Source organism: Pithys albifrons, chromosome Z (assembly GCF_047495875.1).
Source record: "Pithys albifrons albifrons isolate INPA30051 chromosome Z, PitAlb_v1, whole genome shotgun sequence".
Lineage (NCBI taxonomy): Eukaryota > Metazoa > Chordata > Aves > Passeriformes > Thamnophilidae > Pithys > Pithys albifrons.
In genome coordinates this window covers 17,879,327-18,023,505 of record NC_092497.1, presented here as the reverse complement: position 1 = coordinate 18,023,505, position 144,179 = coordinate 17,879,327, and the positions used below count along the sequence as shown (strand labels likewise).

General features: G+C 39.8%; 3 protein-coding genes across 4 annotated transcripts; 2 read left to right on the top strand and 1 right to left on the bottom strand.

Annotated features, from left to right (window-relative positions):
• The first annotated feature begins 53,947 nt into the window (after positions 1 to 53,947).
• Positions 53,948 to 57,672, top strand: LOC139684629 (uncharacterized). The gene is made up of 3 exons (XM_071580760.1): positions 53,948 to 54,284; positions 54,592 to 54,713; positions 57,546 to 57,672. Exons 1-3 carry the CDS (start codon positions 54,012 to 54,014, stop codon positions 57,670 to 57,672), a joined length of 522 nt encoding a protein of 173 aa, XP_071436861.1. The 5' UTR covers positions 53,948 to 54,011.
• Positions 57,673 to 58,788: 1,116 nt separating this feature from the next.
• MOCS2 (molybdenum cofactor synthesis 2) lies at positions 58,789 to 62,636 on the top strand. Its single transcript, XM_071580761.1, has 4 exons — positions 58,789 to 58,909; positions 59,780 to 59,933; positions 61,329 to 61,452; positions 62,531 to 62,636. Exons 1-4 carry the CDS (start codon positions 58,789 to 58,791, stop codon positions 62,597 to 62,599), a joined length of 468 nt encoding a protein of 155 aa, XP_071436862.1. The 3' UTR covers positions 62,600 to 62,636.
• A 5,871-nt stretch (positions 62,637 to 68,507) lies between these two features.
• ITGA2 (integrin subunit alpha 2) lies at positions 68,508 to 134,905 on the bottom strand. Of its 2 annotated transcripts, XM_071580759.1 has the most exons (30): positions 134,736 to 134,905; positions 115,378 to 115,501; positions 107,424 to 107,533; positions 106,397 to 106,488; positions 102,894 to 103,008; positions 102,385 to 102,512; positions 101,104 to 101,252; positions 100,508 to 100,658; positions 99,934 to 100,099; positions 98,767 to 98,840; positions 97,247 to 97,385; positions 94,506 to 94,651; positions 93,653 to 93,796; positions 91,994 to 92,197; positions 91,073 to 91,209; positions 89,481 to 89,620; positions 88,378 to 88,529; positions 87,346 to 87,456; positions 86,685 to 86,767; positions 85,792 to 85,933; positions 84,067 to 84,159; positions 82,960 to 83,036; positions 82,787 to 82,870; positions 79,511 to 79,613; positions 78,582 to 78,692; positions 77,991 to 78,095; positions 77,555 to 77,668; positions 75,285 to 75,374; positions 72,243 to 72,359; positions 68,508 to 71,501 (listed from the first exon to the last, which is right to left on the bottom strand). In XM_071580759.1, exons 1-30 carry the CDS (start codon positions 134,779 to 134,781, stop codon positions 71,412 to 71,414), a joined length of 3,537 nt encoding a protein of 1,178 aa, XP_071436860.1. In that variant the 5' UTR covers positions 134,782 to 134,905; the 3' UTR covers positions 68,508 to 71,411. The 2 variants fall into 2 exon arrangements, with proteins under 2 accessions (XP_071436860.1, XP_071436859.1); XM_071580758.1 differs by lacking the exon at positions 134,736 to 134,905 and having other exon boundaries at positions 115,378 to 115,577.
• Between the last annotated feature and the right edge of the window lie 9,274 nt (positions 134,906 to 144,179).

The following is a 144,179-nucleotide window of genomic DNA, read 5'->3' as shown; positions in this document are numbered from 1 at the left end:
AGAGGTCAGAGAACTGAAGGTTACTGTAAAGTTACCTTAAACCACACTGTGATTTAAAGATTATGGCAAATGCATATATTCGTCATGAGTAAGGGTTAAAGACCTGGACAAAGAACCAGAATGCATAAAAGAGACAAACTCGGATAAACCAATGGAGTGGGAACTAGTACCAGCTCTGGGTTTGATCTAAGAGTCCATGTTTCTCCTCGCCAGAGTAGTAATTCTGAAGAGGAATATACAGGCAGCAAGAAGATTTCTGTAGGAAATGTGAGGTCACGGGAGACTGAGGAAGGAGTTTGCTACACTAGCCAAATGGAAATGCCTGGCTGGTGCCATATATAAGTTGTGCTTTACTCAGACTCAAGTTATTGGGCTTAAAGCAGGGTAACTGAGGCAAATTTAATGGCCTATGACATACAGAAATGAATTTAGATGATCTAATGGTCCACAAGCACTATCAAAAAAAAAAAAAGGGAAAAATTTAACATTTCTGTATAAACTTTTCATCTGGAAAAATAACAGATTTTTAAAATTATTCATAGTAACCATCATATTTAGCATTTCTGTTATTCTGAATAAGCTTTAAATTGAGCTCAAAAAGCATATGTGTATATGTGTACATGCCTTTAGAAGTACCAGAGTCAGGAGTTAAGTGAGACATTAAGTTTAATGCCCAACATTTGATTCTCTTGCAAAGACAGACACTTAGCAATGTCAAAGTAGATCAGACCTCTATATTGCATCTTATCCAGATGAGATACGGTGCCTCCAGTAGTCAATTGTAATGAGTGTTATGAGGCTTCAGCTGAGCATTGAATCACTGACATAGCTTCTTAAATCAAAGATAGACAGCTCAGCATGGTACAGACTTCTTGTATTTCATTGCAGTTCATATAGACTGGGGGTGGGAATTATTAGGTATACATATTTTTCTGGCAATCCTCAAGAATGCAAGTTACCCCCTATGATGGCATTTAGAGAGATGAACATGTGCAGGAAACAGAGAATTAGAAAGGACTGGAGAGCATACCTATATTTGTTTTGGTTTTGGTTTTTTAAATGTTTTTTTTAATTATTATTTTATAAATAAGTATAAGCAAGAAACTTACCAGAGATGATTTGAACATCAAATTATGTTGCCTGGGATTTCTCCTTTTTGTGCAGACAACACAAACCTTCAAGTTATACTCAGTATTGAATCCTCAGTATTAACTAAACAGGTGTTGAAGAGTATTTGTAGTTGGATCAATCTACTATGAACATTTTAAGAGTGCAAAACACCTGCCTTTTCCTCATGACATCAACAATACCCTATGGGCAGTGAGTTGAAATACATATGTCAACCTGCACCTCTGTAATTGTGACATAAGATACCCAGTCACTTGAAATATAAGACAAATCTCTGCATTTCTGAATGTAAAGGTTAAAAGGTCTGCATTTAGGAACAAAGTCATGGAACATTTTATCTGTTATGCAGAAGCATGATGGAAAAAACCTTAAAGTTACCACAAGAAACACTTGCTAAAGAATGATATTTTAGAAAAAGTTCTCACATGTCTTCTTTATTGTGCCAAATCTAATGCTGCAATTATTGGCTTGCTCTGAGTAGGGTGGGAGTTCTGCTACTTTTAGTAAAGTATTCCTATATATAGTTCTTACACAATTCTTTAAGTATGACGAGAAAAGAAGCTAACCCAGTCTAATACAATATTGTGCTGCACATTTGTAGAAACCTTATAAGGAGACTTGGCCAAAGGGCTGCACTAACATATTAATTGATGGATGTGAAAATGGCTATTTTAGCTACATAATCTCTTGACAAGTAATTTTTCTTGAATGCTGTATGTCGGAAATGCAAAACATGTGTCAGAAAAATCAGTTATATGCCCCTGATAAACAACAATCAGAAGTGAATGTTGAATATCTGCCTATTGGATTCTATGTTAGCTTCTTCTGTTTTTTATATTGAAGCATAATGAACAGGACTATATTGAGTTTTTCCACTCCTAAGTTGTTACTTTTAATTAAAAATTTGTGAAGCACCTCTCTCTCTCTCTCTCTCTCTCTCTCTCTCTCTCTCTCTTTTGAATCTGCCTGGCTAAGATGGTTTGATGCTCTTGTAAGGGTAAAGATGCTAAACACTGAGTAATCCTTCCAAGGTGATCCCTGACAGGATTTATCATTTCAGACTATTTATACTGAGGTTAGAGGCAATGCAGACAACTATCTGGGGACTTCAGGAAGGCTGCAGTGGGGAGCTGCAGTGTTTGTGGTAATGGCAGGATGTACACAGGATACGAAAAAAGTACCAAAATGGACTTTCAGCTAGGACTGCTTCACAGACCTACAGAGCTCCGGGCAGTCAGTGACCAGCACCAGTGAGACATATGTACCGGAGCTGGTCCATTTCCAGTTCTCTCCTGGCTGCCCAGAAGAGAAGGGTGGGTTTGGATGTCAAGGTTTTGCAATGCCTTGAATGCAAGTGGTTAGTGATGTTCTTAATTAAGACTAATGTAAATTAAGTTAACTCAACTAAGTAGTAAAAAACATTATCAGAGAAGTCACACTGATTTTGTTAAGGTGCATTCAATTGAGCAAGGTGCTTACTCATTTGGGAAGAGACCTCTTCAAAGAGCAGGCAATGGCTCAACAAAAGTTCACTTCTGAACTATGAAAGTGTGAAGTCTAGCATTTCCAGACTACCAAGAAGCTACTCCAGCTGTTGAGGACCTTCAGGTTTAAGCCACCTGGGATGCAATCTTGTATCTATGCAGCTAGCTGGATGCAAGTTACATAAATAATTGTTTAGGCTATTGGAAAGAAGAAAGTCATTAATATCCCAGCACAACATGAAGGAAAAGTTGCCTTATGATGGAAGAGAAAAATGTACAGCATTGTCAAGGACAGAAGTCTACTCAGGTACAAAAAGTATGATTTAAGCTTTAACTGAAAATATTAGTAAACTACTTTGTTACTGACAAGTGAAGGGACACAGGAGTGTTGAGAACTAAAGGCAACACTGATGGCACAGATTTAAAGGTCAAAATTTAGTTAAAGAAATTCACAGCATAATTAAAACTCTAAGAGATAAAAACACAATAATGTTAATCACTCTGGGCTTTCTTTTTTCAGAGTTGACCATATTGAAAGTAAAATTTTCATGTAGTTTTCTGGAACAGAATCCAGTGTTAGCAAATTGTGAGAGTCACTAGTCTTTGCTTGGATGGCAACACAGAGATTTACAGTATTTTAGATAGTATTTTAGTCTCTGATAAAGTATGGATACATTTTATTTTTTAAATAGCCTGATTCTTAGCTTACTTCTAATGATTCAAAGGTAGCTGGACTAAAGTTCAGTATATGCTTTGCTGTGAGTGGTCTCCCGCACTATTTATTCAGGTTTCTAGGTTGCCCAATGTTTGCATCAGTAGCATCTTTCCAGTTTGTTCTGGTAAACATTCTTCACATTATTTATTCCTACAATCAAAAAGACATGTTTCATTACTATTCTGTATGTTGAGTCTTTGTGACTGTCTTAAAGACACTGTCAAATTCCATCTTTACTGGTCTTCTGAAGTATGTAGTATTGGGTGTCATCCAGCTGTTCACTGAAATAGTATAATATTTTCTTTAGTCTTCCACAGACTATAAGTCATACCTACAGAGTTCAACTAATGATGATTTTTCTTCCACAGCATGTAGAATATTAAAACAACATTTGTTTTCAACTGGTGTGACAATATTTTCTCATTATTCTGAGAAAAGACCAGAGTTATCAGATGTGGCACGATGCACAATTTGCAGGTGGTATTTTAGGGTTTGCATATTCTATAAATATAAGCATAAGAACATTATTTTTCTTGTCACCTCATAATTACTATTCATTTGGTTTCATGTCTCAGACATCCTTCTATTAAGGAAAACCAGTTTAGTGCTTCTTTTGTTTGTTTTGTTCACAAGTATTATGAATGAGAAGATGTTTTATTGTTGAGATGAAAAATCTGTTATAAAATTCATGGCCAACAAACGGCTTTTAGACAAGAGGTGTTACTGTCTGGATGTTCGTGAGCATTACTTCTCTATTGTAGTGTAGCAGAAATTGAGTGGTCGCAGAAAAACTTGGTTACAAAATGCCATATGTATTCTTGGAGGGAATTTAGGATTGTTCACATCCTGTCTGTATACAGGACAAAAGCTGTTGTAGGGCTGCTGTTCTCCATTTGAACTCCACAAAAGGTTGTATCTGCGTTTCCTCTTCATAACCACTATGGCTTCAGAACCGAAATCCTTCTTTTCTCCCTTTAAAATATAAGTTGATGTTGTGAAAATAACCTCAGAATTAGTACCCAAAATGCATGCTGGAGGAATCAAAGAGAAGGAAAAAGATATTAAAGGACTGCTTTGGCCAAAAAATGAGATATAGCATGAAATGACTTTTCATAAACTACAGAAGAAAGTTTTAAATATTTTCTAATTCCTGTAGTTTCTGTGTACAAGTTTGGTACTCTTCTCTAGTCTGGCCTTGAAGTCTGTCCACTCTAACCTGAGATAAATTTTTGCTTGCCTGACCCTCATAGAAGAGGCAACATAAAATAACTGTACAGCATTTGGGCTACATCTTTTATACTGGTGCTTACAGACCAAATTCAGTGCTAATAAGATCAAGTGCAACTCATTTCAAACAGTTCTGTCTTCTTGAATGCAATATTTGGTCTTGCATAGTTTTCATTGTAGGCTTGAAATGAAAGAACAAAATGTTATTTTCACTCTTCTAAAGACATTAAAAGTGTATAAAATTATATTATATGTTGTGTGAACTTTATAACGTTAATTCAGTTGTGGTTCTTATCTCTAAATGTGAATGAGATACTAATAAATATGGGTTGCTCCAGTACCATAGTTACATTGGACAGGCTTGTTGTTTTACTTTCTATAGATTTTCTATGTGTTTGAAAGTATTTATATAGTTGATATTTTTTTCCTGGCAGTCACATTTTTAAATAATTTTTTTTTTAATAACAAGTACAGGGATTTGTCTTTTACTCAGCTTATCATGCTGACAATACACTAGTAGATATATTGTGAAGTTCTAACATCAAAAGAAAAAAAGTCCAAGTAGGATAACATAAAACTTTATTTAAATTATTCAAAATAATTCTTTGGGAAGCTTCAGCCCAGACAGTCTTCATCTAAACAGAGAACTAGAAAAAAAAGGAAAGGAAAAAAAAAAAGAGAAGTGTCTACACAGGGATCTCCTGTTCTTAATTTTGGTTGAAACCATGCATACCCCTTTGAAGTATTGGCTCTAGTAATACACACCTTATCCCTCTCTGTGCCAGCCATATGAACCTATTTACATTGCAAGATTCAGCCAGAGGCCAGGAAAGAGATATGTACAGTAATTCCAAACACAGTCTATAAGGAAGTGCCTCAAAGATTTTCATAAAAGTCAATGACACCTATCAAATGGCATTAGAAACATGTAAGCAGGCATGGCCATGATTACCTCAAACTGACATGATAGTACCTGTCTCAAAGAAATTGCACTTTATTGAATTGTCTTTAAAAATTTATATAAAGTAACAAAGTCAGCAAAGTAGTTTAAACTTCCACAAAAACAGATGTCTAAGAGTGACTGTGCTTTGAAATATAAATGAAGTCAAGGGTCTTCTGTTGCTTTTGAGTAAGACAAGCTGACTGAAAAGAAAAACAATTTAAATGAAAAACATTGTTTTTCTGTTGTGGTACTTTTAGCCATAACTATCTATCTGCCTGTCTTTCTGTCTGTCTGCCTATCTAATAAAAGTAATCTGTGCTTTTAAAGGTAAAGAAATAGGACTGCATATGCACTCCAAAGACAGCCTTTAGTACTCTGGAATAACAGAGGTTATTATTTTTCATCTCTGGATCCCTCTTCAGTATAGGGTACCACATACCCTTATAAGGAATGACATAAATTTCAGCAAAACTTATTGAGTACCATCAACACGCATTCTAGGTATGATGCTGAATGTTTTGGAGATTACTTCAGCTACCTAGTTATGAAGAATGACAGTCTGGTGTATGTCATAAATCTACAGTAAATCAAAAATCTGACATAAATTATCATAGTAGAAGGGGAGCTGAGATAAAGCCATACATGTTCAGTAACAGCTTTGGAACACCACAGAACATATGCGCGTGTTTGACTTTAAGTACTGAAACCATCTACATTCTTCAAGGGAAATATGCGCTTAAGGGACTTTTTGCTTATATCATCAAACCTTTGGAGAAACTGCTTTTCAGAATTTCCCAGGACAGAATTTTCTGAGAGGTTGCTTTTTTTTTCTCTTCCACATTATACAATATTGACAGCATTTGTCACTCTGTCACTGTCAACAACTGATTGGGCATAGATCCCTGGATACTCACACTGCAGCACTTTTCTATCATGATCTCAGTCTGTGTATGAGCATGTGTTGAACACATTAAAATGAATCATCAAAAGGCACCAGGTGCATGGAGTGAACAGAGATATATAACAAAGAAAGTCATAAGTAAGTGCTATTCTGCCTTGTTTTCCATGAAACAAACGAGGGAATACTGCATCATTCCATATTTATTATGGTTAAGGGTTTCTTTAGCTCCCACAGTAATCCAGACCATCCCTGGGCCAGAGTTTCACATACTGAGATGGGGGAGATGGTGGAAGTAACTTCAAAAGTGCTAAATATCCATCAAATAGTTTTGCTGTGGGCTATGTCCATATGAACTTTCCAACCCTTTATCAAAGGCCAGAATTATTTGATAATGTTTCTGCTTAAACTATGTCTCCAATTAACATGACAGTTTTTGTTCTGCAGCTTGACCTCTGGTGTTTGGTGATACTTGGCTTTCCCCACGTTGAGGCCATAACTCAAAGTCTGGCATTCCTGAATGTTCACAGGGACATACATTTGCCAGACTTCAAATTTCAAACAGAAGCATGTCTTGCTTTTGCTCTGCATATGTTGCTGGATCACTGAGAGATGTACAAGGCTCTTAGATTCTTTTCTGAGTCTCCATCTCTGTCTGTTCAGCTTCACCTCTGGATTCCATCTGGGAAGTGGTTGTGGTGAGAGGATGGTCTGTGGATTCTCCCCAGTTCTGGCCAGATTTCTCTCCGGTCATCCTCTGGTACCTCACCTTCTCTAATGCTGATGTTCCATGTAGAAGCCAAGGCTATTCAGCAGCCAAGCCCATGGGGAAAAATCTGTTCCACCAGGTTCTGTGCTAACTTTGCCCCACCTCACTGGGACATAAGTTCCACTCTCTCTGCCAGAAGCTCTGGAAACCATTTTCAAGTGCTTTATTAGTACTTTTTCTATTTACTACCTCTAGCATTACTAAGGTGCCTCAAATGCCTAATCAAAATAAAATTTAAAAGTGCAAAATTAATTATTTTCTGAATGTTTTCTCCAAGTAAATACTAAAGTGTTGGTGAACAGCAGTTTTCATTTCAATTTCATTTGCATTAAACTGATATGCAAAAGTAACGAAAGAAAATTTGCACTTGTTACCAAGAAAAATATCCTAGAATTACTGCTGGAAGTCTAGGTTATAGCCTACTCACTTTGCCTCCAGCAAAGTGAAATTTTCCTTATCTGCATTCTGAACAGTGGTTCTGAGAATTCTGTTGAAAAAAAATAGTGTTTCTTATTATTATTACCATCAATTATTCCTGCTACCATTATTACTGTTAATGAAATATGTTGCCGTTGACAGCTGATACCCTGGGCCCACCACCCAAGCTCAGAATATCAATTCCAGAATACAGAAGTGGCCAATACACTTTGGAAATTCCCTTAAAGTCCTCTCCCCCCCGCTTTACACACACAACACAGAGGAACTGTGTTGGTGGTCTCCAGCCTGAGATCAGCTGTATGATGGACAACAAATACCAGCTGGGCAATTTACATGTCAGCCACTCCTAGCAAGAGCTTTTCTGGAGAGTCCTGTCTACATTTTTCCTTCCTTTCTTTCTAGCTTTATGCTGCCAAGTCCTGTTGAAATGTCAGTGTCATTGATCTGCTGGGAAATACTTTAAAAAAGTGAACCAAATTGTGCTCTCACAAAATGATATCTGGAATCCCAAAAGTTAGAAGTCTTGCCTTTCTCTTGGCTGGCAGCTGGTAAGATCTCAGTCCTGGGGCAGGATGGGCAGTGACCACAATAATCCTGTGTGCATCCCTAATCGTGTTTTTGACACTTCAATTTTTTATGTCCCTGCTGGCAGACATCTATTGTTCTGACCCTTCTCCTTTGCCATGACTTGCACAACAGCATCCCACCCAGCATGGGGAACAGGTCCCAAGTGTGACAGATCCAGACCTTTGTCACATTGCTTCTCAGAAAGAATCAGCCAAATTCAGAGCTCTGCTTGCTCCATGCACATTAACAGGCAGGGGCTGAACTGAGACATCCGGATACAGATGTGATCATGTCACAAACAGACCTACAAACTAGCAGCATATTTTGGGATTAAGACCTGAAAGTGGGAAGATGCCAAGGAAAATAGATTTCTTCTGCTGTCATCTGTAGGACTGTATTGTATTTTGTGTGGTGCATCTTCATATCTGGGGCTTGAGGGGACAAGAATTTGTTATCTGGTGTAAGAAGCATAATAATAGACTGCAATTGTAATGGGCCATTCTTACACAGCAGTTTTTCCCCAGATTTGAACCAATTTCTTAAAGCCTAATTGAGTCTGCAATCATAAAAATTAGCTCATTAAAAAAGGGCTTCAAAATCAGACAGGAAACTACAATCCTGTGGCTGCTAGACACTTTCTCTGCACGATGCCATTGGCTGGCAGGCAGGGCTGAGGCAAGCTTGTTACAGCCCAATACTTAACGAACAAAGAGAGAGATTCTGATTGCACTAGGGTTCATTTGATAAGAGAGAATGTGAAAAGAAATATTCTTTGACAAATTCATTTAAACAGGCTTCAATGGAAATTTAAGGTATCCATCGCATGTAGATAGCAGAAATATGAGTGCTATATTCTCACTGTATTTCTATTTCTATTACTTCATTGTTTCTTAGACAAAGCATTAGCATTTCTTTAATTTCTGTAATAACAAAATATAATATTTTTACTAAGAGATAGAGACTAGAGACAGAAGGTGGGGAGCTTTCACCCAGGGGGACAAGTGCTCTGTATGAGTGTTACTTAATGTGGAAGCATGACTCACACACAATGTCTTTTTAACAGCTTTCTGTGTTTAATTTCCTATCTTTAACCAGTAGCCTAACAAAGCAGCACTCAGACTGTGGTCTATGGACCACCAGTGGTTTGGAGGGCTCTCCCAGGTGGTCTGGGGAGTTAAATATTTTGAGAACTACACAATACCCAAGAGGTCTTGGGGAAGGGAACTGAGTGCTCCAGAAGGTGATTTCTTTCTTACTGTGTGAATGGTCTACAGAGCAAAAAAAGCTGGAAGGCCACTGGTTAGGGAACCTTTTAATTTAAATTTTTGTGGCAAAACAATGCTAATGGTTGGATTTTGGACACTGTTTTACATTCTTAGTCTCTGTAGCAGTGAGCCCTTTACAAGGCAAGAGAAAACAGTGTTTCAGGTGATGCAGATCAACATGACTGAAGAACTGCAGAGGGTGCTGGAAGCCAGGTGAGGTTTTTCCACCTGCCATTTTTTGAGGAGATTTTTAGCAGTTGGATCCCATTACTCAGGCCAAATTTAATCTTGGCTTCATGCCTCCAAGTTCTTGTGAGATCCAAAACTTCTCAAGGGAGAGCTTCCCTAGGTTTCTTCTCCCCAGATCCTTAAGAGGTTTTTTTGGCAGGTGGCAGGTAGCAGGTGATGAAGCAGATGGACCTGGCCACCTTCAAGCCCATGTGCTGTATCTCTCACAGAGGGACTGCATGGTGGCATGTGTCTGTGACAGACACACTGTCCAGTCCCTACATGGGTCTCAGCAGCCATGAATGTGAAAATAAGGGGACACTTGCCACTCTGCTTATGACCTTCATGGACATAGGGGGCAACTTGAACTTGGGTTGCACATGTGGATCCATCTAGCACCTGGCAGTGGCATTTTGGGGTGAACACCAAAGGAAAGAATGCCACATACTGAAATGCCACCCACAATTTCCATAGCACCCAACTTGTCCTTGAGGATCCTCTCCAGTACTCATTGACCTAGTCTAACCCTGCCATGGCTTATGAGATCCAGTGAGCTCATTGCCTAAGGGGGTATGGCTGCAGGCCATATAGGAGATATTTAATACTTCATAATGTGTGTGCTTCAGTATGCAAAAATGCAACAGTTTCCAGAGGGTAGAGAGGATGGGGGAAAACTGGAAAGCTGTTTGCCTGTCCAAAATTAGACCTTGCACCAGAAACAAGGAGGAGGGCAATATAACTAGTTTACAGGGAAAGAACACTTCCAGTAAGGATCATTTATTCTATTTCTTGCAATGAAAGCTGTCATGAGAAACTTCCATTGCACTATAATGGGCTTGATTAGACTTGTTATAATCAAATAAGTGCATTTGGCTGAGCAGTAGGAAAGGAGAATTGCAGGGTTAGCTGCCTTACCCAGATTTTGCTCATCCTGTGAAATGGTACCTGCTCAGATGCTGGGCTTTAATTTTCTGCAGGTACAATCCTAGTGGTTTCACAGGCTCAGAATCAATTTGGAAATGCTCAGTTCTGCACATTAGTCTCAAATGACCAATGAGTCTGAGCAGATCTGGGCTATTCAGGTCTTATACAGACTGATTTGAAACAAAATATTAAAATGCACAAATATGTTCTGGTGAAGTGATCAGGTCATGAAAACCTGTTATGTACAGTCCAAACCCTTTTGCTGTTCCTAAAAGCTAGATTCACTGCCATGGCATCAGTTTGGACCCTAATGGCTTCAGCGAGATTATATTTAAACCTCATATAGTAATGTCAGTTCTTGCACTATTCCTGGGAGCCTTGTAACTGCGCAAGATTGCTAGATTAGAGTCTGATGTGATTTTCTCCTGCATCCTCACTCTTTGTTTCTCTCTCACCTCAGAGATATTTGGGGAATGCTGGAGGCCAGAGGGAAGATGAAATGGGAGCTGCAGGAGGCTGCCATAAAGAGGCTTAGTCTTTCTGAGAAGAAATATTCCAACAACTATTATATAATGTTATTTTTGCCTTTTATATTTCTGTGAGATTTGATAAGAAGACTTAAGCTTCTTTCTTCTCTTAGCCAGATCCTAACTCTGAAATTGTCTTTAGAGCCAAAGGTCTTATCTATATCACTTCTATATCTTATCAGAAAATGTAAGAATCTTTTCAAATATGTACTGAAATATTAATTCTTCAGAACACTTTTTTTCTACAAAGTGACTAAAAAATTGCTCTCTGGGGAAAATGAAAAGACCTCAAGAGCAAGAACTAAGGGCCAACATCAGAAAAAAAAAAGTATCAAAACAATCATTTCTAAAAAAACCTATCCCCAAAAATGAAATGGTAATTTTTATATTTTTCTTAACCTGGCACATATTAATTCCAAACCTAGGAATTATTTTAGAGCAAAACTGGGGGGGGGGGGGGGCAAAGGGGGAGGGGGGGAGGGGGAAAGGAGGGGGAGGGGGGAGGGAAACAAAACAAAACAAAAATAAATCAAAAATTCCCCAAACCCCCAAAAAGACAAGAAGGCATGTAATCATGTAATATAACTCATGGACCCAAAAGTTTTAGTTTCCTTTCCATACAATATTTACTATACTTGCAGTAGTACCAAAGGCATGGATGCCTTCAGAATTCCAGTTGTTAACAGTAAGCCATTTTAATACAGAGATTGCTTTAAAAAAATGTAATACCACATGAAAGCAAATGCATGCTGCACTCCAATCAGGAGATTAGAACATAACTAGCCAAAGAAGCCTAGGAATATATCACATTTGGCTTCTAGGCTGAGAACTATTATTTTTTTTGCCAGATTTCAAACAATTTTATTATAGTTACTAAAACAATACACCACTAAGTCACCAAAATAGTATTTTTGGAGTGAACAGAACATGCAGTAAAATTTGATACTTCCAAAGTACTGTTGTAATCACTTGAGAGAGAATTTTTTTGCCTCCATTATTTTTTTTTAAACCTTCTTGTGAAGTGAAAGGAATGTGCAAACCAGTATGGGCTAGTAAAGCATATGACACAAAGTTTGGCTCTTCTGAAGTCATAATTGGATGAGACTATGATCCACCCACAGAAATAACACAAATCCTTTAACAAGAGACTTAAGAACAGTTAAGTAAAGCCAACATAGCAACAAACTTTCCCTGAAAACACACCTTATCTCAGGAAGTGAAAACTATTCACTGCCTTAATTTCAATTAACTTTGTCACGCTTTTCAGAACCACAGCAGCTCAAGCCTGATTCCCGTTATGATGACAGATAATTGCTTTTACAGGTCTGATTTGGTGGAACTGTGAAAAAAGGCTTTCTAGACTGTATTCCATGAGTGAAAAACATTAAATAGACAGCTAATATGTCTCATCTCTTCCTCTACTCTTTTTTTTTTCCTATCTTTTGTAACCTCCCATTGAGGTTTATGTGTGTGCATCTGTGTGTGTCTTTGTGTCTGTGTCAGTAAAAGCCCAAACATTAGATCACAAGTTCTTGTTTATATAAGCTTCAATTTACCCTTCAGGCAGAAATTTAGAGATTTCCAAACACACAGATGCTTGCCACTATCCAAATTCAATTTGAAATGCTCTGCACAACATCTCCTTTAACTTAACTAACCTTGTATTGTTCAAATACTTCATAATGTGTTTTGATTGCCAAATATCATTACTAACTTTGCCATTGTTAACAAAGTTAATTGAAACACAAACAAATGAAATTCAATAAAATGTCAGATCATCTGAAAAAAATTTTATTCATTTTATTAAACACAGAAATCTGATTTTACAAATAATTATTATGCAAGTCATTATAGAAAAGCTGTCAAAGAAAACAAAACAAAATATTGCTACCTGGTATGGTCTAGACCCTGGAAGAGACCCTAAAGGGGTTGTAGAAATGGGCCATCATCTATCAAGAGTTTCAGGAATATAATTTATTCACATAGAGCAAAACGTAAGGAAGGAAGGCAAAAACGCCAGGAAAAAATCAAGGTTTATTTAGAGAATTGTCAAAGAATTCTCTCCTCAAGGGAAGATTTAGAAGTGTCTGGAAGACAGAGGGAGAAGGGCCAAACCTAGTATGCTCTGGGGAAAGCAAAGTTTTCAGACCATGACAAGCTGCAGTTTCTCTTGATGGGCACACTGTGGAATCAGCAGTTCTGCACTCTAGTACTGACTGAAATAAGAGAGATTCAGGAAGACACAATCTAGGTGACTAACCTCTTAAAAAAGGAGGTTAGTATGAGTAACCTCATGTTGCAAATAACACAAAGGGGTTTTCAGGTTCTCACTCCTTATATTTCAAGAGATACACAAAGTAATACAGAAAGAAAATGTCATTTGATTACAGACATCATTAATCTCCAGTTTGCTCCCATGTTGCTGGAAAGTAATGCTGCATATAACCCTACTAAAAAACATGAAAATCCACGTCTGTAGCGATGTCATTATCTGATAGCTTCTGTGCTGAATTAGGAAATGGTATTCTGCATGGAGGTTCTTCTGCAGGAGGTCTTTCTGCTTCTACCAAGTCGTCTGTGTCTCCCCAAAAAGCGATGTGGGTCTCCAGTTTACAATTTCCATCCTTCGGAGAATAGACAAGTATAAATTCTTTATAACAATTAACTGATCCAATTTTATTGTTTGCAATTTTTCTCCAGTGAGCTCATTGCTGCTGAGTAAATTTGTGCAAAAAGTTACAGTGGTTTGGGATTCTACTGTGTCCTCTACCAGAGATGATGTTGTTTATACCTCAATGAAAGACAGACAGGATGCACTGTGTACTTGTGCAAGATACAGTAGGTATTAATATGTGCATAGCATGATGCAAACAGCTGAAATGCAGCAAGTTCACGTCCTAATTTACCCAATAGTAACTTGCTCATCTACCTATATGCATTTGACATATATTGAATATATGTTGTTCGTGCCCACAGGATATCCATATCCTTTTCTGGCACAACATAAATCTATTGCAGAAATTGTTACATAGCTTGAAAAATGTAAGCACGGTGTGTTTTCCAAGATTCATGGCAACCTATGTCTATGTATCTTGTTCAGTGTTGTGCCTGAAACAAGTTAATGTGCATGTACAAGTAATGGCACGTAAAGGGGGTTTTGTTTTAGGCATGTTTTACCCCTGGATTTATATGGGCATGAGGTAACACCTACTTTTTTTTTTCTTCAAAGGGCTAATCCACATGCATAATTGAAACAAGTCCTTATTTTGCTCACTATAAATATATACCATATGTATCTCTTATAAATTTTACGTTTTGTAGTGTGGAGGGATTTGATAGTACCTGTGAGTTATGTCAACCTTCATCCAAAGAAAAATAAAAATTAAGAACATTGCATAGTAGGATATGGTGCACCCTAGACATAGTCACAGGCAAGTCTATAAGTACAGTAAACAGCTACATTATCACCCTATTGATTTATTCTGTGTAATATGATGGCTTGATTGCTGTAAACAGGAATCATGCCACTAAAACAACAAACAAAATTGATTGTACTGAAGCACACACATAGTAATTTCCACTGGCATTTAGACTTGCTCTGGTATACACTTACAGATCATGGAGTTATGATTAGCTGTTTTTTATGGACTAATAAGAAAATAAAGATGTGAAAATGTTGTGAATGCATTGCATTACATCCTTAAAAATTACCTATTGAGCTGTTCACAGTTTGAAGTCATTTTAAAAAAACTAATCTTGTGACAGTGCCTGGACTTTAGCTAAATAAACACTCCAGAACTTCCTTCAAAACTCTTCTGATACAAGTTAATCCTTTGAAAAATGCAGGCATACCACAGGAAAAGGTGCTACTACTTTGGGTACAATATTATGTCTTTGAAAAATGCTATTACAGGATGTCAGATATTCACCAGGTCCAAGTGACCCAATAAAAAGCCTTTACACTCATGTTCACCAGCAGAAAATCCCGTGTGTAGTCCAAGAGATATAAAACAAACTGGAGAAAAAACAGAACACAGCTTCAAAGCTTTCTGAGATGTTTATCCTCTCATTTTGTGCATCTGCTAAAAAGTCTCTGTTTTCACTTAATATATTAAAAAATACAACAAAAAAAATAGAAAAGCAACTTGTGAACCAATTACTAACAAGTAAAAGTATAACAGATGCAAACAAAGAACTGCAGTATTTTTCACCATATGTTTCAAATCAATCTTATTCCTCCATCAGTTGGAAACAAAGCATAATGTGGTTCTAACAGTAACTAACCTTGATTTATCAAACCATAGAAAATGTTGCAGTAGTTTGACAAGCCACTTGTTGTATTTATCATAAATAGTTAATGGGATTAACTAAAACTCACCATTCATTTAGGATTATATTATCTAATTATTCCCATTTCAGTTCCTTTTGTAATTGCCCTCTGGTGTTCAAATTCCTTTATTGCTCATTTACTAGTTTCTGCTCTATTCAGGTGGCATTTTGTTTAACAACCTCAAGTCTGGAATTTCAGGTACAGAGGTCTGGAGTTGAACAGGGTGGTGATGGGGAGTAGGACGCAGGGAAAGGGCTGTGCAGGACTGCAGCTGCTTCCCCTTCGCATGCTGCAGATGGCACAGAGCAGTGGGGAATGCCAATGCTGTGGCTACAGTCCCCGACTTCCTCCTGAGAAATCTACCTACACATAGAGGCACCTGCAAAGCATGGCATTTTTACTGACTTTAAAACAAGCCATTCATCCTGAAGTTTGTAGCAAAAAAGCTGCACATGCTCCAGTTACAACAAGACTACCCATGAACTTTAATGTGCATTTTAAAACTAGAGGCTCTTTCCTGACTTCTCTCTCTCTTTCCCTCTTTTATTTTTTTAATTTAGGCATTTATTTGGCCTTTGTACCATAGAACCCAAAATGTACTCCACATCTTCAAGTCTGTCAGCATGAAAGGGGGCCTGAGAAGATAGTAAGAGTGAGGCACTGTAGAAAACCCCATAGTTCCAAGCTTCATGTGGGAGGCATGATTGGATGATTGCTAGAGACCCTTTCTAGTGCTGTTTCTGTCATCTTCCCCTGCAAGTTCCTTGTAAATGCACAGAGAAAGATTAGTAAGAACTGCAGATGTGTTTTTGTCATCGATCTCCAGTGCATCCCACAGTGTCTAATATTGTTCAAAAATGGTTTTACCATGGATGTTAGGGTCTCTTTTACAACCTGTAAGCAATCAGCTTCAGTGCCAGGATATTACATGCTGTGCTTGCAAACATCTTGCCGGATTATTGAAGTGCAGCTCCCTGTGCACACAGCGGTTTAGGGAGTACTAGCAGGGGGATCTCCAGTGTCACAGCATTTACAGGCACACTTTTACCAGGTCTCTTCTCCCTCCCAGCCTTCTGCTCCCATTTCTGATCAAGCTGGTGCTTGGGAGGATAAATATAATCTTGCTTGCTTTGAGGATGTATGAACTACAGAAACTGAGTGTTGCAGGCCTGCCAGATTCACAGCTCTCTGAACCATCTTAGCCTGTGTTTGCCAAACTTTCATGATCATTGGCTTATATGAACTCAGTGAACTTTGCACTCAAAACTAAGGTGAGAACGTAGTGACTTTTAATGTAAGTGCTATGTTCAGATCTAAGCATGAGTTTTTGCCAGCTTCAAAAGAGGACTTAAGCACTTCATTTGGGATCTAGGAGCTTAAGTCTAAAATACAACACTGAAAATACCTGCCTACTCTGGAGACACCTGGTTGTGCTGGTTTTAGCTGCTGGTTAATAGGCAGTTGACTTGTTCAGCTTAAATTTTCCTCCAAAGTTGTTCAGTTTTTGACTATAGTGATCTGTCATGGCATAGGTAATAAAGTTGAGTTTTCTCTTTTCTATGAAAAGATTCAGAGTTATACATCCTCCCTTTGAGGGAAATGTCCTGCCACCAGATTAAACCAATCTGGGCAGAGGTACAGTCCAATGGTACTCCACTGCAGTGACTTCAAGGTTTATAGGACCAAATACAATTCAGTAGTTTAAGTGGATAAGTGGCTTAGCTCAGCAGGAAAAGTTCTGAGTTCTGATTTTTGCTCCCAGGACAGTGTCTGCATTTTAGATTGTATAGTTAAGCTATAGAAATGACCATGGAAACAGGCACCTGAAATATGCCACTCAGCTGTAAGCCTAACCACTGGGTCATGTTCTGCCTCTGTCAGTCAGTCTTTCACATATTGTGCACAGCAGCCCCATTTTCTAAAGGTGGTGAGTAGCATCTTTTTCTACCTCCCATATCAGCCTATGAGGAATAGATAACCTCCTGGTGATCTCCATCTTCTGGAAAGCAGGAGAAGAGAGATTAAAATATTTTGAGATGAGGGAAGAATTGAGTCTGTTTCCTCTGAGAGCCCTCAGTACTTTTGAAGGGTGCAGCACAAGTTCTAAGTACATTTTAAAAGAAACAAATCAGCCCTGACTAGCTCTTTAGAGACATATACTTTTCAGAGAGAATCCTGGCTGTACATATCAAGTACCTAACAGCAATTTTTCACAGTCCATGGTAAAGGGCAAGATCTAAGACACATGATATACTTGAGAGTTCTTTTTTGTCTATCTCCTGGTGGCTGAATTCTGGCTGATGTAAAGTAGCTCCAGGCTCAGCTTGCTCCCAGGTTTTAGATTTAGGCATTCTAAGATACCTCAATACATGTGGACAATTTACAGACAACTAATTTTGGGTTCTGCTTTTCATGCTTGGGTACCAGGCAACTAATGGGGTTTGAAAACCCAGGCTGGGTATTTAAAATGGATCAAGTCTACAGTATGGGAGTACTAAAATTTCTCTTTTGTTTCTCAGTCTCTACAGCCTTTCTTGCCCAGCTGTGCCACGTGACAATGATAGACAAGGTCATGGCTTCAGAACAAGTCCCTTGGTCTCTGTCCCATTACTTTTCCTTCATTTTCATGTTCCTCTCAGGTAGGGCAACTGAGATCATGTCCTCAGAGGCAAACCCTCCTTTCTCCTCTCATTTGTGTTTACTCTTCCCACTGGTTAAAATAAAATGCTGCCACAATGATGTCATCCAGAGGAGGTCTGTCCCAGCCTCACTGGGTGCTTGCATTGGCTGGTGCAGAGCCAGAGCCTTTGTTATATTAAAGATTTGCAGGATGATTAATTTGCTGTGTTTGCCCTTGTAGAGAGCAGCAGTGCCCATGGGTGGGTTCTTGTGGCCAAGGATCACCCTTTGCTCCTGGCTGGCTATGTAGTGAAGGTGTAGTTAGACAGATGGACTTGTTGTCCTGTACAGAAATGAAACTGGTTAAAACAAGTGCTTGGAGAGATTAGATTACAACCTCCTTTTCTGTTTGGTGTCAAGCCTGTATTAGTCCAGCAAGAGTGCCATAATTATTTAAATACTAATTATAAAATGGAGTAATTCAGTGCACTTTCTGACTCTACCCATTGGTATAATCCCCAAACTGAGGCCCAGCACAGTACTTTACAGAAAACCAAACCAGTAGCTGTAGTGAAGACTCTATGCCTGGGTTTCTTTTCCCATGTAAACATAAAGGGGGTGGCATCACAATAGTCCCAATAGTGACCGGATATTACTGCCTGCTCAGTCTGAAAATGGGGCACATGGTGGTCATCTTCCCTCCTGCAGAGGAGCAAAAAAGAGGCTTTGACCCCATGTAACCACTGCTCAATGATAGCTAAAACATCCCTGTATTATCACTACTGTTTCCAGCACAAATGCAAAACACAGTCCTATATCAGTTGTTGTAAACAAAATTAACTCTACCCCAACTAAAACCAGCACAAACAGCTCATAGGGTAGTGCTACTGTGTTTGGATGTCTGGTCTGCCTTGGTTCTCTCACTGATCATTAATTGCAGTCTATGACATTGCTTTTACTAACAAGACAGAGTACTCTATAATCACAAAAGGGACAATGTCGGGCCAAAATGGTTCTCTTTATTTCCATATAAAATGACCTTGCACACATAGAGGCTGCCCACCCTTACATCACTTCAGTTTCTCTTGGATTTGATATTCCTACTTATAGCACAGCTCCTGTGGCATGAAAAAGAACATGTGTTCTACAGTATACTCAGAGGAAAAGTATCCCAGCCAAGTGACCTGCAATCTGGCTTGACAGTTTCTCATCCCATCTATGACTCCTCAAACCCAGCACAGGACAAAGCACAGGGAGGTAGCTGCAGGTAAAGCTTTACATAGATGAAGAAGTCATTTTCAAAAATGGGTTTGGAGTCAAATTACTTTTATTTACTACCTTACCATAACATAGTAAAAGCCATGCTGTAGCTTTCATGGATGAAAAATAATGCAGACGGGAGATTATATAATTTATTTGTTGATTTTATAATACAAAGAGAGCACTGGAGGAAGAAAAGCATGCAGCGTCCTAGAGTAATGGATTTTGCATTTGGATCTTTTTACATGTTGTCTAAAACTACAGGCAGACAGAAAATTTCCCACTGAATCAGAAGTTACTCAGTTGTATTGTCTGTTTCTTTTAGCCATGTGGGACACTGTACTCATTATATATGCTGCTGATACCATACTGCCAGGAAACCATAGCTGGTGAGTAGGGGTAATGCCCACTAATATTTGATCAGAACAAGCCTTCCACACAGCAACATAGACAAATACCAAGGCAACATGATGTGGATGGTTTAAAGCAGAAATAGCAGTAACAAATGTATGATTTTGCTGTTAGGGCACCGGTAAGAATTGATCTTTACAGTGTTGATCCCAAATATCGGTCACAGCCAGCATGGTTTCATGATGGGGAAGTCTTGCTTGTTGAACCTGATTTCCTTCTATGACAGGGTAACCAACCTAGTTGATCAAGGCAAGCCAGTAGAAGTAACTTTTTGGACTTCAGCTAAGCTTTTGATATTGCTTCTCATAGTATGTTTCTGGACAAAAGGTCCAGTACACAGCTGGATAACCTATCACATGATGGATGAGAGACGGACTCACAGATGAGGAACAGAGTTGTAGTGAATGGGGTAACATTAGGCTGGTGTCCAGTTACCATGGAGGTTTCACAGGGCTCCATCCTCATCCTAGTTCTCTTCAACATCTTCATAAATGACTTGGATGCAGAATGCAAAGGAATACTATGTAAGTTTGTAGATGACACAAAATTGGGAGGAGCTGTTGACTCCCTCAAGGGCAGAGAGGCCCTGCAGAGAGACCTGGACAAATTAGAGAGATGAGCAATCAACAACTGTATGAAGTTTAACAAAGACTAATGGTAAATTCTGCACTGGGGATGGGGCAACGCTAGATGTATGTAGAGACTGAGGAATGAGATGTTAGAAAGCAGTGCCATGGAAAGTGACCTGGGGGTCCTGGTGGATGGCAAGTTGAATCTGAGTCAGCAGTGCCCTGGCAACCAGGAGGACCAACTGTGTCCTGGGGGCATCAGACACAGCATCACCAGCCTGTCAAGGGAGGGGGATTGCCCCCCTCTGCTCTGCACTGGGGCAGCCTCACCTGGAATATTCTGTGCAGTTTGGTGCACCACAATATTAAAAAAAATATTAAGCATTAGAGAACATCTAAAGGAGAGCAACTGAGATGATGAAGGGTCTGGTAGGGAAGCTCTGTGAGAAGTGGCTGAGGTCACTTGGTCTGTTCAGCCTGGAGAAGAGCAGACTGAGGGTAGACCTTATTCCAGTCTTCAACATCCCCATATGGAGAAGCAGAGGGGTAGGTACTGATCTCTTAGCTCTCATGAACCAGTGATAGGACTTAAGAGAATAGCATGAGGCTAAGCCAGGGGAGGTCTAGGTCAGATATCAGGAAAAAGTTTTTAACTCAGAGTGTGGTTGGACTGGAACAGGCTCCTCAGGAAAGTGGTCACAGCACCAAGCCTATCAAGCCAGTTCAAGAACTGTTTGAACAACATTCTCAGGCACATGCTGTGACTCTTGAGGTGTCCTGTGCAGAGCTAGCAGTTGGACTTGAGGATCGTGATGGGTCCTTTCTACCTCAGCATATTCTATGATTCTATGATAACAATCTTATAACTATGAGGAAGTACAAAGCACAAGCAATTTTGAGCCCAGATGGTTCCACTGCAGGTGAAGAGACATCAATTTCCTGAAAACACAAATGTTTTTTGCTCACTGGAATTTTCCCAAGGTAAAAGTTTGTGGATTTTGTATCCATTGGCCAAGAATCACATTACTTAAAGATATTTGTGCCACCACTCAGCAAATAGTAGATGCATACTAGAATTACTATCCTCATTGACAGACTCATCAGTTTGAAAATTTGGTTAGCTCTAATGGTTTTTTCTTTTTAAAAGCATAAGTTCATTTATTCCATTTCAGTAGTATACAAAGAACTAAAATCTATATGAAAAAGTCTTTGGTTTTTACCACCACAAAGGTAGAAAGCAGATATATGGTCCTTCCTTATAAGAAATACTGGTTTGCTCTTAACTATTTTGACTACCACAGTACAAAAATCTTAGTGAAGAGAAGGCAGATTATAGTTTTCTCACATCTTGGCAGGGCTTGCAGATAGCAGGAAAATGTATGGCTATGGCTAAGCCACTTCACACTAGAAACAGAAGCAGGGCTATCTTCAGCAGGATTTTACACCATTTTTATTCTCTTTCTTGGCAGATAAGAAAGTCACTGTAAGCACGGTGCAGGTACAGAGCTGCTTGTGATAACTATCCTGGAGCCTGCTCTTCAGGGAATCCACTTCTTAATGGCAGCAGAAGTTAGTTTGTATTTAGTAAAGAATATGGTGTGCAAGCTAAATATACAGAGCAGCCAAATTAAGGGCTCTGTGGTTACAAACTTATATTACAAAGTTCTGCCATAGGAATGCTCAGGGAACTCAGATCCTTCCTAAAAAAGACAAAACTGTGTAGGTGTGCAATGGGTCTATCCAGCTTCCAGGGAGAATTCCCTGTCACAAATCACTTCTGAAACTGAGGCACATGCTCATTAAGAAATCAGACAGGACCTACTGCAAACAACAGCTCATTATTAGGACCTTCTATATTGCTTATCTTCCTTTTAGCTGCTAAAACTGTAAACTTTAAGAAACTTTCCTCAGCCAGTGAGATCTTATTTTAGGAGGTATGGAAGAGCTCCTTTACAGGTGCTGAGAGTGAAGAGAAAGTGGCAGCATTATCTCTTCTGTTATCGAGGTCTTCAATGAACACTCCCAAGACATCTGATTTACAGTTACCTGGCTATTCCCAAAGGTAGGAATAAGTACTTGCAGGTAGCACTCAAACACTGCAACTACTGCTACCTAATAAATATGTCCAAGCTTCTTCAGAAAATATCAAACAACTTCCAACAATACCTAGGACATCTTAGTTAAAATTGTGTTGTTGCTGGAAAAAGCTATGTTTTAAATGAGTATCTGGTGACATTCTCAGTGTAATAGATTAATTGGGTGCAAAAGTAAGAAGGATATTAATGATATGGCTCAGAAACTACTAAAAATTCCACCCCAAGAATGTTGCTACTTCTGTATTTCTCATCACGGTATGGCACTGGAATATTTTAAATGGCTTGGTGGTTTCATTTCCAGAACCCAAAACTCAGGAGTAGTAGCACTTGTCTACTGCAGACATGCGTTGTGAGGTTTTATAAGTGTCCTATACTGAGCAAATGTAAACCTATAAAATGTAGGAAGCCAGATCACCAAACCAGCAAGGATCAAGTTAAACCACCAGTTCTCTATGAAAGCATTTAATGATACCCTGTAGCTCATGTTGAAAAGTGAGGGACTTCCAAAGTGAAGGATGTTAACTCAGGTGCTTGTATATTTAATTACACTTTTAATATTCATAGAGACTTGAAAATGCAAAGCTTATATTCTCCCTTTTTATGTAGACATGCATAAATATTTAGATGCATATGGACAATTTACGCATTCTGCTCCTCCATGTCTGTATTTCAGAAATACTCATTCTTCCAGGAACAACTTGCAGGTGGCTGCAGCCTGCTTCAGAATACACAGTAACATCAACACAACCTGACCAAATGTTGTTTAGTTTGAAGTTGGACTGTTTTCCAGCACTGAAACTCAGTGTCCTTTTGCCCTTCCATCCTATTACTGCTTTTACAGATTCCCTCCTTGAGCCTTTTCTAGGATCTTTTCCTGGTTTCAGTTTGGCCTAATAAGCTTTATTCACACAAGTTTACTCTCCTGCAGATGGTATTTGTCTACAGCCAGAAACACTTCCGAAGATGTATCATAGCTCAATAAATAAGTTCAAAAAGCATCTTAAAGAAAATAAACAGTCTAATGAAATACTGCTTGAGTCTAAACAGAGATTAGCATGTAACAACCCCTACGAACACCATAACTGATCCAATCCCTTTTCACCTCCCTCCTCTTAGTTTTAACACTCTGATCTAGTACACAAGTATTGGAAACAGAAAATTGATTTAATGATGATATATATATGATTTAATAAGACTTAGTATTTTGATCTGCCAACACCTGTGCTGCATTAAAAACAGGATATTGTGTGTTTCTCTAAACTGTACCAGATAGAATTGTTCGCCTATAGTGTAGTGTATTTTGAGTTGAAGGAGTGTGGCAACACGTGCTTCTTACCAGGGGAAGTCCTAGCCATAGGTGGGTTTTTTTTTGTTTGTTTGGTTTTGTTGTTGTTGTTTGTGGGGTTTTTTTGTTTTGTTTTGTTTTGTTTTTTCCCATTAGGTGGAATTCCTTTGTCTGCATGTCATTAACATTATTTATTTTGTCTTCATTTTGACTTTCATGCAAAGAAGAAAGCAATGCAGGCATACTGTTGTTATTTCATTATAAGGATAATTTCTATAAAAATATGTCATACAACTTATCAGAAAGAATAGTAGGAAGCAAAATGAACTGCTTTCTTGTAGCTGAAAGACTTACTATGAAATGTTAATGGACACTATTTTCTTCATATAAATGCCCCATTTACCTCTTTTTCTTAGTGGGCTTTTAGAACAGGCATTCATCCCTTTGCATTGCAGACTTGATGTAATTCTACTTTTGCACTTGACACATTTAAGAGGAACAAAGTTGAGATACACCCTAATGAGTGAAACAATATCATTGCAAAAGTGAGGCTAACGTGTACTGCCACCAAATGGTGGATCAAATGAAAAGCATGTTTCTCCTATACCCCAGGCAAAATGACCAGTATTCACAGAAACTGCTTATGTTATCTGTTAGAAAAACATGTTTTTATTCATAAAATAATAAATTGGATACAGTACTTAGTAATTTATGAATGGAGAATAGAAAATAGAAAATTGTTTCAGATCCAAGGGCGAATTATTATTGTATTAAATAAAAGTGATAGAAATTCTCTACTAACCTGCACCTCAGGAAGCCTTCCATCATCCCCACATCACCACAGGTGAATCAGAGGTTAAGTCAGTCCAATAGTTCACCTATCTGGGAAGCATCGTTTCCTCGGATAGTAAGATGACAGATAGACAACAGGCTAGCAAAGGCATACAGAGCCTTCGGAAAACTCCATAAAAGAGCCTGGTCCAATAAACACCTGAAGAAAAGTACATGGATCAGTGTTTTCAGAGGCATTGTACTGTCTACTCTTTTATATGGGTCTGAATCCTAGGTCACCTACCACCACCACCTGCAGCTTCTCGAATGCTTCCTTTTTTTTTTTTTTCTCCTCTGTTAGTTTGTTTCTTTGTCTCTTTCTACCTTTCCCCACAGCTTAAGGCAGTCATGCCTCCCAAAAAAATGAAAGCTGTTGCTCCTGTTACCAGTAGAGGGGTGTCAATACAGACAGAACCCTCTAAAAAGGATGCAGCCACTCAGGCCTCTGGCTGCATAGACTGTCTGAGCCTGGACCTACTACCAGAGGACAGTATGAAAAGTGCCTGCATACGATGTGAGCGGGTGAACAATTTGCTGGGTCTGGTGGCAGAGCTAAAGGAAGAGGTCGATAGACTCAGAAACATAAGGGAGAGTGAAAGGGAAATTGACTGGTGGAGTCACACCCTTTCCACTCCTAAGGAAGCCCAGCAGGAGGTGGTGAAGCCCAGCCCCTCCTGCCATCAGGCGGACAGAACAGACCATAGGGATGGGGACAAATGGAAACAGGTGCCTGGTCGTAGAGGCAAAAACACCCCCTCTCAACCCCTTTCACCTGCCAGGGTGCCCTTAAAAAACAGGTATATGGCCCTGGACTCGGACAGTCTGTTGCAGGACAGTCAGGAGGAGGATCTGTCTACAAGGTCTTCTGGTTACCCCCAGCCTACCGGATGGGTTACAACTACAGGTAAGAGGAAAAAGAGAAGGGTTGTTGTAATCGGTGACTCCCTTCTGAGGGGAACTGAGGGCCCTATATGTCGGCCAGACCCGTCCCACAGGGAAGTTTGCTGCCTTCCTGGGGCCAGGGTGAGGGATATTACCAAAAGACTTCCTAAACTTTTCCAACCCTCAGACTATTACCCGCTGTTGGTTGTCCAGGTTGGAAGTGATGACATTAATAAAAGGAGTACCAGCGTTAATTAAAAAAGATTTCAAGGCACTGACCCGATCACTTCATGGGACAGGAGCACAGGTAGTAATTGCCTCAGTTCCTGTGCTAGCTGGGATGAATGAGGAGAGGTTTAGGAAAGCCCAGCTTAGCAATAGGTGGCTTAGGGGATGGTGCTATCGTCACAATTTTGGGTTTTTTGATCATGGGGCCAACTCCGTGTTGCCCAGTCTCGTCAAAGCAGATGGGCTTCATTTATCTAGGAAGGGCAAAAGAACTGTAGCCCATAAGTTGGCAGGGTTAGTTAGGAGAGCTTTAAACTAGGTTTGAAGGGGGAAGGGACGGCAACTGGGCTCTCCAGAGATAGGCCTAAGGGCATAGAGCCCGAGTTGAGAATGAAATCAATGGCCCAGCTGAAGTGCATGTACACCAATGCACGCAGTATGGGAAACAAACAAGAGGAGCTGGAAGTCATAGTGCAGCAGGAAAACTATGACATAGTTGCTGTCACAGAAACGTGGTGGGATGAATCACATGACTGGAGTGCTGCTATGGGGGCCTACAAGCTCTTCAGAAAAGACAGGCAGGGAAGGAGAGGTGGAGGGGTGGCTTTATGTGTTAGAGAGTCTCTTGACTCTGTTGAAGTTGAGGTCAGCAGTGACAAGGTTGAGTGCCTGTGGGCCAGAATCAGGGGCAAGGCCAACAAGGTTGACACCCTTGTGGGTGTCTGTTACAGACCGCCCAACCAGGATGATGAAGGGGATGAATTATTCTACAAGCAGCTGGCAGATGTCTCAAAATCTCCAGCCCTTGTTCTTGTGGGTGACTTTAACGTGCCAGATATCTGCTGGGAGCTTCATACTGCAGAGAAGAGGCAGTCAAGGAGGTTCCTGGAGTGTATAGAGGAGAATTTCCTTCATCAACTGGTAAATGAGCCTACCAGGGGGAAGGCCCTGCTAGACCTACTGTTTACAAACAGAGAGGGGCTGGTAGATGATGATGTGGTTGGAGGCCGCCTGGGGCATAGTGACCATGAAATAATAGAATTTTCAGTCCTCAGGGATGTAAGGAGAGCCACCATTAAAACCTCTACCTTGGACTTCCGGAGAGCAGATTTTGGCCTATTCAAAGAACTGATTCAGAGCATACCCTGGGAAAAAACCCTTAAAGGCAAGGGGGTCCAGGAGGGATGGACATGTTTTAAGAGGGAGATTTTGAATGCACAGCAACAGGCTGTCCCAGTGTGCTGAAAGGCCAGCCGGAGGGGAAGACGGCCAGCTTGGTTAAATAGGGAGATTCTGAAAGAAATCAGGGATAAAAAGAAAGTTTACAGACTATGGAAAAAAGGGCTGGCTACTTACGAAGAATTTACAGATAGAGCCCGGTCATGCAGGAAAAAAATTAGGGAAAGAAAAGTGCAATTTGAAGTAAATTTGGCTATTTCAGTTAGGGATAACAAAAAGTCCTTCCATAAATACATTAATAACAAAAGGAGGGGCAAGGAAACCTCCATTCTCCGTTGGACTTGGAGGGAAATATAGTTAAGGAAGATGAGGAGAAGGCTGAGGTACTTAACACCTACTTTGCCTCAGTTTTCACCAGTAAGACAGGTGGCCCTCAAGACAGCTGGCCTCTGGAGCTGGTGGACAGGGAGAGGGAGCTGAATAGCCCTCCTGTATTCCAGGAGGTAATAGTGACCGACTTACTGAGCCAGCTGGATCCTCACAAGTCTATGGGACCAGATGGGATCCATCCCAGGGTGATGAGGGAGCTGGCAGAAGAGCTTGCCAAACCGCTCTCCATCATCTTCCAACAGTTCTGGCTCTCTGGGGAGGTCCCAGATGATTGGAGGTTGGCGAATGTCACCCCAATCCACAAAAAGGGCTGCAAGCAGGACCCTGGCAACTACAGGCCTGTATGCCTGACCTCCGTGCCTGGCAGGGTTATGTAGCAGTTCATCCTGAGTGCAATCACACAGCACCTTCAGGGTGGACAAGAGATTAGACCCAGCCAGCATGGGTTTAGGAGGGGCAGGTCCTGTCTGACCAACCTGATCTCTTTTTATGATCAGGTGACCCACCTGGTGGATGAGGGGAAGGCTGTGGATGTGGTCTATCTGGACTTCAGCAAGGCCTTTGATACTGTCTCCCATAATATACTCCTGAAAAAGCTGGTAGCCCATGGCTTGGACAAGTGTACCCTCTCCTGGATTAAGAGCTGGCTGGAGGGTCGGGTCCAGAGAGTGCTGGTGAACGGAGCTGCATCCAGCTGGCAGCCAGTCACCAGTGGCGTTCCCCAGGGGTCTGTATTGGGTCCAGTCCTGTTTAACATCTTTATTGATGATTTAGATGAGGGGATTGAGTCCATCATCAGCAAATTTGCTGATGACACCAAGTTGGGAGGGAGTGTCCACCTGCTTGAAGGCAGGAGGGCTCTGCAGAGGGATCTGGATAGACTTGAGAGATGGGCTGAGTCCAATGGGATGAAGTTCAACAAGGCCAAGTGCCGGGTCCTGCACTTTGGCCACAACAACCCCCTGCAGCGCTACAGGCTGGGCACAGAGTGGCTGGAGAGCAGCCAGGCAGAAAGGGACCTTGGAGTACTAATTGACAGGAAGCTCAACATGAGTCAACAGTGTGCCCAGGTGGCCAAGAAGGCCAATGGGATCCTGTCCTGCATCAAAAATAGCGTGACCAGCAGGACCAGGGAAGTGATCCTTCCCCTGTACTCTGCATTGGTGAGGCCACACCTTGAGTACTGTGTTCAGTTCTGGGCCCCTCAGTTCAGAAAGGATATTGAGGTGCTGGAGCAGGTCCAGAGAGGAGCAACAAGGCTGGTGAAGGGACTGGAGCACAAGTCCTATGGGGAGAGGCTGAGGGAGCTGGGGTTGTTTAGCCTGGAGAAGAGGAGGCTCAGAGGTGACCTCATCACTGTCTAGAACTACCTGAAGGGAAGTTCTAGCCAGGTGGGGGTTGGTCTCTTCTCCCAGGCACTCAGCAATAGGACAAGGGGGCATGGGCTTAAGCTCTGCCAGGGGAAATTTAAGTTGGATATCAGAAAAAAATTCTTTCCAGAGAGAGTAATCAGGCATTGGAATGGGCTGCCCAGAGAGGTGGTGGATTCACCATCCCTAGAGATTAAACACAGATTGGATGTGGCGCTGGGTGCCAGGATCTAGTAAATGGACTAGAGTTGGACCAAGGGTTGGACTTGATGATCTTGGAGGTCTTTTCCAACCCAATCGATTCTATGATTCTATGATCAGCGCTGCCTCCACTCAATCCTAAACATCCACTGGTCTGATTACGTGACCAATGTGTCTGTTCTTAAACAGGCAGGGCTCACCAGTATCGAGGCCATGCTGATGATAACACAGCTGTGCTGGGCAGGGCACATCTCCAGGATGGAGGATCACCGCCTTCCGAGGATTGTGCTCTATGGTGAACTCGCCACCAGCTGTTGCAAGAGAGGAGCCCTGAAGAGGAGACACAAGGACTCCCTGAAACAACACCTCGGCCTTGGCCATATTGACTGCCATCAATGGTCCACTCTGGCCTCCAATCAGGATTCATGAAGACGCACCATTCATGACGCTGCTGCTTCCTTTGAGAATGCACGCAGAGTCAGTCTCGAGCAGAAAAGACAATGCAGAAAGAACCGTTCCTCACTGATATTGCCTAAGGAGACTTCCCGCTGTGCCTTTTGTGACCGGACTTGCCTATCCTGTATTGGTCTTTTTAGCCACCAGCACACTTGCAGCAAGCATGGACAGTGCCCTTCCCAAATCTTCTTTCACAAAGCCTAGCCATCACGATGATGATGAAATAAAAGTGCCTAACCTTTTGAAATCCCTTTCATCTTCTTCATTCTTTCAGTTCCAGTCTTTATTACACCATTTCCTCATCAAGTTCTGACCATTGCCTGTTTGAGCTGGCATTGGTCCCTCCATTGCTGCACGAGGGAGCCTTTTTTTCCCCTTCAGCACTTTTCTACAGCCTTTGTTCCCCTATCCAGCATTACCTTGGCAAGGATTTGCTGCCCTCTCATAAGGGCAATAAAGGAAAAAAACTAACCAAGCTGTATGCCTCCCCCTCAGTCTGCATGGCTTTGCCTACTCAATTCATCTTATCAAGTTCTGTTCCAGGACTCACTCGTGGTGCAAAGAGATTGCCATTGGCTAATGGTTGAAGACAGAGCCGCAGTGGGCCATGGACCAATGCTCTTCTACACCACAAAGGTCCCAGTGCATGATTTTAGCACTGTTTTTGGTGACTAGTGTCAGTCTATAGCGAATAGTCACCTTGATGTCCATCTCACCTTGTTCACATTATTACATTTGCTTCCTAATTAAATTTTAAGTTTTCCAGAGCAAAGCCTGTTTCTTCTTATATGTTTCTATGGTGTTAAGCACAGCAGGACTCTGATTTGGACATCTGGGTACTATTACAAAACAAAAAATGAATCATGACAATAATAACTAGGACTTGAAAAAAGCAGCAAAACTTACAGACAGATTTTGGTTTTTGCAGCTGGAAATGTAAGAAGGGCATCTCCTTTCTCATGGTCTCAGGCACTGACTGTCCTAATATTGGTACTTGGACTAAGAGAATAATAAAACCAAAAGCCCCAAGGGCTGACTTATTTGGGGTGAGAGGTATTCTTGTACAGTATTTATGTGTAGTACTTAGTGCATGGGAACTCAGGGGGACTTTCAGGCATTGCCCAGTACAGAAGTGGCTCTGACACCCATGCAATGCAATGGACAGATCAACCCTTATCTGAGACACTCTTCTGCACCAGATGTGGAAGTGAGTGCTGAACCACGGGGAAGAGCAGCACAACCAAGCCAGAAAAAAAGTTAAAGCCTTCAGCCTCGGCCTCGCCATGCCTCCCATCTGCCTGAAGAGTGTTTGTTTATTTACCATCACCGACAGATGCACTAGAGCTAGAACAAAGTGAGAAAGCTGCCTTTGGCATAAGCCTCTCCCTCTCTGAGTTTGCATGGCATGAGGAAAAATGGGGGAAGCAGAAGCTGTGAACTGAGAAAAGATGAAGGACAAGATAAAGTACTGAGATTGCTGGTAGTTAGAGAAGGCATAAGACCAACTTGGAATAATATATTTTTTATTACCTAGCACTAGCCTTCACAGAAGTAAAGCTGTCACTCTAGTCCATGTTCTTTGGTCTGGGGGACCCAACAGTGAAGACAGACCAAGGCACAGTGGTGAAAAAGGTGCACCTGAATTTTTGAGATGAATGGGCCATCAAAGCTGTCACTGCAGGAAGGACAGAGGGAGATAGCAATGCCAAAGAGCAAATTTAGGTGCTCAACAGATGATTAAGACGGCAAGAATAGCAGAAGAAAGTACCTATAAATCCCTTTTGTCATTACGCACACAATAATTTGTAAATATGAAGTTAATTTTCTTGCGAAAGGAAATGTTGGCATATAAGTACCTGCGGGCCAGAAGACAGGTTTCAGTATGCCAAAACCAAGCTCAGTCACAAAACTAGACTGGGCTAACACAAATGTTAATAATGCATGTATTTAGGCATCTGAGCACACCTTATATTTTGTAGACTTACAAAGGAAAGTTAATTCCCTTCAATTAAAGATAGTTATGAAAAATTATATCCTGGGGGCAAGACATAACAAATACTGAGATCTTATCCTATGCTTGTCTGTGGCAAAAGCACAGAGTTAAAAAAGAAACCAAGGGGAGACTTGAAAAAAAACATGGAAAAATTAGTCTCAGTTTGCATATCCTCTGGAAAATGTGTCACTATGAGGGTTCAGGATTAATTAGAGTTCTGACACTATTTTTAAGATAGAAAGCCAAGTATCAGCCACAATAAAACAATAAGCATTGTATATAATGTGATTACCTCAAATACTCACAACTACTGTAATGTCCTGAGAGGCCTCTTCCAGACTTTTGGTGCCTATCCTACTACACATATAACCCTTCTGCAACTGTAGCTCATAACAGAGGCTTGAGTACCAGGACCTCCTCCATATTGATTTATGGGACAAAGACGCATTGCCTAAAAAGCTCGGGAAACAAAGCCTCCCAGAGAGGACAATAGGTTTTCTTTACAAAACATATGTGCTGAATTTCCATGTTTTTACTCTTCTCTGTGGGTTTCACTCAAGATGTATTGCAAGCTAATCACTTTATCATTTTTTACATATGAATATCAACCATCCTGGAAAATAATCTCTTTTAGATTTCATGAAATACCAATGTGCTTTTGCCTTAAATGAAGGGGGAGAGAAAAACAAGAGGAAATAAAAGAAGAAGCCTTAGTTAAAAATGAAAGACTTGTGCCAGACATGTTGGATCTGCATTTGCAATACCCTTGCTTCAGGGTATTTGGATGTATCCAGAATTTTGATTCAGACCATTAGAGAGACAGAACCCAACTGTAAAACTCTGAGATCTGAGCAATGCTTAGAGTGTATTTGGATGTAGAGTTTTGGCTGACCTATTTAAAGGATGATGTTGTGTAAGCGATTACTCCATAATCTAGGCAAGTGCCAAGACATACTTAATAGAAAAAAAGTAGCCAAGACTTAAAAGTTTTCTATTTTATAATAAAGACTGAAAAAAAATTATATACAACATTGAAGATTTTTGCAGATAACTTCCTGCAGAAGAAGTCACCCTTTTTCCTAGAAAAAACACAACATTCAAATTAATTTGGGGAGCAGGGTGTGGGGAGGGGGACACTCACACTTTAGGCTCATTTCTGTAAAATTAGACAGATTTACTGGGGTTATGAAACAACTGTGATGGTTTCTTTCCCAGTAAGCTGAAAGAGCTTAGTTAGCTACAACCTAGTGATATGTTTAGGCAGCTTCACCTTACAGAAGTTCAAAATCATGCACCACTCCCAGAGATGTGCTTTATCTCTGTTTCAGTTCTTCTCTTGGCCTCTGCAGAAAACTCAAGAGGATTCAGCCATTATTACTGTAGTTGTTATGTTCCTCTGAAACACTTGACCAGAATGCAAGTGCTCTAAGAACTATACTTCATTAGTGTCCTGAAAGACAGAGAAAGTTAGCAAGGAAAAGGCATCATCTAAATAATGGACAAGGAATCAGGACTTTAATCTGTCTTCTGTTAATGATTTTTTTGTGGCCTGGAGGAATATTGCGCATTCTGTCTGCTTTTGCTTCCACATGCTAGCCACTCAGTATGGGGATAATGATCTCAAAGCTTGCTGTAAGAATTAGCTAATGACAATAAGCGTGTTGATAAGGTCAACTACCAGTTTTGTGAAACAAGAAAGTGATCTAGAGCATGAATGAGTCTTTTCCTGATGAAAAGCTGGTGTAAAGAAAACAGAATTAACCAAGAAAAAAATGCCTTTTGGTCAAACCAGAGTGTTGAAAAGATAGAAAATCTATTACTGAAAAAAGCAGCCACAGATTAGAAATGCAGACAGAGTATTCACTGGTAAAAAGCAAGGCCCTGTTTGTAAATATTTGTAAATATTTACACCAAGCCCCAAATCCACTCAAACACAAATCCTGCCTAGTCTCAGAAAATAGGTCAAGTTTATAAATGTAGTGGTTAACATACGGCTAAGCACTACCACACACAGAGAGTTGCTGCTAAAATACATTAGGTGGGCTGGCTGATGCTGAGATGCTTCTCTTTGGGGGATGATATATTTATTAAATTCCATCCATGTTTGCAACAGCTTGATGGCAATGGGCTCATTTTGGTTTCTCTTCTGAGAAAAACATTCCCATTCAGCCTTAGAGCATACGTGGAGACATTATAAAATTTAAAAAAAACCCCAATCAATCAATTGAATAACATGTGTGTGCAAAACCCACTAACTGTGTGTCAGTGTTGCACAGACGATGGAGAGCTGGAAGGCTGCTGCTGGGGGGGAGGCTGTGTGCTGCTCTCCCTGCTGCAGTGCCACAGTGCCTGCCTTCTATTAAATTGTCTTCCTGGTGGGGTGGGAATTCTTGTGTTCCTGAACCATTCATGGGCAATTCATAAGCATAATGGAAATTTAATTTGTTGAATAAAATATGTGCTGTAAGTTGGGCAATTGTCTCTAATATGTTCTTTGAAAGCTTTGTGCATTCAATTTCAAATGATTTCAAAGTTTGATATAAGGATATAACTTTTGATTTCCTCTGGCCCTCTGGACTTTAATGTCTGAGTACTTTACCATCTGTGGCATATTTATTCTCACAAGACCTCTGTAATGTAGAGAGGGACTATTAAATCCATTTTAAGGATGAGGAATTAGAGCCAGAACAATGGTAAGATCAAATAGGTGATCCAGGCTTCAGTAGGGTATGAATTGAAGCCTCCCTGATCATGGACTAAAGCCTTAATTACTGCATGCTTCCCCCTCCCAGTATTATCTTCCCTGTGAGGTTTCTCAAGCTGGGGAATTCTGTAGACTTGGCAAAAACTCTATGAAAAAGATTTATTTTCTTTTTTAACAGTCTGTAGGGATTTTTCCTGGAATGGAGGATTGGAATGAGAGCGAAATTTGAGATAAGTGGGATAAGTTTACAATCATAACTTAAAGGTAACTTCTGTGGTATCAGTGAGATAGATATTTAAGTGAGGCCTCAAGAAGGGAGGGGATGGGAGAATTTCCTTATAGAAGTACCAAAAAAATTCAAAGAGTAATGCTTGACATGTTTTAGGAGTGTATCAAACCTAAGAACTCTACATGGCTATTACCCAGCACTGCTGACTCTCCTGTCAGAGCTGCACATAGATTTAGTTTTTCAACATGATTTGTAACTCAGCCTCTGCTGCCCCTTACTGCCTTCTCCTGTGAGTGTCTAGCCCAGAAACATACTTTTTATTTAGGCACTAGATCACATTACACATATTTAAACTGCCCTCCATCAGTACTACTTTTTATTTTTGCTGATTTCCATAAATTCTAGAATCTTTAGTTATATTAGGTCCCATTTTTTCATAATGAATCACATATAGTACTTCCCATCAATACTCCTTACCTCTTAGTGTGGACTTCATTATTACTTCTGGCCTCCATGTTTACTTCACTTTCCAAACCTAATTATTGTAATTTTGCTATCCCTTTGCATTGAATCAATACTGACATGCATTGAGACTAATCCCTGTGACACTGTATGGATAATTAATCACCAGCTTAACCTACTGCCATAATTGCTATTAATTGCCAGAGAATTTAGAATAATTTTCTAAGTTTTCAAGAAGTATCAAAAAAATTCTTCTATCTGTCTAGATTTCCTATATATATATTTAATGTCACAAATGTCACTGATGTAGTTTTACATGCTACAGGAAGTATTAGAAAACAGAGGATGCTATGATCCCTCTATTTCTCCCTAACTGTCTTCATATGATAATTTCAATTTTCCAATAATTCTTTGTGCAAGAATACATGACCAGGCTGGAAAGTGTGCAGCACACAATTGATCCCACTGTTAGCCCACAGCAAAAAGACTCATTCTGCAAAGAAAAATATTTATTCTTTTTAAAGGCTTTTCAACTAGCAAAGGCTGAAAAAGACACACTATTACCATAGGTTGGATAACTTATGTCACTTTAATTGCATTTTTAAATCAAGAGTGATTTAAATACTTAGAGCTCACAGTTCCACTGGCTCTGGTATTCCCAATACCACTGTATGCATATTATATCATGAACCCTTGAGAATAAACATAAGATTAGTCTTGCTACTGCTAGTACTGTATTGCATTGAATAGCACCCCAGCTCAGATTCGGATATGACAGGTTTCTATCTGGATGAAATGCCTTTTTTGTTGAATTACACCAGATAAAAGAGTTAGACTTGCCCAGTATTTTGGGCAAAAATGTGAGCATTTTAGAGCCAACATTAATGAACTAAATGGCATTTTCTTCTTTGATTTTGAAATAATTCTTAAATATATGTGGTTTTTTTATCTTTTTTCCTGCTTAAGGTGCAGTTTCAGAGAAAAGATTACATAGAGTTACAAGAACTTTTGGCAGATTAAATATTTATGGTAACTGTATTCCTATTACTGATTCATGTATTTACAAGAAATCCTTTAAACACGTTGACCGAATGCAAATGCTAGTAATTAAATCCAGCGCCCTTAAATATTCCCATTATTGTTTCACATGAAGACATTTTTCTTAACTTCCCTTCCTCAAAAAAGCTGTTATTCCTGGCATGGTATGGTTACCCTATTTTTCTCTAACGTCTGTAACTGCATTTCAGTGGTGGGTGAAGAATGAATTTTATATGTACAGTCTGTAAAACTCTTTGGGATCTGTCATGATGAAAGGTGCTCTGTGCACAGCACTATTATTAACTTATTGTATTTCATCAGGTTATTCTATTTCACATCAAGTTACTCTACTGAAAAAGCCTTGCCAAAAATAAAAGCTGTGCAATGTCATCAATTTAGAAAACAGACTCCTTGAAGAGGCAATGTAGCATGCAGATAGCATTGGTCCCAAGGAGTTCAGGCTGCCATTGCAGTAGCGTCTCTAGGGATGTCAGCATTTCCAGCATGTGTTATGTGTAAGACATGGTGCTTTCTGATGTAAACTCAGATGAAGGAGAAGAACAGAATTAGATTTTGAAGAATGCTTACTATATCAGCTTTTGAATTTACATCTCTTCAGAACTACTGAAAATGATAATTATATTTTATTAATTTATGCAGTTGGATGTAATTTGGGAAATTATGAGTTTGTTCAGCTTTTCAGTACTCCTAGTAAAAAATACCTGAGTTCTTAAACAGAAAATGTCCATTTAGTTATTCATTATTTCAAGAGATTACATAGAACCATTTGATATTTCCATTTAGTTTACTGGAAATTCAGTGCCTATTTGTTTTAATAATTCTCCTTTTTTTCCCCCCTAGCTAGTTCTTTGTAATAATAAACTTGTATCAAGTAGTTTTTGTAAAATTTATGGATTATTATTGCAGCTAAAGAACAAATACAGTGAAGAACAAACTTAGGATCTGATGATTTTTGATAAGACTTGTGACTGTGACTCCTGAAATACTAATCACATTCAACCAACTCATGGTTTCCTAGATGCGTTCTACAGCAGTTCATTTTAAAGAAGAAAACTAGACTCAGAACAATATCTAATGGATTTCCAAGTTTAAAAAAAAATCACATCAACACTTTATTACTTGTTTTGCAAATCTTTACAAAAACAAACAAGTACTACTGTGATTAATTTATTGTATTCCCAAGGCCTCATAAATCTACAGGCATTCTGTGACAATATAATAACAAGTTTTGTTTTGAAGGTTGTAGCTAATACTCTAGCTAACAAACTTTCCTTTCCTTAAGGCCGAACAGCAGATTTGTTCCAAGCCCTGAGCAAGAGGCAACATACTGCTGCACTGCCACCAGCACAGATCAGGGCTGTGCTTCCAATTTTTCAGGAACCACCTTCTGCTTTGGACACCTCAGTGAGGCAAGTAGACAATGATTACACGAGGTCTCTGCCCCTTAAAGGGTGTGTTTCCTGGGAAATCAGGAAGCGCAGCATGCTGTTCCCTCTTCACTTTGCACTTGCACACTTCCAAGTTCTCAGATGGCCCTAAATTTTTTCCTTATTTTCACTGAAAGGAAAACAAAAACTGCCAGAGATCAGATTTTCCAGTAAATCACACTGTTCTTAGCACAGGACAGTTAAAAATGAACAAAAGGGGTTCTTTTCTTCACCTCCCTAATTCTGCTCTCTACCTGGAAGTGGACTATCCTCACTACAACTTAAAACAGTCTAAATGTTGCTCAGAATTAGACTAGGTTGAAATAGATCTTCATAGGCTGCTTTCTGGGGAAAGAACTAACTAGGACGTGCACCATGGCCACAATCTCTGCAGCCGTGGACCCGCTGGCAGCTCATCACCTGAGCTGGAATAAGATGGTACCCGTGTTGCAGTTGGTGTTGCTGTATGCCAAGGAGCAGGGCTGCACTTTCTTTGCAGCACTTCTTTAAATGCATAATGATGCAGTGTTAACATTGGAAAAAAACCCCAAACCTATGTCAAAGTAGATAGTATAAGTTAAAATAAAAACTAAGGTTTCTGATTTTAGAAACAGAGGCAGCTATACTAGAAAATTTTACCATACTTTTAGTAAAATCTCATAGGATATTATTCTCAGCCCCCTGTGGCTTCAAGCACAATGGGTAGACTGAGCACTCGCCCTGCATATGCTGCTTGGCTTTAAGTCAGACTTCTTAACAGTATCTCTGTGGCATTTTCCTCAGGCCAATTCCCTTTGTTGGTTTTTTCTTTTTCTTTTTTTTTTTCCTTTTTAACAGGAAAAAATATATGTCACTGAAGAACCACATGAGAAACAGTCTTAAAATTCTGACATATCCTTCATCTCAGTGGAAATGCCCCCAGTGATTAATCTTAATGAAATTACTGTAGGGTTACATAAAAATGTAACTTCTTATAAGTAAATGCAAGCAAAACTAGAAAAAATATACTTGCTACCCTAGAGTGAAGTATATTAAACTCCACTGCTCCGCTTTGTTAGAAGAGACTAAGGAAAGAGAAAAATATCAGCAATGTGAAGCCATAGCGAAGAAGGTGAGGAGGTTCCAGCAGAAGGGGGAAGGAAGTGCGGGGGCAAAGGATACTGGATAGCTGCCTGCCCACAGGCCTTGTGGAAGGAGCAAAGATGGGTTTATGACATCCATCCATTCAAGACTAGGCAAAGATAAACCATGTGTGATACACTTTCTTTTCCAAACAGTTGTGTTAAGCTAACCCACCACAAGCTTTGGCAAATTGCACTGACTGGGATGTTTTTGGTAAAAATTTGGGTTCTACCACTTTGAAAAAAAGTCATAAAAATTAAGAGATATTCTAATTTTAAATCAAGTGAATCTCCTAGTAACTGACACTCAGTAAATATAACTGGTTAGCAAACACAGTGCATAATTGCAGTAATTAAAATTCCATATATTTCATATATATTCCACACAAAGATCCTCTTCAGACCTTGAATGTAGTCTTGGCTTAAAGCTTAATTACTCCACCTACTTCTTGCAAAGATCTAAGCTTCTACTAATGGTAAAAAGTTTATTTTTTGTTTATGACACTACATGGTTTTTATGGGTTAAGCACAAGGCCTTAGGAAAAATCCAAGGATAGAAGGGAGGGGGAAGCACTTTGAATGTTGATGAAGAATTAATTCAGAACTCAGTTCTTCCAGGCCTTTAATGATATTTTCTTTCTGGAAAGACATTAGAGTTATTTAATTCATGTGACCTCTATGCCACTCAGGACAATGCTTTGATTTTTTTCTTTACTATGATTTCTGTTTTATCTTTTTTATCTATTATATTTAGAGGTCTTTGTTACTTATCAGATGTGATGTTTAAACTCTGTTGTAATTACTGGCTTTTCTTCTTTCTCACATTTAGCTTATTAATGTTGTTACTTACATCTTTTGAGAACTCTTCAGAGATTGATAAAGGGCAATTAATATGAAACGCTGATATTGTCTTTTCTTTTTCCCATGCTCCAAAGATGTTATCTTTAATCTAAATTAAAAGGATGGGAGAAGGAAAGAAATTCAAGTCTTTTGGACCAGGATATAGAATCTAAATGTCTTCAAAGATGTGCTCAGCTGTTTTGATTTAGCCTTCTGCAGTGACAGGCACCATCTGAGGACTTTGGACTTGAATCTAGGTTTGGATTCCTTGGAAATAAGCCTCGCACACAGAGGCAATGATAAACACACAAACTTACACACAAATGTTCAAGCTGGACTGGGCCCACCTCTAACTGCATATTTATAAAATTAGACAAACATAGATAGTCAAAGAAAAATTAGGAAACCTTAAAGGTAAAAACTGAAACACTTCTGCTAGACTCCATTCTCCGCTCTATTTGCCTGTCATGCTCATAAAAAGCCAGCATATTAACTTCTTCAATTTCATGGATGAAATGTCTTCTAGAAAACACTGAAATTTAAAGTGCTAAAATGTGCTTTGTGTCTCTAATGACACAAAATGGCCTCAAACATGGGCTCAGCAGTGAAAAAGAGTGGCCCTGATCCACTGCACTTATTCAGACACACAAGCTTCAGTGCAATAGAGGGAGTCCCAAACCACTGCAGGACATGGTTTGCAGAAGATTGAAGTCTGTTCCGAGAAAAACATATGGGTAACAACTGATAAAGCTGACAGGAGACACAGAAAGCTCTCTGACCCTACAAGTGTGGGAGACTAGCAAGATGCATGTGGTACTGACCAATTACTAAATATTGACAGCTAGATACATGATCTGGAAATACTTAACCAAGAGAGGAAAAAGAAATTCCCACACAATCCAAGCATATCAACTGTATTTCACCTTTTTTATTTAGCTTTGCATTTCTTTCTTCTTTAAAGTTCTTATATCACTTTTTCTGTACTTCTAAACTTGTCTGTCACTCCATGCCTAGGGACAGAATACAATCCATGTCAAGATCTGAATCTCATGGATTACTTTTGAGCTACTGCTGGACTCCATTCTGTAACAGGGTGAAGGGGTAAAGTACAGAGTGATGTGCAGACCACTTACTTGCTCCAAGGCAAACCTCACACAGTTCTGGATTCTGCCAGGATTTAGGGGTTCTAAATTTCTTCCCAAAGCCCAGATGCATACTCTCATAACTGAAGACTTTCTAGCAATCTCTCATCTTCCTCTCCTCTTCTTCCTGTCTTTCACCTACTCAGCTCAGCTCCCCTGTCCACTGCTGTTCTGCCTCCCAAAACTACTCCATGCCTCTGCTCATCTATGGTCTGTGGCTCCTGTTTGTGGGCTGGTTTGGATCTCCAGATGTGCCAGGTAGCTTGCTATTGTCAACTCCTTTACAAAAGAAAAATTATTGTGGGGTAGAAAGGCCTGCACTGCTAATAATGACATCATCATTGGCATATAAAAATTGTAGGACAGGAGGACAGAATTTAAACAGGCCACATCTGAGTGGCTCATAGGAAAATGAAATTGTTGCTCCAGGCTGCTAGGATTAGGGCTGCCCTTGTCAGCATTTGTATTCTGTCTGATATCATCTGACCTAACTCCAGGTAGTTAGCCAGATACCTTAATCAGGAATGTATTCATTGTTAGTTGCCTCTTGAAAGAGAAGGGGAAACCCCTTACTCAACTCAACCCTAACATTCCCCTTAAAAAGTCTCTCTTTCTTAACAGGCTACTAAGATAGCCGTGTGCAAATATGATCCTAATTTCAATCCCTCAGTTGAAGTGCGTGAATCAGACCTTTGCAATCCTTCTGTGCCTCACAAACTTCAACCCTACATGCACAGCACTGAGGAAGAATGAGAAGAAGTGTAGATCTGAAGGCAAGAAAGTGAGGTTGTTGAATCCTGTGTGCCACTTTTATTCAGGCAGTAGCATGGAGCATGTCATTCCATGAGCTGGCACCATGCAATAGCATTCTGGGACATACGATAACCAGACAAGGCTAAAAGTAAATCTGTTGGTCTTTTTTTCTTACATCTCCAGAGACTCAACTAGCAAGAAATGAATGTTGAGAGGTCTGAAAAAAACCCAAAAAACTGAGCCAAATAATGGAACCAGGTCTCCGACTCTCTAAGAAAGATAAACAAGTAATGATATTTTCTGCAACTGAACAGTTTACAACCTAGTGGGTTGAGAAAAAATCTGAATAGGAAGAGTACCGCAGGTTGGGTTAGTTCCATCCGTGGATCAGCATTTTGTGGTCCAAACCCAATATCTGGACAGAAAGAAAAATCTAAACCATTCAGCTGAGGACAAACATGAACTCAATGGGCTTTTCTTCTGTTTCAGGTCTGATTGCAAACTTTCAATATCACTGACAAGTGAAACGTCAGTCAGAACAGTAAGCACAGTAAGCCAGGCTAATAAGAGACAATGACATGGTTCTGATCTCAAGAATACCCAGATAAGGGTTAATCCCATTCAAGAAGCTGGTGTTAGGCTGCTATAAAGCCAGTTTTTGTGAAAATAAATTTACTTTCTATTATTGACCCCTATTAGTGACCCCAGTGTGGGGATGGAGACCCCTGAGAAGGGGATGGAGACCCCTGAGATGGGGACAGTAACCCCGGTGTGGGGATGGTGACCCTAATGAGGGTATAGTGACCCCTGAGAAGGGGATGGGATGGTCCCAATGTGTGTCTCAAGGACATTTAACATTGAGAAAAAAAGGTAACTTGCATTTTGAGTTCTGTGTTGCAGAATATGAACCATTAGATGAAGATTATTCAGTTCTTACCTAACATCCTAAGAAAAGTGCCCCACTTTTTAAATACCCACTTAATTTGTAAAAATCCTCATTTTCTCCTCATCAGTCATTCATTTTATTTTACTAATTAATAATGGCTCAAATTTGAGTAGACAATAAATGTGTGATCCTGAGCACAGGGACCTGTTGTCAACTGAAGTACAGGAGTTGAAGAAATTAGCGCTTTCTGCAGAAGTCCTCAGAATAATAGATCAACAGAAGAATCAACTCTAGAAGAGAGCATGGGACATCATACAGTGCAAGCATCTGCTCAGAGCAGGACTACTTGCAATGTCAGGTCAGGCTGCTTAGTGCCTTGCTGAGATGAGTTTGGGTGGAGGCTCCACATCCCTTCTGGGCAACCTATTCTAGTGCCTGCCTAATTCCACTCTGAAAATACTTTCCTTAGCATCTTGAAGGGGTAATGCCTAGACTAACAGCAGACATCCAACTATCTGATTCAGAGGTCCAACACTTAGTCCCCAAGTACAAAAACCCTTTCCAGAAAGAGACAAAAGAAAAAGTATTTTCTTTCTGTACACTTTAAAAATGTGTGTTATAGAATTACTCTTCATTTCCCCCTTAGGAAAGTTGTTCTTGGAAGAACACCCTCTTCAGAAATTGGTATAGCTGGAAACGCTAGAGACACCAGAGCAAAATGAAAATAAAAGGGGCAGATTATGGAGGTACTAAGATTTATGTTTCCTTTGCATAATTCTATCACAGAGCAATCTATACTTCTTTGTTTTGCACTCAGAAGAATTAGGACAACAAACATCAAAAGAGGTATCATTGCTATCTACAACTACACTCCTAGCAGTCCATTCTGTTTCAATGCTGACAAAGTATCAGTGTCTCAAAAACAGCAAGGGAAAAACCTGATTATTTTAACGGGCCCCGGCTGCAGAGCCCTATAATGAGACAACTTCATTGTCAGGGTCAATTTAAGTCAATTCTGCCCTTGATCCCTGTTTCCCCAGACTGTTAACAGCAACTTCTTTCCCCACAACTAAATGTAACATTGATGCAATGGCCAACACTGTTGTTAAATGCCAAGAGCTAAAGGCAAATGATATGAGAATTGCCCATCTGCAAATTTCACCAAGGAAAGGTACTGAACGTGAAATAGTTGCAAAATTTATAATATGCATAATTGCATATTATCAACACCTAATATTTTCCTGTCATGCACTCTTCAAATTTGTCTGTCCCACCAGAGGGATACTAGTTGCTTGGGATGGCTCAGTGAAATAAAGCTGAGGAGATCCAGGGTCATGCCCCACTGCAGGGAAGGCTAGTGAATTCCCAGCACATCAATGACCAAGACGTGCAGCTTCTACAAAAGGAAAAGTAGCAACAGAAGCACTGAGGAAAAGAATGATTACCGTGGGGTCACCAGAGGAGGCTGTGCAGCATTTGAGCCCCTATTAGGTTTGTTACAGATCACATTTATTACCCAGGTCTGAGATCTGAGTACTGAGCCCAAAGGAAATTCCATATCAATTTCTACTTTGGAGAGTTTACTCTTACAGCAAAAGCTTTATTCCAGATTAGTTGAGTAATCCACAGGCCCTCACGTAACAGTAGGAGGTTATTTGATATGCTAGAGATTTCTCATCGTAATTTCAACTAACTACTTGTGAGTGTTTAATTGGACAAAAAAATCACAGGATCTAGATTTATTCTCAAAATGTAGCACAATTTTACTTCCCAGGAACCACCCCTAGGTCTGCCACAATTATGGCCTGTATTTCAGGCTACTAGCATCCTGACTTCATCTGTAGAGGGCAGTTGATGATGCACATGGACAGCAGATGAAAGACACTCCTTAACTCGCACCTTAATTTCTTTGACAACAGCATGACTATCTTTATGCACAAATTTCTGATCCGTTTCTTCTCTGTATTTAATATTGAGAGAACGATTACATTCTGGTATCAGACACCTGAAGTTCTGAAATCTGGGTTCACTTTTCTGTTCCTAAATTTATGAATGACTAACAGAAGACTTAATCAGTGCTGAGTTTCTACTTACATATCATTGTTATATTGGCAACCCTTGCTTAGCAGACCCATGAGCAGTTTATTTTGGCATATGCTGCTGAAATAAATGATTCCACTTTCCCACTGCTAGTTCCTACCAGTACCTTCTCTCCTGAGCTGGCATCAATGTCCATGCAGCTGCATGGCGAACCGATACACTTTCTCTGCAAAGTTTTTTTTGGCTGAGGCTAGCTGGCTTTCAGCAGTTACCACATTTGATGCTGAGGCTGCCTACACGAGCTGAAAGTGCTCAACAAGAATTCAACAAGCTACACATGTACCTACTACGGCAATAAGTGCTTTGGTTAGTCTTTTAATATAAACCCAGTAATCATTAGCATCAGGTAGATTGAAGGGTATCTGCTCATTATCAAAAAAAGGGGTAATCACTAGCTGGTTATCAGCAGTACTTTAAGTGCATTATGAATTTTGACAAGACTTGTAAGTGAAAATTCTTCAAAGAGACCACAAATGGAAGAAAGTCCCCATTGAAGAAAGCACATAAAGCTGCATGGGACTCAAGCATGCAGATGCAATGCTGCATGTATTAAACAGATATGGTATGCTTGAGACTTCCAGCTATTTTTACTTCATGCTGTTTAAATGCATAGGCTTAAGAGGATGTGACAAGACTATTCTTAGGATTAGCTGTAAATTCTGGCCAGCCAGGAAAAACTAAATTTCAGTAGTAGTTTTAACCCTGCATCTAAAACAGAAAGGCAAAGATACATTCTTTTATTTTAATCATTATTCATTTTCCACCTGTATCAGTCCTGCAGAATTTGAGTGAGGGATATCAGCTCTCCATAAAAGACCAGGTTTGCAGTTCTCAAACCCTGTATAGTGGCTGGACATCATTATAGAGTAAGCTTCTCTCAGGCTTCTGTGGGTAGCTCTCTTGACATACTCTTGAAACATTCTGTAGCATATCTAGATGTATTGCAAAGGTGAGGAAGAAAGGACTGCTGCCATGTTTCCATCAGAGAAAACACCAGCCAGGAGAAAGTATGTTCAGGTCCTGCTGCTGCCTGGAAAAAGAGGTTGCAGGTTTCTGGCTGTCAGTATATATTTATTAAATATAACTTCGTAAATATTAATTAAAAATAAAAATTTGAGGAGGCCAAGAGAAATCCAGACGAAGGAAGGACAGGCCAGAGGACTGTCTTGAGGCTGTGCTGGGAAAAAAAGTGAGACATTCCCCAAAATAAAAATAAAAACAAAAACGTAGCAGAGCAGAATAATTCTACTTGAATATCATTTATACTAGAAAATGACTGCTTTAGCTGGCAGTTTGACAGAAATTGTCATAACTGCAGTTTGCTGTAGTATCTTTATCAATGATGCCACTACTTGATCTCCATGGTCGACGTGTCTGGTGAATCATCTGATTTAACCCAGGGAAAACATATTAGTGCTTCTGTTCACAGAAGGATTACACTTTTAGTAAAAAGATTAGTTGGATTTGCAGTTTTTTCTGTTTTAATTTTAATCAATATTCCAAATACATCACTTTCATGTTGTTACATTTGGATTCAGATTTTGAAAGGGTTCACTTGAACAAATCTACTCTTCTTTGTATATTGAAGGTTCAAGGAAGAGGAACTCTTAAATACAGAAAGATCCATGCTCTCACTGAATACTTATTAGGAAGAAAGAGCTGTTGAGGGAAACACCACACATAATCCCTGTTCTTCTAAATTTTTTTCCAGAGTTGCCACTTCCCAGTAAAAGGACTCCTGTGTATTCAAAGCCTGAACTCTGTTCACACATGCATGACCGTGCATCTGGATTGCTCGTCTATATCACTGCTTTCTCCTATCCCACAGTAGTGTAATTATTTGTGTGTTACTTTTAGTGCCTGGGTCTCCATGTATCAAATATGAAACAGAGTTCAATTATTAAAAAGTTTCTTATTTAGAATTATAAGCCATATATATGTGTGTATATATATGTGTGTGTATACATAAATATATATATATACATATATATATACACATACATATATATACACATATATATGTGTGTGTGTGTGTGTGTGTGTATATATATATATACATATATATATATGCACTGTATATATACACCAGATATCTTACCCAGGTTAAGTATCAAAGATAGATTGTGTAACAGAACTGAAGCACTATCTGAAGATGTCTGTACTTCTTCATCAACTATAGGGAAAACATAGGCAACAAATTAAATAACCCTGGGACAGCTACAAGTAGATCAAATGACTCTCATCCCTTCTGATAGACCTCAAATCAGAAGCTTTCTACAGAAATCACTGCTATTGTAGCCAGCGTAGCCACTGCTCTGGGCTACAGCTTTAGTTTATGGTCTTTTATTTTTTATCCTTATCTTAGTTGTTGTAGTTCCTGTAATGACTTTGTAAGCTTCTCTGAGTGGTCCATACCACCTAGACTCAAGAGGCTGTGACTCACATGCCAAAATTCATGTGGTGGTGTCAGCTTCACAATTCCTCTCAGGTATGACCACTCCTACAGTGCTTAGGGTACTGACCTTCTGAGGGTTTTATTCAGCAAGAAAGTTACATTTTCTGCATTATTCCTGTTGTCTCAGTGTGCATTCTGAAGTGTCTGGTTCCCTATTATGCATCATTAGCCGTGTCATCTTTTCTAAGGACATAGAAATTTTGTTTCCAGTAGAGTCACATCTTCTCAATTTTTTAGTATCTGTTCCAATGCTCAAGTTAACTCCTCACGTTATGGAAATAGCTTCTGTCCAAGTAACCATGTTGCAGTAAGGACTAAGGACAGTCCTTAGCTTAATATCTTTTCTGTTTTTTCCAACCCTGTGGCTTTCTGCTTAGAAGAAAATTTCTTGGCTTTCTCCACTCTAGAGGACTATACTATACCATGATATCTAATCTTTGAAAAATGGTATTTTCTCTGAGACTAGAGGACTGAGAGGAGCATATTCTCTGACCAAGATTAGTCCCAAGAACCCAATTTCTCCAGTATACCCAAGAGTCAATGGAGAAACACACTTTGGCCAAGGGAAAACGAGAGAATAAGTTCATTTAGTTCCTCTGCATCATTCTTTGGAAAAGCCTAACGGTTTCCACAGTTTGGAGTGTAGGAAGATTAGACTCACTAGGCTAAACTTTTTTGGAAATATCCTCTAAAGGCTTTTGGAAGTTCCTGACAATTTTTTCTTTCCTTCAAAATGCTATACAGTTGGTTTCAAAGAAAGATGATACTTATATCTCTACCTTTCTATCACCTCTGTCAAACAACTCTGCAACTCTCCCTCCCTATGTAGGTAACATACTGTTATATTCTCCTTACACCATGAAGTCTGCTGGTCCGTGAAGAACACCTCAACCCTTTGCAGTTTTTGCCTGACACTTTAGGAGCTGGGAGATGAAATAAGATTATTCCTGTACTGTATGTTGGTCAATGTTCTTAATGTCCAGCAGGAAAAGGAAGTAGACAATTGTGATGCTGGATCCTCAGCCTTAACCCTGAGTCCAGCATTGATTATTCCTTTTTTTTTTTTTTTGCTTTAAGATTGTTTTTATTATATATAATAATAATAAAAATAATCTGACTATGTTTGTCTACAAATAGAATGGGTCTCGACTGTGTATTTTTGTGGTCTTAGTAAAAATGAGACTAAAACCTTGGGATTTTTGTTCTCTTTTCAGGGACATAATGAAGTTTAACAATTTTAATGAATATTCCTTCAGATTCTATAATATAGCCAGTTTAAACATAATTTTGATTTTATTTCCCTTAAAATCCTAACATCCCCTTAACATTTGATTAAAGTATATTTCAAGATTTCTGCTGCATGTAGAGTTTAGTGAAAGTGAAAATATTGCAGCCCTAAGAATTGAAAAAAACCTCAGAGTTTGAGAACTGTAACATTTAACACTTCAATCCTTACTCTAGCTCTGTAAGAATGGAGTGAGCATTGATTGACGTGTTCATTTCAGAAACAGATTACACACTGGTCTGAGAATAAGATGTTAGCTGGTGCCCTCATGTGGATAAGTGTGCCATTATATATAATCATAAAGGAAACTTTTAGTCAAAACAAAGCCTCAGAAATTTTAGGATCTCAGATTTGCACACAAAATTTGGACAGTTTAAGAGTCTTTCATTACTCACTTGTATTGCAGGCAATGCCATATTACTTATTTGTAAGCAGAATTTTCCAGGATACAGCACAGCTCAATGCAACTTTGAAGTACAAAACTGATCTCATTCTCATCTGCACAACCACTACCCCTTTCCCTCAAAAAATCCCTTTGGATTCACATTAAAAAGTAAAAATACCAAATTATTTTCAGAACTAATCACATAACCTTTTTTCCAGGGCTGGTGGGAAGTCCTCAGTGGATTAGCCTCAGTGGAAGATATTATCAGTCAAGATGTTTTTCTGGAAGTGTGCAAAACAGGTGAGTGGAAAGAACACACTTTCAACAAGAATATTAATTCAGTTTTATATACCAACTGCATAATGATGAACACCTGCAGACTGTCAGGAGGGATCCTACGTAGATGGTAAGTAGGCAGGTATGAGAACACAGCATGATGCAAGCTGCAGCCCACCCCCTGCCAGGGCCAGTGCAGGTACAATTCTGCTGTCTTGTGTGACTGTCCCTTTGGAATGCTTATAAATGTGTATGCACTTTTGTCTCAATTACTCAAAACTGTTAAACTCTAAGTGTAGAATTAATAAGGTTGTGCAGTATTCTACAGAACCAGCAATAAAATATTTACATCTTAAGTGTAAGGAAAACATGGACGGCAAGCCTTCTAGAACACTTCAACTGATATCAAAAGAATATAACCATGTTATATACTCACAATCTAAACCTAAGATAGAGCACCACTTGCAGAATATCCTGCCACAATCGTGCTGTGTGCCCCCAGAGGCAGGTGAAGATACTGACATGAAAAAAGACACTAATCTGAAATACTAATCTTCAGTAAAAACCTGGAAGTAAAAAATTCACCAAAACTTCCATTTTCAAGGTGAGTAATGCAGCTACAATGATTATGAAGAACTCAAAGGCAAGGTAGCTGCAATCTATAATCTGGTATGACAAATTCTGAACTGGTAGGTACAGGTTGACTTCTTTTTCATCAGCCACCCACAGATCTGAGTAATTCCTGTGGAATTCCATTGGCTTCACCAAATCAATATTGTGAAATGCTTCTTACTTCATGCAGTGTTTCAAATTCTTACACAGTATGATAATTAGACTGCCAACAATTTGATCTGGGAATATAAACTAACACTGTATTATTTATCTGCCAGAGTTTCATGTCTCTCTGTTCTAGGTGCTTTACAAAAGAAGAACAGAAAAGCATACAAACTAATTGAAATACTACAGAGACATTGATCTTTCTAAACATTACACCAGATACCTGACTTGTAGATTTGATAGCATTCAAAATTCCTTGCCCTTACGACCACTTGGTTACACAAATTCAAGATCTTTGCAAGAAGTAATTCATTTTTGACAATACAGTATTTTTTCCATGACAGATAACACATCTGATATTTTCAACTTTTCGATAATCCAGACAAATATTAGCCAAGCAGTTCAGTACAAGGCACTTTCAAATATCAGGTTCTGTAGGTTAAAACTGGCACTTCCCCTTGCCATCAAAGTTCGCAGATACAGGTTCTACCTTAGCATCAACACTGAATGTCCTAATGCCCTTTCCCCATCATTCTTCAGAACATGTGTTATGATACTTAATAATCATCTAAAACTGCATAATGAGTTTATTTGAATGATGCTGGTGTGCGTGTTAGTTTAATACAACTTTCAGCCATCCTTTTGGGCAAAGTACAGCATGAAAATGAAAGAGGTCATCTCTTTAGGAATACTGCAGTTGCCAACAGAGAAGAAAAATACTTTATACAAATCCTGAAAATTTATGCATTTTTTTAAAAATCCCATTTAAGAAGTTACATATTTCACTTACTGTTGTTGCTCAATGAAAATAAAAAGAAATTCCTGTAGAAAAGACTTGCCCATAAATGAGACAGTTGAACAGAAAGAGTTGTGTGTCTATGAATTATAGTTTCGGACTGCTTATACTCTGCCTTAAAGCTGTGTATTCTTTCTCTGTACTTGTGCAATGCAATTATATTAGAAGGCCCTCTTAAAACTGGGTGATCTATTGGTTTAGGGAGCTAAGGATTAATTCCAGATGTAGTCATGCTCTTCTAGCCCTTCAAACAGCAACTACTGCACCATCTGTTTTGTAATAGACAATTTCAAAGAGTGCCAAGGGGAATGTTAAATACATTGGTCAAACAGCCACATATACCTCACACACAGGAATCCTAGAGGTCATAGTGCCTCAGACAGATTCATTTTTTCAGGTTTTTCTCTCCATTTTTGCATTATAAAAACTCAAGGAAGAGCTCTCCTTCCTCTCAAAATAGGAAGGAGATATTTTCCAGGTTATTACCAGTGTTGACACGTATGAAGCCAAATTCAGACCTGAATTCAGTGGAATGACTGGAATTCACAGTGACCTATCTCTTCTACCTGCCTGGCTCTTGGATCTTTGTAGATTATTCCAAACAGGTTTGGTTTTGGGGGGCTTTTTGGAGTGTGTTTTTTGGTAGGTTTTCTTTTATTTCTGCCCAAACCAAACTCAGTAGCAGGAGGTTCATGCTAAACTGACTTCAGACTTGGCTGGTTGCCCAAGACAAATGAAGGGTGCAACAGGTAATAAAGGCTTATTTCAGGTCATGAATTTTATTTTTATTTTTCCTGGTTATTTCAGGAAGCTTGAAATAAAGAAATTATCTCAGTTTTTCTAAGTACAGTGTTATGCACCAATATCTGCTTATCAGGTATATAACAAAGATACACTCAGGTCTAGCATCAACATGACCTAAATTCTTCACAACAGCAAAACTGGAGTAAAAAACATTCTCTGAAGGTTTCTCAAGTACAAATCTGATCTTTAGAGCAGTAACTCGTGATTTATACCAAACAGTCCTGAGAAAAGGTCTGAAATGAAAACAAAAGGAAACAGAAAATCTGCTAGAAATTAGACAATCACAATTTTGTGCAGTTCTGGAGAGAATTTTTTTTCTTCTGCAGTGACATTAGGTAAATCATTGGTAAAAAGAATTAAATACTAGCAACATATCTCCAGTTCATTCCTCTTTGTTTTTTCCAGTGCATCCAGTCATATTTTATACCAATTCTTGTAATAAGTTTTGCTGACTTTGCTGTGGTTCTCTCCATTCAACATCACATGAAGAATCAGTGCCTTAGACTGTAAGCTTAGTGTCTGCATATACTCCAACTCCATCTAAAGGTTCAAAGCTTTCTGCTGGTAAGTAAGAAAGAAATTAATAGGAATAACCATTCTCTAGTATTACTAGAACTGAACTTTCTTTAAAGGACTGGCCATGTGGGTAGCATAAGGGAATTCCACACATACAGTAAGATTTTCACTTTTTCAGTATTAAACATTATTAAAACACAGAAAAGTCAGAAAGTAGAACAGGAAATACCTGTTCTGGAGGACTTCATCACAGCTTTTGAAATTAAAAACATCTGAAAGGAATACATTCTAAGAGGCTAATAAACACATTGGTGTGGGAGGATGCACACACACCTTTCAGCTACAGCAAAGGCCCCACTGCTTAGCACAAGATTTAATTTGAAACAATAAACACAATAACAAAACTCATTCTTGCAAACCAAAAAGTGTAGTTGTTCCACCCCTCACTGAGACTGATGTTCCTGGGATATAAGGCCTCCAGAATAAAGATGCATTCAGGGACAACTTTGTTTTAGACATTTTCTATTACACCTCTGCTTAATGCCTGTTTTTAAGAACTTTTGACTTTTGTTATCTGTTTCAGAACATAGTTAATAAATAATAAGGAAAAACACTACTCTATTTCTGTGCTTTCTAGTCACAAATTCTGCCTCTAAGTCATACAACACAAGGCTGAAGACAGATCTATCCTTCGAAAAACACTCAAGAATTGACTTAAAAGTGAATTATTTGTTGTATCTCGAAGAAAGAAAATTTAGAAATTCACTCTTCTCTCCTTCCTCCATAGTTGTCCTAACTCTAAGATCAACCCTAAATGTATAGATAAATCCTTCAAAGTTCACTGTTTTCTGAGAGGCTAATTTTCTGCAACTGAACCCAGCACTCCCCCACGTCACTCTAAGGATACCTGTGGTACATCTTTTGCATGGGAAAAATGTGTCAGCCACTTGCTAGCTACTAGCTGCGTCATACACACCATGTTAAAGTGATCTATTTCATTTAAGATGTATAGATCCAAAATTACATGGTCCAGACAAAAAAGAAAGCAATTATTTTATTCACTTGATACATGCTGTCTTCAGGAGAGTTCAACTGGTAACAGCAGTTAATCATTCACAAAAGATTACAGTTTTAATAAGTAACTTATTTGTTCCTAACAGAAGAGGATTAAGACACAATGTACTGAGTAACTGTACTGTTTCGGAAATAGTGGTATTTCTATCACACATATTTTGGAAAACGTTATCACTTTAATTTTCATTGTGTTTGTACCTCAGAGGCAAGAAAGAATTATTACACAGAAAAGTCTGTTTCCTTTCTCAGACATCTTTTGTAGTTATTTGAAAGCCTTCTTTTTTTTCCACTGGCAGTGTTGCATCCAGCAAGGATGGATATTCATGATCAGAGAAGGACAATGAAGCTGGTGAAGGAATTGGAGCACAAGTCTTATGGGGAGCAGCTGAGGGAGTTGGGGGTGTTTACTCTGGAGGAGGCTAAGGGGTGACCTCCTCACCCTTTACAACTACCTGAAAGGAGGTTGTAGGCAGGTGGGAATTGGTCTGTTCATCCAAGTAATTAGTGGCAGGACAAGAGGAAATGGCCTTAAGTTGTGCCAGAGGAGGTTTAGATTGGATATAAGGAAAAATTTCTTCACTGAAGGGGTGGTCAGGCTTTGGAACAGTCTGCCCAGGGAGGTGGTGGACCCTGGAAAGTTTCAAAAAACATATGGATGTGGCACAGAGGGACATGGTCTAGTGGAGAACACAGTAGTGATGGGGTAACGGTTGGACTCGATGATCTCTGAGGTGTTTTCAACCCTTAACTATTTTATGAGTCCACGATCACCAGTCCAAATCAAAATTACCAAACACAAACTCTGCTGATAATGACTGCAGAGTTCCCCCTTGTTCATCAGCCTGGAGGAGCTCCTCCCATTATCCTTGTGAGGTTACAAGTGTCACCAGACAAACACCACAGAAATAGCCCTGGCCACACACAGAGGTGGTTTGGGGGCACAGTAGTGCCCTGCAGAGCCACTGCCGTGTGATTCTTGGCAGCACCTCTGCAACCCCATGCCCTACCCTTTCCCCTGGTGAGAGCTGGTGCTCTTCCCCCATGCTGTCCTTCCACAGAATCCCAGAACACTCAGAGCTGAAGGAGATCCACAAGGATCCTTCAGCCTAGCTCTTAAGGAAACACCCCAAGGCCTCAGTGTTGTTATCACCACGCATCACTGTGCCTTTGTCCACTGGGATGCCCTGGCAGTCGCCGAGGTCGAACAGGCCCTGACCTGGAAATCCCGTGCCAGCACTGTGGCTGATCCATGGCTTTCACATGCCATATATACCTCTTGTGCGTTTAGCAGGTGTTTTAACACGTGCAAGGGTGGTCTCCTGGTGCAATGGAGAGCACTCCAGACTCTGAATCCCTAGGTCGTGAATTCGAGTCTCAGTGAGGACTGTCCCCTAGCAGTTCAATGCCTCCCTGCCATCCCATCCCGTCAGAGCTCGGATGCTGAGCAGGGTCAGCCCCGGTTAGTACAGCCTGCTGTGACAGTCCTGAGGACTTCACTGTCACTGTCCAAGCTCGCTCAGCCATTGCAGGTGGACCTTAGGACTGAAACGGTGGGGCCAGTTCTGCGTACACTGTGCCTCACCTAAAAAATCCACTGCGCAGGCTGGAAGGGCACACCCACGTGGGGAGAGCCCTCCCCAAATCTTCGTTCGCGAAGTTTGGCCATACAACACGTGCAAGGCCGTGGAGGAGCAATGTTTGCCATCAATGGCAACCCCCCTGCCCGGGGAGCTCCGAATCCCTCCTAAGATCCGACTTGCGAAGTGCTGTCCCCAAAACCTGAGTCTGGGAGCAAAGCCACAGCCGTTCCTCTCCTCACCCCCTCTCGCCCTCCGCCACCGCCTGCCCGGAGGCTGCGCTGGGCCGCGGCGCTCCCGGCCAGGCCACGGGGGCGGGCCGGGCTCCGTCGGGCGCAGGCGCCGCCGAGTGCCCGCGGCCGAGGGCAGCGCGCCCCGGGACGGCGGCTCCATGAGCTGCCAGGTAGGTCCGACTTGCCGGAGCCCCGCGGAGCGGCGGCCCGGCCCGAGCCGGGAGGGTGAGGGCCGTGAGTGACCGAGGATCCGCCGCTGCCCGCGGCGCCGGGCGGGCGAGGCCTGAGCGGCGGGAGCGGAACGCGGATCCGCGGTCACTCACGGCCCTCGCCCTCCCCGCTGCTCCGCACAGCCGGCCCGGGGCCGATCCGCATAGAGGAGAGCCTGGGAAAGCCTTTCTTGGCGTCCTGGCTGCGGCTGCATGTGGATGTGTGTTTTTGCGGTAGGGCCCTGAGCGCTGCCTGTTCCCCGCGCAGGTCTCGGTGCTGTATTTCGCCAGGAGCGCGGAGCTGGCGGGGCTGCGCTGCGAGAGCCTCTCGGTGCCGCGGCACATCACCTCGCTGCAGCTCTGGGAGGAGATCGTCAAGGCCCACCCCAGGTATCCTGCGAGTTACCAGTGACAGGCACAAAGAAACATGTTTTGTTGTTGTTGTTTTTTGTTTGTTTGTTTTTCTGTGAATACAAATTCGGCCCTTAGAGTCGAGCTGGAACACGTAGCAGTGCCTCGACAGCACAAGTGATGTTACCTTCTTCTGGTAATCTGCACCAAGCGTTTTGTGTTTTGTGTGGTTGGAAGCCCTGTGGTTTTATGTATACATAAGGAAAGCCCAGGTACAGTAAATGCACCCAGAAGTTGAGCCTGAGTAGCACAAGTGGCCATTGGCCAGGAGAGCTGTGTTGCTGTGTGAAAATTGAACTGTGTTATTAACATGTGGAGAAGGTTAGATGTCTCAAGGAGTCATCATGCACATCTGGGACAATATGAAATAAGTGATAGTGTGCAGGTGTTTTTAATCACTTAGTTTGGTCATTAGGAAGAAATTCTGAACAGAAGGGGTAATTAGATATTGGAATGGGCTGCCCAGGGAGGTATCATCCCTGGATGTGTTTAAGGAAAGACTGGATGTGGCATTCTGTCTAGCAGGCATGGTGATGTTTTGTCCAAGGTTGGACTTGATGATCTCAGAGGTCTTTTCCAACCTAATCGATTCTGTAATTATCTTTAACTGTACAGTTAGCCATTGGTCTGAGCTTATGGCACACTCCAGAAGGCAGATCAAGAAGGGAACTGAAGCTCCCACTGGCTTCCAGCTGCTCAACCCTGACACAGGAAATAGGTTCAGCCACTTTCAACCTCCTCTTCTATGAAAAATGCCAGTGTTGATTGCATTTCACAGGGAGTCTGGTCCTGAGAGAGCACTATGTGTGTGGTGTAAGGGCCTCTGCAGCACTGGTGCTCTTTGGGGCTTTAGCAGAAATGTCCCCTTATGTTAAAGCTGAGGAAAGGTGCTCAGTTCTATCAAGAATTAGTCTGATAGACAAAGATACAATACCATTTTGAGAGGGCAGAAGGGGGTAATAAAAAAGGAAGTAAGGTATAACAGAGGTTGAGGTCTTCAGGATTTAGTGTGTAATGCTCTGCCATTTCTTGTAGCTGTGGAATTAGGTGTCAAGGCACAATCTTTCTTTAGCAGATTACTCTCAAAGGCTATGAAAAAAATTAACTAGCAGTGGTAGCTGTTTCCAAGTGCGAAGCTCTAACAAAATGTTAGACCAGGGGCCTTTTCCTCAGAGAGAGAGTTGAGATTAAATGTGTTCTGGGGAAGGAAGCAGTAGGGAATATGTATATTCTACTTTGCAGTGCTGTAGATTCTAGTCCCGGGGCCTTAACTGTCACCGTCCAAGCTCGCTTGGCCGTGGCAGATGAACCTCAGGAGTTAAAGGGTGGGGGGTCAGTTTCGCGCATGCTGTGCCACCTAAAAAAAAATCCACTGTGCAGGCTGGAAGGGCACACCCATGTGGAGAGAGCCCTTCCCAAATCTGTGTTCCAGAAGTCTAGCCATGAGGATGATGATGATTGCTCTGTGTCAGAGGCAGCAGCAGCACTGTTGGTTGGTTTGCCATAGTTTGTCAACTTTGTCCTTTTATGAATATTGACTTGGAGCAGTACATTTTGCATTTGCAGTTACTTCACAGTGGCCTTGAAAATGCTTCTGTTCCTAGCTTTGCTGGAAAAACTCAACATAATTGTAGGGAATTGACCACAGACTTCTATTCACATTGCTAATGGATATTCAAACGGCAGCTTTAGCATTCTTGACAGTGTTCTTCTGTTCCACCCATCTTCCCCAATGAATTAGCTCACAAGTGACATTAATTAGAGCCCATCCTTCTAATGGTCACTTTAGTTTCATGGTTCTGCCCAGTTCTTCACTGGCTTGCTTTACTTTCCTGCAGTCTCTCCCTTCAGTCTGCCCTTTGAGTCAATGCTACTGTGTTTTGCTCAGCCTGTGCCTTACCTACTTTGGGCTATTTGGCTGGTAGGAAATAAGATGATTTTTACTTGTACTCTTTTGCTGTGTGCCTACTTGTTTCTAGTCAATACAGCTCTGCTGGCTGTGCCAGATTTTGTAGTCTCAAAAAATAACTGTTACCATACCTGCACCATCTAAAGTAAAATGTAGGCCTTCTTTTTTCTAGTGTCTTACTACCATTGCCTTCATGCTTGCTGTGTAATTCGCTTATTCATGAAAGTGACTCCCTGCCTCATGGTACCCAGAGCTGTGGACTCTCACAGCAATATCTCAGAGATGTGAAATAAAAAAAAACACATAGAAGGTCTGCCAGAAGGCACATCACATCTGCCCTCTTTTTTCTGTGGCTACTCCTCATCAATAGCAAGTTTCAGACCTGTAAGTGCAAAAGGCCCAAAGCCTCATAAAGTCTGAGCACACATAACAAGGGCAACTCTTTGACCACTGAATCTTCATGAGATCTCTTGAACAGCATCCCACAACGCTTCTTGGTCTGTAAGAAAATTGCTCCAGTCCTGCCAGACTGTATCAGGGCAATATTTCCTTCTTGGATGGTTGCTACTTCTTGAGTTACCAACTCTTTTATTACAAGCTGGTGCAGTGGGTGTGGTATACACTGCTTCATTCTGATACAGGCCTGTGACAAATCCATTTCCTGACTTTTGGAAATTATACTGAGTTGGTTTCTCCTTAGCAACTGCAAAAAAATCCAAGAGTAGGAGGTGGGGTTTTAATGTATTTTTAACAGTGTCTTGGAAGCAAAGTTGCATAAGTTTCGATAGTTTTTACCTCAGTTGCCCTAGACTGTGCACCAGTTTGTTGTTTAATGAAATCTCATGGTTAAATGCAAACACTCTATTCAAAAACCTATTTGTGCTCCTGCCAATCCCCCTCAGGCTTGCTGTCATCCAGGATCAAGTGGTTTTTGCTGTTCGGCAGGAGTACGTGCCTCTTGGAGATCAGCTCCTGATCCTGCAGTCTGGAGACGAGGTTGCCATCATCCCACCAATTAGTGGAGGCTAAAGCTGCCCAGAAGCTGTTAAGTAGGTATCACTTCTTGGTTAGTTTCCGGTGGAGCATAATCCTGTGCTAAAATATCTTAAGAATTCTGTATGATGTTCCATTAACCTTTTTTTTGTTTAGATTCAGAGATGTGACTGCAATTCTCTCCCTCCACCCCAGTACTCTTTTGAGAGAGCCTAACTTGGGTTTTTGTCTGGAGAATACAGCTGTGCTGACCAGAAACTATAAGTCAGTGCACCAGTAAATGATTAACATGTATGCAGTAAATGGAAGACAATTGCCAGAGAGGTCAGGCATTGTTTTGAATCTGGGTTTTAGGTCTTGTTACTCCGTGGTGGTTGTTTCTGGCTATCAGTAGATACTTGGCTTGCCTAAGTAAGATAATAATTAACAACCTTCTGCCACTTTTTAACAAAAAAGATAGTACAAAAAAAATACTTGCTCTTAAAAATTTTTTTGTTTCTTTTTTGCTGTTAAAGGAACAGGTGTGCTTAGAATAGATTAATTTTGTTGCCTGTTTTCAAATGCCACTCCTTGTACTTACTGCAGCTTGTTCCATTGCTGCTGCTCAAAATACTTCTCTTTCTCCTCATTCTTAGGTGATCTGATGACTGGTTTATACTCAGAAAAGTTAGAAATGTTGCCTCTGTGACTGAAACAGACTGATAGTGTGAGGTCCTGAATATCCTGGAGAGCATATTCAACTTTAGTACTAGAACTCTCATTCATGTTTATTAGAAATCTCTGCTTTAAACTGTTTGATTTCAGGATAAGATAAGTTGGAGGAGCTGACAACATCACTGCAGATTTACCAGCACTACACAGTGGTCCATGCTGGTTGATTTATTAAACCAGTGCCTTGGACTAGTTTTGTCCCATTGTACCAGACTTCCCTGTCAGAAAGGAACATGTATGCATTAAAAATCAGGTCTTGCTAGATATTTGCAGTTAATATTCTCTTAGTGGGACTGATGAGTAGTGAATTTGACATGTAGACTGGTCTCTTAGGAAAATAGATGGTGCATCTTTTCTGCATAATTTGGATAAAAAGCAATTGGCTGATGCTGGTATCTTCAGAAACAGGAGTCTCTTTGGTTTCAGCTTTTTTAGTGAGATATGGATGAAAGTGAAGATGTGCCAAAAGATTTTATCAAGCTCAAGTCTGAAAAGCTCTCTGTAGATGAAGTGTCAGAGCTGGTCGTTTCACCTTACTGTGGGGCAGTGTCTCTGTTCATTGGTGAGTTTAATTTTTATGAGCTGGATCTTGGGGTGTGTTAATGGTCTCATAAATGGAACATAGATTGTCCATATTCCAGACTTATGCTTCTCTCTCAAATCAATTCCTGGTCTGAACCTAGGATGCTTAGAAAACATGTTCTGAATTATTAGAGCAAGACCATGGCAGATACTAAACAGTTGCACTGGGATAAAGTGGTGAGAAGCTTTCCTGCTGGTATGGCTATCCTAGGGCTGACTAAAACAGCAGCTCTGGAGTACAGAACTGCCTGGAAGGCGTTCTCTCTGTATCCTTGGACACAGCTTGTTTAAGGTGGGAAATAGAATGTTGTGGCTATGAAAATCACATGCCCAGACCTGTATGTGCAGTCCTGTGACTCCAGTCTTAGATGAAAGTGAAGTACTGTTTCACCCATGGGCTGGTGAAGGTAAGGCTGAGAGCTCCATCCTGTGCATAATTTACATGGCACACATCTGAAACCCCTTTGTGCTTAAATCTTAGTGCTACTGGACTCTTCAATACTGAGCATTTAAAAATTGCCTAGGCAAGTGCAATAATAATAGCACCTTAGCAATTACCACAGGAGATGTTCCAGTCTTGGGCATTACAGACTGCGGACTTGTGTAAACTAAATTTTTCCTTTTATAGTAAAGATTTATCCTGTTCAAATAATCTCTTTAAGCAGCTCTAATTAGGATAGGTTGTTTCTATTTGCACAGTGCTGACCTTGACCATAGCAAGAGATCCTGGGTTTTACTCAGTATTAATACATTATATATTATTATCTAATAAATATATAGTATATATTATAAACATAGAGTATGTATTTATTGAATCAGTGCTTTTGGTTGATAAACCATTTTTGTTTAGGTACTACAAGAAATAATTTTGAAGGGAAAAAAGTGATTCACTTAGAATATGAAGCATATACTTCAATGGCAGAGACCGAAATAAAGAAAATCTGCAGAGATGCAAGACAGAAATGGCCTTCAGTGAAACATATTGCAGTGCACCATAGACTTGGGTATGTATGTCCAGACCTATCTTTCTGCAAGTGGAATATTAATGCTTGTCTGGTGCATGGCTGTGCTTACATAGTTGAAGGACTTGCAGGAGTGTTCAGAAACTGTAGTGCAGCAAAGCTGGTTCCAGGCTCTTGCTATGGAGCTAAGTTTCAAAAATTGAAATTGTCCTTTTAAAAATGTGTGTATTGATAGTGTTTGCTGGAGTCCGCATTTAGCCTTGCAGTATCTTTGATGCTGGGGTGATACTTTTGAAGTGGGAAGAAGGGATTGGAATTTCCCTCCAGAGAAGGTAAGGCTGTTGGTTTGTTTTATTTTTAAAAGATGTGAAGTTGTCAGCCCAGTCTTTTTATTTCTCTCTTCTGTTTAAGTGCTGCAGAATGTCCTTGTTGTCAGATTTAAGTCAGTTTATGCCATGAAAAGATCTGAAAGCTTAGGCTGTGGCGTGTGAAGAGCCACAGTAACTGCAAGCTCTGCTTGCAGGAGAACCTCGTGTTGTTCCTTGAGTCTTGAATAAGCATTTTCCGTTAGGTTCAAAGCATGGAACAGTAGTATCTGACATACTCTGGAGCCTTCCCTGTTCATCAGATTTCTCACTGAAACCAGCAGGATTTGTATAGTCCGAAGGAACTTAGGAAGTGATTGCCAAGGGTAAAATACTATGTCTGAAGTGTAGTTTCCTTAGATTTCCTTTAAGGTCAACACAGAGAGTGGCTCTCTTGAGGGCACCTCAAAGCATTTGAGATTTTTTCCTCTAAACTGTTTGCTGGAGGAGTGTTACTATAGAGGGAGAGTTAGGAGGCAGCTTTTGGGAATACTACCATTGTGAGGAGCAAACAAAACTTTCTGCTTCTTAAGTTTGGGAAACAACACACCAAATAGGAAACTTCAGAATTTAAAATCAGAATTCAACAAAAATCAAATTTCATTGCAAAATCTGCATAGTGTGGGGCACTTTATTTCTTCTTTCAGAAATTCTTGTGCAAACTGAGATGATTTCTTAGGTTTTCAGATAAGAACTGGCTGTTCTAACTTGCTTTTGTTCATCATTAAGCCAACTTCCAGTGAGTTTCCTATGTATTGTTGCAAGTTAACAATATTCCCCTCTTAATTCCATAGGCTCAATTTAAAAAAAAGAAAGAATAGAAGAAAAAGGCTATGTCTGGTGGGTTTATTTATTCTAAAGTGAGGAATTCTAACATCTGGTACTGATTTTGGTTGCGGTTTTCTTTCTTTTAAAAAGTGCATAATCTTTTGGACGTGGTTTGACACTTGCTTAGTATGAATGAGTCAGGAGACCATGTGGCCAGAATACTGACGTGACATGGCCACAACTTTTGGGTGCTCTTGATGTTAAGTGTTGGCTAAAGCTGCTGTTGTTCCTCTTCTCTCCCTAGTGTGGTTCCAATAACTGAAGCAAGTGTAATTATTGCAGTCTCCTCTCCACACAGAGCAGAGTCCCTTGAAGCTGTAAGGTACTGCATCAATACCTTAAAAGCATCTGTCCCAATATGGAAAAAGGTATGTCTGGGGACAAAATTGAATTTAGGCCTATGCTAGCCTTAGACATCTAGGCTGTCTAAGGGCTGTAGCAGGAGGCAGTTGCTCCTGGTGGGTTGTCAGTGTCTGGCAGTAATGAGTTTCTTCTATTGGAGCCAGGCCCATATGTAGCAGGAAGAACTTCTGAAAGGCTCTCCTGTAGCTACCATCCGTCTCCTCTTTCCTTTTGAAGCCATCCTGGGGCCAAAGTGAAGGAGGCCTGAGCTCTTCTCTTTTGAGTTGCAAAACTCAGTTCTGAGAAGGCTTGTGGAAGAACTTCATGTCAGCTTTGCAGTTCACAAGTAAAAGGAGCATTTCTTGTCCTTCTCTTTTCCTCTCATGCATTTGGCCTTGAGAAAGCACAAAGCATTAAGCAATAGCATACAATGAAGGGATGAGCAGAGGTCCCAAAGCTGGTATGGGCACTCAACAGTATGTGGAGAAATCAGGCAGGTCTATAAAGAGCCTCATTGTATAGCTGCAGTGGAATGCCTTCTCTCCCAGGCAGAACTTGCCATGCAATTAACAGTGATGTTCTCTGCATTACTCCACTTTTCTTACACCTCTTTCAGGAGACTGGAGTTCTGTGGTCTCAGAATGAGTAGTCAGGGTCTCAGAGCCCTGTTGACTTTGTTGCATAGTACTGGGTTGCTTCTGGGTTCAGATCTAATACTAGTATATTTGAAGTATTGATATAATACTTATTTTTTTAATACTGACATTTTGTTACACGTGAAAACTCTTCTTAAAATGATTGTACAGTAAGTACAATAGATACAACATGACTGCTGAGTATTCTACAGCTTTTGCATCACTTCTAGATCTCTTTATTGAGATATTTTCAGTATAGATGGGTCCTTTTAATTTTAATGGCTATCAGCCCAAAGTTCAGCAAAGTCAGTATATTCTAAGGATGCTGCACTCTTCTGCTTGCCAGCCAAGTGCTGTGTAGTCCTGTTGTGATCAGTAAATAATAGTGGGATGGCTGTTATTTGGCCTGGCTTGTGGCTGTATGTAGCAGAGTCTCTCAATATTGCCCATTCTTTGTTTATATTTGCAGGAGATTTATGAGGACGAATATTCTTGGAAAGAAAACAAGGAGTGCTTTTGGGCAAATTCAGAAAAATAACTGTACTCTTTTATAAATAAAGTGTTACTCTTCCTAATGAGCATATTCACCTTTGAATCGTTTTTATAGAGTATTCATAAGTTTCTAAAGAGGTTTCAATTTCAATAATTTAATTTGGACTGAGTGATGTGAAGTGAGTATTTATTAGAGTTTTCAAGTGTTCTTCACTATCCTTTGAAATCACCCTTTGTGCATTTAAACATGGAGTCAGTTTTTAAAACAATCCTCCCTAAAATTCTTGGTTGCAAGGTATTTAGACTACTCTGTGATATATTACTGCTTTAATGTCTTTACATTGGTAGTTGTGTTCTCTGTCTGCATGGGAGGTCACCGCAGGACAATTGCATTTTTTTTAATCTTAAAAATAGTCCAGACAGGTTTAATTTTATATGACTGTAGAATCAGTTTACAAGCTTCATGCTATTTTGACATTCTTGTAACATGAAAGGTACTTGAAGTAGATGAAATATTTTGGTACAGACAGAGAAGAAAATACAAACTATGCCCCAGAGTTATTAACTTTTTAGTAGTGGTTATGTTCCAGTAGCTCTGTCTCACTGAAACATTTTTACTGTGCAGCTGATATTACAAGTCTATTGCATTAAAAAATATGAACATACCTTGATTCAAAGTTAGATCTAATACTCTAGCAGCAACAAACTTGCATTAGCAATAACATGCCAAGCTCTAACTACTTAGTGATGTCTAAACATAATTAATTTTGAAGATGATTTTTTAGCTGTGTATTATTACAAATAGACAACTATAGTATAATTAGTTTTAGCAATTGGACTTTATATGTATTAAGATTAAAAGTCATCAAAATGGAGTAGTTTTTCAAAGAAAAGTGAGTCTCTTGAACTTAGTTCTGTTCATATATGCATTTATATTAACATTTATGATTTAATTTTAATACAGTTTTTCTCTTATTACTGTTTTGAAATCTAGTTAAACCAACTGACATAATATGCCTCTGCTTCCATTGGAAACAATGGGCTGTCTATCTGAGTAAGGTAATTTTATTTATGTTATTGTACTGTGCCATGGTAGTATTTAGATGCTGAGGGTTCAAGGTGACCTCATGTATGGCATTTTTACTAATGCTGAGAGACAGTTTTATCTAGTCATCACTGTAGACAACACAGTTACAAGGGAAGGGAAATAAGGTAAAGTAAAATTATTTGCTCAGTTTGTTCCTGTATCAGATATATAATCCAGGTGCAACTTCATGCTCCTGAATAGAGCCTGGGTGGAGAGTGGATCAGGACTAATGCTGGGGGTGTTTGTGAATAAAAAGCTTGCTGTGACCTGGCAATATGCACTTGCACCCAGAAAACCAGCTGTGTCCTGGGCTGCATCAAAAGCAGTGTTGCCATCAGGTCAAAGGAGTTGATTCTGCCCCTCTAGACACCACCTGGAGTACTGTATCCATCTCTGGAGCCCCCAGCACAAGAAGGATGTGTCCAGAGGAGGACCACTATGTTCATCAGAGGACTGGAGCATCTCTCCTTTGAAGCCAGGCTGTGAACTGGGGTCCTTCAGCCTGGGGAAGGCTCTACGGAGATCTTACAGCACCTTCCCATACCTAAAGGGGCCTTACAAAAAGGCTGGAGTGGGACTTCACAAGGGCATGTAGTGATAGGACAAAGGGGAATGGCCTTAAGGCTGAAGCCAGGGTAGATACTGAGAAGAAATTCTTTACTGTGAGGGTGGTGAGACACTGGAACAGGTTGCCCAGAGAAGTTGTGGATGACCCATTGTGGAAAATGTTCAAAGCCAGCTTAGATGGGACTCTTGAGTAACTTCGTTTAGTGGAAGGTGTCTGGGCCTGTGGCAGGAGGGTTGGAACTGGATGATCTGTAAAGTCCCTTCCAACCCCAACCAGTCTATGAGTCTATGACCATTTTATCACACACTAGTGAAGCCTCAGCTCTGTAATCAATTTCCTTGTGTCTGCAGTAAAAGTCTACCAACAGCTGCTAGCTGCACAAGAGTAAAAAGGAGGAAAGCAGATGATGATCCTTTACCTCCAGGGATTTCAATAATTTTTAATACTTAGTTATTGTATCTAAATTACGTAAACGATAATGAAACATTCAGCTTCAGGCAGAGACATGGTTATACTGTGCTTATTAACTTACTGATTCACTTCCCTCAGTGGAAGTGAGTCCTTCTGCAGGACAGCAGCTGCATCTTGTGTGCTTACATATACACACCCTACAAACCATGTGGGCCTGATTATCTAGGCGAGCTGAGCAAGTTCAAGATTGAGTTTTCGTTTGTTTTGGAGGTTGGAGAGAAGTCCTCTGCTGTTTCAATGTCATTTTTATCGGGAATTGTACAGAATCCTGAGCACAAATCGCTTCCTCTGTCAAATTCTTTTTCTCTTTACAAGAGAAAGACATACATGACCTTTTCGATTTTTGGTGTTCAGTTTTCCACATTGATGTTTTCTGTTACCACACAACTAATTAGTGCACAAAAATAAATGTTCATCTTATCTTTCAGTGGATGGTTTATGAATGGAGTAAAACTTATGTCTTGCTTGCATCCTGGTGCAAGGGATAGGGAAAAATAGTGGTGTTCAGAAAAGTTAAATTCTACTTGGGATCTCATGATTTGGGGCAATTCCTGTGTTGCCGTAGTGCTGCTCTAGTTCCTTTCTAGTGTCGCAGTCTTCTGGAAGATTTCTCCAGGGTGACCTTAAGTGCACCTTCCCCATCAGCAGTGCAGCTGGGAAGAAGGGTGCAGAAAAGGAGAGAGAATAATTGTGTACTTCCCCACAGTGACCGGGAACAATGAATGGAAGAGATGTTGTACTGAGTCACAGCTGAGTGTTACAATGTGTGTATGCTGCCATGGTAAAAACAATGAAATGTCATTTTGTGTCCCTAGCTGTGCATGAGGCAAGTACTGCTTTGTTCTGGAACAATGATGTAGCAGTCTTGTGTAACTTTGGGTTCTTCAGCTGGCATCTAAAAGCGAAATGGAAATGCCTCTAGGAGGGATGTTGTGCATAATTAGAGGTAAAATGTATCTCACTGAAATTTAAGTCCATACTCCAAAGTCAGTGTTCTGTCTCCCTCTGTAGGGCTACCCTCTCTGCTAGGGCAGTATTATCATAAAGAGGGCAGATTATTGTGTTTTAAGGTAGCTGCCTAAGGGTATGTCTGGAGTGACCCAGAAGTGTTTCCAAATTTCTAGGCCAGGGAATGAATCCCAGCTGTGTCTTCTCTGTGTGTTAGGGAAAGATGTGGCTACACATGTCCTAATATCCACACTTACAGGACCACGCTGGTGGATGAGGGCTACTTTGTCTTCTGGGGAGGTCCACTGAGTGGGATGAAGGGCAGCTGCAGATAAACACACAAGGAAGTCCCAGGCTTCTGGAACGAGTCTGGCTGTTTCTATGCCTTGTCTGCAGGGGAGAGTAATCATGCCCCTCCATGGCTCTACCAGGTGTGTTACGTTGGTGGCTCTTGATGCAGAGAGATTCCCATGAATAAATTCTGTAGACCAGAGGGTCATGTGATTCCTATAGAGATCTGCCAGATAAGGGCTGTCAGTGAAAGGGAAGTGCATGTCTTTGGCATGGAACTTTGTCCTGAAAAGATGTCTTAGTCTTGGCTGGCAACATTTGAATACACCGCTCCATCCCCTTGGCTGAACATCGATATACCAACATTGCTTAATTTTAAGAGCTTCCTTTCCTGATAATTCTACTCTGTTCTCAAGATAAGCTCAGCCTGATGCATATGATGAAAACAGTAATGATGGACCGTTATGGAATAGCTGGGCGGGGACAGTGGGCTGTGTTATAAGGCGCCTACCCAGGAGATGGCAGCCAAGAGATGGCTGAGCGGCAGGATTGGCTCCTGGCCGGCTCAGGTGCTGCTGTGCTGGGAAGTACAGGTCCTTGTGTCAGCTGTCGCTCATGAAAGTGGCATTGTTGCACTCAGGAATGAAGACTTTAGATTGCTCGGCTTTAAACTAGATTTTTGGCCTTTTTCTTAGTTCACTTTTCCTACAGCTATTCAAGTAATTTGTAGTTTTATAGACTAGCACATTCAGTTACTCCTTCAAAAAACATTAAAAGGAAGGAGCGGCTAAACCTGCTTATTAAATTGTTTGTGAAAGCAGACCAGTGTTGCCCATTAGCCCTTAAAATGCTCTGAAAAACTCAGGTCTTGAGCTCTTCCATTAAGTATCATGTGCAGGTGATGGAAGAGAGTTCAGAATAGCCTGATAACTAAAGGACCAATTTCTTGGAGTACCATAGGCCTGGTGTATCTTTGTAGCAGTTCTCTTTTAAAAGTTTCATTTCAACTATTTTAAGAGGGAAATACATTTTAAAAACTGCTAGCATACCAAAGCCTGTGATAGCATATGAATAATTGACCATAAATGAGAGCAGAAAGGTTGACTTTAAAGATAGGACCCAAGTTTTCTGAGGCAATGAAAATGTACACTTAATTATCTTTAAAGGCAATAAAAAGGTGAGGCAGTTAGCGATAGATTTTGAGAAACATTTTCATACCTTCATTTTCTTTAGTTTAACTTGTAAGCTTTTGCTGTAGCTCAGTTTTGGATGTAAAGTATATTTTATATTTTACATTTTACCCTGTTGTGCTTTAACCCCTGTCAGCAACCCAGCCCCACCCAGGCATGCACTCACTCTGCCCCTCGTGGGACGAGGGAGAGAATAGGAACAGTAGAAGGGGAATTTCATAGTTTGAGATAAAGATAGTTTAACCACTCATGCAAGTAAAGGAAAACAAGGAATTCATTCAGCACTTCCTGCTGGCAGGCAGGTTCAGCCATCCCAATGAAAGCAGAGCTCTATCATGTGTAACCGTGGCTTGGGAAGACAAACACCATCACTCTCAACATCCCCCTCTTCCTCCTCCTTCCCCCAACTTTATACGCTTAGCATGACACCATATGGGATGGGATGGAATATCACTGTGTTCCCTCCCAACTTCTTGTGCACCCCCAGCCTCCTCACTGGTGGGGTGGGTGAGGAGCAGAAAAGGCTTTCACCCTGTCGAAGCACTGCTCAGTGATACCTAAAACATCCCTGTGTTACCAGTCCAAAACACAGCCCCATAGCAGCTACTGCCAAGAAAACTTAACTCCCCCAGTCAAACCAGCACATACGTAAGTCAGTATTTAAGGAATCTGGCTTTTAATTCTGCAAAACACTGAAACTTGGTGAAAGACAGAGTTTGTGCCTTAAGATTAGGTTTGTTTGGTATTGTATTGTAGAAGTATTAAAGTTGGTAGTCTACCTGAATGTTTACGTACCACTGCTAAAAGTATGGAGAACTGGAAAGTGGAAATAAAAAGCTCTGTGAAAGCAGGTAATTTTCAGGTGGTAGTGACAACACTCTTTTCTATAGTCTTCCTATTAATAGCCAAGTTCCTCTGACTCTTCCTTTGCCACATTGTTCCTGTTGAAATGTTGAATTCAGCTTTTCCAACATATAGTGGGGAGTGGCCAGAGCTAGTCATGGCATGCTACTGCTGACCAGTTCTGTAAATCACAAAAAGTGCAAAGACTGGCAGAATGTGGTATAATTTTAGAAGCCAGTGATGATAACCTCATGTTTCTAGGAAGACCTGTTCATGGTAATGTTCTAACACCATTTATTCCATTGGAGTTTTTGAAATATTTTACATTAATGTGAGCTGACTTACATTACAATATAGTTTAGTGGTAGTGTTTTACTCCTGACTATGACCTACAAGACTCAAGTGCACTTTCTTTGTATACCTCTAGCAGAGTCATCCCCTTAGGATTCTCACTGTGTGCTTCTGGAACAAAGACATATTTGGCTCTATTTATTGCAGTGCTTTTTTCAGTAGCGTTGGTTTGCTTTACAGTGCTGTTTAAAAATAAATGAGTCTGTTTTCAGCAGTAGTCTTGGTTTTATTGCAGTAACACTGTTAGGACCTCAGATAGGCACCACAGTGATAACAGTCCCTGCTCCCATAGAGCTTACATGCTAGCTTTTAGAAGTCAACATTGTTACCGTTTTGTATATCTCATATTTATACATGGGGCTCTTATGAAACCAACTCTGATTTTGAACTTGATTCCAGTACTTCAAGAAATGAGCAGCTAGATATCACACCAGAATCAGATGTAACTTGAGTTTGCTGAACGTATTGCTGACTTTTCTTGCTGCAAGCACAAACAGAAGCCTGTGCTGAAGCACAAAATTTCAGAATATTTAAAACATGCTATTTTAAAAAAGTAAACTTAAAAAACCCCAACCCTTGCACACAATACAAGATATACATAATATTTCCAGTATTATTTGTGGCTGCGCCAACTTAAAAGTGCAATAGACTCACCATTACAAAAACTGAATTAGCTACTTAAGTATTAATTGTAAAAGAAAAATAAACTACTAACTTGAAGTGGTTAGAATACCAAAACCTTACCCATTGCTATGCCTGCCCTTTATTTTGGAAAAAAAAGTATTGTGTCCAGGCTGGGGCGGGGGGGAGAGGGGGGAGAATCCCGTTGTCTGTGTCAAAATAAAACGCAGTGAAGGCTAGTGAATTGAATCTTTGCTACCTGGTTGATAAACTGTTAAATCCCCAAAGAAGTTGCATGGTGGAAATTGACCTGAACCTCCCACCAACAGTGGAGGAAGGAAATCTGACTGAATGCCCGAATTTCCCTTGCAGGCAGCACCAGAAATGAAACATTCTGTCATCTGGCACATTGTGAAATTTCCCCTCTGCCCTGAAGTGCATGACCCTGATTATGTAGGAGCTTCGCACATACATGGGTGTAGGGTTTGTTTTCTTCTGCACAAGTTTATACAAGAACTGAGGCAGACAACTTTTTATCTTTACTTTCTGAGCTTTTGCCCTCAAGGTTTGTAATTGTAAGTCAGGAGCTTATTCTTTAGATTTATGCAATTGCTACTTTTTTGTTTTTGTTTTTGTTTTTTTTTTACTGTTTAAATAATTGTTTTGGTCACAGACTCAGCTGATGGCAAGACTCTTGTTTGACAACCAAGATCAGAATCTAGATTGTTCTTCAGAATGTTGAAAAAAATACCCACTACAAAACACAACATTTCATAGATAAAAAATAAATTCAAAACACATATAAAACTACAGTGAGCACAATCCAGCTGCTGCTGCAAATGAAGCTGTTATTTGCTAAAGAGATAGTTGGCTCCTGACTGATTACTGAATTAAAAAAGCCAGAGTAAAACTTTCAAACGTGCTCAAGCCTAGGACTTCAGAAAATAACAGAAAGGTGCCTAAGCATAATTAAAATCCAGCTTTGGGGGAAAGAAAACATGACTTTGGGTTCTCAATCAGGCACATTTGAATGTTTTCCTCTTCAAGTAAATCACCTCGAGCTGGAAACAAATCTCACTTGCATGGCAGCATACACAAAGAAAACACACACATCTTCTCTCACAATCGATTATAAGTGTAACACTGCCAGCCATGAGAGAGAAAGGCAGCCAAAAGGCCAACTCCCCTGACTGTTCCCTGTCTTACAGCATGGGCCTTTCTAAGACTGAGCTTTCATTATAAACAGGCAGCATAACAGCATGTGATAAACTTGAGGTGTGCAACCAACACAAAGTCACCCAAGTGTTGTGCTTAGAGCTCCTTCCAGAGCTCTACAGTACTTCACTGTATAAAACACAAGTTAACTTCATCAAGACATGAACAATTGGGACCAAATAAAAATGTGACAGGTAAGGAGGGTGTACTCAACTTTGGTCTCCTGGAGGGCACTAAGATGCTAAAGAAGTAAGTGCAGTAAACGTATTACAGAGCTTAGATCTTCACTATCCCCTTTAGTGACGTTTCATCTATCCCCTTTAGTTCACTTTATGCTCTTTAGTCTTGCAAAATCTTTAAGTACAGAATTAAAGGCAAGATCTTGACTGTCTTCCCTCTGTCAAAAGCCAAACTGGTGTCAGAGGGACTGAGAGTGTAAGGCCCAGTGTAATAGTAGTGGTAGTGCTTCTCAAGATGAAATCTGAAAACCAGGAATAACATTGCAGAGAACATGCTATGATTTTGAAATTCATATTTTCTTCTCGGAAAGTATGCCGAAGGCAGTTATACGTACCATTTGGCAGTATTTTCCCAAAACAATATTCTTCAGTAATTTAGTTGTGACCCTAGTGCAAGAAGTGTGGTGAACTTTTGGAAAACTTTGCCCAACCAGTTATCCTGTAGCACCCAGACAGACATGCTCATACATAGTTCCCAGTTTATAGATTAGTTAAGACAAAAGTTTGCTGGTGGAAATTACTTTTCTAAAACAATAAGGATGGAGCTAGTCAATGAAAAAATGAGTTTTCTTCTCCCAGTCTGGAAGCAGTATTCACCACACATTCATCATCAGCTTAATAGAAAATGTCCTTTACACATATGGTACTTGTCAACTGAATTACGAACTGATGCTTTTCCACAATAATCTGAAATAAATTGTTCTGTTTCACTCTGCAGTGGATCAAGAGAAGGATTTCTGGCACAGTATGTTACTGTATACTCCGGACCTGCCAGTTCTAAGGGCTAAGTTTGTTTGAAAGGCAGAAATTTACAAGAAAAGGCACTATAAATCATTTTTGAAAAAACCAAACTGTCCTGCAGTTACTCTTATAATAGAGTAAAATCTGTAAAATATTTTCATCTATAAAGACACTTTCATTAAAAAATGTTTTAAATGTTACTGAGCTTTAAGGCACTCCAGCTGAAGAACCGACTGGATCACAACTACTGTTGGTGGCTCAGATCTCCTCTTTATCCACATAACTCATCTTCTTCAGTCTTTGTCCTTTGTGAGTTCTGCAATTTCATCAACATCTTCTATATCCTGTGTCATTTTCTCATACTGTCTCTTGAAGAAGCCAAGCTGTGAGAAGTATTAAAATAACACCACATTGCAGTCAGTCACTGAGAGTTCATTCCTCAGCTAAGCTAAATACTCTGATGGTAGAAACCCACATGTGTGCCCGCACACACTACAGAGTGATTTGTAGACGAATTCCTGCCTCTAAAATGAAAGGATCTGGGCCCTAAATTCCTGCCTGGTGCAACTAAATGCCTAAACAGCAGTGCTGATAAGCTGTTTGTCTACCTGACAAGATTAAGACATCTCCATGCTGCCTTGGTATGCCAAGGAGCCCTTCAAACACCAATAACCTTGCACAAAGTGAAACTTCCCTCTCCCCTTTATCTAGGTATCCTTTGTAAATGACTTTTCGTCCTTGCCCTTTCTCTGTGTTTAGTATATATCCTCTCCTTCCTTGCTTTTAATCCCCAGCTTTGTCCACTGGGAAAATCATGGGCATTCAGAGCCCAGATGGGCTATTATGGAAGGAGGCAGACAGTGTCAAAAGGGAAAAAGTAAATGCCACAGCCCCTGCTTTGAATTATTGGCAACTCATTTATCATCTTTATGTTGGCAGTTTCTATGAGGACTCATTTCATAAACCATTCTAAAATACATCAAGGATGTAATGCCAACACAGAATTATTCATACCACCAGACTCCATATGCAGTTTTGTTCCACACCAGAGAAGAGAGATTCCACAGCAAATAACCCAGTGATTTTATCCCATTCTGTTCTTAACAATATAAACACCTACTTACTTTCCACAAAACAGCAACCAGTACTAACAGCAAGAGGAGTCCTGCCAATATACTGCAAATCACAACACCTACTGGTATCTCAGCTTTCTCATCTGGCTTCATTATTGTAACTGGGATCTGAAAGCAGATAGATTGTGTATTAAAGGTTAATGTTAACTGCATATGAAGTAGGATTTGTAAACCAAAGATCAAGAATGGCTGGAGTCACACATTCCAGGATCAATGACTGGAAAACACCAAGCAATTACAGCTCTTTCACTGGTTGTCCAGTGATGCCTGGTCACACCACCATGGCACACAGCATTGCCAGCTAAGGATTAGGGACCCTCCTCACTCCTGGTGATATGTAACAGGAAGAGAACCCATCTCCCTGCCAGCTTTCTGCCTCTCCATTAGCAGGAGGCCTTTCAGAGTTGTCCCCACATTACACAGACACACCATCACTGCATAAACCAGACACATTTACATGAAGGCAGGGGAGTAGCCTGCTGTGAAGCCCCATCTGCTCAAAAACAGACCTCTGCTGTGTCATCTGTAGAAGAAGTACATTCCACTAAGCATGTCAGAGCCTGTTATCTGTGGCGGGCAGCTGTAAGAGGCAGTACTAATCACTGAGGCCAGACACTACCATGCACTCACTGCATCTGCTGAAGTTTCAACCCTCCTGCTGGGGCAGGTACCTCTGTCTCCTTTGCCTGCTCTTCTGACCTCCTTTGAAACCACTAACAACTTGACAGATCTTCTCAGGTTAATCTGTGTCCTCCTGAGTCAACTGCATGAGTTTGCTGCAAGAGGTATGAGTCAAACAGGAGGGCTTCTAGCACACCTACCCTTCTTGAACTACAAACAAGACTAGAGAGCTCCAAGAAGAGCATATAGTGTCTGGAAATTAGTTTTCAGGTGATACCCTATCTAGTTGGATTAGGTATAACCAAATATGTAATTACATATAACATAGTTGCTCAGGGAGACATTAGTGTAATATTTATGAACTGTCAAATCTTTGGAATTAATCTTGGAATTACATACATGTATTTAGCTGAAGGTTTTTTTCCTTCCTGAAACATGATAAAATAAGTCACACTGGTTGACTTTCTCAGGGTTGCTTGTTCAGTGCATTTGTCTTGTGTAATTTAATCTTAAGCTTTCTGGGAAACTTGCACTGGAATGACATCTCAGTGATTTAAGCAGTTTCTTCTGGAAGGCTCCAGTGTTGTGCTAGGTGTGGCTGTGTATTCATTTCACTGAGGCAGGATGGCTTTGTGTATTTTCTAACCAAATGGCCATAATGATGATTCTAGCAGGTTAACGTTCTGTCCTCCAGCTGGCAGTCCTTTCCCACTTGGAAAAAATCTGAAAGATTTTACGCAAAAATACCTAAGCAACTTCCCCACATAGCATCACAAGGCAATATTAATTCGTTTGGCTAAAGAACAACCCCAGATCATCCAATCTAAAAAACCTATTTCATACGTATGTGCAATTTGCCTAGTAATGCTTTCTCCATTAGATTAACAGTGAAGTGGCACTGTTGGAAAGGAAAATTCATGTCCAAGAACAAATTACCTTGCCTGAAGTTAAACTGTGGTCAGTAAGACACCATGACTGAGATTCACCTTATCTACTTGTATATCTACAATATGGTTCCTTGAATTCCAAAGGAGGACATGCCTTTTTAGGGCCTAATTCACTCTAGTTATTTTCAAGATCATCTTTAAGATGAGATGAATTGCATTTCAGAAATACCTTTTCTTTCTGTGGATTAGGGTTTATAGAATGGTGAACTCTAATGTGGATGACTAATGTAGATACTAAGTTGAGTGAATTCTAGCATGGCCATCTAAATTAACAGGGTAAGTAGGGAAAAAAGCACAGGTTTCTTCTGCACTGTGTTGTTCCCAAAGCAGTGTGAAAGGCAAACTGAGTATCCCGGCTGGCCTGACAAGAAGTACATACAGTGCTGGGTAATGACTCCATCACCGAAGTGTCAAACTGTCTGCCCTTGAGAGACTGTACCTCCACAGCCTTGGCACATATTGCCAAGACTTCTCACAGAGCAAGAGGCTTTTGAGTAAGGATCAGGCCGTAAGTCTTGTGAAAAGCCACTGTGTTTCTTATGAACTGTGTGGATAACTTTCAGGATCTGTTCAGCCACTGCCTCAAAGGTGTGAAAGTCCCAGCTGCACATATGTCATTGTCTGACTGAGGAATTAACATTTATTTGTTAATTTATTTGTTAAATTGTCATTTGAATAATTAAATTCTAGTTCTCCTGAAAGTGCCAACAGAACTGCTGGTAATGTAGGTTTGGTAGTATGGCTTATGAGGTACCTAACACACCTGTGCAATTACCTGGAATATTTGCATTGTGTACAAATAACTTTCATCTCCTAACAGAAATACTAACCATGCCACAAAGCCAAAGCACTCAGAACACACCAAATACTGGCATATATTTTTTCTGAAAAAACATGGCAGTATTTCCAGAACATATTTCCATACATATTTCCTTTGCTCTTCAGCAAGTTGTGTCCGCATTGTCCATATGACAGCCAATCCAAATGCTAAAAATACTCCATATTCTTTTACAAATGAGATTAAGTATATTTTCTGGAGACCTGTGCCAAACACTTGTCTAGAAACATCAAACCATATATGGTTATTACACAAGTAATTAAGACTATTAATCATATTTTCAAACATGATTTCCAGAGTTCATTTATCTACAACAATTAAGTCCACTGCAGAAAGCAGTCCAAATTTTGATCTTTTCATAAACAGGAAGCCACATGAGTTTCCAAAGTTTCTAACTGACTTTTTCTGATAGGTCTACAATCTATTTGAGACCTACAGGTTTTAACTAAGTCTGGTTTATTTCAGTTGGCTGAAATAAAAACATTTAATAACTTAAGGAAGTTTTATATAGTCAGAAGTATACATTAGTTCAACACAATCAAATTGCTAGGTACTCCTAAAGGACACTGAAAACTAAGTATTATCACTTTAATGCAGTAAAAGAGAAGCTGAAAAAATATCACTTACAGTTAGGGTATTCTCTGCAATGATAAATAACTCAGGGTTATGTGTATCAATTTTTGCTTCTACAGAGAGTTGTAATGTCTGGAAAGTTAACTGAAAGAGAAGATTAAAACAATTGTAAAGCTCTGTTACAGGGCAAATCAATTAGACTACAGACATTCTAAGATGATTCTTTGAAATGAAGACTTCAGAACCAGAAAAAAGTCATAGTATTAAGAAAATTATCTTTTTATTTGTTCCTAGCTAACATGTACATCAAAGTAATAATATGTCAGTAATCTACACTTAGCAATGACCCTGGGGAACTGGTTTTTCTTTTTCCTTAACATACAGTTCAAGCAAAACAGAAGGAATTGTTTATATAACCCTTTTTATAGTTATTTCAAAGCTGTCACTGCTGCTAGCAGAAAAGAGATGAGGAAAAATAACAGTGAGCAATTGAGACATAGCAACAAAAGACAGATGGGAATATATCTCTGGCCTTTGAAAGAAATGGAAACTGGATGTTCTTTTACTCCCCCCCTCCCCACCCCACCACATCTCTATCCAATGCTTCTGGTCTTCCCCATTTATTTTTTCCCTATGTGTTTCTCTCCACTTCTCAAATCCTGACATGACTCTCTCAGCCTAAACAGAGATGACAAAAATCTTAGGCCAATTCCCATTTGAAAAAGAACCTTGTGCCAGATGCCACTTCTGTGGATGTACTTGGAGGAGAGGAGCATGGCTGTATAGACACTGACAGCTCACTGCTGCTCTCCTAGAGCACCACCAGGAATGGCCTAAGGTTTGTGGGAGCACAGAAGCACTCGCCAGCTGAACCAAATGCTCTGTCATTGTGCCTCCTCAGTCATTTCTCTGTGACACAGCCAGGTACCATGGGCCTGACAGAGGAAACATGGGCAATAGTGGGTCTGCAGCAGCTGACACATACTAAACTGACCATCCCTGCCCCGTAAGTTATTGGACCCTGCACTTTGGCCATCTGCCCAAGTGGTCTTTCCTGCACATGTGAAAGTTTAGAAACCCACTTGAGTGCTATTCAAGGTATCTTAATTCCTGAACACATCTTTGCTTAGCAGGTACTGGCAAGCCTGCTATGCCCTTCTTGCACAATGGCTGATTGCCACTAAATAGAAAGGCTGATGAGGCGCACTATTGAGTGAGTGCTTTCAAGATTATTTGGAGTGAACTTTGACAATCAAATAGAAAATTACAAGAAAACCTGGCATAAGATTTTTCCTTCCTATTGGCCAGTGATAAATTATTTCCACTCACTTTCTTGGGAGGGTAGCAACATTTTGTTCTGGTCTCCACACTCTGTACCTTGACAGCACTAAAAATAGTCTTGACCCAGATGATTTTAAAAAATACAGACTTTAAAAAGACAGACATGCTTTTTGTTGCACACTTGCATAACACACTTGCAATGTCAACCTGGCCTTTTATTTTCAAGAGTTGAATGCTAAAGCTGACAACAGCCCTGCTGCTAAATGTCAATACCTGCCATAGGACTCACCAGACAAACTAAAGAGACTGCGTCATGTTTCTAACGCTTTAGGCAAACTCAGGACTCCAAGACCATTTGATTGGTTGCCTAGCTAAAAAGCAAACATGGTCTAACTTCAAAAGTCTGTTACCTCATGATGAGTTATATCCTGGAGGACACGTGGTGGTTTAAAATGTGAAAGCCAATATATTATGGATAGATATTTTTAAGCATCTTGTAGGTCTCTAAGCAAGGAGTATTATTTTGACACCTACTCTAATAAAAACAAAAGTCAATTGAAAAACGTTTTCCACACTTTCCATAACAAATAAAACTGGCAGCGTTAACAAGGTTTTGATATTTTGATGTGACTTAAAAAGAGTACCCTGTAGGCTGTGATGTTCAAAAGCTCAAAGCACCGTTATTTTACAGGCTATGATGATATTGTACTCTGCTCTCCTATGGTGAGTTTTGTGGAAACTGTAGTCCCCCTTGAATGAATTCAACAGATGTAGGAAATGTTTTTTTTCAGCTGTGAATGTTGCATTATTAACAGCACTTTCAGATTGTGTGCTGGACTGAAGTTTTATCAGCTCCATTATTATGCAGCCTCACTACTTTACTTTTAGATTCAAGTTTTCAATCTGAAAAAACACACAGACCTATGGAAAGTAAAGGAAGATCATTCTAGATTGCAAGATCTCTTTACCGAACTGTGAAAATTATTAGAAGTTCAGAAATACTTGAGTATTGGATCCTTCATAAAGATGGAGCTCATACTCACAGCAGCAAAGGTTCCATTCCAGATTTGCGTGGACACATTCACAAAGTACTCTCCCTTCAGCATAATGTCTTCCAGTTTGCATGTGATGGCACTGCACTTCACATTCTTACAGTTCTTCCAGAGGAAAAGAAAGGAGAGGCACAGCATACATTAAAAACACATTTTAAAAAATGTTCTTTTAACATCCAGAATTTTTCGTCCTTGTTTTTGCCATTTTATGCATACAAATTAAGTGCTTGCAGGCTGTAAAGAATGGGCACTTTTTCATTTATCTCAGGCAGACAGGGTATGTGTGAAAACGTCCACAGGCTGAACTCCAGCACTATAAATGAGGAATGCCACCCCATCACAGCTTTCCTCACAAGTACAGCAATGAGTTACTGAGGATCAGCTCTGCATCCCTGTCCTGCTTACTGCAGTCTAGAGTCTTACTCACCAGTTCTTTGGAAGTTCTGAAGTTCTCTTTTGTGAAAGATGGAGAATAAGGTCTGTTCCCTATTTGCAGTGGATTCATCTGAGCTTCACAAGTAACACCTCTGGCCTAAGAAAGATGGCAGGAATGAGACTGGATGACATCATACTCAAGACTTTATCGTCATCATAATAATATATTTTTCTGGGACAAGATGGTGGCTGTGAAAGGCTAGACTGTGAATTATAGAACACTGAATTATCTAGGAAACTAAGAGAGACTATGTAGTTTTGGTCAAAGTTAAATGGTTCTTGTGGTAATTTCTTTCCCCCCTCAGTGGACTTGAAGGGTTCATTCTGATCTAAAAATTCCATTTTTGGGTAGCTTTCCCAGGAACTTGTGGATAAACCTAAGTGAAGAGATCCAGAATCCACAAAATCTAAGCTGGCGATGTAAAGATATTTCAACTCTGCCAAGTAATAGGCCAGTATACTGATCACATCATGGTCCTCCCTTTATGAGGAATGGACCACAAGAAAGGGCCTGGATTCTCTGAATGGAAATAATTATGTTTACAGTACTGATTAACCCCCAAAACACAGTTTGGTTTTCCACCTGATCTGTGGTGATGGTAGTTAGGTACATCAGTGGGTTGTTTTTGCTGGTCAGTTCTGGAAGATAGATTTTTACAGATGCCATCTTTACTGGAATATTTCCTGTTGTTACCTGTAAAACAAGTAACTCAGTTAATTCAGGCAGCTATGCTTTCATATGCATAAATAATTTGATATAGCAAGAAAATCAGAACTCATGGATGAGTATGGAAGAACTGAACTCCTTTTGTATCAATATATTTTGTATTGAGACATTAGGGTAGTAATTAGATTGTGCAAACAGTAAAGCAGAAAGTGTATTGTATAGCTTCGGGTTCCTGTCTGTTTCCTTAGCAAAGCTCATATTAACTGCATGAAATATGTTTTGAAAAGCAAATATTCTGCCACAGCCAATAGGCCTGTTTGTTCTTTGGAGCAGCAGTTACAGGAATGTAAATGGAACATAATTTAAGTTTCTTCCACGTTGCATACTTAGATCTAAGTTTTTTTTCTGAGTTATGTAATAAGTGCTGTCATTTGGCTAGTTCTTACATCTGGTTTGAGCACTTAACCCTCCCCAAACTCCAAGTTTCAAAGTTCAAGCCTGCGAAGACTTGTTTTCCTTTATCAATTTGGCAAAAGACTCTGTGAAAAAACAGTCCAACTTGGCCTAAGGTTAAACAATAACTATCTTCTAAGGATGTAAATAGTGCAGGACCAATCCCTCCCCCATTCTACTTGTGCAGTAATTGCAAATGTCATCCTTAACCTTATGAAGACTCTTAAGCATTTACTCCTCAGCTATTGCCATTTTTTTCCCTTACATGATGTATTCAAAAGCCTCAAGATCAGGCAGTGAAATCAGGAGTGTTTTTTCAACTATGTTTTGGGAGCAGGCTGCAGAGGGAGCTAAGGCAACTTCTCAAACCAGAAGCAAATACATTTACTAACCTTAACTGAGAAGTTGAACGTGGGGCCAATATCTTCAAAATTATTCACAGTGGAAGGAATGTTATGACCAGAGTATACTTCATAAAAGTTGATGTTGGCAAGCCTAGTTAACAACCAAAAAACAATACATTTCAGTTTGGCAGCTGCTTTGAAAACATAGGTTACTGGATATGCCTTTGTGATACACGTCAGACGTATGGCTAGAGGAAAAATGAATCGCTTTTACTGCTGTTTGAATTTTTTCATGGTGCATTGAAGCCAAGAGCTGGAGCAAGTGTGTGAAGGTAAGACTGGAGCACTGCAGGGGATGCAGGCTCTGCTTAGGCTTCTGGACCCTGTAGTGTTTCAGTGCTACACTGCAAGCTCCTTTCCTGGGCACAAACTGCAATTTTGAGTCTTGCAGTCTCCTTCCTCAGAAAGGGTCCCCTCAATGGTCTCTTGGTACATCTATAATGGGAAATACCAGCAAACTCTGAGGGAGATCCTGGGCCCTAACATCACAGACCACAGGCAGGCTTGTTTCACACTGCCTGCATGTGTAAACACATACCACCTTGCTTGTGTACATGGTACATATCATATAGCTCTCAGTCCTCTCTGGGTCACTTTCTTTAGTAATTATGGGGTTTAAAATCAAAAATTTCCAAACTAACATGAGGGTGGTTTCAGCCCACCACAGCACAGAATGACAGGTGTGTCATGGAAGAACATGCTGTGAGGGTCTATGGGTGCTCAAGGAGCTCAGCCAGTTAGAACCATGCTCAAAGACTATGAAAGCATCCCTGTAGAGTGCATCGCATCCACATGCCTGCTACCTGTTAGCAGCTCCTCTGCTGAATTACCTCAGAACTGTGTCTGCTTCTTCATTATTAGCTTTCTTTAGGAGGCAGTCAAATTTGAGCAGTCAAAAAGTAAGCTGGCAAGTGAGTTAACAGGAATTAGGGGCTATCACAACTCTTACATCAACTCTTCCTGTAACAGAAGCTGCAAATCCATCCTCTTTACTCTCTCCTTGTTTAATCTGGGTAATATCTGTGCGTACAGTCCCAAGTTAACATGTATACAGTCTCACACAGGTGGTTCATCAGTTATGTTCCTCCATACCACACTGTGGATCCTTTTTGATCCTCCATACCTTCTCCCTATGTCCCCTTCCTTGAAGGGCCTTCTCACAAGGACTCCCAGGAAAAGACACATGATACATTTTCTGCTTCCTTACTGCTGAAGACTTCAGTCCTTCCAAGATGCACAGTGTCAGCTTCCTTGTCCTTGCAGGAGTCAGTGGTAAGATTGATGTCCTGTATCTTCTGGAAACTCTGGAGATTATCCGCAAAAGGCTTCACTTCAGCAAAACAGCACTTTCTTCTTGACCTTTGTATTTTAAGGTATTGCTCCTCAGCTATACTGTCTGCCTTTAATTAGTTCCAGGTAAATACTTCCTAAGTCAAAGAGTCTAAATTGTACCAAGGCTTAATATGCATTGCATTTCATTCTTTTAAATTGATTATCTCCAAAATAATTAATCCTTTCTGGCTGCAGGGATTCCCTCATGCCTTGACTTGCATATGAAATTGCATTTTCGCATGCTCAGGAAATGCACCTGAATTCAAACCCCTGTTTTTATAGAATTCATACCTCGCCTCTTCTGAAGCATTGCATTTCAGTTCATATCTCTCAGCTAATTAAATCTGCTGATTCAAGTTTGCACCATCTGAATTTCCTAAGAAGCTACTTAAGTTGCTATCCTAGTCCCCTGTACAGATGATCCTGCAAGTCCCTGTGCCAATGCTACCTTTGTTGATAAACACTCTGCTTCTGATGAGGTCTCATGCAACTTTCTCAGGGATTTGAAAGAACTTGCACTGCTGACTCAAATGCTTCTTTGCAATTAAAACTCAAAAGTTCTGTGTGACTCCAGAACTGGTGCACCCAGTCACAATGCAGGGCCTCCAGATATTCTGAAATTGCTTCTGCAAAGCAGGTCCTGACACTAATCTTCTATACTGTGGTCCTTATTCCAGCTCAGGTCATCCTATGAGCAGCCAACAGTTCTTGTAGCCATGGTGATCTTTGAATATTAATTTCCTGAATCCATTGTTGCTGTGCATTTTAAAGCAGCTTCCTCTTTTTCAAATTTTGGTCGTTCTTTATTTTCTCAGTTTATATTTACTAATTTTTGAATGGTTTGGGATGCAAAAGCATTTTTTCACAAAGAATTGGTGACCAAGTGCATCAAATGTAACTACATGTAGTTTATCCTGAAAATTCAGTACTTGTGAAAGATAAATAAATCTTTTCTTTGAGGAAAAGTAAAATATCCTACTTTGTTCTGAGAGTCAAACCAGTGTATTTTTGTTTCATTTCTAATGTAAGTTAAACTCTAACTGAAATAATTCTTGTTTGGAACAGTAACAGCCTAATTATTGCTTGAGTGCATCCCAAATCACCAGGGGTTTCCAGGGCCCAAGAGAAGAGGTTTCAGGGGCAAAATAGGAAGATTAGTCTTAAGGGATTTTTGTTGGTCTCTCCCCCCTGCCTGCTCACCTGCCTCTCCTTACAAATCACCCTTACCAGGGTAAAGAATTCCTCTTGCAAGAGCCCCACCTTGCCTTCTCCAGGGAGGGGAAAGGGCTGGCACCAGACAGGGAAGAGGTATGTGTGAGCCGGAATCTGGTAGGGTGCATGAGAAAGCAAGGTGTGCTGCTCCCAGTGCCAGTGGAGCAGCATCAAGGAGAAATCTGCCATGTGCATCTCAGGTTTTAGTTCAAATCATTATGTCAAACTGCTGAGAAGTTCCTATTTTTGGCTCAGGTTCAGAAGAGTTGTCTATAATCTTTTTCTTCCCCTCCTTTGCTGGGGGCTGGGGCATATTTTTATTTTTGCTCTAGTTCTTTTGTTGAATTCTGATCACTTTTACTCCAGATTTGATCCAATGTCATTACATTTGAGCCCAAAGGCCCAAGCTTATTATACAGTATATACTACTTATATTATCAAAACCCGAAGCACTGTTTGGCTTTTATACCAATTCCATTCACATAAGCATCTGTAACAGTTGTGCAGAGGTAAACATAGATCCACAACTTCCATAATTTTTCACATGCAAGGTTGTTGGAAGGACACATAAATCTGCTACTACTAATGAAGTGGAAATTTCTTACAACTTACAAAACAAAAATCAAAATTTTCACTGTATTTTCAGCGGCTTTTCAAGACTGTTACTCTCTTGAAGTACCATGACAAAATGACAGTTACTCCTTACATTATTCAGCATACCTTGTGAGGTGAATTTCTGCATCGTATCGCAAAGGAATTGCTAAGATGACCTTGTTGTCCAATTCTTGCTGTTCCTTACTTTCACTGTTCATCAAAACACATATAAGGATTATAATATTTATACAAATGAAGTATTAATGCCTAACTTGCTTTCATATGATTATATACTTTACCTCAAAGCAAGAAAACTTAGATCTGCCACATTCTGAAGATTTTTAAGGTTGAAATCAAAGCTAATATCAAAGGATACCTATGGAAGAGACATGGAACACATACTGAGTTGATGATACAACACCCAAAGGACTTCCCAACAGCGATGTAATTATTCATACATGCAACAAACTAGAACTGCCCCCTGTATCTGGATTCTCCACATATTTCTCTGTAATATTTCAGTAATTTCTTTCTATTCCAGAGTTGATTTGTTCCCCAAGTTGTCATTCTTACATAAACATGAGCTATTTGCACTTTAAAAATGTGTACAACTAGCTACAAGCTGCAACAAAAAGTGCTCAGGATTCTTTCAATTACATGCTTTTAAACTAGCACTGACACAAGCTTTGTGTTCACTTTTCCATTTGTTTCAGCAGGTCCACTTTGACCAACTCAATTAAAAACTCAGAACAAACTTTACTTTTTATATGCTTTTTTTAAATAATTCCATATTCCCTTCCACAGATTATCATGTTTCTGTTCTTTCTAACAAGTTTCTTACTGCTGCAATTGATTGTGTTAGAGGCTAGAACCTTATTCTGTCCTTGAGGAATAAGAGATTCCATAAAACCATAAGTTTCATAAAACCATGGATATCCTGAGGTTTATAGTACATATGTGAAAAAAAAGATACACAAACCATCCCAGGGCTGTGTGGGCCACCCATCTCTCAAAGCAATACTGCTTTTTGGAGAGATGAGATTCACAGAGCAGGTGAGGGTGTTACCCCAGGTTCATGCAGCAGGAGGGATTTGACAGGAATTGTGCTCATTTCTCATTAGCCTGCGTGTGATGATTTATGCTCCTCTGCCTCCAGCCTTCACTCTCCACAGGTTACATAGCTGCAGAAGCATTTGAAAGCTGTGGCTTGTGACAAATGTGCTTTGAGAGCCTTTGGCTTTAATCTGGCAAGAGTCACAAAAGTTTAACCCTTAGTTTTCTTCTTTTAATGCCTCTGTTGTCAAATCTAAGAAATCTTCATCACCAATAAATGCAGATTTAGGGGAAAACAACAGCAAAAGAGGTTTCGGATATCATTCAAGGTTATGTACACATGCTATCTGTACCTGTTGTCCTGTTCTGAAAACAGGGTAACTTATTTGGCAAATGAGTGTACTTTGTGCTGTTCCTGTTTGACACGAGACTTCAGTCCCATCACTCTGCAAAGAAAACAGGCAGAAATATGATCTTAATACCAGGTTTTGATTAAAGGATAGAGGCCATTCCTGGTCTATATGTTCAACAGCACATGCTAAGGAGTAGTGAAAAGAGGTGTTTAGGCATTACTGCCCTGAGATGCAGGTGGGTGGGACATAGGCAAGGCCAGGAGAAAAGCAGGAGAAAGATGGAACAAGGACCTGTCCCATGCATTTTTTTGTGAGCTGTAATAATCTTGTTAGAACTTTGTGCTGGGTTTGGAAAAAAGAGTACTGGCTAGAGAGTACAGGTCACTTCCAGCACTAACTTGTACAGCACCTTTTTACAGATGTTTTACAGAACTTTTGAAGACATATTTACACATTCTAAGAACTAGTTAAGTACCTTAAATGTAATAGATAGTGTGCAAAAGGGAATTCTATCATGCTTTCTGCAGGAAAATCTACAATACATAAGAGTTTATTTACTACTTTGCAGAATATTTGGCATGTCATCATCCTTACATCATCTTGTCATCAAAGACAAACTCATAGACCATAGCCAGTTATCAACCCTTTAAAAAGAATTCATTAAAATGTATGGTCTTTTGTAAAAAGCATTCCTAGCAGAAATTTAGCATTCATGAATTGTGCCACAAAAACCCCTTCAATATTCAGCTTATGCTTTTCTTCCTGCTTTGAAGAGGACACACTTTTGGTCAAAGCTTCACTTGTATACTGAAGTACTTCTAAGCAAATGGGGGCTTTTAAAGCAAAAGAAAATCCTAGCTCCAGTGTGGTCTTTTGGCAAGAGTGGAATGAGTAATTTTGCTGCACAACAGGATGGGGAGGTAGAGGGGCACCCCCAGCGCTGTGTGTAGTATTTCTGCCAGTTCATTGTTCAAAATAATGCTGCTCTTGGGCAGTGATGAATGCTATCCCTCCTCTCCCATCAGTATAGGGATTGCTCTGGATTTCACCCCTAGCATTATCACGCACCTCTCCAGTAGCAGCCTGACCACATAAGCCAAACACTGAAGTCTGCATTTCATCCTTCATGAATTGTTTGGGAGCAACAATTGAGATTATAGATATACTGCATTCCCCGAAATAGTATGTATAATTCCTCTCTTTCCCCTTTTCTAATACAAAATTTTTTAGAAGAGCTTCTGGTATAGCAATCATGTCAGTCTGATTAACTGTCTAGATGGAACACATGGCGTTGGCAGTAACACTAGTTCTAGATCCAAAGTCTGTGCTTTTAAGGAAGCATCATTGATGCTGCATGACTGATTGATCAAATACAAATTCCCTGTGGTACAGCAACTGCATCAGGCATGGTGCTAAGAGTCAAGCAGAAGATGTGGGTGCCAAAGCCTAAAGTGAGGAAAAGATGACTGAAATACTGAGGTGAGGTCAAACTTAACAAGTTGCCAACTTCTATGCTGAATTGGCAGTATTTCTCCTTGACCTAGATAAACTGATATGCTGAGGGAATAATTCTGGTATCCGAGAAAATAAATTGGGAGAGAGGTTTGCACACACATTCTTTCCTGGAAGAGACACTACTAGGAAAAAAGTAAAAAAAAATTCTCTGAGAACCTCAAAAATCTGGGGCAATAATAGAAACAGTTACTGAGGTTGGGTATCACGCACTGGTAAAGACGACGAAGCAAAAAACAAGTTGTCTGAAAATGTAGCCTGGATTCTGGTGTTATATGCATTTTCCTTTTTATTTCTCAATTTCACGTTGAATGTTAGTCTTCTGTTTTTGCTGCTGACAATAAACTGTTGTTTCCTGTTGGAAAATAAAGTCCATTGTTGTAAACAGAGGTACTAGAACAGCTGTTGATCAGGAAAATATGTTGCCTATAGGCAATAACAAATAACAAGCACAGCAAGACATTTCCTACATTCTACTCAGTTAAATGCTCTGCTTTCTAAACCTGTGGGTATAAGACATTTTGTGGAATTAGTGTCTTCTCAAAGTGCAGGACCTTGATTTTCTATGGTCAAAGTCCCTTTGCTGAATTTTCAAGGACTCTGCCTTGGTTGGAAGGTGGGCAGCAGACATGGACAGCAGCTCTATGCATGTATCTGATATGGACTTGGAATGTGTGCTGCCTGAATGGCTGACCACAGCACCCTATTGGCACAGTCTACTCCAGGATCTTTGCTGCTCCCTGAAGGAGGGACCAAGACAGCTGTTGCAGCTGATGTTGTTCTCCCATTTGCTCCCTTCCCCAACAGCAGCCAATCAGACACAATTCTTCCAAATACTCACTGTGTCCTCATTTCTAGGGTACCAAGACTTGGGCTGGTCTAAGCTGACAAAAGTCCTGATTCCATATTTGTGTTCCTATGGGCTTTTTTTTATGTCCTCTTTTTCCTTGTTTAGGTTTAGACAGGAATGCTGTTGTGATCTCTGCCATTTCTAAGTAGATGTTGAACTAGAAAGGCATTCTCATCTAGAAATTGACCCCAGGTGACCAACTGACTGGTGAAAACCTAATACTGGACCCCAAAAATTCCAGTAATTCAGCTCTTACCCCTCTGCTGCCTTCCACTGAACATTCAGAACAAGATCACAAATACAAAGTTCATCTTCACCACAGTCTTTAACAAAAGGAATCTAGGAAAAACAAAAGCATTTCCTGAATGACAGGGCTTAACTTTTAACATTATCTGCAGACACTAGAGGGCAAACACCTTTGAGGTGAAGCACATTCTGGGTTGGCAAATAAGAAACTGCCTCTGAAGGACATTAAAAATTCTTGACACATGAACAAAGTAACACTGAGTAACGTCATGCTACATGTCAAGTGATCCAGAAGAATGGTACATACAGGTTACTGTTAACCCACAACAAGGGTGATGTAGTCAAATTAGTTCCATCTCTCTTTCATGTAGTTTTATTGCAGGATATGCAGGATAAACTGACCTAACAGAATTCATCTTTGCGATCAACTAAAAGTTCACATCAACAGTCACATGGCTGAACCAACATGCTTGCTATGCCACAGTGGATGATGTGTGTGTGACCAAGCTCATGCAGTACAGGCAAAGGTATAAAAGGAAACAGGGCACACCCCACTGTGTGATTTAACTAGAACACAAGTTTTCACTTGCATATACCTCTTTGGTGTTTGTGAGGGCCACACATTATGGATGTGTATAGCCAAGCATTTCTCAATAAGTCTGCACACTTACACTATAGGCCACAGATGCAGGAGAAGATATATCAAGGACAGGGCTTGAGGCAGGATTTGCAAGGCCAATGTCAATGCGCAAACTAAGTGAATTCACTGCATCCGAAGGTTCCTGGAAAACACATAGTTCAGATGATAGCTGTCAGTACAGAAAACAGGGTAAAATTGGCAATTCTATCATAAATTGAGAACGTACAGTAAAATCATACTTGCTCTAAACAAGAACCAGCTTGATGAAAACAATTTTGTGAGACTGCCTAGTGTAGACTCCTCTAGCTCAACAGTTTTCAGTGCCATTTCCATGACACTATACATCACAATCAGTTCTGTAGCTAAGGAACAGATTATCTGCAGCTGTAGGAGCTGGTCCTCAAAAGCTAGCACCCGGCAACTTCCATCTGGCTGCAGAACTCAGATTCTTATTCCCTTCTGCCTTACCATTCCAGGGAGCAGCTGAACCTCAGCGACACCAAAACACAATATATGCCATGTTTCCTCTTTTTCTCACTACTGGATGAATAAACTTATAGTCCTGTGGCTCATGGCTCCACATGGCACTAAATGTGATAAGCAAGTCAAAGGTATTTACATTGCAAAGCAAAGCAGAAACTGAAGTCCTCTACCTGACCTAGTATCATGCAGTGGGGCTAAGGCAGCTCTAGAGGTTGTGTTTGGTCTTTGGTTGTAGACAAGGATGGATACCTGCTTATTTTTATTTTATTCCTGGTGTATGCCTCGGGCTAGAATGCACCATAAGTCTTCCTGAAATATTGAAATTATGGACTATGGGCTCTGTGTTAGGCCAGAGTTGAACAATAGATTAAGAATTTTCTATCCTAAATATCTGTACTGAATTTGTCAGTTATTGATTTTAAGAAATCATAATCTAACTAAGTATTTTTCAGTTGGGGGTATTTGGGAAACCTAAATAATTCAGTACACCATGCAAGAAATTCACCTTACAGACCAAAAATTATTCAGTGTCTTCCTCTCATCATTTTTGTTATGCAAGACAGCTTGCAGTTGCACTTACCTGTACACTAAATACATCATGAACACAATTCTCTTCATGACGTACCACAAGATCCCTCTGCATGTACCTTTCATTATTTTCTTTGAAAAATCCTCTAGAAGTCACTCTGGAGGATTGGAGATCTGCATCCAATGTTGCATTGTACTTTATATCTACAAGAATAACAGTACAGTTTTTACTGAGTATGATTGCCCGTGATCTCATTACTATGTTCAATATTATGGTGACCAGGCCATACCACACTAAATATTTCACCTTTTTTATAGCTTGCTAAACATAAAGCAGTCTCAAAACAAAAACATTTTCTCTTGTGTTTTCCAAAGCAGTCAAAGAGGTTTAGATCCTGATATAAGTTTTGATCCAAAGAGAGTACATTAAATGGCAAGCAATCCAGGCTCCACTGCAGATGTCTGAGCCTGCAGCTGAGGCAAGAGGCCAGTCAGCAGGGCCAGGATTACTCTAGATAAAGCAGCCTTTCAACAATATCACTGAACTCTGAGGGAGAGACTATTAGGAATCTATATCATCTCTTCAATCACAAAATAATTTTTGCCATCTTCTCTTCATATTGGAAGTTCTTTGTTATTTTACAGCTTGTAATCATGAGTTCCTAAAGGCACTACATGTAACACTGAAGCTGTCCAACTGGTGTTATCTGTAAGGTTTAACTTAGTATCTTCATGAGAGGTCACTGCTGGTCTCAGAAATATTCCCTGTTCTCTGTAAAGAAGAGCTTCCCCCCACTGACAACTGCATTGAGCCCATGGGAAATATTTTTTTTCTGAAGATGATAGAAAAGTCTGCAGTCTGCTGTTGAAACGAGCAGGTTGAAAAAACCCAGCTTCTCACTAATGACATTTTGTGGGGATTGCTGAAGAGTATGGATACAGGTCTCCTTTATACTCTTAGTTCCCCACTCTTCAAAGATTACAAAGCCAGCGATGAAAGTAGGTCTTCACAACACTTTCTCAGGCACTTAAATTTTACACTAATTCTGCCATTCTTGACATTCAATTTAATATATATTTAGACTTTCCACTATTAATTTGAATAATGGATTTCTGAGGAAATTAATATAAGACAAGTCATTGAAATACCCTTACCCACTTGATTATTTCTCTTAGCAGGTCTAAACGTAGCCTGAAAACATATTTTGACAGTTACTTCTATATTCTTGTTCAGCAGACTGATTTTGTCAGGTTTAAATGACGCAATTAAGGACACATTTGCAATGCTTCTTGACCTGAAAAATATTTTTAAGGGTTACATGGGGTTTTCAAGAGGACTGTCTATGACTATCTGTAAATGTTAGTTTTGATTTTTTGGTTCCCAATGTAAACTTCTTTTAATGTCACTGGTAAAATTATTTTTCTTTGCATATGCATGATTTTTTGATAAAGTAACTTTCAGTAATAACTCATTTATCATGTCAAATTAATGAATAATTAATGTCTTTATCTTAATGCTCTATTCAGTCCTTTAAGCTATCAGAGAATGAAGCCCTTGTCCTGTTTTCTAAATAAGTAACCTTCTGCTCCTTTAGGGAAGTTACTGAGTTCCTCTGGGAAAGTGAGGAAGGGTAACTCTTGATTTTAATCAATAATCTTATTTTTTAGAAAAACAACTTTCATGTACTTAATCAAGATTTTGAAGAACAGTTCAAAAGAAACCCTACATGTAAAAACAAACACTTTAATCAAAAGTGAAACTCATTAATCAGCCCAAATGCCAGACTGAAAGAAGAATGAGCATCCTCATTAATCAAATCTAAATAAATGCTGGTACTCCAAGGACCATAATTTTCTTTAATGAAATTCCCAGCAGCAGCAGCAGTCAAAGGTCCAAACTGACCATTCATTTTTAATTATCTTGTTTCATTATGAAAGAAGTAGCAATTCAGTTATGGTTTTCTTACAATGGGGAGCCTCAGGCGAAAGGACAGCCAGCAGATAGGAAAGGGAACTGCATTTCCATTTAGCTTCTCAAGCATGGATTGGAAGCCACACAGTACTTAGGGAGGCAGACAGTTTGGGTTTTGTGAAACCTTTCTATTTTATTTTGTGAAGGTACTCAGATTGCTGTGGCAAAGCTCATGTGCCAGTAAAAATGGGTTTCTCACTAGAAATAAGGGTCCACTCTCTATTACTGCTCTCTGTCCCTACCCTGTAGGACAACTCTCCCATATCAGCCTACCAGCCAGTAAAAGTCATGCAAGTTGTGTGGGAGGTGGTTTCACCTGTCTCAAGCTCAGCTACCAAAATTACACCATGACTACTGAAGTACACAACCTGCTGCTGCCATTACTTGTAAGCCAGCCTCATTCCCTATTGCTGCTCCTTCCCTCTGGACTACATGTCTGCACAGGAGAAGCACGCAGGGATGTGTCCTGGCTCTCCCATTCCCAGTCAGGTCCCTCCCAGCAGGCTCTGCCACTTGGATTCCTCCCACATGCCCTGTCTCTGCCTCTGTGCTGCCTTTGCTTTTGATGTTTTGGTGATAAATGCTTAAAAGAGATTGAACCTAATGATTTTTTTTCAGCTGGTTGTGATAGCAAAGATGAGGCAGCAAATGGGTTAGTTCTGAATACACGGAATGAAAGAGCTTTTGCATTTGCTTATTTGCCTGTTTAATTAACTAAATGTTCAACTTCCATCTGAATCATTAATCACTTCCTTTCTGAAAGGAGTTTACCAACCATAGCAAGACCACATTTCCATTAGCACCAACTGATACATCAGTTATGTCGTCGTCATCTAAGTCTCTATGGCCATCTACTGATCTTCCAAAGAATTGGAGCTGTTGTCCAAAAGCAGAATCCGACCCTAAAATTTTCTAGGAAAGAGAGTTTGGTTACTGAGTTTGCCAAAGCATGCTTAAGTCCATTGATAGCAGCCTAAGCAATAGATTTTCACTGATGCTCCCTGTATATACAATGTATTGTTTAAACAAAATGCATTGTGGATGTTTTCTCAGATGCATTTTAGCACTTCTTGCTCCCCTGTTGGAGCAGACAATGGACTAGATTTTTCTGTCGTGGGAGTAGATCAACTGACTGCTGTATGCCAGATAGTACTTACTGGAAACTTTTTGCATCTCACATTGTGCAACTCAAAGAACATGAAGCTTACCAGGACTTCCCACAAATACTCTCTGCAACCAGTAAGTCTGCATAGAAAGTGGTAGTATGATTACCATTATAGTATACATGAAGACCATTGAAGGACTTTCCTTTTAATACTATGTATTTGTAATTTACGGAGATGGAATCTACCTAATCTTCATTGCTATATATCAACCTTAAAAACTTAAATAACGGGTGTCAAAAACCTATAGGAAATTAGCTGACTTCACATTCAGACATCAAAAATAGTAAGAGGCTCAGACAGAGCATCTTGCAAATCCTTTTTCTCTACATGATTTAGTTGTAAGCACTACAACATCAACCTGGGTATGCTGACAGCTGAAGGAAGGAGAGGCACAAAGCTTGAAATAAGCCACAAGAATAACAGTACACCTTTAATAGGATGAAACAGCAGCTAATTAAAACACAAAAACCCCTTCCTTTTTTCCTCTAGCAGATCTAAAGGCACTGAGTATTATGAACAAAATTATTTACCTGAGAATATTTGGTACGTATAGTCTTTTGAAATCCATTGTAAATGTAAATTGCTCCAGAGTTTTGGTTTTCCAGTGGAGCACCTATTACAACATCATTAAAGCCATCCAAATCAATGTCTGCAAGCGCTGCGATCGCTGATCCAAAGCGTGCATTTTCTGACCCCTGTGGACCTTCCAAGAGTTCTTGTTGATCCAAAATTCTCTTTAAAAATTGAAAACGAAATAAAAGCAAAAAAAGAGCTATCATTGCACCAGATTAGACATAGGAGCAAGTATCTATGTGCATTGTTTTTTGGTTTCTGTTTTCCAGTACATTCCCCTTGGATAGCTCAACACTGAATTCCTTCCCCATTGTATTGCCCATTCAGTTTGCATTATGTCTCAAAGTCTTGGCAAGAATTACATAGCAAAATCAAAGCATGCTATGCAAAGTACTAACAGCAAATATAACCATATGCATGAAGCTTAAATGCTCTCACTGTCCTCATCTGACTGTTCTGAAAGTTTCACAATACATTGAAAAATACAGTTTCCAGTTTTGGATTACCAGTTTATATGCAGAGGGAATGGAAATTATGTAACTGGACATAATTCTTTGAAACAGAAATGGAATTTCCCTACTAAACTAATGCAAAAAACATGTGTCCAAATGGTAAACTTCTGACCTCTCCAATGCCAATGGAGAAAGAAAGACTGGAGATCTTTATAGTTAAATAATCCCATTTACACTAGATTAAATGCAACTCTGGCAAATAGCATTCTCACCTTTAAACTCAGTTATCTCACTGTGCTTAAAATTTTAGAAATATCAGCCAAGTTATTTATTAAAAATGACTAGGAATTTCTTGCGCAACATAGACAACTTGCACAAAACCACATTTAAACAAAAATCTTTCATTATTCTTAGCTTTCAAATAATTGTAACCTAACATTTGACAACAACAAGAAGTTGTAAGATACTCTTCCAATTTATTTGGCTTTCAAAAGAAAAAAATCCTTTCAATTTTTCTTTTTCTTCCATATTTTGTTTCTGATACCACAGTCACAGAGACCATGCCAGCAGTACCACTTTCAGCTCCTGCATCTACCTTGAAATTGATTTAGGGTAGTTTACTGTTGCATCAGGATGGTCTGACTTTGAGATGCTGCTGAAGAGGATGGCCCTTCCTCTCTATTTATTTGGTTGCAATTGATCTAGTAAAGAGGCCATGGGTCTGTTTTCTCTGATGGGTGGCAAATATTGATCTACTTTGCATATCCAGACATCCAGTGATAGAAGGACTGTTCAAAAGTGGCAGAGGGCTCAGGATGGTTAATACTGGTATTCTGAAAAAACCTACTACATGTCTGAATAAAAAGCACTGTCAGATATCTTACAAATAACACTTCACTGAACAGCAGAGACAACAGGAGTAATAATAACCATCCAGCATCACAGTCTATGAAACAATGAAGAAAACTGGTAGAAGAGCATTTCTTAGAACTGCTTTGGGAATACTGACAGGTGTTGAACACATTTGCTGAAATCAAATGGCGAATATTTCTAACACTTTGAAAAGATTGATTAAATAGTGACTTAGAGCTTCTGAAGAGGGCAAAGGCATTTTCACATGCCTGTGACCAGTCTGGTTTGAGCCATGGCTTGAGCCATTCTTACCTTTGTGACAGAAAACATGTACACTCTCCCTTCTTCTTTCTTCAGGTCATTCATAAACATTGGTGCTCCCACAAGCAGCACATCTGTCACAGAATCCCTGTTGACATCCACTGAACAAACCACGCTGCCAAAGTAGGAACCAATCTGAAATCAGAAGTAAATGGGCCATGATTGTATGTGGATTTTGTAAACAGGTTGTAGCATCTGACTTAGAAAATGTATACCCAGTAATATTCCAATACTACTGAATAAAACTGCCTGTTGATGAATGAAATTACAGTACGACATACTCCAGTGTTTGAAGAATCTTATCCTTACCATGTGTCCTCCACTTCTGTCCAGTAGCTGCTGCTATGGCTTTACCATTCAGCAGTACAAATGACAATAGAGAGTAAGCTATGGGAGGTATATTTTTCATAAATATGCACACGAGCCTCCACACCATCTGATCTACTCTCACATTTGTCTTACAGATTAAACCAAACTCACTGCTCTTTTCCAAATAGACAAAAAGAGATTGAGCTTCCAGATCTCTTTTTTTGATGTTATCTACTTCACAACTTCTCAGGCAGAGTGGAATTCACTGAGTATCAAGATCCCAAATAGAATTGTTGACAGAATGATACATTATTTAGATTTCTGTATTACCTTTTACCACTAATTGGTTGACTTCCTAAAATAGTGATTAAGAGTTACAGTTAACCTTGCTGAAATAGTCTAGTAGCAGAGAAAAATTCAAGCGATTCTAAATGCTTTCAAAGAAAGTGAAACTTTCAAAACAAATTACAGTTTACTGCTGGGTCAATAAAAAAGGATGCTAAAAAGTCTGCATTCATGACCAAAATATACTTGCCTGCTCGCCTCTCTGTGACTGCACAATTGCAATGTTACCATCACTGTCAACATCATAAACCACCACTCTCCCAGTGTAGTTGGATCTTGGTGCACCAGCAACAAAATAGACAGAACTTGTAGTTGAGAGAACAGCAACAGAATAACCTGTGGTGGAAGCCAACATTTAACATGTGTGAAAGACCATTAATTACAAGTCATCAGTTCGTTATCCATAAAGATGCAGAGGATGAGTCAACCTAGTATGTTAACCACAGACTATGGTGCTTCCAAGATGGGGAGTTATGCTGTGACATATGCGTAAAATTTGCCTTATACTTCTGGAGAGAACAATGCCACACAGATCAAGTTGAAGCAGGTTTGCAGAATAGCATGGTCAATAGTTTAGCCTATTCAGTAAAATGAAACCACAAAAATGTCATGCATACAAAAGAAATAGGAAAAAAAAGTGCAAAGAGTAGCCTTGGAAAGTAGAAATAAAGAGAAACATGAGATGAAAATTTGGCCCAGCCTTCAAACTAGGGAGGAACACCTAGTTTCTGCAAAGCTTGCAGTACATTTTCCCACAGTTCACTAAGCCACAGCTCAGTGCTTTGGCTGGATAGAACAGGCTATATTAATAGCTTGTCAGCTGAAGGGTTGATTAAACTTCTTTGAACATTTTAATCCTCATTACCAGTATTCTAACATTATTTTCTTTCAGGAAACATCATTTAATACCTGAAAATATTTTAAACATGTATTGGCACTATAAATCTAGCATTAGTACATACTTCACATTTCTGTGGTTTAATGACAGCAAGGTTTTTTTAACAATACAAAACAAAATCATTCTGTATAAAGTTCATAGTCACATCAAGTAACAAAATGCAAGTGATTGGACAGAATATGCAGGTCTTTGGCAAGCTGCAGGACAATATGAGGAGCATAATCTAAAAGTATTATACCTTCATCTTTACATATACCAGTCTGCTTCAGATTTTTGTTCAGACACTGTATTTCTAGGGTAAGAATGTCCTTTGTGCCTAGAGGTTCAATGAGCAACAACAAAACAGGATTTTATTCTGGTAATTAAGGACACACATTCCTAACTAATTCAGCCTGCAACCATTTGAAGTGAGAAGGTGCAGTGCAGAACAGGGGCCAATCTAGCAAGCTGTCATGTGATAGCACCTTTTTAACTTGTGCTCCCCTAAACTGGTGAGAGAGAGCTGGTATGGAGAGCTACTAGTGGAAAACAGAAGGTGGAAGAGAAATGAAGGGACAGAAGAGGCAAAATTTTTTGCTCCAAATAAGATTAAATACTCTAAAACTGCCATATAGAGAAAGGAAATTCCCTGACCTTTTAAAAATTATTATACAAAGGAAGTAAGAGAAAGTTTGAAGAGGTCACACATGCTAAAGAGTTCAATATTTGGTTTTAGATTTATTCATTGTGTTGGATGCAAGTAATGTTGAGCCATGGGGAAGAAAAGAGCATGTTAGTTGCAAAAATAGTAACTTATTTAATAACTTTAAGAGTAAGAAACTCATAGGTGTTTAATGTAGTAGCATATTTAGAGATGAATCACCACAGCTGGCATGCTGAAGGTTTGCAGAAAACATTTCAATGAACTGAGAATATGAACTGACTGGCTTTACTGGGCCACAGAAATATGTCAAAAAATACATATAGGAATTATAAATAAGACCTCTATTAAATGGTAGTGATATTTCTAAAACTATAAACTGAACTGGAAAAGGCCAAGAAAGTAGCAGGCACATGTGAAACAATAGCAAGTCAATCAGCTTCTCATCCACATGGAACTGGGGAAGAACATATTACACTGTTACATAAACACTGTAACAGAAGGGATCCATAAGGATAAGTTTGATTCACTAAGCAGCCTTTTCAAATCCCATAATTTATTATGTCCCTGTGACTGTACTGGTTTTGGCTGGGATATAGTTAATTCTCTTCACAGCAGTTGGTATGGGGCTATGTTTTGGATCTGTTGGAAACAGCATTGATAACACAGGGATGTTTTAGTTATCACTGAACAGTGCTCACACTGGGTCGGGGCCTTTTCTGCTCTTTGCCTCACACCACCAGTGGGGAGGCTGAAGAGCACAAGGAATTGGGAAGGGACAGCACCAGGACACTTGACCCCAGCTGACCACAGGGATATCCCATCCCATATGGTGACACTCTCAGAATAGAAAGCTGGGGGAAGGGTGAGAAAGTGGGGTATGTTCAGAGCAATGGCATCTATCTTCCCAAGTCACTGTTTCATGAGCCCTGCTCTCCTGGGGATGGCTGAACACCTGCTTTTGGGAAGTGGTGAATTAATCCCTTGTTTTGCTTTGCTTGCATGTGTGACTTTGGCTTTCCCTATTAAACTATCTTTATCTCAACCCATGAGTTCACTCACTTTTACTATCTCCACTCTCCCCCTGATCCCACTGAGGGGAGAGGGAGTGGCTGTGTGTTGCTTAGCTGCTGACTGGGGTAAAATCACAGCAGTGACACAGTCTGATTTTTTTTTTAACTTACCGTATTGATATGAGTAGAATTTAAAAACACAATAAAGTTTTCATTCAATGAACTGTTGACCAGTAAATAACATCTTTTTCAACTGAAAATTCTGCTCATATTCTCAAATCTGTTCTTAACAGGAATCTGACTAGAGGAGAATTTGTCAAGTTCTTTAATAATTTAATTAAGCTTTGATAAGTTTCCAGATTTGTATTTCAGCCCCTTACCTAGATATGAGCTATGATTTCTGTCCTGTAGAATCTTCTCAAACACTTGGCTTGGAAAGGTGGTGACTCTCTCTGAAGACTCCTGTACTACTGTTCCACTCCAGTCATAGGCCCCAACAGCACCCAGCAGCAGAACATCCTTTAAAAAATAAGTCAGTCTTTTAGAACTACATGATTTAGAAAAAATATGACCAAAGCTAAAGTTACCATAAGTAATTTCCTGTATCACTGTGTTTAGAGTAGTGATGTGCAGTCTAAAGACTGCAGTTGACTGGAGCTGCTTATAGTTACCACTTACATGCAGGACTTTACTGTCCTATTAAGAGGGATTATCACCACTCTACTGCAGGGTGATAAGTGACTGCTTTAGTTCCCATGGCACAGCAACTCAAGATAAAATGGGTTTATTTTTTACACCATGTTAATTTCCTAAGTCTGTCTACTGCGGGGTAGGACTTGTTAGGTTTGGATCATGCAAACAAAAAGCTGTAAGAAACAGTTAAAGTCCCCTTTTTAACAATGGAAGTAGCAATGACAGGACACAAAAGCTGATGGAAATAGACACAGAATTTCATTCTTTATGTAAGGAGATGTTCTTGAGAGAACAGTTAAATCTAAAATCCAAATTAACCTGGCTTATGATACAGAATACTTCATGCAGAAATAGTTAGTCTGAGACTTGTATGGAGAAAACAAACATAGTTTAATTTATTCAAATTATTGAAATTCTTCACTGAAGTGAGATACTGTTATAAAAAACTACAACAAAACTGGATGTGTAATTTTCCTGAAGGAACACCCAAATGTTTCTTATTTCCTAGCATTAAGTGCTTTGTAATTGAAAGCTTTAATTTCTGCAAATACTGGTGACTTTTCAAACATTATTTCATTCATATTTAAGGACTATGAAAAAGAAACAACTGTTTGTATTTTCAGTTGAAAGCTTATTGAACCAGACTTGAATTTTACAAAAAGGACCTATTTGGTCAAGATAATCTTAAAATTGATTAGCATTAGAGTATATGTGATTTTTGCTTTTTCTAATTTCTAAGTGAAATATGATTCAAAGAAATATTATTAATTTTATAATTAATAGAGAAATTATTTTCGGACTTGATGTATTTATATTTTGGTGACTGCCTAGAAATATACCAGTCTTACAATATAGTTTCAATTCTTCTGAGTTAATCAATTCCAAGATACAAACATGGAACAATTGATTTTTTTCCTGCTACATAAACTCAGAATTCACTGAAATCATTGTATTAATACATCTCGAAATCATTATTTGAAAGAAACTGTTATTCCCCTTCACAAATGAATATATATTTTTCATTTTAGAGATATACACCATCTGTTAGTACTGTTCAAGTACAAAAAAAAAATAGAACAGGATAATTTGAAATTCTCCTGCTTGCTTCTTAAAAATCAGATATTGTGTTCTATTACTCTTTATTTTGGTGCACTCATTTCTACACAATTACATCTATTCGTATCGTCAAATAATTAAATTCACATACCTTTTTTTGTGAGTAATATGCACTGAAGCCCACCTGTGACATTTCCATTTGGAAAGTATCACCTTGATCTGTACCTGGTAAAACAGATATCCACATACAGCAACCCTATAGAGCCACACAAGATCCAATCTTGCTGCCTCTAAGTCTTAGCTATATAGGGACTGTATATATCCATCAATTCTGCTATAAAGTGTTTATAAACAATGGAAATCAGAGCTGATAAACTATAGAAAATTCTGAGGATTTAACAGCAAATTGATAAGATGGAGCCATGATGCTACAAATCTCATCCAAAAAAAGGCAGAAGATGATGATAAAGATGGTTTGAATCAACTTGCACTTTCTTGTCACTGTGGCTAATCTCTTTTTGTGTTTCCTAGGAAGCATTAATAATACACTGAAATTAGCAGCTTTAATAACTGTATATTCATACGTTTCAAATAGAATATGGGTGTTTATTGTCACATAGGACTTACAAAAGTGGTTGTAATTGTGTTGAGAAATACTGTGATCCAGGAATATTTCCTCAGCTAGATGGATGTGAATACAGTGGGAGTACTCAGGAAAACTCAAGGCAGGGAGCTCAGCCTAGCCCTTTGCTTTGACTAGCAGCATGGAACCAGTAAAGAATAGATGGGGTGACAGGGAAAGGAAGGTTCATCCTGAGCACAGAAAGGCTGCAGCTCCTTAGGGAGGGCTGAGGGCAGGTTACACAACTCTGAAAGCAAAGCCTGAATTTAAATTGCTTTAACGTAGCTTCTCAGTTCTGAAATCAGTAACAAAGTCTTCTGGTTTGTTTTTTAAATTTACAATTGCTTAGCATTCACTCAGGTGAAGCTTTATTCTTCTGGTGTTAACAGTTCCAAATACATTTGGATGGACGCGGACAGGACAGGCCCCCATGTGCAAAGCCCATGACCTGACAGAAATTTTAATCAACTGAAGAATGTTTTCCGCAAACTGCAGAAACTAACTTGAATCTCAGGCTTATGAGGGGTGAAGTAGCTGGAGAACACCTGTGCAAACCAGAGCCTTCCTGGTGGGCAGAGAGCAGCCTGCATCTCCAGTTGCCCCTCATTTTCACAATACTACTCTCAGCTGAAGTTAAACAAAATCCTTGTCAGGTGGGAGAATCTGATCTAATTTTTCAATGACTGAGTATTTTACCTTCTATACTAAAAATACGCTCTCCAAGTGTTCCTGCTTCTTCCAGAAGTGCAGCCTCAGATGACACATTGAAGAAATACTTGTCTGTTGGATGACTAGCAATTCCCTTGATTTCTTTAATTAAGTTTTTAGTATCAAGTTCATGCCTGATTAAGTATCCCAAAACCTTGGATAGAAAAACAGCAAAATAAGAAGAGTGAAAGAAATTATCTCCTTCTGTATTATTTGAGCAAACATTCTACCTCTTAAAAAAAAGAATTATCTTCATTCATATTACTGAATTGCTTATCAGATTATATTCCTATGCAAGGGACCATTCAGACAGGAAAAATAAATAAAATACTTAAAAAGAGAAAAGCACTTAAATTTCTCAGGCAATACTGGTCTTGCTTTTTCAGCCAGTGAAGAACAACAATATTACACTAGTTTATAAGGTTTAATTTGATTTCATTTCAGTCTCACCAGTGCAACAATGCATACATTATATACTGCTTATGTATAGAATATGCACTTCCACACATACACAAAATAATCTTTCAAAATTGCAATAATATAACATTTTAGTATTACTTACAGCAATGCCAAATCTGGTTATATTGTCTTCATTGCATTTACCTATCACTGTTTTCAAGTTGGAGCCATCATGTGATTCGCCGTCTGTCACAACCACCATTACCTTTGTGGCTGTCGGACGTCCTCCCGATTCAGGTGAGAAAGCATATTGCCTGTTATAAAACACTGTGTTTATCACATCTCAGTCTACAGGGAATAGAATTCAGTACATACAGTGCAATAAATACATCCATCACTGACTTAGAACAAGGTGCTTCTGTAGTGCAGTCCGCAATAAGAACTACAAAACCTTGTCCACCGTGTTTGATGCACTGCCACATTTAGATATATGTGACAGAACAAGCAATTGTCTTGGGTACCAGAATTACTTTAGAGTGGAGTTTAACCCAGTGGTTAACAACATGCTTTTCAGCAAGTCTAGTTCACATATTCCTTCATGGGACACTGTAAATGTTCCTGAAGGATTCTACCTAGTGCTGGCAACCTACTTGGAAGCCCTGAGCACCTGGTGTCTTAGTGGGAATGAAATTCAGCATGTTCTCATTGTGGTTTAAAGTACATTACAACAGTTGCACAGTAATCATCAGTGTGTCTCACCTTGCATTGTCAATGGCTTTGAAAGTATTAGTGAGATCTCCTCCCTTCTGAAACGTATTCTCCATTGCTTTAACAACCTCATCCTTTGTTTGATATGTAGTCAAGTTGAAGACAACACGGGGATCATTAGCATACTGAATTAAACCCACCTATGCAATAGAAAAAAAATGTTAGATTATCATGCATTACAATTAGTTACATAGAATTGTGATGCGTACTTATTTATCAGGTTGGAGTACAGCCCTGCAGATGCACACAGGATTTTAATTTTCTTTCAACACATATAAAACCAATGAATATTAACACATGTGGAAAGCAAAGAAATGTAAAATGCTCTTGCACCCTGTATCACTTACGATGGACTACAATATGTTAATGCAAAAAATCTGAACTAGTAGGCATTAAATGTTTCCTTGGTTACTTCTGAAAGAGCTGATGGATAGCAATAATACAAGCAGCTCTGGAGAAAATGAAAAAATAGCAAACACTCTCCAAGCTGACAGCACCTCACTGGTCTCTTCTAAGGAAGGTCTAAAGGTTACTTACTTCACAACACTGCAAACCCTATTTACTTTTCATATAGGTGAAGCTAAAGTCATATGAAAACGTGTATATTTAACGTGAAAATAAAAAAGAGAAGGTGCTAAAGGCAAGGTAAAATGGTGCAGGGAAGCCTGGCTTTTAAGCACTTCCAAAGTAGCCCAAGGAAGAAGGCAGCCTTTGGGAGAGATTTCCAGTGCCCAGTCTTTGTTCCCAGAACTGTTTATGGAAAATGGACAACTGTAAAGACAGAAGATGTGTCAAAAAAAAAAAGGCAATAAAATTTTCCTTACCATCATCAAATGAAAAGGAAAAAAGAACTTGAAGATCAGTTAGTAACCCAGAAGGAAAAACTCCTATTTTAAAGATGCAGCAGTTGGAAAGTAAGAGCTGTATGAAAAGCCCATTAAAAATCTGTTCTACTTTTACCACATCCCCACAAACTAAATTTTAACTACTTTTACACCTAATGCATGAAAAAGATCTGACTCCCCTAAATATAACCTAGACTTGTATTTCAGTTCGTTTATATTTTGAATGAAATTACTGATCTCTTTTGAAATATGTTAGCTGTGAGATAAAATCCCCAATGCTGAATAGGATAACTGCATAATCTGTGGCTTTGGAGGAGGTACTGTACTTAACCTAGATCACATTTGGTTTCCTTTAAAATGGGTTGAGTGGGGGCTTGTTTGTTTGTTTGTTTGTTTTGTCGTTCTCAAATATGCCTTTTTTACTTACCTGGGTTTTGTTAAGGCCTATGTCTAAGCCTTGTACAAATTTTTTCAAAAACGCCCGCACTGCATCCCAGGGATAAATGCTGTTTGACTCGTCACAAACCACTACAACATCTATAACAGAGGAACATTCTGAAACAAAAATAAAAAGTTGACATTAAATGCACTTGTGGTCTTAATACACTCTTCAGTTAAATCCAGTCATATGCATTTACATCTCGCACAGGCAACACTTTGGATCAGAAGGCACTGGCAGAATGAGGACTCAGAAGAAGCAGGTTTTGAGCTGCACGGGTGCAGCGCCTTTGCATACAGAGGAGCCGGACCACGTTCATGTGGTCATGACTTGTCAGTCCTTACATACCAATCACAGGACTTTGCTTTTGGCAAACACATTTTTCAAGAAATTAAAATCAAGAGTCCCTGACACAGTGTAGCTTTATTTTGTTTGATATGGGTTTCCTGAGGGTTTGGGTTTTTTTAATTGAATCTGTTTTGCACATGTTGCCTTACTTTGAACAGCAGGAGAAAAGCTTCGTAGGATCTGGAAACTTGGACTGATTTCAGAACAAACTCCTGTTGCATAGTATTGTCTTCCACACTGCTGTGCCCACAAGGGACCGCAAGTCTTAAAAATAACAACAAAAAAGAAACTATAAAAATAACAGAGTACTTTTCTCACCATATCTACACGCAAACCCAGGACAAGCAGGACGACAGGCACGGAGATACAAACCCACGTCAGGCAGGACGGACAAGCTCGTAGGACTAGGGGAGCTCCCTTGGGTTACCAGACCAAATCCCTTCCGTCAGCGAGGCCCCTTTCCCAGGCCATTCCCAGGGAAGGGCTCCCGGCGCTTCTGCAGCGCCGCCCGTGGCCGCTGGGTGGCGGCAGCGCCGCGGGCAGAGCGGGCTGTGCGGGCCGCGGCGCCTCCGCTTTGCGAGGTGTTTGGCAGACAAAACACGCCACCCCAGCGAGCCCTGCCCTGTCCGGCCCCAGCAAAGGGAAAAGTTTGCCCCTGGCCTCACAAGCCCCTCGGCTACGCGTTCCACGGCCTTGCCGGGGAAACGGTCCCTCCTCCCTGCTGAAAAAGGTCTCCGTGAAAAGAAAGGTTTTCAGCTGGGTCAACCAGCTGGGCCCATGACACCCACAGCTCTGGTATAAGAAGGGTAGGTATGAAAGCACCTGGATAAAAAAGACACATATTAAGAGAATATTTTGTCATGAAGGTGTAGGGTGGGGTGGAGGGGCGGGGATGTGCTTCCTTTTTAAAAGAAAATAATTTTGGAACTCAAGGCAGGGGGGAAAAACACAAACAAAAAGCAAGCTTTACGTAACCTCTGTCCAAGAGTTGTGTAAGAAATGATACCTTCCTTACATACACTCTCTGGTTACCCTAGTCAGGAGAGTCTGGAAAACAGAGAATGCACCACCTCTATTTAGGAAGAGAAGTGAGTGATAACAGCAGTGTTACCCTTTTCTCAGGAACACTGAGCAGGGGGGAGGAGGAGAAGGTAATTAAAGTAAGAAGTGAATGGAAAACGAGCTAAATCACACACTACACTGTCCTGTGTGTGACTATCCTGTCACACATCACACTATCCTAACGTACTTGACCACACAGCAGAGCTTCTAGACAAGAGAAAGGAAGTGTATCTACAGTATAAGAGCTTGAGGTAAGTGCTCTTTTTACCTGCCTCATGAGGCATGATTAATTTTTACCGGGAAAGAGAGGTAAAAGGTACAAAATAAAACATCTATATTGGTAACTATGAAGCTGGAGGAGAATTAATGGTCTTTAAATTTAGTTTAAAGTTCTTTTTAGCTACATCTCATTTGTTCATTTTATAATTTTCTTCTGCATTGGTGGTAATTCAAAAGTGTGATGAAAAAGCAAAAACATTCTAATAATCTTTGCTAACCGTCCCTTAAAAAAATGTCAGGGAATGGAAGAGAGAGAAGCACACAGATCAGGCACTGGCTGATTGCAGGGTGACCGTATGCAGACAGTCAGTGTGCACAGCAAACATGGCTTAAAGATATGTGACAAGAAGCACTTGCTGCTGAGCTGAGAAGTATCATATACACTGTACAGTACCTGGGAAAGACTCCTGTGGAATATAGCATAGATCTGGTCATTCATGTTCAAGAGAGGTCTATTTTAAAAAGCATATTTCAGCCAAAAAACTCTGTATATGTTTAGCAAAGCAAAGGACAAAGGAGAGTGACTATGGGGTGTAGGTTACAGAAGGGAGATTTTACATGCAGTGAGATGAGATTCTTTCAATTAAAGGTGCACCACTGCCCCAAAACCAAGCTGATAGAAACTTAGGTGAGAAATCCAGAAAAACTTTGTTAACCATCAGTGAAATTCTTAAGCATGTCTCCAACAAGACTAAGCATGCCTCAGAAAAATGCAGTGAGTGAGTGGGAAATGACTGCCCTGTATTTAGGATACCTGTGGGAAGCAATCACATGGCATCAAACAGCTGAACGAGTGGGACTCATGAGCACAGACACACCAGACTGGGTCACACTCCAGCCAAGCAGCCCAGGGACTGAGCAAGCAGCACAGACTGAGACAAGGGGATGGAGGCTGAGAGGGGAGCAGCCACAGAAGGAAGAACAGTGAGCTGGGAAGAGGAAGCCTTGCGTGTACCCAGAGAGCCCATCATAGAGGCCAGCTGCCACAGAGTCCTGGAGCAAAGTCCTGGCTGGCAGCAGCATGCAATTACAAGCAGGCATTCTACACATTTAGTCCAATACTTGCCACAATTAAGTCATGGGGCTTTTGATATTTATTGAGGCTGAGTCACAAAGAAGCACCTATCTCCCATACCTCATTCCCCATATGTCAAAAAAAAATTCCTGTTGCCAAAGATGTGACTCTTTAGGTCTTAGCATTCAACTTGTTTTTTTTTTTCACTCCATGCAATTTAAGGAGAGTCAACAACATATGGATAAGGAAATTCTTTTTGACTGAGAGAAGTTAAAATATTAGAAAATAGAAACTTTCCTGCATGAGATATTTTAAAACACTGCAGTTACTGATTAAAAGTGGGTATGCATAGGACATCATTAAGAGTAATTAAAAGTGTTATTTAAGAAAGAGAATAAGATTTTTTTAATCAGTATCTTAAAACAAAAATAAAGAAAACCACTGTTGCTGTATTTTGAAGCTATGAATAACTTCACTAACTCCAAGAGAGCTGCTGAAAAGGTTGGAGTTAGGCCTGCTTTTAAGTACTGGAGTGAGCTGGGCTGTGTGTTAATGAATATAGTAAATATTTGAATATGTTTGTGATTACTAGGAAGGTGCAAGTGAAAAATACAAAGCTTAAAGATAGCCTCAGAACTCTAATTTATTATTTCACTTATTTACTGCATGTGACTCCAATGGACACATCAAACTGAAATATACCTACTCAGCAACAGTTTTAATGCTTATGATTAGGATTATAAAAAAAGCATATTAAACAGACATTTACTTCCGTTTGATTAAGAAATCTGTTTCACAGGCTCCAAGGACAGTGGTTTGCAGTATATACACACAGAAAAGGCATCCTCCTCCAGCTGACTAATTAAACCCTTTGCAGATCCATGGGACTAGAAATCCTAACATCTCAGGAAGATTGTCCCTATGCAAGTGGGTATGGTGGTGGAGAGATTCCATACAGTCTTTTGAAAGCACAATCAGAACTATACAAGACTACCTTAAACAAATTAATGGTCGAAATATCCTTGCATATATTATCTGACTTAAATTACTGATTATTTAATTATATGCCCTTTCATAGGATGTTTAGATAATGACAAAGGAGAGACTTCACAATTTTCCTGATTTTGGACTCTAGGCAATGACAATGGGATGGAATATTTTAAAATATGCAAAAGATGTACTAATTTGAGCTACGTAATAAAATACATTAGACCTGGACTTATAAAAAAAATGTGGAGAGTTTCTTCATTCTCCTCCGGAATTTTGGTGTGGACTGAATACAGTCTTGATACTTACCAAAAATCCTCCTGTTTTTGAGTTCTGTATCAGAGTCAAGCCCAGGTTCATGTCTTCCTTTATTTCAGTCACATTTGGAATATTTATTAAATCTGAAATAAAATTAGACTAAGTAATAACTGAGTAATAAATAAGATGCAGAAGCAATTTAGTGAGTTAGAATTTCTTTTCAAAAACTTGATTTCTTAGAATCTATGACACTTTTTCCAAACGGCTGCATACAATTCTGAGACAAGAGAAAGAATTGTCAAAGAATTGCTAGCCATTAACTATAAACATGAATCAAGTATGGTCATTTAGAGGATCTGCCCTCAAGAAAGCTGCAGGGAAAAGAGAGGATGAAACAATCTACGTATTGCGTAGTTTTGGCTGGCTGAGTAGCTGCAGCTGAACAGCTACTGTTACATTCCTCAGGACATTAGATTCCTCTGATCCAGTATTGGGCTTTAGACAAAAACTTGAACGTGCTCTCCAACACATAAAATAGGCATCTCAGCACATGCTGCTTTCTCATATTTTCATTGTATGTAAACATGAACCCCATTTTACACTTAGTTTGTAAACACAGACACACACCCCTAACTCGTCTGGGGAAGACAGAGACACTTGCCCTTCCAGCAGGCCCCCCCAGGATGCCAGGGAGGAGCCCCTCAATGACACAGAGCCCTGGCTAAGCCACCATCTGGCTTTAGGACCTTCACCATTCCTGCTCCATGGCTGGAGCTTAAAGACCTGAATTGCTTCGGTGGGTGACACTTGAGACCCCAGTGCCTCCAGCAGCTGGCACTGCAGGCCAGATACCCACACCCTGGCCTTACTCCAGTGGCAGGCACCAGTTTTTGCTCAGACAGACACAGGTCTCAGCCGCAGCAGGCAGTGAGAGCCCTTGCAGCACATGCACATCTACACACCCCACAGAGACTGAGAATATGCAGAGATCTAGGTAAGAAAAGGTTTAATAAGGCAGATTGGCCTGGTACAAAAACAACAGAAAAATTAAAAACTGCAGCAAGACTTTACAGCTTACCTTGTAAATTCAATTTTTTACATGTGGTTTTGGACGTACCAACAGGACATGCATATATATCTCCAGTTCTGTTAGCAGGATAGCCACTCCAGGGCGAACCAACCAACAACCTAAAGTAACAAGAACTTCATTAGGTCCTTAATGATACTGGAAAAGTCCAGCAGCATCATTGCATGGAACACTACAGTTAAGAGGTAAAGAGGCTTTCACAAGATAGAGCACCTAGGACATTCAGGGGTAGTAGAATTGTTCAGAAGCTTCACTTGCATATCAGTACACTGGGCAGCTCTGGTGAAAAAGGGGAGAGCCTTTCAGGATTCAGCTGCCTCAAACATGTGTACTGTTTTTTCTGTGACTATATCATAGGTCAGAAGAAATACAGCAAAGACACTAATATGTATAGACACATAAAAATTTTAAAAAAAGTATGCTGGGGATTGAGAGACAAATTATTTATTGTTCTATCAGTTAATGGTTAACTGATTTCTTTAAAGGTATTTTTTCACTGATAAGAAACATTTTCTACAGGATCTGCTCAGCAATAGTCAAACATTTAAGTCTGAGCTGAACACTACCACACCTTGGTAACACTGAGTCAGAAAGAAAATACTGCAGATGGTGACAATATGCTTCATGAAGTCTGTAATCCTGAACAAGAAAGTTAAGACTTCCGACAATTTGTGCCTACAATACAAAGTGATTTGTGTTCTCTGACTCATTCCTTCATCTGCCATAAGGTTTTTCCTCCAATATCCGCACCTCAAGACTCCTCTAATTTTTAAGTGAAAACCTTCACAAAACGGCTATTTCACTTTCTGGCAATACTGCTTAAGAACACCTATTTTTCAACACAAGTCTCTGAAAAATGATGTCAAGGGACATGAAAAAATAAAAGAGATTACTGAAAAGCAAGGACTGGGTATTTGCTCCAGCAGCAATATGGAGTTCCCTTTCAAACAGTACTGTTTATGGTAGTAATTAATGCATTTTGGGGACAGCAAAAGTACAAACAGTAGACCCCAGTACAGAATATGGAGTTTCATTAGAAACCATCTTTTTCAGTTGGTCAATAGGTTTCCTAGAGCAAAATTGTTGTCCTCCAAAATTTTATAGGTAGTTAATTCAAATATACCTTTTACCATAAAAAAAACCCCAAATTTTGTGAAATTATTATATTTCAAAGCAGTTGCTATGTATCATATTAACTTTCCAGGGATTATCTGCTTTTACTGCTGCAATTTTATAACTAGTTTGAATAAGATGGCTATGACAAAATCACATAGTTCTAGATGCAGAAGAAGTATTTTGAGACCTTTTTAGCTTTCTCATAAAAAATATTGCTAACTGCATTTTCTTTTTTTTTTTCACTTTATTTCACCTCAATTAAACGCAAACTTTATGGCACAAGTAACATTATTCTGTTTACCAGTTCAGCTAGGGGTTCATTTTCAGATTCTATTTCTTGTGTGTTAGAATATTTTAAAAATGCAACTCCTTCTCAATTAGCTGGTTGAAAAATTGTGATTTATGCAGGCCACAGGAACAAGATTATGCATACTTTTAGTGCCTCTAAACGTGCAACTCAGGTTCATATAAATACCTCTCTATATAAAAGCAATGTACGTTACACTACCTGCAAAGAGTTCTCTGACCTTCTTCTGTTTCTGCGTCTTTCTGAGCCTTTTCTGCATGGTGGAAACCAGAACCATCACAGCTCTGGACCAAATAACAGGAGCTCATATATGAATCCTACAACTTGCAAACACAGTGAGACAGAGGACTGGAGATGGTCAATAGTGGTTGACAGGAGGAGGACATGGCGTTACACTCTTCTACCTTGTTAGGTACTACAGTTAGGTACAGTTGTAAAATGCTAATTGGGCTGATGGGAGAGAGGAAGTGCTTATGGTTCTCATGGAAACAGGAAACAGTTGTAAAATGAATGGCAACACTGCGTGTGCAATATCTGAAACTGGAACAGCTTTTCAGCGTTAACCATTTTTATAAATACTTGTATGTTTTTCCTGAGTTTCCCAGAAGGCAAACGTTTCAGAGTCCTTACAGGATGACAGCTACTGTTCAAAGAATGACCTTATGTCTTGAAAATACCCTCTACCACCACTCCATCCGGTTATGAAACTCACTGTAAATCTCTGCACTGTGCTAGCATTGCTCTGCAGCCACAGGTTATCCTGAGAGCCCAAAGCACATAGTTTCACTCACAGGCTGAATACCAGAGGAGAAGAGGAAGAGAAGCATGCTAGAGCACTGTCTGCCCCCAAATCCAAGCCTAACCCAAGCCTAACTGCAAACCTCACCTTTGCTATTGGCATAAACTAGAGACAAACATCATCCATAGAGTTAAAAGCAGTTCTCTCTCAGCATGCATAATTTTGCTCATTGCACAAGCTTTATTTGGCTCCTATTTTCCCCAAACTCACCATTAACCCCAACCCAGACATCTGTTTATACCAAGGAACCATCCCTCTTTATACCCGATTCACTTCTACAACTTATTATTCATATGATAATTTTACTTTTGCTAGCCCTGAAACTAACCTTGATGGTCTTGCATGGTACAAACAGGAAAATGTAAGATAAACAAGATGAACTCTTCTAATTTTAAACCCAAATTTAAATCTATGCCAACTGTGTCCAAAGCAAACTTAATTTTGTCTTTCATTTACCTTGGACTCCTCATAGCTCACTGGAAGTTACTTTATTAACTTATTTTATTTTACTTCTTTTAGATTTACAGGGTCTGTGAATCTCAGTGTCACATCTATGTTGTAGGCCAAAAATTGCCACTGCATACACAGAATTTACCATTAGAACTGACTATTACTGACTGATTTTCAGAAATTAACAGAGCTTTTAAACCTCTTCCATTATTTGACTTAACTAGTCTAACCTGTCACCAATACACACCTGAGAAAAAGTTATTAACCAACTTATGCCAAGTTTAGCCCTCTACTTTTCATTGCCAAGCTTAGAAGCCCTAGGAAATAACCTAATTATTATTTCTCTTGTATCCTGTGCCTTACTTAAGCTTAATACTAGCCCTAACCTACATTAGAAATCAGAAAGTCCTACTTGCCTTTGAAAATTAACGCAGACCATTAGGGAGTCTGAGTAGATAGTTACACAATACTGCTCTGGGAAAATGCATGTGTATCTTTTTGAAACATCAGAAGTGAAGACAACAAGAGAGTATCTGGCTGGCATCCTGCTAACTACAAAAGTGTTTTTTACTATGATAAAACAGGATGCACATGAGGCAAAGTGAAACAGAATGTATCAGAAAAGAATGCAAGAAATGAGTACTAAAACACTTGAAAATGCTTGTTTCCAAATAAACTTTACCATGTAAAATGTATTAATTAAGGGTCTTTTTCAGCCATGAGTTACATATTTATTTTACAAAACTTCCTTACATGTCCTTACAAATGTCTTTACACAATGCTACAGTGAATATAATGTAATATTGCCACTGATTTTATTATTCATCTCCTTAATCAGTCTCCAACACTGTATACAAAGCAATAGAACTACATGAAGTCAAATAAAGTTCAGCAGCAGTGTCCTACCACACAAGCTGCAGGAGCAGCAGATCAAAGTGCAACAGGAATTATTTCTGGGAAATTACACCATGACAAAGCTGGTAGTCAGCAACGTGTGATGTAGCAGAAAGCAAAATCAGTATTCATAGTGAAGGGCTGAATTCCCAGCTGTTGTCTGAGCATGGTTTATACTTTCTGGTTTGTGTTTTTGTTTTTTGTTTGTTTTTGGATTTTGTGGGTTTCTTTTCTTTTTTCACTTTTCATACATATGTTCTTTATTGTTTTTTGGGGGGTTTTGTTTGTTTGTTTTCCTGAAACACAAATATGTCTAATAGGAAAATAAAAGTAGAAAGATCCTCTTCTTGCCTTTTGTCATCTTGACTTTTACCTGCAATTACAGGAAGCGATGAGAGATATGAAGACAAGAAAACTTCACTTTCATAGATGCTTCTCTGCACACCCTAAAACACTTCTCACCATCAAAAACTTTTGATCCTTTGAACAAGACTCAAAGCTTCAAAACCTACAGCAAGCTATGTCAAGAGAGTTTGACAAACAAACTTAATAGTCCGAGAAAACAGCTGCTAGAACTTGTCCAAACAGGAAGAACACAAACTGCAGTCCATGTAGTCGGGAAAAGCAAAAGCTGGGTAAGGAACTCGGCATTAGCAGTGGTGCTGGCACTGAAAAGTCAGAGCTGTAACAATGGCAGCCTTCTGTTAAAAAAAAAGTTACTACCCTCAAAAGAATTGAAGAAATGGCCCTCCTCATTAAAATTAGAAAGCTTTAAAAATATACTGATTTAAACAGAAGTTGCTACAGAAATGTGTCTTTTTGGCAAAATGTCTTATTGGTCCGAAGAGGCATCACAGCACCTCCCAAAAATGGCTGCTGTATTTGGTGACCAGAGAGCTGTATGCAATGATTTTTAGAACTATTTTAATGCAATAATTATGTGATACACCAGTAAGTGAACTGCATATTAAGGTGTCATTGCTGACATACGGGATGAAAGTATTTTAAAACAGAAAATTCCCATAATATAAATTCAAAAAAACCAAAACAAAACACTCCCCCTTCAAAAAAAAAATCCAAATTCTTAGCACACAAACACAGCTGAGCATGTGTCTAAAGACACATATGGCTAGGAAAAAGCATTTTTACAGCTATATGCAGCTATTCAACCTTCCTGACCCAAGACAAATATAAAAGCCATTCTCAGCATGGAATAAGTATTGTTATCTTTGAAGAATGAAGCTGCTGTTCAGAACATACACATTCATGACAAACTGACAGAGTACAATCTGGCTTTCTAAAAGATTGTATTTATAAAGTAATAGAGATTTTCATCTCAGTTTAAGATTCAAATACAGGTAACCTCACAACAGGGAGAACTAGAGCGTAAACTGAATGATGTTTCTGTGATGGCTAATTACTTGTGTGGTGGACTGCTTAAACGTTTCTAACTGATGAATTTCTTTGGTATTCACAATTTTCCTTCAGTTCATTATAGAGCTCCTGTTTTGAAATTCCCACCAGATGCTGTGAATAGCTTGAGCTGTGCTTGACTTGCAAGTTTGTCCTTATTTGTGAGCATCACATGCCATCAATGCCCATCAGAGCACAGCAGACTGGTGCCCAATTATCCTGGGTCATCTGACTCAATACAAAAAAGCCTCCCTTGCTGGTTTGTGTCACAGCATCCCAAAATGTACCAGCCCCTTCAACAGTCCTGTGCTCCCATTTGGACTGTCTTTCTTTTCTCTCTGAAGTTAACTCCAAGCAAAAGTTAAAACCTACTGCTTCATGGAGTACCAATTCTGCAAAAATTCTTCTCTATCATTTTCTATAGCTCTTATTGCCTCAGGAGGTGCACCTCCCAGAAATGCAGCTGAATAGTGTAACTAGCATCTGCTATATTTCTCTGTTCTTTCTTGAGAGAGTACAGCAGGATTTTAAAGCTGCATTTTATATTGCACCTTGTGAATTTATTAGCAAAGACTAGGAAGGGATGAAAATTCTGGTGGATCTCAGATTCTGAATAGTGTGTCTTGGGCAGAGACAATGAACAGCCCCACCTACTGTGCCTGGACAGAGTTTTCAGTTTTCTTGCTGCACAATGGTGATCTCTTCACAAAATCATATGATGATAAATGCACCCCTCCGACAGAAAGTATCGCCCTGATCTTATGCAAAGCTCAGAGTGTTTATCTTGCTCCCAGCCATGTCAACAAGCACCCTGTGCATGGACTGCAGCCTCTGCATTTACTATAGGAGAAAACAAGTGTTCTTTTTGGCCTGGTGTTGGTTTTGGTTGCTTATTTTTTTGTTAGTTTTTTTGTTTGTTAATTTATTTGGGTTTTGTTTTTAAAAAATGCACACAGGAAAAAAAATAAAGAAAATGGCCTAGAAATTAAGAGAACAGGAGAGTAAAACATGACTCACTTTTTTTTTTTAAGCTTGCCTAATGATTGAAAGAGAGAGAATAAGAATATTTCTTCACTGAAGAGTCTCTATCAAATCCCAATTACTCCAATACGAGCTGATAAAATTTTTCTGACTTTAAGAGCTAGGTCAGACACCATGCATTGAAATAACTAATGATAAAGTGCCTATATACCGAAATGTTTATCACATTCAAAATAGTCATATACTTAAAAAAAGATTAGTTGAATTCAATGATCTTAAAGGTATTTTCCAACCTAAATTATTCTATGGTCTATAAGATAGAAAAAGTTAAACATTTTCCTCCCAAACTCCAGCACACATTATCCAAGAAAGTGAGTATAAAAGAGGAAAACACAGAACATAAATAGCTTCGGTGAGTCATCTATTGCTTCTGCTACAAGATTATAGAAAAGCTCAGAAGAGATATAAAACACAGTGCCATTTGTCCATGTATGAGGCAAAAGCATTCAAATCACTTCAAGCAGACATTTTTGTTCTCCTTCAATGTCTTTACACAGAAGTTGGGGTTTTTTTGAGTTTGTTTGTTGGTTTGTTTGTTTTCCAAAAAAGAGATCTCTGATCTATGGGTGACTACATACATAATTAAAGCAGGCAGAAACACCGTGAGAAACCACCACAGCATCAGATGAGGGGTGGGGGTAGGCTGGAAGCCTACCCAATGGGTGGAGAGGAAATGCCAAGTTTTTAATTCAGAGTATACAGCTCTGCTCTCCTCTTACTTTGTCTCGTGGTCACTGGCTTGAGGAACTGGTGACATGTAGGTGGTCGCACGTGTTTGCATATGCAGACAGTTGAACTGCACAGTGCTCCCAAGCAGCACTATGCACAAGTGTCTCAGCTGGCTCATTATTTTTGTATGGACTTTGGTTCTAAAGTTCAACTATAAAATACATTTTCATGTGTATTCCTATGAATTTCAGATTTTTACATCTTACTTTCTTTTTACTGAGAAAAGTTCAGGTACTGTGTATCCATCTATGTGCTAGTTTGTGGCTATTTTGATTCTGACACAGTTTCAGGCTATGGAGGATGACGCCTCTGAAATGTCTTGGCTTATGATAATATATGGCTTTGCACTATAGACTTTAAACCAGGTACACACCAGTAACCTCTTGAGAGTTCAGTGGTTCTCAACTACTTTTATAGACATATAGTCCATACTGTGACAGACACCGTAAGTGTTGTGGCTGCTGTTACTGCAGAAGAGGAAACAATGTCTTCCACTAATGTGCTTACTGGGTGTGTTAACGTGTTGAAGTTCTTTTTGAAATCAATATTCCTAGAAAAAAATTATTTTACTAATTGCTCATCAATCCCAATGTTGTGGCAACAGTGGTTTTCAGGTTAAATTTTATGGCACAAGAGATGAAGCAGATAAAAAGCTTTTGCTAGGTTTGTGTTATTACATACAGCCAAATACACTACCCCTTGAGAAGCACATGGTTAATACTGTATCAGACACAACATTATACAAATTTAAGTTAATTTGATTTTAATAATCACAACTCCCCAGCCTTAATCATCGTTTTAACCTCAACAATGTTAAAATCAAAAAATTATATAATTATATAAAAACATATATGTAAAGTGTAACAAAGATGCTGTTAGTATAGGAAGAAATGAAATGAGAGTTAAAATTCTACAGAATTTGCAAATCTGGGAAAACTGGTGTATTGGAGATAAAGGATTAACAGAAAGTAACCTGCAGATTGCATAGTGTTAAGGAAAAAACTCGGAATGATCACATGCATATGTCTTTAGAATATCTCAGCTTTTGTTTTAATAACATTAAGTATTTATTTGCAAAAATATAACTCTAGTATAAAAAGGAATTAGCTGGAATTATAAAAGAAGCATAAAGAGTTGCAATGTTTTTTTCCTTAACCTTTTAACTGTTCATAAAAGAAGCTCTTCAAACTGCTTACCATTTGCCTTTTTCATTTATAAACTGTTGAACTGCATATCCAAACTGTTCTTTTGGCGGACCAGAAAATATTTTTGCTTCCAGGAGCCCAACATTGTAGGCTTCACAGCAGTTATGAAGAATGCCTGTTAACAGAAAGGTTATGATTAACGCAGAAGCAATTAAAGAAGAATTTTGATCCCAGTGAAAAAGGCCCTTCATCTGTGCCAGCTCCCCCAACAGAAGAAAATAAATATAGCCTTTGACACATGCTTGAACAAAACAGCCTTTTCGTTACAGTACCCTGCCCATGTGTAATGCCTGTCTAGCACCCTTTACATATGTTGTAATACTCTGGGCAGAGATAAATCACTCATTCACTATTTGCCTTAACAAAAGTTGCAGCATTGCTAATGGGAATGTTTTAGCTGAATGGAGGTAAGATGTACGATTCAGAGGTCTGTTATCCTCCTTTACCTTAAGGTGTAACTTAAATTTGTCACACAGCAAACACAACAGTCTGATGAAGTACATCAGAATCATAGAGTCTTTTAGGTTGAAAAAACCTTTAAAATCATCAAGTTCAACCCTTAACGCAGCACTGCCAAGTCTGCCACTAAACCCTGTCCCCAAGTTCCACATCTACACATCTTTTAAATACCTCCAGGGATGTTGATTCCACCACTTCCTTGAGCAGCCTGTTCCAATGCTTGGCAACCTTGTCCAGGAAGAATTTCTTCCTAATATTCCTAATATTCAGTCTAAAACTTCCCTGGCACAATTTGCCCACCTGGGCACACACTGGCTCATGTTCAGCTGCTGCCGACCAGCACTCCCTGGTCCTTTTTCACTGGGCAGCTTTCCAGCCACTCATCCCCAGGCCTGTAGTGCTGCCTGGGGTTGTTGTGATCCAAGGGCACGACCGGGCACTTGGCCTTGATGAACCTCAGACCACTGGTACTGTGCCATTGATCCGGTCTGTCCAGATCCCTCTGCAGAGGATTCCTGACCCCCAGCAGATTAACACTCCTGCTCAAATGGTTGTCATCTGTGAACTGACAATGGGTGCATCAATGTCCTCGTTGAGGTCATTGATGGAAATACGAAGCAGAACTGGCCTCAAAACTGAGTCCTAGGGAACATGATTTGTGACTGGCTGGTTGTAACTCCACTCGCCTCAACTATCCAGGCTCAGACAAAATGCCCTGACTGCAACCACTAATACCATTTGTATTCTAGTTTGCAGCACTGAAACAAAAATGAGATTATCTGCTGCATCAGAAAACCAACATTTTTGAGTCATTTCATTATCATGCCAGAAGATTTTGTTTTCAGTCCAAACAGTCTGAACAGTTGTCCAAACAGGAAAACTTAGAAATACAAACATATAAGGTAGAACAGCATTAATCATGACAGAACACTACAACTCTACTTAGTTGGGGCCATGGTATTTATTGCTTTTCCTTGGGCACTTGTGTGCCTAGGCATAAGGGCACACCACTCCATGCCATTTTGGAGGGAAACAGCAATGTGGGCTGGGAACAAATCCAAAGTGTCACGATTTTGTAGTGCATGGGGGACCATTCCTCATTCATAAAGGACCTGATTTCTTTCTGATAAAGATCTGTAGGTGGATATCTAGGAGAATTTCTGCTACAGAAGCTGCAGGGGAAAGGCTAGAGTCTCCTGAAGTACTCTGCTGTGAGTAGATAATTTCTTCCATGGCTCGGAGTTAGAAGGACTGAGACAACAGCCCAGCTGTGGAACACCTTATGGCTCCTGACAACCCTCTAAACATAGCAATGATGTAAGAAATTATGACCTATGGTTGCACTGTAGAGTACTCTCCAAAGTTCCCAGGTAAGACCGGTTCAAAGAGTTGCTCATGAGTTAAACAACTTCCTGATGTTTCACCTCCCCTCCTGTATGCCCAAGCAGAATAAGTTTTATGTGCTCTACACACAAATATGCCTCACGATAGTTATTGAGTCATTGTGTCATAAAGCGGCAGCGTTTTTAGCAATTCCTTGTAACAGGGACCCTTTAAGGGCAGATGGTATCTTAAAAATATAAGCAGAAATTCTAACCATTTCTCTTGTTTTGATGGGCAGAGAGCTTACTGTTGGTATCACTCTCCTTCAGGTCTGAGACACAGCTTTGGAAGAGAGGTTAACAGGGATTGTATCAGCATAAAACAGCCCACCACAGTAGCTTAACTGTAATAGTAATAACAGGATCATAGTGAAAACACTAAAATCACTACCACAGGTTCGCAGACAAAGTTCATGACCTGTAAAAAATGTCAATGTGTTTTGTACTGTTACCCATAGAATAGAAAACACAAATGTCACTAGCAGAAGACTAAATACAGCTCACATAGTTATTACTTTTTTACCACAAACTCAAAACAGGAAATCATATATTAGTTATCTCAAACAACCACTATCTACAGCCAACCTCCGGAAAGCAAGAAATCACCCTTTGCTAAAAGTATAGTTCCTTGAGAAGCATCCTTAGAGATAAATATATTTCCTGAGTCATGCTATTCAAGACTGGGGAAGAGTATGTGTACAGACTTATCACTCTGCATTTTGCAATCCTCTTGACAGTAAACACAACCTCACATAATGTTTATTTCTGGGTTTTGGGGAGAGGGAAAAGATGAGTTGAGTTAGGAATTCACTGCTGCCAGTTATTCTTTTGTGTTCTAATATACTTGTATTTTATCAAAATATTTTGCTCATGTCACATCCTAGGTTAATTTTTGTGTCTGTTATTAAATTCTATTTTCTTTGGTCAGTAATTGTAGGGAAACAAATGTCATATGAAGAATGGGAACAGTGTTGCCGACAATGGATGGAGGAGTATGGAGAAGAAGCAGAAACAGTGGGAATTGGATTTGAAGCTCCCAAAGTCTGAACGCTCAAAGATTTTGCACGGTTTCCCCCTGTGCAGTTCCTGCACCCACTGTGTTCCTTCCCCATCTGTATGTCCCCATGCAGTTTCTCCTAATGGGCCATGGTGCTGGGAGGCACCGGTGCCATCTCTCCTGGGCTGGATCAGTCCCACCTGGGCACATCCCCTGCTGTGGGGCTGCCCAACTCCCACTGCCGCCACAACAGGCTGCTGCTACTCCATTGCCCAATGACAGCTCCATAGCCTCCCCGCCACTGCCGGGGAATGCCGCCACTCCTGTGCCATGCCCACACCTGCAGCCATGGCATCCTGGACCTGCAAGCAAGTCCAAGCCAGGGCAGCACCTTCTGGGGACGCCGTCCCTGCCCGCGCTGTCACTGGTCTGTCGCAAATGGCGTCTGTCTCTTCTGCCCGTTCTGCCCCAATCCCCGAGCCCTTATTGGTCAGTTCTCCTGTAACTTGATGGGTGTTTCCCCAATGGCTATTTGAGCTGTCAGTTATCTAGTTTACCCCTCCCTTCACCCAATCGTGTCCAAGTTCCAGGACCCTCCCCTCAGGCCTCCCCCAACCAACTTCTTATAAGTCAATTCTGCCATTAATGAAGTGCTTTTTTGGTTCACCCTCAAGTAACCAAGTATAGTTTAGCAGTACCCAGTTCTCAAGAGGCTATGGCAGTGCTATCCTGCCATGGAAGTACAGAACTCTTCACATGGTCCATATATTGTATATAGAAATAAACCCTGGCTTTTGAATGAAGAGGCAGAAGTATCCTAGAATGATAAACAGTTCCAGTTTGACCCCAAAACCAATGAAATCTAGAGAAAAACTCTTGACTGCCTGGACACTTACAGTTATTATCAAATGACACTGCTGAATATCTGCTGTCTGAGTGCATTGCCCAACTTCAGTGCAAATACATGGGAAATGTTTCTGATTGGTCCAAGGTGAGAGTTTTGTTAAATACTACAGTCAGGGCAAAAATTTCCTCCAGAACTGGATAAAATTACAGGGACTAACTGTCACAGCTAAGACCCCAAAGGAAAGTCCCACGCTGATTCAAATTCCCCTAGGGTGCTGTGGCAAGTCAGATGTGGTCAACACAATATGTGCTGCGTTACATGTTGCCTGTTGATCTCCCACTTTGTCCTCCCATAGGCGCTGCAGCATCCATCCCTGGACCTCCCAGGGCCACATGCTTCAGCTCTTTGTGGTTTCTCTGGGCTTCATCACAGCTTACAGAAGCCGTGCTCTTTTCCTCTTTCCAGCCTCCCATTCCTTCTACTGATTGAACTATTTCACCCATCCTTCACATTTACTACTGGGGCTTGATTTTATACCTTTTAATAATTTGCACTACTGCAGCATCTGAGCACTGCCCTTTGAGAGCAAGGATGTCCACCTGGAATAATGAAGTGGTTGCAAGATCACAGGTCTCTTCAAAACTGCCTTTATTATGTTCGTTTTCTGGACAGGCAGCCAGTCAAGGACAGTGAAATCAAAAGAGAAAAAAAGCCTCTGAAGACACATCATTATCTGCAATAGTCTTATGGATCAGCTTTCATGACTTCTTTGCAAAAATCATAGTAAAAATGCTGGCAAATACATTCTGACTCAGCATGAAGATTTATCAAGTGAACCACAGTTTCAACATATTTCAGTCACATTTTAAATTCCACAATTTTAAAATCATTGGCAGATTTTTTGATATACTCCATACAAACCTGCCTTGGTTTGGGCCTGACAAGTATGCACTCTCAATAATATACTAGGCACTTTCCTGCCATTTTCCACTATTTTATATAATGCTTACGATGTAAGAACAACTCTTACCCATTTTGTACATCTATTTAAATACAGTATCCAGAATAAGAAATTCAAGCATTTGCAGCCAAAAAAAAAAAAAAAAAGAAAAAAAAAAGAGAGAGAGAGAGAGAAAATGCTGTTTCCTTTAATTCTATTTTAAGACTGTGCAGAATAAGAGAGTCTCTTATGCATTAAAATGGGGCCAATCATTGAAGCATCTAGGTTCAAAGTACTGTATATTCTAGGCTGGAACGATTCAGTATCTGTTGCTGCCTTCAGGCAATGAACTTTGATAATTTAAGAATCTTCAAATAAAGAAAACTAATTCACTATCTGGATTTTAATAGCTTTTGGTGACAGACTTGTACTTTGTGACCTGATGATCATGATGAGAGATTAGTTGGGCAAGTAAAAATCCACTTCCTAATTCCTGTCTGTAAATGGCACTTTATTTACAGTCAAGTAAACAGACTGTGTGGAACAAAGGAAGCTAGATACAAGCCTGAAGATTATGAAAGCCCGTCTGAAGACTTCAAAAGCTGCAGTTTCTCTCTGAGGACTGGAAAGCGGGCTTGGGCCCTTTGATTTAAAGAGGACACCTTTATCCAGCAGAGTAGCTCACAAAATCAAGCTTGCAACAGAAAAAAAAATCCTAATCGTTAAAAGAAACTGTAACTTTTCCAACAAACTCCAGCATCTCTTGGCATAGCATTTTTTGCCCAGGAGTTCCCATATTTTACAAACTGCATTATTGCAGTGTAAGCCATAGGAGCTGCAATGTAGGACTATAGCTGGTTTTATACTTCTGCACCAGGATGTTCTGGCTTCTAGCAGGGTGAAAAATAATACATGTTAGGACTGGGCACCTTTAAGCCTCGACGTGTGGGAATTCTTCTGTAACTATAAATGACATGTCTAATGATAACTCTAATGCCTTCTGTTTACTTCATTCTGTTTGCAGTACAAGCTGAAGCAAGTTTTATTGAAGTAAAAGCTTGTATTAAGTATATCCAGTTCAAAATTGTTTTGATTTTGTAAGCAAAGCTCGCAGTTTAAAGTGACCAAGCAGAAAATATATATTTGGTAACCAATTGTTTAATGCTGTGATTATAATAGTTGTCTGGTTGAAACCCCTTATTCAGATTGACCACCATATGAAAAAAAAATTCTGTTGGATGAGAAAAAACAAAATCAGATTCTTGGGTGTTTGATTATTTGGTTTGTGAAATAAGTCTATATAATTCTAAAAAAATACCCTGAGCATACCATTAGTCTGTATTTTGTATGATAAGTATCATAATAAATGTGTCATTTTGGTTTTAGTCTAAATGGTACATTATCTTTTAATCACTTTTTCCTACATTGCAAGGTGATGTTCCAATTTAAGATCGCATTATGTCACATAATCATACAGAGTCAGTTATGCCAAATCTCACCTCTCATTAAAACATCCCATCAAACATCCCATCAAACAGAGGCTTTTACTGCTGTTGTTATTTACATCTTACATCAAACAGGTCTATCAATCACAGTATCAAGAAAAAAGAGGAGACAATGGACTTTGACCACTGAGTCTTTAAGGATCCACCACACACTAAGTAGTAATTTTGAATTTATCTGGTATTAACCTTGCCAGTAAGAAACTTCATTACCTTTTTTTCCTTAACAAAATGGTGTCCACATCTTTAAACAACTATTAGCTGTAACACAAGGAAAAGGTTTGTTACATAACCCGACTAAGTGACCATTTGTCTTTTTGAGAGAGCATTCATGCCAGTAAGGATCTCCTCTGCTCAGCAGCACAGCCACAGCTACAACCACTGTCCCTTGTGCCACCTCCAAAGGGCAGCAGGCCCTGAGAAACCCAAACTGAAAGTCAGCAAGCTGAGATGATTTGGGGTGGAAGGGGCATGTGGTCAATAAAGAAAAGCAAGGCCATGATCTGGCATCATGTGAAGCCAAGAGAGTACTACCTGCATTTTTGCATGGGTGTTTAAGTCCATAAATTGGTTTTTTTGGGAAAAAAAAAACATGTCAAGAAAACCCCACTGGATTATTGTCTGCTTTGTGAAGTAGTTTCTTAGATTGGCAGCCAGTAAGATCTGTACAGCCAACATTGCCTTGATTGCTCAGTCTAGCATTTTTTAACGTATCCATTCATTCCATAAGAGGACTTTACTTTGTCCTTTATGTTATTCTGCTCTAAAAGAGCCACTACAAAGTCTACGGAAAAAATTTTCCCCTTGGTCTCAAAGATTTCTACCTCCAAAAAGCACACATCATCAGAGCACTGAAGTCTATTAGACCCTGCTGAGGGCAGAGAAAAGAAAAGGGTGGCAGGGATGAGAGAACTTGTAGCTCTTGTTTTCCACTGAGTTCATATCAAAATGGATGTGTACTCTAGCTCAAGCTTTCTCCATGACTGAAATATTTCTACGGGCTCTCTTTGGAGAGAAATTTTCTGGTATTTTCTATTGTGTAAGGTCACACTGAATCTCCTTAGTGGTCAGAGAACTTGTAAAAGCACTTTTGTCTCACTCTGATACCCAGCTGGTTACTTTTTTCATTTCTCTGCAAAAGTTTGCTGCAATTGACTCACAGGTTCACAAGTTAGTAAGGGAGAACATGTACCTACAGATACCCTTCGCACTATAATCATGTACAGTCCTTGAACTGTTAGTCAGAAGGTGGAATGAAGGCAGGAAAGGAAAGAACTAAAGTTATGAAAGAGGGCCAGTCAAGTAGTTTTTGCTTCATATTAAATACATCTTGTCTTACTTCGCTGGTTTTTATTAAATGGCAACAACATTTTGGTAAGAAAAACGTTACTCCATTACTATTCAGAATCTGTTATCAGAGCAATAATCCAACCAGGATTAGCCAAGTATTCTTACAGAAAGACCTACTCATAATTTGAAAGGGTTTCATAATACATTCTGTTTTGAATGCTTTATTGACAATACTGTGAATACTTAAAGAACAAAATGAGCACCATGTACTTACTTTAGTCTGTTGAATTGCAATAAGGATATTCTTCATTGTGGCTTTCAGAAGCCACTGACCAATTCTCACTGCAATGAGCAAAACCTTCACAATAAAGAATCAACATTTTATTTTCTTTTGTTACTGTATTAGTCTTCAGTGTAATCCACATTACTCTATTGGGATGTGTATTGTGTGCATGCAGAGGTAAGGATATCAAATCAAATTCTTCTCATGTAATACAAGCAATTCTATATTGGTTGCACTATTTGGGGCTTTTCTGCAAGTGAACATAAATATAAAACATCTTTTTCATCTATCTTTAGTATATTCAGTTATGGCTAGGCGGAATCCAACCCAACAGGACTACTTATGAAGGACTAACAATTCAGTCTAGAAAGTCATATTAACCTTTCCCCAGTATATTTTCTCATTAATTTTTCCCTTTATATTTACTTCTCTGGTTTTTGTAATATTTTTTTTTCAATATGCACAACCATATCAGAGGGTACTCACAATGGCATGTAGATACATTCAGCCTGTGTAACAGAATGGCAATTTTATAGTCACAGTTAAGCTGTTTTTATTTAAAATTGAACAGATTTTTTACTAAGAACAACCTTCTAAATACAAACAATGTGAACCTCTGACAGGAATCAAAAGGAGCAAAAAATGTGATTGGCAAGGCACTGTACTTTTTGTACTGAAAGTCAAAGTATTTTATAATCCTCACTTCAATTTCATGGTTGCTATTTCATTATGTTTCCAGAAGCCTGAAAAAGGCAAGTATTCATTTTACTATTCAACTGTTGTTTTATATCTTTCATCTTGACACCAACTTTTTCTTTACAACAGCTACAGTATCTCAAACTAATTAATAATTAACAGAAATTACAACATTTAGAGTGCAAAGAAATTATGGACAAAAAGTCCCAAACAAACCCAGCACCCAGAAGACAGGAAAAACAATGCTTCATTTTGGAACAAATCCTCCCTCCTACCTCTCTTCCCCCCCTTCCCTTTCAATAAGTTTTCTTGGCTTAGTTGGCTGGCTGCTTCTTCCTAGAAATAGGTCATCTTCCAGCCTGAAAAGCTCTGAGTGTGTGAAAGCCTGAGTCACTGCTTTTCAATTACAACAATTCATCATGCAAGAAGCTGCACTTAGAAGTTATCAATCACCTTCTATAAAAGCAACCCAAAGGTGATACAATAGACAAATTGTGACTGAAAATTTGGAAAGGCTGGGATAACACAATATGCTGTCCATTTTATTGTTCTGACCCTGCTGCAGAGTAAGATATCTAATTAATTTACCTATAACTTCATTAGTTACTATGCAAAACTTGTATTTCTCCTGATAACTCCCTATTTGTGGCTCAGATATTGCCCTTCTTGGCTTCCAGAGCAGACAAATACACTGTTCTATGTCCGGAGTTAAGAAGTCTAGGAAACCTACTATGTACACAAGGACTGCTTCCAAAGAAAAGCTTAAGAGCAGTTCCTGCAGGACTGACAATTTCCTATGAGTGTTTAATAAAGACAGCAAATACTACTCAAATTTATTATCCTGGCATGTTTCCATTCATGTTTTCAATGGGAAAAATCTTTATTTTACAGAAAATTCACATAATTTGCAGTTTTCATTATGACATGCAGTTTTCCTTTTATCATGGTACAAACAGGATTGTTCAACTCTGTCCCTAGAGTACCATAATTTGTTCTTAACAATCCCATAATGAGATTAAAAGTATGTGAGGGCAGCAAGCTGTCCACACATACATGTTATATATGCACTTAAGTCACTGGCTTCACAAGTAATGATGATAAACACAAAAAATTCCTCATGCTTCCCTGTGATAAAAAAATGTTTTTCAAGTGGCATTTCACTCCAGAAATTCTCTTCCCTCATGTCCACATTATCAGTGGTTGTGTTGTCTCTTTTCTAAACCATGAATATTTCCAAATATAGTCAGAGAAGCATGAGACATGTTACAACTTATGAGAGGAAATGCATGTCATCTCATGGAAAACAATGTGACTGCTATCTGTATATCCTATTTGCCACATTTGCTCATGTCAGCTGTTACGAAAACATGTTTGCACACAGATAAAAATTCATGTTTTCGCACAAGTATCAAGAAGATGGGAAATAACCTCAGGTGTCTGTACTTCCCTCCCCATATCACACTCTAGACTATATGAAAATTTCATTGTATTGTAACATATTATATTGTGTATTATATCATATTCTATCACTGTTAAATGTGACCTGGAAGAAAAAAGCTGAGGCACTCTTCATCACCATTGATCTCTCTGTCACTCCTCTGTGGCAGCCTGCAGCATTAGGACTGCAGTGGCTTCATACTGACCCTGCCATCATGCCATTTTTAGGACACCTTGTTTAAGACCCTGTTCCTCCCTCCTGGCTTCTGAAAGTACCTTGGAGCTCAGCTTTCTGAACCATACACAGACAACTGAAAAGGACAGCCTTAGCTGTAAAACACTTGCTACATCAGCTTCCTGCAACAAGAAAACCTCCAAAACACCACAGGATATATAATACAATACTTGGAAGAGCTATAATTATCAGAACATTTTTTCTTCTACAGAATTAATAACAACTTCTCTCCTGTGATTGTAATGGGAGCTCATGGCTTAGCATTCTGAATGGTGGGTCGGTGGTGTCAATCACTTACCTGAAATTCAGCCTTAAAGCATGCTGAAATGATCAGTTCTAGCACTAGATAGTGCCTAGGCAGAGTTTGGGCTCATTAAAGTCAGGGAAACAATTCAGGAAGCCCAGATTTCAGCAGCCCAACCCAGAATGAACTCAAAATTACCTGTCACCTAGGTTTCAGAGCATAATGGTGCACAAAACTTTAGAATATGAATCAGGTGTAGAAACAGACCTCTGTACCCTATCCTACTACTAAGCCATTCTAATGTAATGGCAAAAGGTGATGAAAGCTTCTCAATTTAATTATTTCTACTTGAAAAGAAAAAATTGTTAAGCTCAATAGCTAAGTAGCTTCTTTTTATGCAATACCAATTTACCACATGTGAATTAAATGGACAGTCAGTCCAAAAGAGCCAGCTCAGAACTCCTGCCAGCTAAGTGCCCCAGACATTAGTCCACAGGCCCTGGAAAGATGAATATGCTTCTTGGGATCAGCTGAGACCCAGTTTCAGTATCAGGGGAAGAAGGCTGCTTGCCTGACTGCTTTATTGCCTGGTAGCAAAGACACTTCTGGAAAACTTTGAGAGGTGAATCTACATCACCATGATGTAAATGAGAGAGGTATCTCAAGAGATAACTAAGCCCACGCTTTCCAGGTGACTATTACCATTACATCTCAAGCAGCTACTCCTTAAAAAAAAGCTGAACTGGGTACCTCTCTTACAAAATTCTTCCCCATCCCTGGCCTTTGAGGAAGTAGGCACCTTGTGCAGGTCCCTGAGAAGGATGGACTTCAAACATCCTTGATCCACTACTTAACTGCAGCAGCCTTCTTGCATTGCAAAAAAACCATTTTTTGTGCACTTTAAAGATACTTAAATGTCCCTGCTGAACCCAAGACACCTAATTTAGCACTCTGGGGCATGAGGACCATGTTTCAGGTGACGTGAGGCTGCAGCATCCACCCTTTCAGCCTTCAGCCTGCACACCAGACTCTGACTTATCCAGATGCCAGTCATCAGGTTGGTAACAGGCTATCTCTAGGCAGAGTTCAGAAAGAAGTTAACTTTTATTTTCTTGTAAAATGCAGCGATTGTACATTTCAGGACCAAAGAAAAGGGCTTATGTACATTCAAGAAGAGTTTTCTGGAGATAATACTTGCTTCCACAAAAGCAGAACAGTTGCTTTTTGTCTTGACAGAACCAAAGTCTGTTGTAGCTGTCAGCTTCTCAGAAAGACAATTCCAGAGATTCAAGTACTTTTTTACTGTTCAATATGATGAACTGGCTTTGGGCAGTTTGGAAAAGAACACAAAAACAAACAAAAAGAAAAGAGAGTAGAGACAGTGAAATGAAAGTATACTTGGCTAGAGTTAAATGGATAACTATTATTAGCAGAACTACTGAAGGACTACTATCCAAGTAGTGCTGCTGGATTTTTTTTTCTCTGTTTATTGTTTTGCCTATTTTAATAAGAGTTCATTCTCAGTCATTTCTATATTTGATTTGCATGTATTTCTGGCATGTTTAAATAGGAACTTTATCTGATGAGCATAGCGGGATGAAGTGTCAAGTGACTTATATTTTTTCCACTTAGGAAAGGTTAGCTAAATACTCATTTGAGGAATTTCAGTGTAATTTGAGTTTAGTATCTATAAATCAAATCAGCTCTATGCGCATCTAAAGTACTGCATATAGAGACAACAGAATTTTATATTCTCCAGGAAGAATACTGGATTATATTATTCTCACATTCATTATTAGAGCACTGCTCTCATTGTCATATTCAAATTTAGAGTTAAGAAAGTAGAATCACTGAAAAAACTGTTTAATGAAATGTGCCATTCTTCAGCTAGCAATTAAAATTCTCTTCAGATAGAAATTCTAATAGGGATACAGGTACAGAGATAATTGAGACACACACTCTCTTCTGCAGGAATATTTGATGACTCTCTAGGATGCACTAGTTACCCCAGGACAAAATACTCCACTTGCTTCTGCTTTGGACAGGTGCCTCAAGGGAGTTCTTCAGTGTTTTACTTTCCCAATTGTAACATTGCTGTTAGAAAACCAGAACACAAACTCTTGACAACAGTTGCCTTGAATTTGACACCTACACAGACATTTACCTAACTAAGGCAACAGATCCAGCCAAGAATAAATTTAGGCCTGAAGTCAAGTAATTTACTGTTGTGTTCTTTTAGCAGAATATGTAATGAAGTAGAATTTCTTACCCAGTGTGCTTTCACAGTTGAAGGGAAACTCAAACACAACAGTCACAGAAACTGAGAAGTTTTGAGTGACTGCTGTGCATGTGGAAAAGTTAGACTAATAAAGATAGGTAATCCAGGCCATTTACCTGAGGACAGCTGCCTTACTCCAGGTAGCACAGAGTACAACACAGACATATCCCCCATAAAGGGTTGGCTTGACAACTCCTCGTAATAGCATCCATAGCTGTGCTAAACTCACGTGAGCCTAGCACAGGTCAACTATTCTTCAATCAGGTAAGAAAACTGATCTTGCAGTCAGATGAGGTCGTTATTTACTGGTAATCCAGTGCGTCAAGCAGTCTGGTCATCTGCAGTCTTATCATTACATACAGCTTTGTGCATCAGTCTTAACACAGCACCAACTGCTGCAGCTTTCTGGCTTAAGGGTCACTTATGTTTGAGGCTGACAGCTAGACAGGCAGATAGATAAACTGTCAGATAGATAAAAGGCAAAAACCTAATTCAGTCTTTCACCACCTTGCCCATCCCCAATCACCCCCTGCATCCTCAAAATCCATTATTTCCTCAAGTATTTCTGCTGTGGATATGCTCCATCCCAAGAGTGTGCTGTTCACAGTTATTTTCCTCAAGATTTATTTACTGTTCTTTAGAAATGACAAATTTTATTATTCAAAGAGATTAATGTGATTGAAAAAAAAATAAAGTATTGTATGAAATAAGGGAAAAAGATAAATGTAGAAGCAGGTTGCAAAGGGCAAAATAAATCAGGAATAAAGCAAGAGTTCCATCAGGGCTGTGCATAACATTCAAGCCCTTCACCCTGTCTAACAGCAATTTGGAAGGAACAAAAGAATCCATGACATTCATCACGTGTGACATTCAAGCATGCACATGCCATTCATTTGCACACAAAATGTCTTTGCTCATCCTGCATTCAAAGAGTCTGTGTTGATCTTACTTCTTTGCCATATAATTCCTCTTCTAAGTCCTGAATAATATGGAAGTATTATTATATTTTTAAAGCATACACATCTCCAGGAGAAAATAAAGTTTAGTCCTCTGAAGATCCTGATATGCTACAAAGGGACTAGTTCAAAGTTACAATTACTAGCACTTAGGATATTGAGTTTATTTTGTAATTCAGAATTCACCGCCTGATTTGGAAGTGATGGAAATTCTTATGTTTACTGCACTAAATGCCTTTAGTGTTCACCACCTCCAGAAAATGAGTGCAGCATGAGCAGGAAGAACGTTATCATATATTGCTTCACAAGTATACCAACTCGCACTCAGCTAATACAGACAGAAGGTATCATTTATCCTCTGCATTCACATTAACTTACTTTTATTATCCTTTTATCATCCTTTTATCAGTGCCTTGACAAGGGGTATGTTCATATAATTATTTAGTATAGATGTATGTTAGTCTTTCACCTAAAGTTTTATAAAGAAAAATCCTTCTGTGTTATCTTTTTTTTTTTAATAGAAATGAAAACTAAGGCTCAGACAGTTCTCTAATGTCCTTGACTAATTTAAACTGGAACAGGACAGCCAAATTATTTTCACAAAAATTAAGCTTATCAACTTGCTCTCTCTCTCTCTGTACAGGGTCTGAAATCCTAACACAGTGTAGTATCACAGAGCCAGAGATCACTATGTGCAAAAGAAGTTCTAATCATTAAAACTGTAATGGAAATGTCCTAAGCCAAGCAGATAACATGTGTTGGTATGCAAGTGCATGGCTACGCCGATGAGAATCCAGCCTGTGTCCTGTCTGCATTTCAGCATGGTCACCATGGAAATGGGAACCGGCCTGCACAGAGTCTAACAAAGGAAACCTTTAAATGAAAATAACAACACTGGATAGAGAGAGCCCAAGATTTCTGCTGGGGAAAATGACTTGCTTTACTTGTCTGAAGATGTAGAAACTTCTTTTTACCTGCATTCATCCTAAAGGAAAGTACTTTTTTCACACTTAGCTGTTTTGACATTAAGCTATTACACTGGCAATTCTAGTTATTAGCCCACATGAAAATACATTGCATGAATTACATGCAAAACCCACTTTCATTCATTCAAAATTAACAATAGTGAAGAAAGACCACAATGAATAATATTTTTATATAGAGGCTAGAAAGCACAATAAAAACAAGGAGTAGCAGTTCTTTTACTTCCTTAACTTCTTAAATGAAAGTTCTGTGTCACTGAATCCAAAAAAGAAAAGAACAATGCATAAATTGTTCCAGAGTGAGGCAACACACAGTTAAAACTTGTTGGTAGGGTCTTGTGTTGACTTTGCCCAAATTATACACAAATAAATATTAACTGTTAATGTGTTTAGGTGTGTGATAGTAATACACTGTATGCTTTCTAAAATAATTTCTACAAAATACAAGTCCTGTAATGTGGTATGAATGAAGTCTTGCTTCAATGTGCAATGCTATGAAAGGCAAAACTCCAAAAATAATATGCAATAACGCTTCTACTACCTGCTACCTACTACCTCTTGAAGAAGGAAAAACTAGAGATAGTTTTACTTCAATAAGAGTTCACATTTGGGTCCTGCTTTCAAAACATCTCCAGATTACAGAATGATTTTTCACATGAATATTACTCACAGATTTGAGAATGAAATAGCAAGGCATCAAAAGATGATCATAAAACTGGAAAAAGCCAGAAATCAAGATAGGTTGTAAAGCTCTAAGCTGGTGTGTGCGCATGTGTGTTACAATCATAAACCACATTTTCTCCCCAAATTCTATCTTCATTTATTGCACCAGATGCACAATTTTCATTTGCTACTCAGTTATCAGTTTAGTACTTTCTGCTCTCTATGTTCCTGTGGACTTTTTATATATATGTTTTAACACACTGCATTACAAGCTTCCTTGTGGATTATCTACATATCTCTATTGAAGTATTTGCAGGTGACAGAGAATTTATTTTTCAACACTCAAGTGAAATGAGAGGTCATCCTTAGCTCCATTTAAAAAAAATACTTACCCCTTCTTGATACCTAGTGATACAGCTAAAACCTTATTTTTTCAGAGTACTTAGCACATGCAAAATAAAATTTCCATTGACATCAGTCACAGCTGTGAATACACAGCAGTTTTTGCACATCAAGATGCATTTCCACAACTAACTGGAACCAGTGGAAGTGATGGCTACCAGTGAAAGGGACTTTTCCAGCTTTCCTCCCTCCTCTGGCCACGAGTTCTGACTGTCCCCAATGCCAACACTAACAAATAAATGCTCAAGTGAGCAAGATCAGTTTAGCTCATCTCTAAAACTGACCTGACTCAAAAAGCGGAAAAAAGTATTCAGGCAAATGGGTCCCTGACCTGTTCCCCAGACCAAGCCACAGTGATAGCACAGAGAAACTGGTGAGAACATGCAATCAGGAGTGGATGAAATGCCCTTGCAACGTCAGCTCCACATTCAGGTCAGCTTAACCAGATCGTGAAAACGCAACTTCAGTTTTGAGAACCCCTGGCTGAGCAAAGAGAAAGAGAAGAACACAAAAGCTCCAACCACATGTTAAAGATTTGATTTAAATGACTCATCTGAAATTGTATTCAGCTTTTGTGGAAAAAAGAAAAAGAAAGGAGAGAAAGAATCCACTTTGGCAAGGAAAAAAAAAGAATATTTGTTTCTTTTTATCCTACCTTTCAACCTCATTCATCAGATAACTGTTTAATTTCCAAACAAACAAGTCTGGATTTCCAGCTCCTTCTCTGATCATATTGTCTTCCTCTGTCCATAGGCAGTGCCACCATGATGCATTGATATGTAGAAAAGAAAAATCCAGGTGGCTAACTTACTTCGGGCATTTTCTAACTTTTGCAGGTTAAATACCATTATCACAACATTCATCCCAGTTTAAACAAAACTAAACCACAGAAAAAGTCTTTGTTAGTAGGTCTCCTATCCCTCTATACAGCTTTATAAGCCCATTGCTAAGAAGGTCTCCCATTTCCCTGCTGAAAATTCTCTATTCTATCCAAACTTTTCAGTGAAGTACACACACACACACTGGTTTCAGATAGGGCTGTTTTCTCCTTCAGGGTGCCTGTGTTCCACAGAGAGAATTCATGGCCCTCAAGTGGAACAATTGTGGCCCAAAAGGCATAACTTATTTAGCTGCAATTTTTCACTTCAGAGTTAAAGAGTTCAAGGGCTGTGTACTTCACAGCATGGGGATATTAAGAATGTTTTAGAGTTGTATCATTGGGTTTCTGGAGGAAGGTGCATGAAAGGCTTTAATGTGAAGGCCTGCTGAGATAGTATAGGTGAGGCCATGCTAAATTTTACTTCCCCCACTAGGTAGGGTCCCCCAACACCATCACCTGAAAATTGACTCTGAAGTGAATTATCGTCATAAAAAGGAGATCAGGTTGTTTCACCCAAAGCCCAGGAAACAGTTAAGAGCACACAATACAGACAATCAGCAAGATCCAGAAGCAAATTGGAAAGCAGAGTGATTCAAACAACAATGGAGATTGCTGTAAAAATAACAAGATGAGAGAAAACTTCTGTGTTTGCAAGTGTAAACCTAAGACCTCACACAGAAACATCTGACCAAAGCGCAAAACAAGGATGGATATAATTTATGTTAAAATCAAGCTGATAAAAATACATTTCTTTCCAGAGTAATGCAGTTTTCCAAAGACTTGTTACTTGGCCAGATTTAGGTAGACAATGCAAATAGCACCTTCCTGCCAAAATTCAAATATCTCCTCTGAAGCATGAGGGCACTAGAACTTTCCAAAGAAAATGTTACCAGAATTGAGCCCAGGAAAGCTACTGTATTTTCCACTGCCTTCCCTCTCAGAGAGAGCTGGGCTGTTTTGACTCTGACTTTCAAGAACAGGATAAGGAAAAAAAACCTTGGTGCTTAAAATGTAGATTTAAAGAACTAGACATGGCAAATCTACAAGCAGTGTGTAACAACAGGAAGCACCAAGCTTTGTTGCACAGGTTACCCTATTAACTACTTCACTTATTCCTCTTAACATAATCTAGTTGTGTATGCTATATACTTTTTGGTCAACAATTAACAAGGTTAGTAGCAAAGTTGTATTATCAAAACACTAGATCTATAGCATTTCTCTTCTTGTAGCATCTACAAAGTCTTAATGACTTTCCAGACACAAAAGTACTCAAAGAGTTAACCCACCACTTTGCTAACCATTGCATTAGTTTTACTTGGATTTGGAGACACAACAAAGTACCCCATGTGATCCATTTAATATAACTGATTCAATCAATTTGAAAATTATTATGGGGAATCTGCAACAGTACCACCATAGTAAGACTCCAAAAATCCTCCAGGAAAATGCTCCCATCTCAAAACTTTCTTTTCCTTTGTACTTCTACAAGATCAAAAAGGCCTGAAATAAATATTTACTCACTAATGACATCCACTAACATCAAATTTCATGACACACCTGAAATCAGAATTACAACAGCTTTCAATGTATAAATTAAGATAAATAATGGATAATGCCCAAACAAAGTAGACCTATCCCACTTCTGTCAGTCTTGACGCCAGTGGAATCCTCCTCTAACAATTAGTCCTTATCTTCTGCTTTCAGCACCACTTTAAAAACCTTAGCAAGTCTTGAAACCCCAGGAATTATAGAGAATGTTAATGATCTTGGTGTGTGGTGCTGTAACCAGGAGAATAAAGGATAGATTAAGTAAAAGTGCAGAGTGAATATTTTGCCCATTGTTACTTTTCAGAATTTTTCTTAAAAAAAATTACCACGTTGTTTGTGCACTGTGTATCTCATCACAGGTTTAATATTTTTGTATTTCATACCCTGCAGTCACACATTCCACTGCAGTGTTTGCTATAGTTACTGAAAGAACAAGTTTGAACAGCTCATCAGTAAAAACTCATTTTCATACTGCCTTTTTGGTGACTTGCTAATTAAGGTTCCATGAGAGTATAGAGTAATTTTAAAACTCTGGAAGTGCCTGGGAATTTGCTCATAGCAAATGAATATGATGGTGTATAGGTCCCAGGAAAATATATGTAATGGTAATTAACTTAGCCAAGAGAAGGAGATGGTTCAAGTTTCCCTGTCCTTTTCCAAGGAGCGACAGCTACACAACAGGGGTGGTAAACAAACCTAGAGGACTCTTGCAAATTAGGAATAGCATTAACAATGAGAACATCATCTTCACGTTTAAAAAGTTATAATCCTCATATAACTGTAACTTCGCAAATCAGACTTGCCATCCGTTCTATCCACGCCAGCGCACACACACTCCATTTAAGCGAAGATGAGAACTCCATGAGTTTAACCTGCTTTAAAAATGCCTTCAATGCACCGCGCTCACAAGCAGCCACAGCCACACACGCCTCTGGCCCAGGAACCGCAGGAGCGCTCGCAGCTGGGTACCCACCGCCCGTCCCCGCCGAACACCACCGCCCACCTCAGCCGGGCACCCACCCCGTCCTCGCCAGGCACTCCATCCCCGTCCCCGCCGGCCACCACCGCCCATCCCCGGCGGGCTTCACCGCCCGTCCTCGCGGGGTACCCACCCCCGTCCCCTCCGGGCACCACCGCCCGTCCTCGCCGGTCACCCACTGCCCGTCGGCCCCTTGCCCCGGCGACGCGCTGAGGGGCGTCAGCCGCGGCCGGAGGCCGACCCCAGCTACGTACCGGGCGCGGCTGACGCCTCTCGCCCGCAGGGGGACCTTCCCTCCTGTCTGTCTTCCTTTCTTTCTTCCTTCCCAGAGCAGGGAGACAGACCTACCCAGAGCGAGGAGCAGCCGCGCCAGCGCTGCGATCTCAGAGCCCATGTCGCGGTGCGATGCGAAGCGAAGTCGGGCCGGTGCCACTCCCGAGCTGGCCGCTTCCCAGCGCAACACGGAGCGCCACCTGCTCCGAGCCGCCCCAAAATACTTCTCCTCCTCCTTCTTTTCCTCCTCCTCCTCCTCCTCCTCCACGCCCCCTGAGCACCGCGGGTGCGGTGGGGCCGGAAGCAGCTCCCCCTGTTCCCTGCCCCTCGCCCCGCACCCGCGGCGTTGGCCGGCGGTCCCCTGCAGTCTCCCCAGCCGGTTTGCTCCTCTCGGTTTTCCCCGAGTTTCATTCACTAGAGGAGACCCTCCGCGCTCGACCCGCCTGGCGGTGCCCAAGGCTGTGTGCTGTTTCCTGGGCGCTGCTCTGGAAGGAGGGATCCAGGATCAGGACACCCCCCCCGACTCGGGTACCCTGAGAAAACAGCACTTTGGAGGGATGGAGATCCCTCTTTTTCAGTTTTGGAATCAGAAAAGTGTAGAATAGTCGTAAAACTCGTATTTATTTAACAGTGTAGAGTGACTATCTCTCTCAACTATTAAACTACACACTTAGTGACATTGAGACTGTATCTTCTCCTTCAAATGCAATTCCTGCAAAATATGTTCCTAGGAGTGCAACAGGACCCAGGAGCCTTGCCACACAACTGATCTGAAGTTGGCAGTGAGAGGATGCATTGCCTATGCAAAACAACTGCCTACACTGGCTTAGGTGCCTGGCCAATATTCAGGGAGACTGTGAATTAAAGCCAGTAAAAACAGGGAGTTGAGGATTTTGACTTGCTAGGAAATCACATAGAATGAATTGAGTTGTGCAGCTCTCAGCCTACTAGCCTTGTCAGCACTGTTTGAATACTCTGTATTCAGAGTATTTGAAAAACATTAATTTTGTCCATTCTACACTTCTGGTAAATATCAAAACCTATGGCACTACCTTTTCATATGGCATGTATTCTATTTTATGCAATGAATTCTGCTGAATAATTTGAACTTCTTGGCATTAACATGGTGTAATGAAAAAGACAGTTTGCCTGGAAAATGGAAATAGAAATGCTTCCTTTCATCACCCTTTTCAGTATTTAGGTCATGGTCCTTTAGGTGTGACAAACACTGTAGCTATTGTTTCAGGAGCACATGTGTTCTGTCAGCTTTTTATTTCTTTTTAACACTCTGAAACTGTTTAAAATGAAGAAGCCTGTCAACAGGTGCAGTTGTTCAATAGGTATTTATTTGGACATCAGTTTTATATGGACATCACATGGTTACAGGAACCTGTAGCAGGATATTAAAATCCACTTGATGGTATTGCAACAAAGACCTGTCTTTTTATAACTGCCATTGATTTCTTTCATGTGTTTACTTTTTAGGACACACAGGTGTGTTACACATCTTAATGCATGAGCTTGTATGTGGACTTGCTTTGAGCATTTCCCAAGGCACTGCCACTTCTGAACTCTAAAGCCCTTGGTCTAGTCAGTCATTACCAGGAATGACTCCTAAGTTTCTCAGAACAGTCCCTGTGCGTCCTTTGCATGGTATCACAGAAGCCCTGAAGATACTTCAAGGTGCAGCTACTGAAGGCAGAAACATCAGCTTTAGTACCAGGAGTGATCCAATAACCAGTAGGCAAAATGTGATGAGAAGAGCAGCCCTAGGTGCTTCTCTTTCCATCTTCACTGAGTATGTGTGCCACTCTGCGACAAGGAGGGAAATCCATACTTTCACAAGGAAGAAGAACATTAATTAATGGATACTAATGAAAGGACAATAAAAACAAACAATCAAACAAAAATCCACAGCATGCAGAAAAATGGTTTCTTAATAATGAAATAAACCTAGAATCTTGTTCTGCCCCACCCTAAAATAACCTCCACAGACTAATATGTCTCAGCTTCCTTAAAAACAATGTCTTTGATTCAGTTACATCATTCTAATTTAAATATACCCTAAGGATATGAAACTTTCTTTCTCATCCAGACACAATGTTAAAGAATAATTTCTCACACACAAAGGCTCTCTCTTAGGGTGTTACTTCCCAGACCAATATTTTTCCATATTTACAAAGAATAGGTCTCAGGAGACAAAATTTATTGTCTTCTTTAACAATATTGCTGAAGATGAATACTTTTGTTTTAAAGTATTATAAGGCTTTTGATAACAACTCTATCATATAATCCTGAACTGTACTTCACATACTGTTGAAAACAAGTTTCTATATTGTATTTCAGCTTTTTGACTAATTTCAGAAATTTTATACATATATTGCACTTATTCTGAAAAATCATTCTTTATTATTGTACATCTACACTGATAATCAACAGGAAACAGTTTGGTTAGTGCTCTTTATATCTGCAGTATAAAGTAGAGCCAGATACACACCCTTTGCTCTATGTATGTTTGTTTTTTAATAATGTTTTATAGCACCCTGTTGTGTCTGCTTGTCAGTGACACTTGCCAAACCCACCATATCTGCCTGAGCTAGTTTGCAAAGTTTCAGGTTTGGTTCTATGCAAACACAGATTACATGCATATTACAAGAAATTATTTTGTTGGCAAAGGCCAAACAAACTTTCTTATTCACAGTAAGGACTGTGGGCAGCAAGTTGCTTGATCAGTTCCACTATCAAATGATCATTATAGTTCTTGTGTTTTCAAGGAAAAATAAAAGTTACAAAGCAAAGATACAAAACAACTATTTGCTCTTAGAAGATATCCTGGTGAACACACACTTAATAACAAACTTTACTTTGGAATTTTATAATTTCTGTGTGTTAACCTACCTTTTGAATGTGACAAAAAATTGTACAGTTAATGCCAAACTTCCCAGACAAACATTCAGGTATTTCCACATCTGTCATTTGCAAGGGCTGACCACAAAATCAGAGTTTCTGTGGTATGCAAAACTTAGGAGTTCTCTGTTAATGCATTTGTTGGAAGTTCCCTTGGAAAGGTGACATAATTTACACACAGGAGGCCAAGGTGTGTGGCTCCAGATCACTCTTTAATGTAATTTGTCTGAAGATGTTAAAGGGAGAGGCTCCTGAGTATCAGTTATTATTTTTGGCAGACACATGATGTCTGTAACAAAAATGTTACATTAAGGGCTGCACTGAAGAGGAAAAGAAAAGCTTCTAAAAATAAATCAAATCTAAAAAGGAAACATTAAAATTAGCTCTAAGGATGTAGGTTAGACATTAGTAATAATTTGGTTTTGAAATTTATCTGGGAGAGGTCAAAAGCACATAAATGACATTTTAGGAATCCTATAGGCAAAGAGCAGAGGACAAAACAGCACTTTGCTGTGCTACCGTTGAAACCAACATTTTGTGCAAAGTTGAGATGGAGGAAAGAATGTGAGGAAAAATTTCAATACCAAGGCTAATTAAGTAAATAGTACTCTCTGCTCTTGAAAACAGATGCTTTAAACATATACGGTAAATATATATTAGAAGGACCATGGATCAGGCTGATGTGGTCAGTTGTACTTCAGAGAAGCATGTCTTATCAACCTATGACACAAGAATCAGCACAAACAGAAGAAGATGATTCTTCTCCCAGGGATCATGCAGATGTAGATGGCAGTGCTGTAGCATGGTGGATGTTTAAAGTTAAACTTGGTTTACAGTCAAGGTGGGGAAGAAATATATACCAACAATTTCTAAACATGGTGCCCAGCTTTATGAAGACCTTGAGCTGCAAAAAGGCTGCATGGAGTGTTTACAGGAAGCTGATTGCCAACTTGGCTGGTGTTATGGGTTTAGCTAGGCTAAATTTAAGCTTTAGTTTCAGATTAGGCCTCAGATTACCAGCTGACTGGAGCTGGGTCAGGCCAGCAGACAGCTGACTTCTACTGGCCAATGGTATTCCATACCATATTCTGACATGACCTCAAATATAAAGACAGTAGAGTAGGAGAAGTTTTTCATTCTGATTATAGCTGAGGTGGAGGCAGGACCCTGCTGCTCCTCTGCTAGTTAGACCTCAGCACTGCCACTTGCTATTATGGTACCTTAGGAAGTAAAATGTTTATTCTTAGTTTTATTTTCGCTTGGGTCTGTCCCTGGGGGAGGTTGAGTTCTTTTGGGGTGATTTTGTAGCCAAAATAGTTAGATTTCAGAGGGGTTCAGTTTTCATTCGGGTGGGGAGATAAAGGAATTATTTGTTATATTTAACTTGTGTAGGTGTGTGTGTGTTATATCGTAGTTTTCTTCTTAATTTTATCTTTTCTGTATAAATATATAAATGTGTTTTAAGTTTTCCAGGGTTTCCCCCCCCCCCCTTTTTCTCGGCAGGGCAAGGGGAGCTCTTACTCTGTGTTTGGGTAGTTCACATTTTGCAGCTCAGCCCAACACAGCTGGTCTTATGTTTTGCCCATGGTACCTGCTGTGGCTGACATGATGGAGAACTTGGTAGTACATAGACTTCTGGTCTGACCTGATATTTGTTCTTTTATGTGTTTCTGCTATAGAGGCAGTTTATAGCATTCTATTCAATTGATTTAATTACAGTGAATAATCTGGAAGACACACTTGCTAGTATGTATAGAGATGAGGGGTCTTTTTAATTTTTAGGCCATTTTATGACTTAATTCCAAGTCATTATTGAGAATATCATGACTTATTTGACTTTGAAAGATATATTTCTGTATTCTTAATATTATATTATTAACAAAATGGTTGCTCTCTAATACTGAGAATCTACATAGGGGGCAAAAGATTAGTGACAGTTGAAAACGTTCTCTAGTCTTGTTTTCCTTTGAAAGCCTCTGCATGCAAAAGGTGGACAGCTAATTCAGGCAACAAGGCTTCTTCTACGTAGGATCCAGAAATAACTATGCTGCTGACCTGAAGGGAGAAGCAATCACGTAGGTTAGAAGGACTGTCTGACACCTGAAGTAAAACGTAATATGTAGACTAACACATAAAGTGGTACATCAACCCCCCTCTGCAGGCACATGCTCCTGTACACCCTGCAAGAGGCAAAGTGAGCCCCACCTTTAGGACCTGTTCCTGAGCTTAGCATTAACTTTTGAAAAGTCACATAGTACTGCAGTTAATGGATTATCATACCTGCCACAGGGACTTGTATTCTTTCTGTCTCACTCTTTTGGCTGTGGTTTTAAACCTGGTGAGAACTCAGTCTTCTCTTTCCCTGGCTGTGCATTCCCAACTCCATCTTTGTGGCAGCAACAGTGCTTGTACAAGGGTGTGAGAAGGCAGTCAGGAGGTCAGTGTGGCTGAAAACACACACACACAGAGGCAGACACAAAGGAAGTTGCAGATGGGTAACAAAAGCAGGAAAAAAAGCAGGTTGGTTTAAAGTCCATGGTGTTACCTTCTTACCTCCCCACTCATTTCAAACTCTCCAATAATCATTCAATCCACTTTAGGAAGCTGATTTTCTTATAAAGAGTAACTTAACCTTGTTACATAAGCCATCCCAGAGTACAAAATTTAACTCAAGTAACCTTTTTACACAAAAATTGTTTAAAATTAACAGACTAGGGCTAATAGAGACAACAAAGACTCAACACAGACCATGGCAAAATGTTTGAAAGTCCTGCTGGGTCAGCATGCACTTGGTCTCTTAATCAGGTAATATGAACTTTGGAATGACTAAACAGGATTAAAGAAGTCAGGATCTTACGAAGAAAAACCAGCAGCCATAGGTAGCTCAATGCTCCTTTTCACTATAGGCAAAAACAAGTACGCTAGTGTTCTGATCTAAAGAGCAGTCCAGCCGAAATAATATTCATGTCCTTTAACATGAGGGTGTCATCTGAAAAATAAATATTAAATTGATTTTCAAGGCAGGATTCAAAGTAAAACTTTCAAAAGGTGTATAATGCAGGCAGTCCTCAGCAATAACTGTGTCACTCGCAAGTCTTGCTCTTGAAGAACAGCACCACTTCCTATTCTGGCTGTACCAGCACACATTTACCTGTTTCCCATTCTTTTGACTGAACTGTGCACTACCTAGCACAGAATATACACACATATTTTTCCAGCTCTTTTCTCAGGTGAGGAAAGCTTAATCCTGTCATGGGAAATTAATAATGGGATATAATGAAGCCAGTGAGGAGGTTTTCTATTCACCTGTGCTTCCCCAAAAGTGAGGCCCTACGGGGGCCCTCCTAATGCAACCTGTGTAACTTCAGGATCTCTAGATCAGCTGATGTGCTAATCTGGGAAGTTTAACCCAATTAGCAAAGTATAAACCTTCATACATCTACAATAACCACATGAACTCTTAAAAAGAGTGGGTATCTTGAAAATATTTATCAGACAAGAGGGGTTCTGCAGGGCTCCATCTTAGGCCCTGTGCTCTTCAGCATCTTCATTAATGACTGGAAGACGGGACTGGAAGGGATACGGAACAAGTCTGCAGCTGATAAGCTGTGAGGAGCTGTTGACTCCCTCAAAGGCAGGGAGGCCCTGCAGAGAGACTGTGACAAATCAGAGGACTGGGCAATCACTAACCATATGAAATTCATCAAGGGAAAGTGCCAGATTACACACCTGTGATGGAGCAACCCTGGATGTATGTACAGACTGGGGAATGAGATGCTGCAAAGCAGTGCTATGGAAAGGCATCTGGGGGTCCTGGTTGGTGGCAAGGTGAATATGAGTCAGCAGTGCCCTGGCAGCCATGAGGGCCAACTATGTCCTGGGAGGCATCAGGCACAGCACTGCCAGTTGCTCAAGGGAGGGGATTGTCCTGCTCTGCTCTGCACTGGGGCAACCTCACCTGGAATATTGTGTGTAGTTTTGGCATCACAATATAAGAAAGATATAAAGCTGTTGGAGAGTGTCCAAAGGAGGGCAACAAAGATGGTGAAGGGCCTTGAGGGGAAGCTGTATGAGGAGCAGCTGAGGGCACTTGGTCTGTTCAGCCTGGAGGAGAGGAGACTGAGCAGAGACATCATTGCAGTTACAACTTCCTTGTGAGGGGAAGGCATTGTGATGACCAGTGGCAGGACCTGAGAGAATAGCCTGACGTTGTGTCAGGGGAGGTTTAGGTTGGATATCAGGAAAAGCTTCTTCTCCCAGAGGGTGCTTGGGCACTGGAACAGGATTCCCAGGGAAGTGGTCAGAGCACCAAGCCTGGCACAGTTCAAGAAGCATTTGGATGATACTCTCAGAAACATGGTGTGACTGTTGGGAATTGTCCTGTGCAGGGCTGAGTTGGACTTGATAATCCTTATAGGTCCTTTCCAACTCAGCATATTCTGTGATTCTGGGATTTTTTGAAGCATAGAATCATAGAATCAGCTGGGTTGGAAGAGACCTCTGAGATCATCAAGTCCAACCCTTGATCCAACCCCACTTTGATTGCTAGATCATGGCACTAAGTGCCACATTCAGTCTCACCTTAAAAACCTCCAGGGACTGTGAGTCCACCACCCCTCTGGGCAGGTCATTCCAGTGCCTGAAGTACCTGCTGAGAAGAAAGTAACATCTATCTCCTCAGAATATGCCTTTGTTTACATTTTTGACCATTTCGATTTTGAAAACATAGTAGTTCTCTGGTTTGTTGAATTGAGACCTATCAACTCTTTATTTGCGTGCCACAAAAAGTTGCTCAAGAATTTGGTAGGAGTTTTTTAGCAAACCTGATTCTCTTAACAATTCCCACTGAATCACACTGAATTTTAATTAATTATGTGAGAAGTATTTGAGTCTTATTGCATTACTTTATGAGTGGTCCTTTTGAACCTTATACCATTGGCCTCAACCCACTGATCCAGCCTGTTCCTCTGCAGAGCCTTCCTACTCTCCAGCAGACCAACACTCCCACCCAACTTAGTGCTGCCTGTGAATTCACTAATGGTAGACCCAAACCCTTCATTCAGATCATAAATAAAGGTGGACCCAACACAGATCCCTGGAGAACACCACTGGTGGCAGGATATCAACTGGATGCTGCACCATTCTCCACCACTCTCTGGGCCTGGCCATCCAGCCAGTTCTTATAACAGCAAAAAAAGGGCAGCTATCCAAGCCATGGACTGCCAGCTTTTCCAGGAGAATGCCATGGGAGACAGTGTCAAAGGCTTTAGTGATGTCTAGGTAGACTACATTCACTAGGAGGATGGTCACCTTCTCATAAAAAGAGATCAGGTTGGTCAGGCAGAACCTGCTCCTCATAAACCCATGCTGGCTGGGCCTGATCCCCTGGTAGTCCTGTGCCATGTAATTGCACTCAAGATGGTCTGCTCCATAACCTTTCCAGCACTGAGGTCAGGCTGACAGGCCTGTAGTTCCCCAGATCCTCCTTCTAACCCTTCTCATTGATGGACATCACACTGGCCAACCTCCAGTCATGTTGGGCTTTCCTGGTTAGCCAGGACTGGTGATAAATGGTGAAGAGTGGTTTGGCAAGCTCTTCCTCCAACTCCCTTAGCACCCTTGGATGAATCACCTGGTCTCATGGACTTGTGGGTGTCTAAGTGGCACAGCAGGTCACTAACTATTTCCTCCTGGTTTGCAGAGGGTCTGTTCTGCTCCCTGTCCCTGTCTGCCAGCTCAGGGCGCCTGCTGTACTGAGGTTCACTGCTCTTACTGTTGAAGATTGAGACAAAGAAGATATTAAGGACTTCAGCCTTTCTCTCATCTTTAGTGACTATATTCTCTTCCACATCCAATAAAGAATGGAGGTTTTTCTTGGCCCTCTCCTTCTTAATAATGCATTTATAATACATTCCTTACCAGACTGCAGAAATCTTATTCACCCTTTAATCCTCAAAAACTGGAATGAAATCTCAAAAGTTTTTTGCATGAAGGGCTGTTGAGATGTCCATGGGAGAGGAGACCCCTTTGTGGGGCACTGACATGTGACTGAAACTATGCCATGTGCAAGTGAGCACATGTTGCACCTTTTTTAGATATTTTCTGTTCACTAGTGGTGTTCTGCAGGGCTTAGTTCTGCTTGATATCTCCATCAACAACCTCAGCAAGGGAATCAAGTGCATCCTCAAGTTAGTTTGCAGTCGACACCAGTTTAGGCAGGATTGTTGATGGGCTGGAGGGCAGGAAGGCTCTGCAGAGGGATCTGGACAGGTTGGATCGAGGGGCTGAGGCCAGTGGTCTGAGGTTCAACAAGACCAAGTGCCAGGTCCTGCCCTTGTGTCACAATAATCCCAGGTTGCACTATAGACTAGGGGAAGAGTGACTGGAAATCTGCCCAGCAGAAAAACAACAGGGAATGCTGGTAGACAGGGGCCAAACATGAGTCAGGAGTGTGCCCAGGTGGCCAAGAAGGCCAAAGGCATCCTGGCTTGTATCAGCTATAGTGTGGCCAGTAGGACCAGGGCAGTAACTGTCCTCCTGTACTCAGTACTGGTGAGGCCACAACTTGAATCCTGTGTCCAGTTCTGGGCCACTCACTACAAGAAAAACATT

What these genes read in the sequence shown, in the direction of transcription:
- ITGA2 (XM_071580758.1), bottom strand. Translation starts at nt 115,577, where the DNA reads ATGAAGGGCCTTTTTCACTGGGATCAAAATTCTTCTTTAATTGCTTCT. An exon ending in AGTCACAGAGAGGCGAGCAG is followed by an intron (nt 93,797 to 94,505) that starts GCAAGTATATTT and finishes TTCTGATTTCAG; the next exon opens with ATTGGTTCCTACTTTGGCAG. An exon ending in TCAGAACTTCCAAAGAACTG is followed by an intron (nt 77,669 to 77,990) that starts GTGAGTAAGACT and finishes TTCCTCTGGAAG; the next exon opens with AACTGTAAGAATGTGAAGTG.
- LOC139684629 (XM_071580760.1), top strand. Translation starts at nt 54,012, where the DNA reads ATGGCAACCCCCCTGCCCGGGGAGCTCCGAATCCCTCCTAAGATCCGA. An exon ending in GCGGCTCCATGAGCTGCCAG is followed by an intron (nt 54,285 to 54,591) that starts GTAGGTCCGACT and finishes TTCCCCGCGCAG; the next exon opens with GTCTCGGTGCTGTATTTCGC. An exon ending in ATCGTCAAGGCCCACCCCAG is followed by an intron (nt 54,714 to 57,545) that starts GTATCCTGCGAG and finishes AATCCCCCTCAG; the next exon opens with GCTTGCTGTCATCCAGGATC.
- MOCS2 (XM_071580761.1), top strand. Translation starts at nt 58,789, where the DNA reads ATGGATGAAAGTGAAGATGTGCCAAAAGATTTTATCAAGCTCAAGTCT. An exon ending in GGCAGTGTCTCTGTTCATTG is followed by an intron (nt 58,910 to 59,779) that starts GTGAGTTTAATT and finishes ATTTTTGTTTAG; the next exon opens with GTACTACAAGAAATAATTTT. An exon ending in GCAGTGCACCATAGACTTGG is followed by an intron (nt 59,934 to 61,328) that starts GTATGTATGTCC and finishes TTCTCTCCCTAG; the next exon opens with TGTGGTTCCAATAACTGAAG.